Below are 144,179 nucleotides of genomic sequence, written 5' to 3'. Positions count from 1 at the left end.
GTCCAATGATTGGACCTCTAGTATGGAACAAACATGACATTCCGATAATATGCTACATACAAACATACATTTTACATTTACAAATATAGACCGGGCAGTATCGTCGCCCCCGCTAGCGCAATTATTCCGATTCGATTTTTTTGCACAAACTTACTCAAAAAGAGGTCCTTATAACATATCCACAGGGTGCCGGGCGGTGCCGTGGTCGAAAAATTAAAAAAAAAAAATTTTTAAACAAATTCACAAAAATAATTTTTTTATTTCCAACAATTTTTTTTAGATAATTTGGGTCATTCTGAGCAAAAAAGGTCTCTTGTCATTTTTCTCTAAAATTGACTGTTGTCGATTTATACGCGATTAAAAATTTGAAAAATGCGAAAATGGCCATTTTCAAGGCTTCATAACTCGAACAAAAATGATTATTATGAAATTCAAAAAGTGACAAAATCAAGATTCAAATACCTTCTTCAGCGTTCTGAAGATATTTTTGTCATTAATTTATTACAAAGCTGTTATTTTTAGTTATTAAAAATTAGCGTTATGGTCTAACTGTATCGTCGCCCCCGTTAGCGGAACAATTTCGATCAGATTTTTTTGCACAAACTTGCTCAAAAAGGGGTCCTCATAACATATCCACAGGGTGCCTTGCGGTGCCGAGGTCGAAAAATTTTTTAAACAATTTTTTTAAACAAATTCACAAAAATAATTTTTTCATTTCCAACAATTTTTTTTAGATAACTTGGGTCATTCTGAGCAAAAAAGTCTCTTGTAATTTTTCTCTAAAATTGATTGTTGTTGAGTTATATGCGATTAAAAATTTGAAAAATGCGAAAATGGCCATTTCAAGGCTTCATAACTCGATTAAAAATGATTATTATGAAATTCAAAAAGTGACAAAATCAAGATTGAAATACCTTCTTCAGCGTCCTGAAGAGATTTTTGTCTTTTTTTTATTACAAAGCTGTTATTTTTAGTTATTAACAATTAGCGGTATAGTCCAACTGTATCGCCGCCCCCGTTAGCGGAACTATTAGCGGAACATATATACAAAAATAGGTCCTTATAACATATCCACAGAGGGCCGGCCGGTGGTCGAAAAATTGTTTAAACAATTTTTAGACCACGGCACCGGCCGGCACCCTGTGGATATGTTATAAGGACCTCTTTTTGAGTAAGTTTGTGCAAAAAAATCTAATCGAAATAGTTCCGCTAACGGGGGTGACGATACAGTTGGACTATAGCACTAATTGTTAATAACTAAAAGTAACAGCTTTGTAATAAAATAATGCCAAAAATCTCTTCAAGACTTTGAAGAAGATATTTGAATCTTGATTTTGTCACTTTTTGAATTTCATAATAATAATTTTTAATCGAGTTATGAAGCCTTGAAAATGGCCATTTTCGCATTTTTCAAATTTTTAATCGCGTATAACTCGACAAAAGTCAATTTAAGAGAAAAATTACAGGAGACCTTTTTTGCTCAGCATGACCCAAATTATCTAAAAAAAATTGTTGGAAATAAAAAAATTATTTTTGTGAATTTGTTTAAAAAAAATTGTTTAAAAAATTTTTCGACCACGGCACCGCCCGGACCCTGTAGATATGTTATAAGGACCTCTTTTTGAGTAAGTTTGTGCAAAAAAATCGAATCGGAATAATTGCGCTAGCGGGGGCGACGATACTGCCCGGTCTAATAATACCATATATCTAAAACATATAGCCAATTACGGTGAGTTATAAAACTTAATTATAAATAAAGTCCAGTTGATTTTTACGTTTTAGTCTGTGAGTTTGTTGACAATTATCAAGCAAGTTTATTGCCAGAGCATTTGGATTGATTTCTAGGCGTTTTATGTACCGAACACTGCACTGAACTATCACTTCACTGATCGTAGGTACTTCTAGATCACAATAAATGTCTTTGTTTGACACGAACCATGGGACGTCTGTTATAGAGCGTAACACTTTGGATTGTAATCTTTCCATTATGGATATGTTGGAGTTTGCTGCTGTACCCCATAGCTGGATCCCATGGGTCCAGACCGGTTTGAGTATTGTATTGTATACCAACAGTTTGTTCCGTATAGACAACTTCGATGTTCTGCCCAGTATCCAATAATGTTTACGAAATTTTAAATTTAACTGTTGGCGCTTTTTCCATATATGTGTTCTCCATGTCAAAGTTTTATCCAGGTGCATACCAAGGTATTTAACGCTTTCGGCTTGTGTTATTTATTTCTATATTGGGCGATATTTTACGACATTTTGTAAATATGATATGTTGTGATTTTGATTCATTGATCTTTATTCGCCATTTCTTTGTCCACTTTTCAATGTTCCTAATATGCCTTTGAAGAGATTCAGTAGCTGTTGCGGAGTTTTCATCTGTGACTAACATAGCTGTGTCGTCTGCGAATGTTGTAGTCGTTACATTTTCGTTTGTTGGTATGTCGTGTGTAAATATTAGATATAATGTAGGACCCAGAACACTACCTTGAGGGACTCCAGATCGTATAGGGTAGATTTTTGATATATCTGCTTCATGTTTAACACGTTAGTACCTTTCTTCTAAAAACGATTTTAGTATCGTAAACATTGAATCAGGAACGTTCATTTTTATTTTGAAGAGCAACCCTTCGTGCCAGACTTTATCAAAAGCCTGACTGAAGTCAAGCAAAAGTGCAGAACAGTACTTTTTTTCTTCAAAAGTTTTATTTACTATATCAACGACTCTATGAACTTGTTCTATTGCTGAATGCTTCTCTCTGAAACCAAACTGGTGATCCGGAAAAAGATTGTTATCAGTTATTATCTTCATTAGCCTGGTCGCTAATAGCTTCTCAAATAGTTTAGCTAGTACCGGTAAGAGACTAATAGGACGATAAGAGGTATGTTCGTGAGGTGGTTTACCATATTTATGGATTATTATTATATCAGCAATTTTCCATTGCGTTGGTACAATTTTGAGACTTATTGCGGCGTTGAATAGTTGTGATCATAACTACACCTTTATCTGGTAACTCTTTTAAGATAGTTCCTGTTATAGGGTCATAGCCAGGAGCTTTTTTGGTTTTTAATCTATATTGAATAGTGTTTTTACATCTCTTTTTGTTACTTGTTTAATTTGTTCACTTAACTGTTGGATTGTTGCTAGACTTTCATAGATAGCCTCATCTTCTTCAGCACTGACAGAGGGTAGAGGTTGAAAAACTTCTTCAAGATATTTTATAAATGCCTCTGCTTTTTCTTGATCTGTTTTCGACCATGAGCCATCTGGATTTCTTAATGCTGGTATGTGTTTACTGGGTTGTTTTAATTTCCTGGTGGCCTTTCAAAGTAAATAATCGGTATCTGATGTTGGTGTTAAATTTTGAAGATAATTTTCGATAGGAGTTTTTGTGCTGTAGTATTGTATTTTTCAGCTGTCTTGCGGCTCTATTGTAGTTCATTTTGTCTTGATGCTGCCTTGTGTTTTGCCATATTATCTTTCTTAGTCTCCTCTTCTCTTTAATTTGGTTTTTTATATTAATAGGATTGTTTCTTTTATTCTGTGTATATTTACATTCTGGAGTGGCATTTAAAGCAGCTTCTTGGAGAAGTGTAGTAAATTCGTATACTGCCAATTTAAGTTCATCTTTTGATTTAAGATAAATATTAAGGTTTATTTTTTTATGTATTTCTTCCCTGAACTCATTCCAGTCGGTGTTATGATTGTGCAGTTTTGCTGGACGTTCCTTCTCAGCAAATCTTAAATTTAGCGTCGGTATTACGGGGGTATGGTCTGAAGCAATTTCATAATTTGGTACAATATTTAGATAGCCTTCTCTAAAACCTTTGCTTACAAAGAAGTCAAGAGAGTCCGGAAGTCTACTAGGGTCAGTGGGCCAGTAAGTAGGTGTGTAACTAGATAAGTGTTTGAGATGTAGTTCCTGCATCACTTGAAACAGGATTCTACCTCTACCTGGTGGAGAAAGTCGAGAGCCCCAACTCACATGTTTTACATTATAGTCAGCACCGGCAAGAAATCTATTACCTAGTGAATTAAAATAATTAATAAATGATTCTTTATTCGGTGGATAGTTTGGTGGAAGATATGCTGCAGATATTGCTACTTGTCCAAGCCAATCTTCTATGATAATACTTGCTGCCTGCAAGTGTGGCTCTTTTATGTTACCAAGGTGATAATGTTTAATCCCTTTTCGAATAATAACGGCTCCACCTGCTCTAGCATGCTTTTCAGCATCAGGGTAGGACAACATATATATATAATATTATATTTTGTCGTTTACCCATTTTGGTCATCAATATTAATGCAACATGCCCGATTTCACCAACGATACCTAAACAGTTGCCTTATTAAGTATTTAATTCTTATCGATAGGAACTTCGTAAGTCAATACTTAAAAACAATAGCGTTTCGTAACTAAAAGAACTGCTTATCTAGGAAATTCTTTCCTAGGTATTAATTCAGGTACGTTTGAAGTATTTTTGATAAATAAAAAGAAGAATAAGATTACATTTTCTTACTTCTTCGATTATTTGTCATTATGTATTGTTTGTTTGCCAATTTGGTTTTATGTTCAGTTTTGTACTGTTATAGTTATTTTATTTAGTAGTTAGTTATTTGTGAATTAAGTTTTTATACAGGGTGTCCCGAAAAGAATGGTCATAAATTATACCACACATTCTGGGGTCAAAAATAGTTCGGTTGAACCTAACTTACCTTAGTACAAATGTGCTCATAAAAAAAGTTACAGCCCTTTGAAGTTACAAAATGAAAATCGATTTTTTTCAATATATCGAAAACTATCAAAGATTTTTTATTGAAAACGGGCATGTATCATTCTTATGACAGGCTCACCTTAAAACCAAATTATAGTGAAATTTGTCCACCCCATAAAAAATTTATGGGGATTTTGTTCCCTTGAACCCCCCCAAACTTTTGTGTACGTTCCAATTAATTCATTATTGTGGTACCATTAGTTGAACACAACGTTTTTAAAACTTTTTTGCCTCTTAATATTTTTTCGATAAGCTAGTTTTTATCGACGTGCGGCTCCTTTTTTACTATATTTACATAAAAAATTTATGGGGGTTTTGTTCCTTTAAACCCCCCAAATGTTTGTGTACGTTCCAATTAAACTATTATTGTGGTACCATTAGTTAAACACAGTGTTTTTAAAACTTTTTGTTTCTTAGTCTTTTTTTGATAAGTCAACTTTTATCGAGATGTGATTTCTTTTTCAAAATATACCAAAAAATTGAGGTTATAAATAAATTTTCAGATTATTAACAGGTGTCTATAATCATACTTAACCATACACAAATAGGTGGTGGATTCGACAAATATTCAAAATATCTCGATAAACACTGGCTTATCAAAAAAGTACTAAGAGGCAAAAAAGTTTTAAAAATATTGTGTTTAACTAATGGTGCCACAATAATAATTTAATTGGAACGTACATAAAAGTTAAGGGGGGTTTAAGGGAACAAAACCCCCATAACATTTTTATGGGGTACACAAATTTTACTATAATTTTTTTTTAAGATGTTGCTACGATAAAGATTCCTCATGTCCATTTTCAATAAAAAAGCTCTAGGAGTTTTCGATATATTAAAAAAAATCGATTTTCATTTTGTAACTTCAAAGGGCTGTAACTTTTTTTGTGTGCACTATTGTATATAGGTAAGTGAGGTTTAATCAACCTATTTTTGACCCCAGAATCTGTGGTATAATTTATGACCAATCTTTTCGGGACACCCTGTATAATAAATATAGTCTTGTATGTTATTTGCATACAGTGTGTCAATTTTAAAACTTACAATGGGCTATATCTCACGAACAAAAGCTGATATAGAAAAATGCTTGAAACCGTTTCTAGGATAGTAAGGGGGAACTAAAATGACATGAAAGAGAACTCACCCTCATCAACCCCCTAGTCCCCACCCATCACAACCAAAAAAGTTTAAATTGCAAACTCCTATTTGTGATACATCATTGAAAAGGCTATAAAAAATGCTATTCAATGGTATAAATAATAATTATACAGGGTGAAGCAATAATTGTGAAACTTTGGCTTAAATGAAAAATTTAATAAGGTTTTGTTGAATTACAAATTTATTAAAAATGTCAATTAACTAAATATTAATGTGAATTCCGTTGTTTGGTAAACAATAATATAGCCTATTTTCAAATTCTGCACGAAATTTAGCAAATGTTCTAGTAATAGAGCGACAGGATTGAGTAATTTTTCTCGCAATTCCCCAAGTGAAGCAAGTTGAGTTTTATAAACAACTGATTTAGGGTAACCCCATAGAAAAAAGTAATATACTATCCTACTATAAAAAGTAAAATCCAATGGTATAAATAATAATTATACAGGGTGTTAATATCAGCTGGCTTACTATGACATTTGTATTTGTAATGCTATCTCCCGGACTATTGTTTTAAATGGTAAGTGTCCGCTCGTACTTTTTTTTGTTAATTAAAACTTAATTTGCCATTTTTGCCTTAAATCAGTTGTTTATAAAACTTAACTTGCGTCACTTGGGAAATTGCGAGAAATAATTACTCAAGCATGTCGCCCTATTACTAGAAAAACATTTGTCAAATTTCGTGCAGAATTTGAAAATAGACTGTATTATTGTTTACAAAACAACGGAACCCACTTTGAACATTTACTTAATTGACATTTTTATCAAATTTGTAGTTCAACAAAACCTCATTAAATTTTTCATTTAAGCCAAAGTTTCACAATTATTGCTTCACCCTGTATAATTATTATTTATACCATTGGATAGCATTTTTTTATAGCCTTTTCAATGATGTATCACAAGTAGGGGTTTGCAATTTAAACTATTTTGGTTGTGGTGGGTGGGGCCTAGGGGGTTGATAGGGGCGAGTTCTCTTTCATGTCATTTTAGTTCCCCCTTACTATCCTAAAAACGGTTTCAAGCATTTTTCGTTTTCAGCTTTTGTTCGTGAGATATAGCCATTGTAAATTTTAAAATTGACACACTGTATGTACAGTGAAATGGAGGAAAAGAAAAGAGTTGTAAATTTCACATATCACGAAAAATTAAAGTTAGTTGAATTGTCATTAATGAAATAATTTTAAAATAAATAATATGTTGAAAATTGCTTTTTATTATTAATTTTTAATGACACACTTTTAGTGATATCATGAATGGGTTTTTGAAACACAACACAAGTTTGTTAGGTAGAAGATAGACTACATAATTTTGTCAATATACCTGACTAGAAAAACTCCAAATTATTTTCTATATTTTCCAACAGATATTATATTATTAATATAAAAAATGATACAAAATTACAACTAATATACCTAATATTACAGAATAACAGAAAAATTAAGGTATGAAGCAAATTATTGACAAACGTCACAAGTACATTAGTCAAAATTGTAAAAATATAACCTGACTGTCAACGATAAGTAATACCTAAAGTTTAGAGAGATCGAAAACAGTATCCTAACGTAAGGTAATGCTTAAGCAGCTTAGGCAATTCCTATCGTATGGTGAAATCCGTTTTAGAGTTAGGAAGTACCTAGACCTAAACCCACTTAGGTAATTCTTAAATATTTAGGTATCGTTGGTGAAATTGGGCATAAGTTATCTTACGCACATATCGTACTGTTGGCATGTAGTTATTGTTATTGCTGAGTTGCGATTATGTCTTTGTTTATATTATCCAGCTTGCGGTCACAATTTTATCTTCAGTAATCTTAAACAAGAGTTCTATTACATTGATGTTAAAAGGTGTATGTTAAGAGTAAAAATAAATAATTCAGCCAATTTAAATTGTAAAAATTATGGGTATCTAGAAGAAGTCAGTATTTAGTGTATTAAGCGAACAAAAATAATACTGATTCTGAGTTGTTATCTGGAATTTATCAAGCACAGGAAAAATGTAAGTTAAATTCATGATAAATTCCCCTTTAGAAATTTCGGGCTGATTTAAGAAAATGCAATAAGTTTTTACTTTCACAACTTTCAGCATCCGCTATTACCAAAACTGATTCTGATGATTTTTTCATTTTATTTTGTTTATTATCTTTTCAAATTTTTAAATTTTTGGAAAACAAGTAGTATGTTTATGTTATAATTTATATAGTAGCATGTTTGAACAACAAAATTGTTTTGTTTTTTGTATTGAACTGTGTAAAATTTAAAAAAAAAACTTTAATGCAATATAAGTTTATATAACAGAAATTTACGGATATCGTTAAAAAACAGATTATCTTTGAGGGCAACAGTAGGACAACAAACTTTTTTTTCAATTCTTTTTCACTTTCTTATGAATTAATTGTTATGTGACGCATGTAAAGTTAGGTACTCAAACCAAATTCCACGTAAATCCATACAAATATAAAAAAGTTATTAATTACTGAAGTTTCGTAAAATTTTCAATTGCGTTTTTCTCGAAACTACATTATTTTACATATCCTACTGTTGTTTTGAGGCGACAATATATCACGACGTCTGTGAGCAAGTAAGTGCATCCCAAACAATGTCTCCCTCATTCCAAACCCGTTACGGAAAACAACAAGTGTGTCAAAGTTACATATTCCTCGCATTTAATGTATGTAGATACGGCCATGTAAGTATTACCTTCAGAAAAATTTTCAATTGATGGCTTAACAAACTGATGGTTCCACAATCAGCACAGATTTTTGCTGTTGTCTTCTTAGGAAGAGCTATGACAATGAATTGGACCAACCACCAGGTATGTGTCCGCTGGTATAAATGGTATTGAAAAACAAAGTTATAGCCTCTGAAACATTGCTATGATTTTTAAGCTTGTATATTTCAGTTGAAATTTCATCAGGGCCCGTCGCTTTGTCATTTTTTGATGATTTTATGGTTTTTATAACTTCAGATCGTTTTATTAGGGGTCCGTCGCAGTTAGTAATATACGGAGGTGAACTACTCCTATCGTCTTCGAATAGGTTCGTAACGTAATTTTCCTATTCTTTAAGTATGTCCTCCACTTCAAATATTACTTTAAAACTCAATTTCGTCTGCAACTGCGAACGTATAACGTTCTAACTATAACAAACTATATAGTAGGGTGGTTCGAAAAAAACTTTTTTCTTATTTTAGATCGCTATAGTGCGCAAAAGTTGCCGTTGGTATAGACTTGAAAAAAGCACTAATTATTATTTTTTTATTAATTTGTCTTCCGGTCGCGCAATGCCATCGAAGTTAGCAAAAATTGTGAAAAACCTTAATTTTTCATATATTTTTTTAAACAGGCCAGATGGTCTTAATTGCGTTCCTATACCATGAATTAACTACTAAAAGTATGTAAAATCAATATAAATGCACTTATTATACATTTGTTTCATATCTTCCGGTCGCGCAACATAATGCAAAATGAGTAAAATTAGTAGTTTTTGCAAAATTTCAAAGTTTGACTGTTTAGTACAATTTAATCATACGACTTTTAGAGATGCTATAGTTTAATTCAATTACAATAATATATTTAAAATCCAAGCATATCAGATACATTTTGATATTCAAGTGGAATTCGGTCGCGCAGCTTCGTCAAAAACAGCAGACTGCCGAGAGGCGAGGCGAAAGTGACGAATGCCAGCGAAGCTCGCGCAGCCACAAATGGATATACATGTGGGAAGACCTCTACAATGGAGTATTTGTCTTCTCCATTACAACGAACTGCCAATCATCCACCTTATCCAACATATAGATGAAAATACAACAGGCACTACATATAGGGTATCCGGACCGATTGGAAAGGCCCTATCTGATTGTGAAAGACTACCAGTTGTTGTTGATTTTAATCTTATCAATTGTGAGATTCAAAAAGTTGAAAAGCGTATTCTTAGCAAGTACCGATTGTACTTGCTTGATATATCAGAAGTCGTCAAGTTAGGACATTGTTGAGAAGACTTTGTAGGACGTGATCCTGGTCCAATGTCAAAGTTGGCATCGCTGAGCCGTGCAATAATGTGGTTCTAAGCCGTCTTTGGAACTCTGTCCACACACGTTACTTGAAGCTTCGGTTACTAGCTTAACGCATCTTTCAACTGCCTGTGTATGGCATGGCAAAATATCTATACTCATAACAGGCTTGAAGTCATTGATCACATATTGTTTTTTCTCTTCATTAGTCAATGTTCTTAGCAGTAGGGGAGAGTCTGTGTACTGATGTTCTATTTGATAATTTCGTAATACTATTTAGCTTCAAAGTTTAAGTTTGGTGGTTTAAAGATTCTGATAGAGTCACTTTCAGATATTGCTTGTTTTCCCTCATGATACGCCTAAAGCCCAGCTCTCGGACGGATATGGTTTCTTTCATCAGTTACCATAGCCAAAGGTAAATTTTCGGGATGGGCAAAGTAAGAATTCCGTTGTAAAACGGGATCAACAACTTGAAGAAGTTCTTCTGGTAAGTACCTTGAAGATTCAATCATTTTGTAATCATGTCTAGGCCCATCTGTGAATTTGTGGTTTATTTTGTGGCAAACCACATAGACAAATTATAACATTTGAGAATGAATGTGACAATCTCTCTCAGATTTTCAGAAGGGTTCGACACACTGATGTAGAAACGCAAAACTCGGTTTGCAGTAGTAAGCCGTCTTGAATGTGACGTTGGGCTAGGATCAAATACCCACTACAAAGTCTTCTGAACAATGTTCTGGCTTGATGACTTCTAATATCTCAAGCTAGTACAATTATTGGTGCTTGCTAAGAATACGCTTATCAACTTTTGGAATCTCACAATCAATAGGATTAAAATCAATAAATGGTAGTCTTTCACAATCAGGTAGGGCCTTTCCAATTGGTCCGGAATATCCTATTGGGCCTGTTGTATTTTCATCTAAGTGTTGGAAAAGGTGATGGAATGGCAGTTCGTTGTAATGGAGAAGACAAATACTCCATTGTAGAGGTATTCCCACATGTATCTTTATTTGTGGCTGCGCGCGCTTCGCTGGCATTCGTCACTTTCGCCTCTAGTCTGCTGTTTTTGACGACGCTGCGCGACCGAATTCCACTTGAATATCAAAATTTATCTTATATGCCTGGATTTTAAATATATTATTGTAATTGAATTAAACTATAGCATCTCTAAAAGTCGTATGATTAAATTGTACTAAACAGTCAAACTTTGAAATTTTGCAAAAACTACTAATTTTTCTCATTTTGTATTAGGTTGCGCGACCAGAAGATATGAAAAAAAATGTATAATAAGTGCATTTATATTGATTTTATATACTTTTAGTTTAATTCATGATATAGGAATGCAATTAAAACCATCTGGCCTGTTGAAAAAAATATATGAAAAATTAAGATTCTTCACAATTTTTGCTAACTTCGATGGCATTGCACGACCGGAAGACAAATTAATAAAAAAATAATAATTAGTGCTTTTTTCAAGTCTATACCAATGGCAACTTTTGCGCACTATAGCGATCTGAAATAATAAAAAAAGTTTTTTTCGAACCACTCTACTACATAGACCGCAGACACACGAGAATAAAAAAAATTTGGGCCACAGTCGATAAAAGAAAAAGCGTCGCAACATTAGCATTATTATTTTTCTAATAGTTACATAGTATTTTTATGTGCCATAAGAAACTTAGATAACCATGTCCAAACCACCATTTATCAACTGCGACAAAACAAATTATATACCATAACCATAATTATATTTACCAACAAAATGGGAAATCTGTTTTTCGTGGGGAATCACTTCAGCTTTTCAGTTTTTTTTTGTTCTGTGCCCTTTTCCTTTGCATGCTGTTGCGTGATTTCAACCGATTTATGTTAAGCTTTATTCCTTTTTATTTTATATTTTTGTTCTCCAGTGAGGTATTTTTGTTGACATCCCCTGTGACCTGATCTTCCCATCTCCCCCGTCTCTCTCTAGGTCATGTATTTGTAGGTTTCCACTTTAATATTTTCTTTATGAATTTACCTTTTCTCGTCCTAGAAAACAGTTATTCATTTTTGATTTACATTTACTCTGATTAGAGTACGAAGGGAACCATTCTCGTTGGAACTTTACCGCGCTGAGCAGATGGGACGTGAATTGTAAATTGTAGAATTCCCTCATCTTCCTTAGTCTCAGCATCCGTATGGCTTGCATATTGTAGAAGCCTCGGAGGTGTAACCAGAGAAGGTTCCCATTGTTTTCATTCTGGTGGGGTGTAGAATAGCATTATGTTGTTTTATATGCCATTATATAACTTAGTCCAAAAATTTCTATATCTTTTTCATTGAGTTAGCAGTTACGGTGGCAAACACTGCTTTGTCGTTAGCTGTACGCATAAGTTCTTCAAAGCCTAGTCTTGTCCAGTTTCTAACATTACGCAGTCTGGCCAGTTTTTTTTGTTTCAATGCCTCGTTTTCTCTCTCTTGTATTCTTAATAATCAATTTAGCCCAGTAAATGAACGGGAAATACGGCGATACCGTGTAATTTTCAGGGGCAACTCCGAATTGCATGAAAATTTGGATTTAGGTTCTACTTACCCTCCACTTCAAAGTTGAAATTGTGCCGTTAGTTGCTTTTATTTGGTGGGTGACAGTCACCCCTTCTCGGGGATGAAAAAACATATATTCAAGATAAGACCGGAAATGGAGGAATTGACTGGTCTTAAGCAACTTTTGCTCTATAGAGTTTTTTATGTAAGTCAATAATTTTCCAGTTATTTTCGATTGAAAATTATTATTTTTCGACAAAAAACTACGTTTTCGGACGGCTTTTCGCAAATAACTCAAAAAGTAAATTCTTGATCGAAAAAAATATCCTTATCAAAAGTGTAGCTTATAAAAAACTAAAAAAAATGTGTATCAGTAAAATCTATCAATCGAGTAAAAACAAAGTTGTAGCTCATGAAAAATACTTTAAATGGGAAATAAGCCACAATTTTACCAAAAAAATGAATTTATTAATTATTAACGCAACTCATCAATATTGGCAATATCATTTTAAAGTCTTCTACTTTAAAATGTATAATACATGCCTGAATTGCCGATATAAATGAGTCAGATTAAATAAAATATTTGAAGAATTTTTTACTAAGCAACAGCATTTTTGTTTATTTAGTATTATTTTGTATTTTGACAACGACACCCGATTTTGGCTTCGAAACGTTAATAAATTCATTTTTTTGGTAAAATTGTGGCTTATTTCCCATTTAAAATAGTTCATCATGAAAAATACGTTCTTGTGCGTCTAATTCCATATCGAATATTTCAAGGTGAAATCACTGACAAATTAAGCACTTTTCGGGAAAAACCTATTTAAACTTTTTTTTGTGTTTATAAAAAGCTTTATTAGAATTTTTATAAAAGTTTCTAGCATTAAAAATAAGCGAGTTAGGCTCAAAATAAAGTTGGCCCTCTTTTTTTTTGTAAAAAAATCATGCAAATCTCCCCGTGTTTAGCTCCTCAAATGAAATTAATCGCTACCGCTTTACAAACAATTTACTTACTTATCTATTTTTTATATGATCTGTCAGTCTCACCGGTTTAAAGTGCTTATTTTTGAAAGGGTTATGGTTAAAAAAGCTTGAACGGGTCACTAATCACGAGTGTATGCAAATTTTGAACAGCCATATCTTAACCAATTTTTGTCTTGCGGAAAAACAAAATGAAACTAGCATATTTATTATAACAAAACTTATATTTTTTTACTCTTTAAGATTTTTCTGATCACTAATACATTTTAGGTTATTTTGAAAAAAGGAAAGTTTTCAAAAATTTTTAGAAAATTTTGTTTTATTATAAAACCAATTTTTTTCAAAAATAAGCACTTCAAGCCAATCAAACTTACACATCATATAAACAATATACATACAGTTAAAATAAATGGTAAAGCGGTAACGATTAATTTTATTTAGGGTGCTAATAGAAGGAGGTTTTCACACTGTTTTTACCAAAAAAAGGGGCCAACTTTTATTTTCAGTGTAACTCGTTTATTTTTGGTGCTAGAAACTTTTGTAAAAAACAAATATAAATCTTTTTTTAGGTACTTTAAAAATGTTAATAAACTTTTCCCGAAAAGTGCTTAATTTTTCGGTGATTTCGTGTTGACTTATTCGATTTGGAATTAGACGAATAAGAACGTATATTTCATGAGCTACAACTTTGCTTTTTCTCAATTTATATACTTTACTGATACACCATTTTTTTTTGTTTTTTTATAAGCTACACTTTTGCTTAGAATATTGTTTTCGATAAAATATTTACTTTTTGAGTTATTTGCAAAAAAAGGTCTGAAAACGTAGTTTTTTTGTCGAAAAATCAACATTTTCAATTGCGAATAACGCGAACAGTATTGACTTACGTAAAAAACTTTATAGAACTAAGTGCTTATAATCGGTCAATTTATCCATTTCCGGGCATATTTTAAACACGCGTTCTCACCCCTCTGAGAAGGGGTGACTGTCACCCCCCAAGTAAAAACAACCAATGGGACAAATTCAACTTTGAAGTGGAGGGTAAGTAGAACCTAAATCCAAATTTTCATGCAATTCGGAGTTGCCCCTGAAAATTACACTCCAAAACGGTCATTTATTGGGCTAATTGGGGAATAATGAACTTTTTGTTACGTAGTAAGTTACTTAAATCACTGGTTTTTATTATGATAATAGTTGTCAATAGGTATTTTCTCTATTCAATCTCTCTGCTCCATTTGTTTTTCTTGGAGTCTAAAAGTAATGTTTAAAAATCTCCGGTGCCCCTGGTAAGTTTGTGTCTTTACCACTTAGTAGGACAGTATGATCTGCATAGGTACATTATATCGAAACTTTATTCTCCGTTAATTTTTATTCCTGTAGAGAGGTTTTCCAAGGCTTTCTTAAATTGGAGTAACATTTTATCAGCATAAGGGGACAATACACAACTCTGGCTTACACTTTTACTTTATTATGCTTCTGGCTTTATTAGTGTGACGTTTTTATCATCAAGTTAAAACAAGGTTTGTAAAAAACTTATATTTTATTATGATGTACGCAGTCAAATGCCAAAACAAAGCCTCTATTTTCTAAACTTCTACGCTGAATACAAATTCGTAGTCCATTTCATCCAGTCATCTTCTGGAGTTTTGAGGGTTTTCGGCATAAAATGGATGCAAATCGATTACTCGGGGGGTTTTTGAGGTCACCAAATACGAATAGGCCATTAGAACAGATTCACGTAGTACCTGGTGACCATGGTCACTGCAAGGGACGTCACTGTGCTATTCAATTGTCTTACTTATGTATATAATAAAATTTATACTAAATATAATATAATATAATATAATTTAATATAATATAATATAATATAATATAATATAATATAATATAATATAATATAATATAATATAATATAATATAATATAATATAATATAATATAATATAATATAATATAATATAATATAATATAATATAATATAATATAATATAATATAATATAATATAATATAATATAATATAATATAATATAATATATTATTATAAATTTATCTATTTCCAGATCGATTTACTATATTCTAATTGAATAATGTTATTATGCGTTGGCGTTATTATTGATCATCGTAATCACTAGGTACTTCAGAATCCTTCATCTAAGTCATACTCTTGTTCAACAATCCCAAAAACCCAAAAGTAGTTTCTTTGCATGAATTTGGTACCGAAAACTCACGCAACCTCAGAAGATAACATGCCTTAGGCACCAGGTGCTACAGTGTGTGTTTTAACGGCGTATTCGTATTCAGCAACCCCAAAAAGCTATGAGTAACCCATTGGAATCAATTTAGTACCGAAAACTTTCGAAACTCCAGAAGATGGCGGGACCTAGGCACCAGCTGGTCCGGTGTCTGTTCTGATGGCATATTCGTATTCAGCAACCCCAAAAACCTATACGTAATCGGTATGCGTCAATATAGTACCGAAAATCCTCGCCCAGAAGATGACGCCCCTTGCAGTGACCGCGGACACCAGGTGCTACGATGGTCTGTTTTGATCGCATGTTCTTGTTTAACGACTTTAAAAACCCCCCGAGTAATCCATTTTCATAACTTAATGCCGAAATCCCTCAAAACTTCAGAAGATGCCGTCTCTTGCAGTTACCTCGGGCACCAGGTGCACAGAGTGTCGGTTTTGATGGCATATTCGTGTTTAGCGACCTTAAAAATCCTCCAGTAATCTATTTGCATCAATTAAATGCAGAAAACCCTCGAAACCCCATAAGATGACGTGCCCTAGTAGCGACCCTGGGCACCAGGTACTCCGTAGTTTAGTTCTGATGGCATATTCGTGTTTACCGACCCCAAAAAACCAGTGAGTAATGAGTTTACATCAATTTAATGCCGAAAACAATCGAAACTCTAGAAGATTACGTGCCTTAGTAGCGATCTTGGGCACCAGGTAATCCGGAATTCAATTCTGATGACATATTCGTGTTTAGCGACCCCAAAACCCGTAAGTAATCCGTTTGCATCAATTTAATACCGAAAGCACTCGAAACCCCAGAAGATGACGTACTTTGCAGTGACCTTGGGCACCAGGTAATCCGGCGGTTTATTCTGATGGCATATTCGTGTTTGGCGACCTCAAAAACCCCCAAGTAATCGGTTTGCACCAATTTAATACCGAAAACCCTCGAAAGTCCAGAAGATGACGTCCATTGCAGTGACCTTGGGCACCAGGTAATCCAGAGGTATGTTCTAATGGCATATTCGTGTTTGACCACCTCAAAACCCCCCGAATAGTCCAGTTGCATCAATTTAGTGCCGAAATCCCTCAAAACTCCAGAAGATGACGTGCCTTAGTAGTAACCCTGGGCACCAGGTACTCTGGAGGTAAATTCTGATGGCATATCAGTACTAAGTGACCCCTAAAACCCGTGAGTAATCTATTTGCATCGATGTAATGCCGAAAACCATCGAAACTCCAGAAGATGACGTCTCTTGCACTGACCTTGGACACCAGGTGATCCGGGGGTCAGCTCTGATGGCGTAATCGTATTCAGTGGCCCCATAAAGCCCTAAAGTAATAAATTTTGTTCCTTAGTATACTGATTTTGACTTTATTTTTATATTTATGCAATTTTGGATGCATTTTATGCATTTTACAGTGCGCGTTATGCATTTCCACCCGTTTTTGAATAGTAGACTTTTTTCCTGACGTCATCCTGAACATAATGCAAAAAACTGCAAGTCTCTAGGTGCTGTATTTAAAAATTTATTTATTTTGTGCTAAATGCCCTCGTCTATAACTTCTGTCTAGGATCTAATAATTACCAACATGTTTGATAGCGTGACTAACAACACTGCACTTTCTCGAAATATACGAATGAAAGCGATGTATTGTACAGAAACTTAATGGAGTTCTGATGGGTGGAGGAGGTATTAAATTGTTCAAGAGTAATTTTCGAAATATGAGAACCGATATATTAAATTTATAAATTAAAAAATATACAGGGTATATGTTTACAGGGTTCTTAATTATATATTACAATAAAACCACAAATGTATTATTTTTCTTGATGTGTCTATCCGTGGCAAATGTTGGAGATCATCATGGCAATCTTTACCTTATCTGCAGCAGCATGAAAAAGCTGCACATATGTTGTGTTGAACCAGGTTCTGAGGTTCTTTAACCAGGATGTTCTTCTTCTTCCTGGACCTCGCTTTCCAAATATTTTTCCTTGCAGAATGGCTTGTAGAAGGGCATATCTGGATTCATTTCGCATGAGTCGAAAGTATTCTAACTTTCTAAATTTGATGGTGGTCAATACCTATAGAATAGAATAGAAATATTAGTCCAGAGAAATAAGGTTTTTGTCGGGACACTTGAGCAGCCAGGTTTCAAATGGATTTTTTGGGTACTATATACCTAATATATAGGTACTATATACCTATATAATACAGAGGAATTCCTCTAATTGAATTAGTAAGACGTGTTTATGAGTGCTCTTAATTTTTATCAAATTTTGTGATTATTACGGATATAACTAAAAAGCTTTTAAAGCGCCAAAGAAACCATAAAGTGACAAAGTGAAATTGTACATAAAGTGAGCCAAGAAAACAAGCAGAATAGTTTGTAAGAACAAATTTCTTATATTTACATTTATTGAACAAAACAAAAATATCGCTTGCAAATTAAAGAACTATAAAAACCAGAAACTAATTAGTTTTGATAAGGTGACTTGATTTTGAGCCATCGAGACGGGCGCGCCACTTTTTCGCGAACCGAACTGTTACAAAATAACGATTGGACTATTAAGTAACGGGAGTGAATATAAGTAAGTGAAAATAATCTGTATATGTGTACAATTTCTTAATTTATTGGGAAAGAACAAAAATGTCGCATGCAAATTAACGAACTATAAAAACAGTAACTAGTTGGGTTTGATAAGGTGACGTGCTTCTGAGCTTTTGAGGCGGGCTCGGTACTTTTTCGCAAACCGAACAGTTACAAAATAACGATTGGACTATTAAGTAACGGGAGTGAATAATACATATACGCTGCGCCACAAAAAATGGCTTCGAATTTGTTAAAACCGGTAAAAATAATGGATAGATACATAGTGGATTCGGACGACGACACATCCGAAGACCATAGAAAGAGGAACAGGGAAGAAGAGGAAGAATTGTTCCGAAAAAGTAAGAAAGTGTCTAGATCGCCTAACAAAACCCGTAACGAAGATAATAAGCTCGATCAAATTATTAAAATGATGCATGACTTAACCAAAGAAACAAAAAATTTAGCAACGGAAGTAAAAGAGATAAAGAATGAACAGAGAAAGTACTGGGAGGAATTAAACGACCTGAAAACAGAATTGGAGAAAGTTAAACAAGAAAACCAAACTAAACACAAGGAGAAGGAAGAAATGAAAAAAGAGCTAAACGATATGAAAATACGTGTACAAAGACTAGAAAAGGAAAGCAAAGTAAATAATGTTGTAATGCAAGGCTTGCCAATAGATACAATCGATAGAAACGCACTGAAACAACAAGCTGTAGGAAACTTCATGGAAAAAGAAATGAATATCAATGTTCAAATCGAAGAAGCTATCAAACTGGGAGAAAAAACATGTTTGGTCAAACTACAGAACAAGTTTTAAAAATGTTGTTCTGAAGCTATTTCCTTGTGGCATTTTTATGATTAATTATTTATATGGAAAATAAGCCACAATTAAAATGAAAAAAATTATTTTATTAACGTTTCGACGCCCAAATCGGGTGCCGTTGTCAAAATACAAAATATTACTAAATAAACAAAAATGTTGTTGCTAAGCAAAAAAATTCTTCTAATAATTTATTTAATCTGACTCATTTATATTGGCAATTTAGACATATATTATACATTTTAAAGTAGAAGATTTTAAAATGATATTGCCAATATTGCCAATACAAAAACAGGAACGCATAAATATTGGCAATATCATTTTAAAGTTTTCTACTTTAAAATGTATAATATATGTCTAAATTGCCAATATAAATGAGTCAGATTAAATAAATTATTAGAAGATTTTTTTTGCTTAGCAACAACATTTTTGTTTATTTAGTAATATTTTGTATTTTGACAACGGCACCCGATTTGGGCGTCGAAACGTTAATAAAATTATTTTTTTCAGTTTAATTGTGGCTTATTTCCCATATAAATAATTAAGTTTGAAAAAGAAAAGATCATGCAAAATAAAGCTAAACTAAAACACATAAAAGACTATAAAGTGTATATAAATATTGACATAACAAAAGAAGAACTACAAACACAGAAAAAAATAAGACAAGTCGCAAATGAAGAAATTAGTAAGGGTAAAAGTGTTACAATAAAATATAATAAATTAATAATAGATGGAAAAACACACAAATGGAATCAATATAGCAACCAACTAGAAGAAGACCAGGGAAACCCAAAAAACTAACAGAAGGTGAAAATACACAAACAAAAGCACAAATCACGACAGACAAGGCACAGAAAAAGGAATTGAGCAAGGACGAAAATAGAAATAGAGCAAAAACGAAAGATAAACATGAAATAGACATTAGAGAGAACATATTTATAGGTGCATGGAATGTAAGAACCCTACACGAAACCGGCAAATTGGAGCAGGTAAGCCAAGAGATTGATAAGTACAAATTAGACATTGCCGGACTAAGCGAAACAAGATGGAATGATAGTGGATCAACCCGAGTAGGTGACCAACAACTAATGATATATTCTGGGAACACGGATGTAAATGACAAACACGAAAAGGGAGTGGCAATACTGCTAGCATAAAAGGGTAGAAAGGCTCTAGTAGAGTGGGAACCAGTGTCAGAAAGGATTATTTGGGCGAGACTGAAGGCAAGATATTATAACATGATAGTAATAAATGTATATGATTCCACAAATAAAATCGACGAAAATGAGAAGGAAGAATTTTACGAGCAACTACAAACAACGTTTAATAGGATTAATAATAAATATAGAAGAGATAAATAGTAATCGGAGACTTTAATGTAAAAATAGGAAATGATAATAAAGGACATGAACATGTGATGGGAAAGGAGGGAATCGGAGAGAGAAACGACAATGGAAATCGATTAATTGAATTTTGTGAGCAAAACGAGCTTTTAATAGGCGGAATTATCTTTAAACATAAGCGGATAGATAAGGAAACATGGAAATCACCAGGAGGGAGATACAAGAACCAAATAGACCACATAATAATTGAATATAAATGGCGAAGCTGGCTGCAAGATGTCAGGAGCTTAAGAGGTGCTGATGTGGGATCAGACCACGTGCTAATTAAAGCGAGACTAAAAATACAATTAGCCAGAGATAAAAACCAAAAAATCAGCAGAAGGAACAAGTACAACGTTGATGCCCTAAAACAAGAATGTATAAGAAATAAATTCAGTGAGAAACTTGCAATTAACCGAACAGTATCACAACAAACTGGAGAGTCAGTCGAAGAAACATGGAAATATTTTAAAGAAGTGATGATGAATACAGCAAAAGAAACAATCGGACTAAAAAGAAGACAAAAAAAATTGATTACCAAAGATACTCTGCTACTGATAGAAGAAAGAAAAGAATCATAGGAGAAATTCTACAAAAGTAAGGATCGGAAGAAGAGAGGGTACTTGAAAGGAAATACAAGGCAAAAAACGCAGAAGTAAAAAAACAAGCCAGAAAAGATAAAAGAGACTATATAAATGACATGCTAAATATATCAGAAGAAGCAGCGAAAGAAAACGACTTACGAACACAATATACAATCATACGAAACTTAACAGGAAAAGCACAACGAAATATACGAGAAGTAAAGGATAAACAAGGAAATATAATAAAAAATGAGAAAGAAATAATACAAGGATGGAAAGAATACTTCGAAGAGATATATGCTAAGCATGAAATAACTAAAATCATAGAAGATGAAGTAGAAGCACCAGAGCTAGAAGTGAATACTGGAGAAATTACAAGGGATGAAATTGGAAACACCCTAAAACTACTAAAAAATGGCAAAGCAGCAGGAATCGACAATATACCCACTGACATAATAAAAGCAGACACCGAGCAGTCAGTAGAGATGCTGCATACACTTTTGAATAAAATATGGACGGACGAAAAATTGCCAAAGAAGTGGAAAGAGGGATTGATTATAAAAATACCCAAAAAAGGAGACCTGAGTAAATGCAACAATTGGCGTGCAATAACACTACTAAGTGCCACATCCAAAGTGCTGACCAAAATCATATTGGAAAGATTGAAGCCGGAACTAGATAAAAAACTGAGAAACAACCAAGCCAGTGGCGGTTTCTCCATAAGTGCACATGTACACGTGAACCCCCAAAATTATTTTCACACCAACATTCATATATGTAATATTTATCATTCTATAAATAACATTTTAATCTAACTATACAGTAATTGAAATTCGAACTAACAGATCCAAGGAGTTTATAAGTATCTAATAGGTAACATTTAATTATTTTTATTCTATTTCAAAGGAGAAAGTTCACGGATGCGAGGCCTTAGACAGAACCCCGCGTTCACCGCTCTCACAGTAGTTCCTATACCAATGACTTTTCATACGACAATATACAACTCACCACCCACCCCGCTACCCGCTATAGGCCACAAGTTTAGATGGCCACAGGATCACAAGTTGGATGTGATCTTATGGCATGATCTTTGGTGTTTTCAACGTGCACGGCACACGTATGTTTAAATTTTGCTTTCATGAAGTTCGAATTTCGGAACTATATTAAGAATGGAAGGATTTGTGAACGTTAATGTTAGCGGGGAATATTTAAAATCAGTTAAATTTTCTTCATTATATTTAGAAGAAAAATTAAAAATGCCGAAACCAAATTTGTTAATTAAGAATGTACCAAAGTGCAAACGTCTAGATTATAAATGATTATTTAAAATGGAGATTTGTGTAAAAACTTACAAATTGTGTTGGTGTGAAGCACATATTTGGAGAAGAGGAAGCATAATGAATAAAATAGAAGATACGATTTTAACTATCCAGTTGGAATTCCAGATTGGAATTCTCCAATTATGTACTTGTTACGATGGCAGTGACAACTGCAGAAACAGAACGATGTCTCTCTGCATTGAAACGTATCAAAACTTTCCTTCGAATAGCTATGGGCCAGGATCGATTAACTGCACTCACAATGTTTTCAATAAAAAAAAATGATTCAAGAAATTCCAAATTTTACTGAATTTGTTTGTGAATAATTTATCTAAAAAATAACAGGCGACTGACTTTCGTTACAAAACTTGCTTGTAACATTTAAACACCAAATTATAATTTTAAGTCAATAAAATACATTATTTATTGTAATTTTTGATAAGGTCCTTTGATTTTTACAATTTGAAGACACTCAAAAACCTTTACCTACGGAAATAGGGTCTCAAGGTCTTTTTATATGTTAACATTATGTGTGTACCCCCAATATTTTACACCAGGCACCGCCACTGAACCAAGCAGGCTTCCGTTCCAACAATTCCACTATTGATCACATCTGCACCCTTATAATTATCTTGGAACAAACAAATGAATGGAATAAAGATATAGATGTGAGTTTTATCGACTTCGAAAAGGCCTTTGACTGTGTAAATAGGGCACAGATGTGGAAAATCCTTAGATTATATGGGATACCACTAAAAATCATAAACTTTATTAAACTCTTCTACGAAGGATACAAAGCCAAACTAGAACATTCAGGTGAAGTAACAGAAGAAATATCCATAGAAAGTGGAGTCAAACAGGGTTGTGTACTATCCCCTACCCTATTCCTTATTATGATAAATTGGGTAATGAGAAAAGTAATCGACGATCGAACAGGCATCAGGTGGAACCTTTTCAAATAGTTAGAAGATCTAGAATTTGCAGATGACATCTGCCTGATAGCTGAACACCGAAATCATATGCAAGTAAAAATTTACAAATTGGCACAGTACTCCGACACGATCGGACTTCGAATAAACACAGAAAAAACTAGACTTCTAAAAAATAATAACCATCCAAATAATAAAATAATGATAAACGGTAAAGAAGTAGAAGAGGTAGACAAGTTCACATATCTGGGATCTGTCATGGAAAGGAGCGGGGGGTGCAAAAAGGATATACAGACGTGAATAACAAAGGCGCAACACGCATTCAACGCTTTAAATAGAATTTGGCAAGCAAACGAAATATCGGAAACAACAAAAATTAAAATCTTTAATAGTTGCATTAAAAGTATACTGCTCTAGGGAGCAGAAACATGGAAACAGGACGAAAATACAACTGAAAAACTACAAACATTTGTAAACAAATCTCTAAGAAAAATCCTGAAAATATACTGGCCAAACAAAATAACTAATACAGAACTATGGGAAAGGACAAAGCAAACTAACATATCTACTACAGTCAAGGAAAAAAATGGAAATGGATCGGCCACACTTTGAGGAAAGACCAAAGCAGCATAGCAAGACAAGCACTTGAATACCAACCAGAGGGGAAAAGAAAGAGGGGCAGACCAGACAACAGCTGGAAAAGAACAACAACGAGAGAACTCGAAAAATTTGGACTAAGATGGGGCGAAGTTAAAAAGAGAGCAAAAGATAGAAGAGAGTGGAGGGAATTAGTTCACAATTTATCCAGAGAATAAAAAAAAAGAAGATGCGCTGTCCCGGCCAGACAGCAATCTTACACTTTTGGCCAAGAAACGCATAAGCGCCCAATACTCCACAAGGAGGGATGGAACGAGAGAGAGATATACCTAATACATTATAAATACAAAAATGCCCGTCACAGTGGACGAGAAACTTAGTTATTAACAAATAAGGGTCAAAAATAGCAGTTTTTTCCCTGAAATCGCTACAGGTAAAAATAGGGTAATTAAATATCTTATTTATAATATTCTTCTTTTTGTAGATGAGCCAAGGTTTAAAATGACACTTTTTGAATTTTGGTCCGATCTTTTTTTGGTTCGGAAAGTGCAAAATAAGACTAAAATTTCAAAAATAAAAAATGTGCTATAACTTTTGCGAAAATGGCCTTAAGACTTTCATATTGCACGAAAAGTTGAGTCAAACATTTCATATAATGCACAAAAATTTTTATTTATTTAAATTTTATTTTAGTTTAAATTTTATTCAATTTGTTTATCGCAAGGAGCTTTTTTTTCGCAATGTTATTGTTCAGAAAATAATAATGACATAGCAATTCTGTTGAAATCACATGCAAGAATAATAGTTATATTTTTAAAGTATTGAAAAAATTATTAAAAAGTCGTTTTTATTACTCCGAAAAAAGTTTAGTAAAATAGTCATTTTTGGCTTCTAAACAATTTGAATAACTTTGTTAATATTTACTATAGAGCAAATCTATTTTAGGATTTCAAAAGCTGGTATTTTTATTCGAATTTTCAGAAAAAAACTTTTTGCCTTGGTTAATTAGGTTCAAAGTTAGCCACTTTTATTTTTTAATTCGCAGTTACTTCTATATACATCAAATTCTCCTGTAACAGTGTTAGTTACTAACTACTCCGAAACGGCTTGGCCGATTCTTATAAAATTTGGTTTATCCCGTTTATATACACGTTTATCCTGTAGGACGTTGAAGAGGTTTTAATCTATTTTTTATACCCATAAGTTATAAGGGGGGTTGCCTCCCTGATATTTTTTTTTATTTTTTTGGACAAAATTATCTACTTTAATTTTATATGATGTAGAATTAAAAAAATACATACAACCCTTAATTTTCCCTCTTTTATCACCAACCCCTATTTGTTAATAGCCATCTATATATTTACATCTATAAAATTCTCGTGTCACAGTGTTAGTTTCCATACTCCTCCGAGACCGCTTGACCGATTTTTATGAAATTATATATGTATATTCGGTAGCTCTTAGAATCGGTCGTAATCTATTTTTCATATCCCTGAGTGATAAGGGGAGTTCCCCCTAACATTTTATAATGTTAGGTGGGGTTGTGCGTACATAACGTACTCTATAAAACTACAAGTACATAAAAATTTAAAAAATTATGATCCGAATCCATCAACAAGTTCCATTGATATTAATCGCAGCATATCGCACACCTAGTTCAATAGTGCCACAAGTGCAAAACACAATATTCTTGAGAAATGAGCAAAACGTTCTGTAGTAAATGGTTATGCCCTGTAAATAATTTATTTTGAGAGTGACTGGCTTCAAAATTACAATTTAGGTAGTAAATTATACACTTATTGGCTGGATCTTATTACAATTTATTAAAAATAAAACGTCATTATTGTTTTGATACTTATGGCGATATTGCATTGTGAAGAAAGTCATTTATAAAACAATACTTATAGCATAAGAGCTGTGAGACATTTTTGAGTAGGTATTTTAGGCAACCTGAAATTTTTTCAGGTGACTCTTCCATGATAGCCTAATACAAAAATGCCGGTCTGGCTGGAGGGTAGCGGTTATTTTCCCCAAAAATCCCCCCAAAGTTAAAAAAAGGGTAAACATTGGTATTACAAAAAATATCATTGACGTGACTTTAAAGTAAATTTAAATATCCAAATATAAATAAAATAAACAGGCGATTTGAGGGCGATTTTAACTCTGCAAGATACTTTCATGGACGCCCCAGGATTATTTTCAGGGGGTGCATCTGAACTTCAGAAGATTTCATCTGAATCTGTACATACTATTAACGAGTAAGTATAAAATATACAACTATACATGCATAGCTATGTACATTTCTTCCGGACAGGGAGGTGAAATTGTTATTTTGACAGGGTATTTTTTAATATTAAAAATAAATATTCTAAAAAAAACAGTTTTTTTGGTGAAATTTTCCAGGAAAACTGCCAGGTGAATAAACAAATTACGCGTGCATGTAAATGAAAAGCGCTATAGGTAAGCAGCAGTGTGAGGAAGAGCGTATACCGATAGCTGTTTACGTCCTATGTTGTAGCTAAGCAAGTCCGTTCCCGTTTGCTCGAGAAAAGTCACGTGACCTGACGATACTCATGTTGTTGTGCCTCGAAACGTTAGAGTAATTATTATATTATAGTTTCTTAAGTAACTTTTTATTAATTAAAGGAAAATAATACCTACAATACAATAGATTTTGCAAATATGATAGAAAAAGACAAATTTATTATTATAAATAAGTATATAGGTGGAAGAGTATAAAACTATAAACTAAAAACTAAATTAATTCTGTGTCCGAATCTTGTACTTCTTCATCAAACTCCTCATCTGAACTTAAATATTCATTCTCTTCTTCTTCGTCAGACTCCAGTCAAGACTCAGATTCCTCTTCTACATGATCTGTAAATAGTTGTAATATGTATTTAGAATTAATTAAAAATTAATTAGTGATTAACTAATTGAGTTACTACGTATTCTCTGTCCTTTTATACGGAGTCGAAGCCTGGACAATCACGGGCGCATCTGAAAAAAGACTTTGTGCCATTGTTGAGATGTGGTGTTATCGAATAATGTAAAAAATATCATGGACACAACACGTAACAAACACGTGAAAAAGGCAAAAGAAATACTCAACATTATGAAGGAAAGAAAAATGAGCTACTTTGGTCATATACTAAGAAAAGTTCAAGAAAAAAAGAGAACGGGGAAGACGATGCATATCCTGGTTGAAGAATTTAAAGTAGTGGAGTGTAAAAACAACAATAGAACTATTCAGAATCGCTGCAGACAGAATAAAATGAGCCGTGATGATCGCCATTGTGATGAAAGGATGAGGCACTCGAAGAAGCAGAAGATTGAGTTAACTAAAAAAAATTCAGTTATTAAAAGAACATATATGTAAGCTTCCCTTCAGCAATATATCTAAAATTCTCTTTGGTTCGCTGATGAACTATAGCATCATAAACTGATTGAGGTAACCAATCTCCCTCAAATCAATTAAAATCTAATTTATCCATATTGAGTATCCATCCATTTCCGTTAGGTGTTAAAGAACTGGGGACTGGCAAATATGCGTTTCGCCAAATTCTCGTGATATACTGAGTCCTTAGCAGATGTTGTCTCAATTCGGCTTTGCACGGAAGCAAAGTAGATGGATGACACTTTTTCAATATTGTCTTAAAAGGTTCCTGTTTCTTATTAAACTTTCGGCAGAATGTTTGAAATCGTGCTGTGTTGATATTTGATAAATTTTTTGTACCATAAATTTCGCACACAAATTCTTCCAAAGTTTCGAAAATTTCATCGGGCGCACCGGTAACGTGGACAACTCCAAGATCCGTTAATGCTTTCTGATAAATTAAATTTTTTTTAAATATTTTAAACGGTCTTATCTTGCCTTTTTGGAAAAAAGATGAATTATAATCACATCCAGTTAATGCGTGGAAAGCAGACAAACTCGTACATAAAGATGGCTCTAATTCCGTATGTAGCTTCGTTATATTTATGTACGTTGTAGAATTTCCAGTACCATACTCCATAAAAATCTCCAGATCTTCACTTTGGAGATGATCCATGTTTCTAAGAATAAATATTAAAACATCTGTATCAGAAGTTTTAATAAGAACATTGGTTTTTGCTAATGTATTAAGTAATTGATGGATTCGAAAGAACCACCACAGAAAGAACCCAGTACCTTTTGCTCTCTCACATATACTGGCAAAATAACAACAAAAATAGCCAGATACATAAAAAAGAAAGGAATAACACCAGCTTTCAGAACTAACAACAACTTAAGCAAACATATTAAAAACAATAAAAGCCGAAAGAGAAAGCAACTACAGAGTGGTGTGTACAAACTAACTTGTGGTGACTGTCCGAAAACTTACATCGGTCAAACTGGCAGAACTTTTGACAAACGGATAGCAGAACACAAAAGGTCTTTCAACAATAGAAAAACAGACACTTCTACATACGCACTTCACCTTCTAGATCATAATCATTCTTTCAATGAAGAGTTTCAAATTCTACATATTCAAAATAAAGGCCTTAAGCTATCACTTTTAGAATCAATGGAAATTAATAAATTGAAAAATACAGATATAATTCTGAATGACCAACTCGAGACAAACAGATCCCCACTCCTCAACCTCTTCAGTTAAAGACTTAAAAAGGCAAACACATTGTAAAATATATCACTTGAGAAAGGCACTTTGCCGAAACAGCTGTAGTAATAACATAGTTGTAATAAATTTTGTGGAAGTATAGAAAAACAAACGTTTTTCAGTGTTTTATTGTGAGATAATGTATTAAGCTTACATACGTGATGAACTATCTTCGTGTCGGCTTCTTCGTGATTTTTGCAGGTCATGTGATCGTCGATCGACATTTTTATACCATCATTATTTACAACATACGAATAACATAAATCATAATTTAAATTTATTAATAAATTACCAATAAAAAGCACCATCTCATCTGCAGACCAATGTTCACTTAAAATTTTTACAAAACTCTGCTTAAATTTAATAAGTATTTTTAATTCCTTGGCAAAGTCTGTTAGTATCCATCCATTTCCGTTAGGTGTTGAAGAATTACCTATAGCCCTTTTCATTTACATGCACGCGTAATTTGTTTAGTTGTTGAAAAATGTCACCAAAAAAACCTGTCTTTATTTGAATATTTATTTTTACTATTAAAAAATACCCTGTCAAAATAGCAATTGCACCTCCCCGTCCGAAAGGAATGTACATAGCTATGCATGTATACTTGTATATTTTATACTCGTTAATAGTATGTGCAGATTCAGATGAAATCTTCTGAAGTTCAGATGCACCCCCTGAAAATAATCCTGGGGCGCCCATGCAAGTATCTTGCAGAGTTAAAATCGCCCTCGAATCGCCTGGCCTGTTTATTTTCTTTATGTTTGAATATTTAAATTTACTTTAAAGTCACGTCAATGATATTTTTTGTATTAAAAATGTTTACCCTATTTTTAACTTTGGGGGGATTTTTGGGGAAAATAACCGCTATCCTCCAGCCAGACCGGCATTTTTGTATTAGGCTATTATGGAAGAGTCACCTGAAGAAATTTCAGGTTGCCTAAAATACCTACTCAAAAATGTCTCACAGCTCTCGGACCATTAGGAGATACGGCGGCAATATAATGAAAAAATCAATTGATTTTTGCAGTTGTGGCCGTATTGAATTATACCGGTTGTATTGTGGCAGTGTATATTATCGCCACATCTCTCTTGATTTTTGCAGTTGTGGCCGTATTGAACGTATTGAATTACATCGGTTGTATTGTGGCAGTGTATATTATCGCCACATCTCCCAGTTATGGCCGTATTACATTTTCAAAACCTCCAAAAACCCTACAGTGAAATACCGAAGTAACTTACTATATACTTATCCAAAACAATATTTTAGTTCAGGCTGTATTGCATTGATGGGCCATTATATAGGCAATATTTTACAGCCTTAACCCAAAATTCGAATTTTTTGCAGTTGTGGCACAATTGAACTAGGTGTGCGATATGTTTGCAGAATCAGTTTCATTTTTTGAGTGCACGTATTTTAGTAATTCCTCTCCACCGATCACGAATTAATTCCGTTCGTACGCCAATTTTAGAGCTTTAATAACCACTCTATTGAGGGTCAAAGTTTACTCAACATTTTACACATAACCTATATATCTTCAACTTCAAAATGGCTCTAGTTAGGTTGCTTAATTGTTATAAACAAAGTAGCCGTCAATTAAATAAAAAAGTGGCTAACTTTGATCGTAATTAACCTAGGCGAAAAGTTTTTTTTTGAAAATTCGTATAAAAATACCAGTTTTTCAAATTCCATTGTAGTTTTAGAGTCAATATTAACAAAGTTATTCAAATTGTTTATAAGCCAAAATGACTCTATTTTAGTAAAATGTCTCCTGAGTGATAAAAATGACTTTTTAATGATTTTTTTAAATGTATTGAAAATATGACTACTCTTCTTTTGTTGTTTTCACAGAATTGCTGTATCATTATCATTATTATTTTCTGAACAATAATATTTCGAAAAAAACTCTTTGTGATAAACAAATTGAATAAAATTTAAACTAATTGACGCATCGTCTTAAAAATTTTTATGCATTGTATGGACTGTTTGACTCAACTTTTCGTGCAATAAGAAAGTCCTAAATTCATTTTCGCAAAAGTTATAGCAAGTTTTTTATTTTAGAAATTTTAGTTTTATTTTGCAATATCCGAAGCAACAAATAATCGAATCAAAATTTAAATAACGCTATTTTAAACCTTGGCTCATGTACTAAAAGAAAAATATTATAAATAAGACATTTAATTACCCTACTTTTACCTGTAGCGATTTAAACAAAAAAACTCTCATTTTTGACCCTTATTTGTTAATAACTAAATTTCTCGTCCAAACGGTGACGGGCATTTTTGTATTTATAATGTATTAGGTATATAGTACCCAAAAAACCCATTTGCAACCTGGCTTCTCAAGTGTCCCGAACATGGTAAATTTTTGCCTTATTTCCCTGGTGTATATGCTTAATTGTCACCGAAAATTGTTACAATTTTATGGACAAAGCTTACATACAGTCAAAAGAAAATAATATCAATAACAAATAACAACTCGGTTCTTCTTCATTCTTCTGAGGACCTCGATATTTGTCATTCGGTCAGTTACGGAATTTTAAGTATTCTCCGATATAGCCACATCTCAAATGCTTCCAATTTTCTGCACATATCTTTGTTCAAGGTTCACGATTCAACACGATTGACGCTTGATTGAATAAAGAAACAAGAGATGCAACAATTTCTGTCCTTAAAGACATCTTAAAATTGTCAACAATTGACACAAGCACGATAATAACAAACACTTTTGACATCAATACACAGAAATGTCACAATAAAACAATTGAATAACTTGTAACACCGAAGTACGAGTAAGATGCTATCCTCAATATTGTTGATATTTTCTAACAATAATTTCAATGCAAAAGACACATTTTCAGGAATTTCTGCTAAACTGTGTTTATTGTTTGCCAAAGTAAATGGGAAGCGAAAAAAAACATAAAATAATCAGAGAAATTTCGTCAGAAATTATAAGATAAAGAGAATGATGAATAATACGAGGCTTGTTCACTTGAAAAACAACTTTGGTTAAAAACACTTTATTGGCAAATATATCTACAAATAATTACAGCATCAATTAAAGCACATATCCCATTGTTTTACCAACCGATGTACATAATGCTTAAAAAATTCTTGTAGTTGTTGTTTGAAGAATTCTTTAATGTAATTTTGTATTTTTTCTTTCGATTGAAAACGAGTGCCTTTAATTGCCTTTTTCAGTGGACCAAAGATATGAAAATCAAAAGGACATTAATCTGAACTAAAAGGTGGATGCTCTATCTTTCATTCCTTTCCTATTAGATTTTTTTTCACTGCCTTGGCAACAGAAGGCTGAGTTGTAGAGAAGAAACCCACAAGATAGTTACACTGGGCGTTTTCGTTTTCTTGCTTTGTTGATCTTATTCAAAGTTTAGTTATACAGGTTTGCATTGATATGCACTCGGTAATAGTCTTTTATAGTAAAAAAAATGTTAATATGACCTAGCCTACAGAAAGATTAACATATTACCTTTTTGGTGGCGGATAATTTGCGTGTTTCCATTGCATCGATGACAGCTTACTGGGTGGTTCAAAATCATGACAACAATATTCTTTGCTAGCAATAATGGACGAAAGAAAGTCTTAGTTTATGTACGATAAAAGGCTCGTATATATCAGTACATAAACTAGGTTCCAACAAAATTCGTGCGCAGTGGGTTCCTAGTCTTTCGTCCGAGGATCAAAAAAAGAATGTGTGTGTACTTTGTACGCACGTAAGAAGTTATACTTTTATTATATGATTTAAACGAAACTAATATACTTTTTATTTATATTTTATTTAAATATTAAACTAATTTATACTTACTACTTCTCAAACATTTTTATTAAAAAAGTGCCAAAAATTAAAATAATAAATAAATAAAACACGCACAAACACATTAAAAATGCCACAAATGATTTCTGAACATTCATTGTCGGAAAATTTTTTAACTAAATACGTATTTTCTGAAAATAAAATTGTATAATAAATATACTTACAATCATAAAATGTATAAAAAAATAAAAAAAAAGTTTCTATTGGGTTTCGAACCAGCTTATCAGCGCGGTTGGTATTGGGGTTCATTCGCCTTAAACGCTTCGCCACGGAGACAATGTGTCATTATGTGCGAAGATCGACTAACTAAACGGATTAAACTTTTGACATTTTTGAATTAAATCAAATTATTTTGATTTTGAATTGAAATCATTTAGAATTGAAAAAATACAACAAAACATAGAGTAAGAAAACAATATATTAGATGAATATTGATAGAAATTTTGATGGTAATCAAATTATGTAAATAAAAGTATTACATACTATGTATTTTGGTAGGTTCAAATAGGTAGGTACCTATGATACATTTACAATTATTACGTACCTGTTGCTTTTAAAAACTATTTAAAAGTCACTACAATTATAAACTTTTTTGTTTCTGTCCTCACAACAATAAAACTAATATATTATACAACATTTGTTTACCTTCATATTGAACAATTATTTATTATTGACAGATCATTTCAACACCCAATCAAAGCCCGTATAACGACTAATACCATACTGTCGGTGTGCGCATGCGCGCAGATTAATATAAATTCACCATCAATCTCAATCGCTCCTAAAGGAGTATAACTTCAAAAGGTTGGCGAATGGGTTTATCTTTACAATATCTCAGGGAATACAGGCTAAACGGTAATGATTTAACACGGTATGGAAGCTTGGACGTTAACGGTCAGCTCGTTCCGACATTTAGAGAGCTTTGAGATGTGAGTAGTTCGTCGTATGCTTAAAATTCCATGGACCGACCACGTTAAAAATAAAGAAGTTTTAAGGCATATCAATAAAGAACGCAAACTCACAAATATTGTCAAGAAACGTAAAACATCTTATCTTGGACACATATTTAGACACAACAGATATAATTTCCTTTAGCTTATTATACAGGGTGTAACAAAAATACAGGTCATAAATTTAATCGCATATTCTGGGACCAAAAATAGTTCCATTGAACCTAACTTACCTTTGTATAAATATGCACATAAAAAAAGTTACAGCCCTTTGAAGTTACAAAATGAAAATCGATTTTTTTGATTTGAGACAGCCCATAAAAATTGTATGGGGGTTTTGTTCCTTTAAACCCCCCCCCCAAACTTTTGTGTACGTTCCAATTAAATTATTATTGTGGTAGCATTAGTTAAACACAATGTTTTTAAAACTTTTTTGCCTCTTAGTACTTTTTCGAAAAGTCAGTTTTTATTGAGATATTTTGAATATTAGTCAAATCCACCACATATTTTTAAATGGTTCAATACGATTATGGAGACGTGGTAATCGTATGAAAATTTATTTTTTCTACGAGCGTGCAAAAATGTCTACTTTCGCGCACGCATTTTAGTTTAGAAAGTTTTACTTTTCCGCACGCGTGTTACTTTTCCGCACGCGGTTTACTTTTCCGCACGCAGTTTTTACTTCTCCGCACGCGTATCCACCGTCATGGAAACCAAGATCGTCGTCATGCTAACTAATTATATTGAAAGTTTGGTTTTGACAACATTGTCAAAGAATTAAGTCAACTTTTTAACAATTTTATTATTATCAAATACAATTATACAAATATACAAATATCTATTTATTATTTACAACGTTTATATTGAACGTACAACTGAATCCTACGCTTTTTTCTTCAAATATGCTGTTAACTTAAAATAATCGCCTATATTGACATTTTTTTCAATTTTTAATACTGACTTGAGCATGGAATAGCGGGACCACAAAGTATTTGGTTTGCAGATTTTGGATAGACTAATAAAATAAGTCAAAAACACTTCTTCTTTTAAGCTATTTACACTTTTTTCTTTACACCAACTCATAAAAATATTGTATTCTTTCTTGTACCTGTTTGCTGATTTTTCCGGTAACAAATTAAGATAATTGACAACGTCGAGGATAGATGGAGGTAGTTCTTCGTCACTTGATGCCATCTAAATCACTGAATTATTTTTTAATTCGTAAGTAAAGATAAATTTTAAAGTGTGTGACGTGCTTCTTGACAATAATTGCTTTGTTTGACATCGTTGCTATGCCTTTAAAATATTAAAACCTGTACATAACAGGTATTTAGGCACCGCATTGAATTTAATTCGGTGTTATTAGATCATCGTCATGCTAACCAATTATATAGAAAGTTTGGTTTTGACAACCTTGTCAAAGATTTAATTTGTGTATGTATTTTTATATTAATTCAATTAATTTGATCATTTTTAAATGCTCGTAGAAAAAATATTGTTCCTAACTCTTGCAGAAAGTCTCTTTTTCGCACTCGACTGCTTGCCGAACTCCGCTTCGCTTCTTTCGGCAAACTGCAATCGCGTGCGGAAAAGTATGACTTTCTGCACTTGTTAGGAAAATAACTATATAATTTACATTTTTAGGCATATTTTGAACCATATTAAAAAAGAGGCCACATCTTGATAAAAGGTGCCTTATCGAAAAAATACTAAGAGACATAAAAGTTTTAGAAACATTGTGTTTAACTAGTGGTACTGCAGTAATAGTTTAATTGGAACGTACACAAAAGTTTGGGGGATGTAAAGGAACAAAACCCCCATAAAATTTGTATGTAAACATATTAAGAAAGAAGCCGCAACTCGATAAAAACTGCCTTACCTAAAAAATACTAAGAGGAAAAAAAGTTTTAAAAATAGTGAGTTTAACTAACGGTACCACAATAATAATTTAATTGGAACGTACACAAAAGTTTGGGGGGTTTAAGTGAACAAAACCCCCATAAAATCTTTATGGGGTGCACAAATTTCACTATAATTTTTCTTTAAGATGTTCTTGCCATAAGAATACCTTCTTCTAAAAGTGCCTATCTTGGAGATGTTGGCGACCACATTGACCCATCTTATTCTATTTACGGCAGCTCGAAATAGATCAGTTGACGTTAGACCAGTCCACTTCCTAAGATTGGCCAGCCAGGATATACGTCTACGTCCAGGGCCTCTCCTGCCCTCAATCTTGCCTTGTAGAATCAACTGCAGCAGTCGGTATTTTTCATTACGCATAATGTGGCCGAAGTAAGCCAATTTTCTGTTCTTTACGGTGTTAATTATTTCTTTGTCTTTTCCTAGCCTCTGGAAAATAGTTATATTAGTTGTGTGGTGTATATATGAGACCCTCAACATACGTCGGTAGCACCACATTTCAAACGCCTCTAACCGTTTTATGGCATCTTCTGTCAGGCTCCAGCTTTCAACTCCGTATAGGAGGACACTAAAGACGTAACATCTAAGAATTCTTATGCGTATATTGATACTTAAAGACAAGTTGCAGATAATTTTCTTAAGACTGTTAAAAGAGCTTCTGGCTTTTTCAATACGAGTTTTTATTTCGTAGCTATGATCCCAAGTATCCTTAATGTTGCAGCCCAGGTAGCATATTTTCTGTACTCTCTCTAGAGGTGTATTGTTTACTGTAATTTGGGCGTTTATGTTGGTGTTTTTACTAATGATCATTATTTTTGTCTTCTTACAGTTTAGTTTTAGGCCGTATTTGTTACATGCTTCTACAACATTATCCATGATCCTTTAGAGCCCCTGCGCACTATCCGCCAGCAATACTGTATCGTCTGCATATCTAATATTATTTATAAGTTGTCCATTTACTGCAATACCATCTTCTGATTCGTCCAAGGCCTCTCTAAAGATGTTTTCAGAGTATATGTTAAATAATGTTGGTGACAGTATGCAACCCTGTCTGACTCCTTTTTCAACCGTGAAGATTTCGGACAGTTCATTTTCGAATCGAACTGTTGCTTTTTGTTGGAGATATAAGTTTGAAACGAGTCTTATATCCTTACCATCGAGTCCTGATGTTTTTAGGATATCGATTAGTTTTCCATGTGGGACTTGATAAGAATAACACAATATGTGGGATAAGAATACCACATGTCCATTTTCAATAAAAAATCTCGAATAGTTTTTGATATATTGGAAAAAATCGATTTTCATTTTATAACTTCAAAGGGCTATAACTTTTTTATGTGCACATTTATATTAAGGTAAGTTAGGTCCAATCGATCTATTTTTGGTCCCAAAATATGTGATTTAATTTATGACCTGTATTTTTGTTACACCCTGTATAGAAGGGAAAACAGAATGCAGACGCGGCCCGGGTAGACGAAAAATGACCTGGCTGCGCAACATCAAAGAATGGACAGAATTAGACTTTCAAAGTTTAATAAGAAATGCCCAAAATAGAGAAGACTTTGCAGAAGTCATCGCCAACCTTCGCTAAAGAGACGGCGCCTAAAGAAGAAGAGGTAATGATTTTCGTTCGTCAATTACCTACTGCTGGGGACGAATATTGGAGTCATTATTTTGGACCATCCAGTAAACTGTCATCGATACAATGAGAACACGCAAATTGTCCGCCACCAAGGAACTCGAATGCTGAACTTTTGAGGGCTAGATAATATTAATATTTTGTTTTCGATCGTATAGTTTACATAACCTAGAGTGAATATCAACGCAAACCTGAATAGTAAAATATTGAACAAGCTCAATGAAGTATTAAAACGAAAACGTCCAAGGTAATTATCACGTGGAGTCATTCTTCTGCACGACAATGCTGTGCTTCATGTTACCAAATCAGTGAAAGAAAATCTAATAGGAAAGAAATGAAGGATATTAGAACATCCACCTTTTAGTTCCGATTTATCTTCTTTAGATTTTCACATCTTTGGACCACCGATAAAAGCGTTAAAAGGTTTTAAAATGGAAGAAATTTTTATGATCTACATTAAAATTTATTTGAATAAGTTTTATAGGCAAAAAATATTTATTTCATTTTTGATGCTGTTTATTAAAAAAACAAAAAAAATTAGCTGAATGTCTTCACGGAATCTTAGAACGTTTAAATACCTGTGTAAGATTTTTTCAGTTTTTTTTTCTTGATCTCTCTCTCTCTCTCTCTCTCTCTCTCTCGTTCCATCCCTCCTTGTGGAGTATTGGGCGCTTATGCGTTTCTTGGCCAAAAATGTAAGATTGCTGTCTAGCCGGGACAGCGCATCTTCTTTTGTTTCTATTCTCTGGATAAATTGTAACTAATTCCCTCTACTCTCTTCTATCTTTTGCTCTCTTTTTGACTTCGCCCCATCTTAGTCCAATTTTTGCGTGTTCTCTCGTTGTTGTTCTTTTCCAGCTGTTGTCTGGTCTGCCCCTCTTTCTTTTTCCCTCTGGTTGGTATTCAAGTGCTTGTCTTGCTATGCTGCTTTGGTCTTTCCTCAAAGTGTGGCCGATCCATTTCCATTTGTTTTCCTCGACTGTAGTAGATATGTTAGTCTGCTTTGTCCTTTCCCATAATTCTGTATTAGTTATTTTGTTTGGCCAGTATATTTTCAGGATTTTTCTTAGAGATTTGTTTACAAATGTTTGTAGTTTTTTAGTTGTATTTTCGTCCTGTTTCGATGTTTCTGCTCCATAGAGCAGTATACTTTTAATGCAACTATTAAAGATTTTAATTTTTGTTGTTTCCGATATTTCCTTTGTTTGCCAAATTCTATTTAAAGCGTTGAATGCGTGTTGCGCCTTTGTTATTCTCGTCTGTATATCCTTTTTACACCCCCCGCTCCTTTCCATGACAGATCCGAGATATGTGAACTTGTCTACCTCTTCTACTTCTTTACCGTTTATCATTATTTTATTATTTGGATGGTTATTATTTTTTAGAAGTTTAGTTTTTTCTGTGTTTATTCGAAGTCCGATCGTGTCGGAGTACTATGCCAGTTTGTCAATTTTTGCTTGCATATGATTTCGGTGTTCAGTTATCAGGCAGATGTCATCTGCAAATTCGAGATCTTCTAACTGTTTGAAAAGGTTCCACCTGATGCCTGTTCGATCGTCGATTACTTTCCTCATTACCCAATCTATCATAATAAGGAATAGGGTAGGGGATAGTACACAACCCAGTTTGACTCCACTTTCTATGGATATTTCTTCTGTTACTTCACCTGAATGTTCTAGTTTGGCTTTGTATCCTTCGTAGAAGAAATTAATAAAGTTTATGATTTTTTGTGGTATCCCATATAATCTAAGGATTTTCCACATCTGTGCCCTATTTACACGGTCAAAGGCCTTTTCGAAGTCGATAAAACTCACATCTATATCTTTATTCCATTCATTTGTTTGTTCCAAGATAATTCTAAGGGTGCAAATGTGATCAATAGTGGAATGGTTGGAACGGAAGCCTGCTTGGTTGTTTCTCAGTTTTTTATCTAGTTCCGGTTTCAATCTTTCCAATATGATTTTGGTCAGCACTTTGGATGTGGCACTTAGTAGTGTTATTGCACACCAATTGTTGCATTTGCTCAGGTCTCCTTTTTTGGGTATTTTTATAATCAATCCCTTTTCCACTCCTTTGGCAATTCTTCATCCGTCCATATTTTATTCAAAAGTGTATGTAGCATCTCTACTGACTGCTCGGTGTCTGCTTTTATTATGTCAATGGGTATATTGTCGATTCCTGCGGCTTTGCCATTTTTTAGTAGTTTTAGGGTGATTCCAATTTCATCCATTGTAATTTCTCAAATATTCACTTCTAGCTCTGGTGATTCTACTTCATCTTCTATGATTTGAATTATTTCATGCTTAGCATATATCTCTTCGAAGTATTCCTTCCATCTTTGTATTATTTCTTTCTCATTTTTTATTCTATTTCCTTGTTTATCCTTTACTTCTCGTATATTTCGTTATGCTTTTCCTGTTAAGTTTCGTATGATTGTATATTGTGTTCGTAAGTCGTTTTCTTTCGCAGCTTCTTCTGATATATTTAGCATCTCATTTATATAGTTTCTTTTATCTTTTCTGGCTTGTTTTTTTACTTCTGCATTTTTTGCCTTGTATTTCCTTTCAAGTGCACTCTCTTCTTCCGATCCTTCCTTTTGTAGAATTTCTTCTTTGATTTTTTTTCTTTCTTCTATCAGTAGTAGAGTAACTTTGGTAATCCATTTTTATTTTGTCTTCTTTTTAATTCGATTGTTTCTTGTGCTGTATTCATCATCACTTCTTTAAATTATTTCCATTTTTCTTCGACTGACTCTCCAGTTTGTTGTGATACTGTTCGGTTAATTGCCAGTTTCTCACTGAATTTATTTCTTATACATTCTTGTTTTAGGGCATCAACGTTGTACTTGTTCCTTCTGCTGATTTTTTGGTTTTTATCTCTGGCTAATTTCATTTTTAGTCTAGCTTTTATTAGCATGTGGTCTGATTTCACATCAGCACCTCTTAAGCTCCTGACATCTTGCAGCCAACTTCTCCATTTATATTCAATTATTATGTGGTCTATTTGGTTCTTGTATCTCCCTCCTGGTGATTTCCATGTTTCCTTATGTATCCGCTTATGTTTAAAGATACTTCCGCCTATTAAAAGTTCATTTTGCTCATAAAATTCGATTAATCGATTTACATTGTCGTTTCTCTCTCCGATTCCCTCCTTTCCCATCACATGTTCATTTCCTTTATTATCATTTCCTATTTTTGCATTAAAGTCTCCAATTACTATTTTTATATCTCTTCTATATTTATTATTAATCCTATTAAACGTTGTTTGTAGTTGCTCGTAAAATTCTTCCTTCTCATTTTCGTCGTTTTTATTTGTGGGAGCATATACATTTATTACTATTATGTTATAATATCTTGCCTTCAGTCTCGCCCAAATAATCCTTTCTGACACTGGTTCCCACTCTACTAGAGCCTTTCTCCCCTTTTGGGCTAGCAGTATTGCCACTCCCTTTTCGTGTTTGTCATTTACATCCGTGTTCCCAGAATATATCACTAGCTGTTGGTCACCTACTCGGGTTGATCAATTACCATTCCATCTTGTTTCGCTTAGTCCGACAATGCCTAATTTGTACTTATCAATCTCTTGGCTTACCTGCTCCAATTTGCTAGTTTCGTGTAGGGTTCTTACATTCCATGCGCCTATAAATATGTTCTCTCTTATGTCTATTTCATGTTTATCTTTCTTTTTTGCTCTATTTCTATTTTCGTCCTTGCTCAATTCCTTTTTGTGTGTCTTGTCTGTCGTGATTTGTGCTTTTTTTTGTATATTTTCATCTTCTATTAGTTTTTTGGATTTCCCTGGTCTTCTTCTAGCTGGTTGCTGTATTGATTCCAATTGTGTGTTTTTCCATCTATTATTAATTTATTATATTTTATTGTAACACTTTTACCCTTATTAATTTCTTCATTTGCGACTTGTCTTATTTTTTTCTGTGTTTGTAGTTCTTCTTTTGTTATGTCATTATTTATATACACTTTATAGTCTTTTATGTGTTTAAGTCTAGCTTCATTTTGCATGATCTTTTCTTTTTCAAACTTGTTCTGAAGTTTGACCAAACATTTTTTTTCTCCCAGTTTGATAGCTTCTTCGATTTGAACATTGATATTCATTTTTTTTTTCATGAAGTTTCCTACAGCTTGTTTCAGTGCATTTCTATCCATTGTATCTATTGGCAAGCCTTGTATTACAATATTATTTACTTTCCTTTCCTTTTCTAGTCTTTGTACACGTATTTTCATATCGTTTAGCTCTTTTTCATTTCATCCTTCTCCTTGTGTTTAGTTTGGTTTTCTTGTTTAACTTTCTCCAGTTCTGTTTTCAGGTAGTTTTTTCTTGACTAGGGTAGGTAAATTGTAATAAAACTCACTCTTTAATGAGATATTTGAATCGTACATGAATTTAAATAAGTCCTGAAAACTGCGTTAATAACCCTGTAGACCTAATTACCTGTAGAAATCTGTTACACGTAATGTAAACTCCAACCCAACCGTCGCAACGCTACTCGTAGAGCGTCTGAAAGGGTCAGTGCGCCGGTCATTTACTAATCAATGCCCCACACTCCACACATTTTTACCATTTCCATCCTGCTTCGCCGACCGCGATGTCGTCGTGAAAATGTGCACCAACAACGTGATGGCCAATCCGTGGGGACTCCGCGAGAGTCCCCCCTTAGGCAAAGTTATCGTCAAGTGTTGTCCCTGCTTCTTCAGGAAAGTTGCAGATTTTCCGATAACTGGTATTAAGGAGGCATCGACGCCTGTGTTGACGATAACGTTACCTCCTGAGTCGCTGAGTGAAAAGTAAGTTTGTTTAATATTTTAATGAATTAGAAGTTAACGGTACATGAGTTGAGGTAAATACAAACAAAGTTGTATTTGTGTTGTTTTGCTTACCGGGCCGAGGACATGTCACGGGGGTATTGTTGTACTTTTGTACCTGTTTGAGCTCATGTTTTTTTAATTTCGACTTTTATAAGAAGTTTTATGAAAAACATCATACATCAAAATGCATACAAAACACTGGAAAAATAGTTCAAACTTAGGTAAAAACAAAATAGAAATACAATATTATTTGCAAAATAAAAACAATTTAAAAGATATTGAAAATACCTAGGTACTCAATTATACCTACTAATTTTATTTGGAAGTTATTTTCTTGTAGCATTTTTGCAATTAACTAGTTTTGATGGGAAGTAAGCCACAATTTTACTAAAAAAATGATTGTATTAACGTTTCGACGCCCAAATCGGGTGTCGTTGTCAAAATACAAAAAATAAAAAATATTAATGAATTAAACAATAATGTTGTTACTTAGTAAAAAAATTCTTCCAATAATTTATTTAATCTGACTCATTTATATCGGCCATTCAGACATACATTATACATTTTAAAGTAGAAGACTTTAAAATGATATAGCCAATATTCATGAGTTGCGTTCCTGGGACGACTTTATTGAAAGATAGTTCATTCGATTACATGAAATCAACCCCAACTCGAGAATATCCGTCACAAAAAAATCATAACATGTGATCTGTCTTTAAAAAGACAACCACATGCAATGGTGACAGTAAAATTCTCGCGCTGGAGATTCCGTAGTAAATAAACGTTAGAATAAGTGAACATCAGTCTTATATTAAAAATAGAGAATTTGATAGATCTCAAATATGTCAACAGGCAGGGGATAATGAACATAGAGTTCAGTGAAAAGATTCAAATATAGTCCTGAAAGAAACAAATAGTAAAAAGACAAAAATCAAAGAAGCGGCTTTAATTATGAAACCAATTGTGTCGCAAATTCCTCGGTAGAATGCAGTAGGATGTGTTTACCCATACTAAAAGAGGAAGTCAATAGAAAGAAAATACCAGGATTAGCAAGTCAATAACGTATCGAGTTAGTACATATTTTATATTTTAGTATTGTTTATATATACATATAATGTACTATTAATATTATTTATAATTTAAAATAACATATGTACATATTAAGGTCAGGATTTGGTATTAGTTTTGAGAGTATACTAAAGTAAGACCTAATACTTACGATGTCGGGATAGTATCACGAGGTTTTTTCCTGGTTTTCCCTCGTGATTTACTATGGAATCTCTAGCGCGAGCATTTTACTGTCACCATTGCATGTGGTTGTCTTTTTAAAGACAGATCACATGTTATGATTTTTTTGTGACGGATATTCTTGAGTTCGGGTTGATTTCATGTAATCGAATGAACTATCTTTCAATAAAGTCGTCCTAGGAACGTAACTCATAAATATTGGTAATATCATTTTAAAGTCTTCTGCTTTAAAATGTATAATATATGTCTGAATTGTCGATATAAATGAGTCAAATTAAATAAATTATTAGAAGAATTTTTCTACTAAGCAACAACATTTTTTTTAATTCATTAATATTTTTTGTATTTTGACAACGACATCCGATATGAGCGTCGAAACGTTAATAAAATCATTTTTTTAGTAAAATTGTGGCTTATTTCCCATCAAAACTAGTTAATTTTTTTTGGGTTGGAGCTGATGTTAATGAATTATTTAAATAAGTACTAAAATTGTGTTTTCGAATTTAATAATTAATAAAGGTTTTAAGAAAAAATTCTTGTATTAAGTGTTAAAAATATACACCATCTTCTTCCTGACAGTAATGCTGCCTCTATTGCTAAACTCTTGTCATACTCGTTCAGATGTGTCGAGTAAATTGTCCTACATTATTCAACAATTCGTCGTTTCAAAATGTCAATATTGTCGGGTGCTGTAGCGTAAACCTTAGATTTACAGTACCCCCAGAGAAAAAAAATCTAATAGTCTGAGGTACCGGTCGCCAAGCTGGCCATTCTATCGAACCTCTTCCTCGAATCCACCAACTACTATATTCCTTATCTGGGTAACGTTCTACTGCACCATAATAGTCTGCAGGAGCACTTTATTTCCAAGTTGCCGAATTTATTCTGATTTTCTTCCAGAATTTCAATAATTATTAACATTTTAACTATTGCGTTTTGTTTTTCTCTAGGTACCCTTCACCAGTTAAGCTATTGAGTAAAACAGTTCCCAGTATGTGTTTTCCCAAAATACGTGCACAAACATTTACTTTTTCGGAAATTAAGTATGTTTTTCACGAAAGACGTGAGTATTTGTGTCACTCCAATACCTCACATTATATGTGTTAACATTCCCATTGAACTTTCGTCGCTAGAACAAATTGTTTTTATATAATCTGGTTGTTGGTTAATTTGATTGCACATATTTTCTCAGAACTCTGGTCTTCGCCCGGGGTGATCATCTGAAAGCTCGTGCGCAATTTTTAAGTTGTATGAATGATATTTTTTTTCCAACACTTGGTGTACTGTCCTTTGACTGATTTCATAGATACACGCATGTTGGACTGTAGGGGAAGTAGGGTTCACTACAATTTCTGAAAATACATCAAATGTTTTATCATCGCTAATTGGTTATCCAGATCACTTGGCACCTTGAACACTACCTGTTTCTTAGAATATCCAATGAAGCTTCCTCAAATGAGTCCTAGACAGACATATGGCGATCGGAGTACCTTCCCATAAAAAGGCGTTGAAACAGTCAAGTACGTTTCGTTTTCAGTTTGTATGTTATATTTCCTGTATTCCAATCTTCTAGTAAAGCGCCTTCTTGTCATATCTGTATTAATATTTGACCGCCATATTTAAATATCTCTTCGGGTAGGTTGTCTGCTCTGGGTGACTTGTTTCTGGCTAGAGATTGAATTAATTTATTCATTTCTTCAAAAGTTTGTAGCTTAGTTTCCTGCTCTTTTAGTTCTATACCATCTCTACCTTCAGCTCTACTTTCTTCAATAAGTAGCCACATAAGTGTTCCTGAAACCATTTAAGTACTTCTACTCTTTCTTTCAAAAGAATTCCATTATTAGCCTTGACTTGCTTCGTCGTGAAAATGTGCACCAAAAACGTGATGGCCAATCCGTGGGGGCTCCGCGAGAGTCCTCCCTTAGGCAAAGTTATCGTCAAGTGCTGTCCCTACTTCTTCAGGAAAGTAGTAGATTTTCCAATAATTGGTATTAAGGAGGCATCAACGCCTGTTTTGACGATTACGTTGCCTCCTGAGTCGCTGAGTGAAAAGTAAGTTTGTTTAATATTTTAATGAATCAGAAGTTAACAGTACATGAGTTAAGGTAAATACAAACAAAGTTGTAGTTGTGTTGTTTTGCTTACCGGGCCGAGGATATGTCACGGGGTATTGTTGTACTTTTGTACCTGTTTGAGCTCATGTTTTTTTTTTAATTTATTCTTTTATAAAAAGTTTTATGAAAAATGAATATAAAACACTGGAAGAATAGTTCAAACTTAGGTAAAAACAAAATAGAAATACGATATTACATATTTGCAAAATAAAACAATTTAAAAATATTGAAAATACCTATTTAATTAGACCTACTAATTTTATTTGGGTTGGACTGATGTTGATGAATGATTTAAATAAATACTAAAATTGTGGTTTGGAATGTAATAATGAATAAAGATTTAAGAAACACTTCTTGTATTAAGTGTTAAAAATATACACCATCTACTTCCTGACAGTAATGCTGACTCTATTGCTAAACTCTTGTCGTACTCGTTCAAAAGTGTCGGGTAAATTGCCCTACATTCTTCAACAATTCGTCGCTTCAAAATGTCAATATTGTTGGGTGCTGCAGTGTAAACCTTAGATTTACAGTACCCCCAGAGAAAAAAAATTTATGGTCTGAGGTACCGGTGGCCAAGTTGGCCATTCTATCGAACCTCTTCCTCGAATCCACCAACTATTATATTTCTCATCTAGGTAACGTTTTACTGCACCATAATAGTCCGCAGTACCGTTTAATAGTCTGCAGGAGCACGTTATTTACAAGTTGCCGAATTCATTCGGATTTTCTTCCAGAATTTCAATAATTAACGTCTTAATTATTTCGTTTTATTTTTCTCTAGGTACCCTTCACCGGTTAAGCTAGTATTGAGTACAACAGTCCCCAGTATGTGTTTTTCCAAAATACCTACACAAACATTTAGTTTTTCTGAAAATTAAGTAAGTTTTTTACGAAAGACGTCAGTATTTGTGTCACTCCTATACTTCACATTATAATATGTCTTGTGTTAACATTCCCATTGAACTTTTGTCGCTAGGACAAATTGTTTTTATATAATCTGGTTGTTGGTTAATTTGATTTGACATATTTTCTCAGAACTCTGGTCTTCGGCCGGGGTCATCATCTGAAAGCTGGTGCGCAATTTTTAAGTTGTATGAATGACATTTGTTTTTTGTTAACACTTGGTGTACTGCCCTTTGACAGATTCCAAAGATAGACGCAAGTTGGACTGTAGGGGAAGTAGGGTTCACTACAATTTCTGAAAATATATCAAATGTTTTATCATCGCTAATTGGTTATCCAGATCAGTTGGCACCTTGAACACTACCTGTTTCTTAGAACATTCAATAAAGCTTCCTCAAATGAGTCCTAGACAGACATAGGGCGATCGGAGTACCTTCCCATAAAAAGACGTTGAAACAGTCAAATACGTTTCCTTTTCAGTTTGTATGTTATATAATTCCTGTATTCCAATCTTCTAGTTAAAGCGCCTTCTTGTCATATCTGTATTAATGTTTGACCGCCACATTTAAATATTTCTTATGTAGGTTGTCTGCTCTGGGTGACTTGTTTCTGCCTAGATATTGAATTGATTTATTCATTTCTTCAAAAGTTTGTAGCTTAATTTCCTGCTGTTCTAGTTTTATACCATCTCTAACTTCAGCTCGACTTTCTCCATTAAGTAGCCTACTTAAGTGTTCCTGTCACCATTTCAGTACTTCTACTCTTTCTTTCAAAAGAATTCCATTATGAGCCTTGACTTGTTTCGTTGCAAAAATGTGCACCAACAATGTGATGTCCAATCCGTGGGGGTTCCGTGAGAGTTAAAAATTTGAAGAATATCTAATGTATAGCGAATTGCAAAGGCTTTCAAATGTCGTATTTTCCCATATCCATTTTGCTTCGCCGACCGCGATGTCGCCGTGAAAATGTACACCAACAACGTGATTGCCAATCCGTGGGGGCTCCGTGAAGTCCCCCCGAAGGAGACATCGACGCAGGTTTTAAGTATTACGTTGCCTCCTGAGTCGCTGAGTGAAAAGTAAGTTTGTTTAGTATTTTAATGAATTATAAGTTAACGGTAAATGACTTGAGGTAAATACAAAGTTGTAGTTGTTTGGCTTACCGGGCCGAGGACATGTCACGGGGTATTATTGGTGTTCTTTTGTACCTGTTTGAGCTTTTCTTTTTTAATTTCGTCGTAATTTTTTGTAAGAAGTTTTATGGAAAAATAAAATAAAATGTATATTAAATGCTGGAAGGATATCTAAAATTTCGGTAAAAATAAAATAGAAATACGATATTCGCAAAATAAGAGCAATTTGAAAGGTATTGAGAATACCTACCTGATTTTCATGAATAAATTACTAAAATTATGGTATTTAATTAGTAAATACTTAAGAAGCCATTCTTATATTAAATATTCAAAATGGGCTCCATCTACTCCCTGACATTAATCCATCCTATTATCAAACTCTTGTCGGACTCGTTCAAATAGGTCGGGGAAATTGCCCTACATTCTTCAACATTTCGTTGTTTCAAAATGTCAATAGTGTCGGATGCTGTGGCATAAACCTTAGATTTCATGTACCCCCTACAGAAAAAAGTTTAATGGTGTGAAGTCCGGTGATCGAGCTGGCCATTCTATCAAACCTCGTCGTCCAATCTATCTACGACGATATTCGTCATCTATGTTAGGTACCGTCTTACTGCACCATAATAGTGTGCAGAAACACCATTCTGTTGTAACTTTATTTCCAAGTTACCGAATTCATCCATACTATCTTCCAAAATTTCAAGAATTAAAGGCTCAATTGCATTTTCTAACATCTCTAGATTCACTTCTCCGGTTAATATTGAGAAAAACAGGCCCAACTATGTGGTTTCCCAAAATACCTGCCAAAATATTTACTTTTTCTCGAAATTGACTATGCCTTTTATGAAAGACGTGAGGATTTGTAACACTCCAATACCTCACATTTTATGTGTTGACATTTCTATTGAGAGGCAACGTACTTTCGTCACTAAAATAATTGTTTTTATGTAATCTGGCTGTTAGTTAGTTTAATAGGACATATTTTCAAAGAATTCTAGTCTTTGGTCAGAGTCATTATCGGCCTGAAGCTCTTGATAGACACAGAAATTATTTAATTTAACTGAGCCGCCACTGTTCTTCGGATGGCACGTAAGGACGTCTGTCCCGGCTTCGTATGTAGTCGTTCACTTTAAAACCTGAACCAAAAGGTTATACGAATGGACGATGTACAATAAGACAATTGGCTGAAGTACAACCAGTTATAACAGCAAATGGCTCCCAAAAAAGTGATCTCTAACTACCATCATCATGTACAGGTAACACCAAATCATGGTGATATTGAAGAAAATATAGTGGAGAATCGCCGGGCGAAGGTTAAAGTATCACCACTTTGAAGTGCCTTTAAATCTGTTAAATATAATGAAGTTGTGTTATACAAAAATGATATCTGTATAGAAACTAATTGGAGCCCCCCACTGGATATGGCAATTTTCCAATGAGCTAACCTAAAGGAGATCCTACGGGTTCCCTGATTTAAACGTAATAGAAGGAAGAATATATTTTCTTGGAAGTTAGTACTACCTACATTTAGGATACCCACTTGGAGATTGATGCTCTGATGAACTGATGCTCTTGGTGGATTCTACCAAGAGTAGTAAGAATCAAAGTTACGTAGTCACAGAGTTATACAAAAAAGTTGTTAAAAAGTCTAAGAACAGAAGCTGCAGCGTGTTTGGCATTATTTTGCGTTTATCGGTTATTACAATATTTAAATATACGTTTTAGCTATGAATGACTTTATGATCAATATTTTTTGTCGAGGGATCTTCTCAAATTAGTCAGTCATTGACAGTGTGTACGGTATCTTCAATTAAAATGTGAGATGTATGTGAATAATAGTGCCCTTTTGTTTTAGCTTATTATTTTTGTGCTTAAATAGGCAGAGTACCCAATTCTTCTTTCGTGCCCAACGTAAAACTACGAAATTTTAAAATTGTAGTGGAATAGTTATTCCTGTTACTCATTGATAAAAAATAGAAAGTACTATTGTATACTGTAGCAACATCAACTATAATAGGCCAGGGTAATAAGACAAAAATATACCCTGTTCGTGACACTTCAGCAGCCAGGGTACTGAAGCGTTTTTTCGACAGATAATACCTAGGTATAGGTACAAATTATAACTATTTCCTGCGTAGGATCTGGCGGCCATTTTTATTTATAAACAATTAACTGTCAAAAAATGGCATTTTCCCCTTTTTTTCACATCAACGGAAAACAGTAAAACTTATGATTTTTTTAGTACAAATATCTTCGAGATTATGGAAAAAGCTTTAAAATGACGTATTACAAAGTTTGATATACTCATTTATTGTTAATATAATTGCGAATAAAGGCCGGAATTGCAAAAAAAAAATTTCTCAATAACTGTTGTAAAAATTAGTGTACAGCTTTGAAATTTTTGTCAAATGAGGGCTCTCTGGTGCTTAATATGTGATAAAAATTTCAAAGCGATTCATTCAATTGTTTAAATTTTATTCAAATTGTTTATCCCAGAGAGCATTTTTTTGCAATAGCATAAGTCAGAAAAAAATGACCTTAGAACCATTGCACAGATGTCAAATGAAAGAGCATGAGCTACATTTTCAACATGGTTTAAAAAAGTGAATAAAAAATGCATTTAGTAGTAATTAATAGTTATGCAAATGTATCGTAAATTTTTCTTTATAAACTTTTTGAATAAATTATTCCAAAAAAATTAACTTTTACCCTGTTTTAAGTGCAAAACTACCAAGTAATGTTATCTATATCATTATTGATAAAAATTTGTAATAATTATGTATAATTTCTTATATAACAAAATAAAAAGTTTATAAGGAAAGATTTTTGATACTTTTGCATAATTATTTATTACTAATAAATGCATTTTTTATTCACTTTTTTTAAACCAAGTTGAAAATATAGCTCCTGCTCTTTCATTTGACACTTGTGAAATGGTTCTAACGTCATTTTCTTCTGACTTATGTTATTGCAAAAAAATGCTCTCTGGGATAAACAATTTGAATAAAATTTGAACAATTGAATGAATCGCTTTGAAATTTTTATCAATATTAAGCACCAAAGAACCCTTATTTGACAAAAATTTCAAAGCTGTACACTAATCATTACAACAGTTATTGCGAAAATATTTTTTTTTGCAATTCCGACTTTTTTCGCAATTATATTAACAATAAATGAGTATATCAAACTTTGTAATACGTCATTTTAAAGCTTTTTCCATAATCTCGAAGATATTTGTACTAAAAAAACCATAAGTTTCGCTGTTTTCCATTGACTTGAAAAAAAAGTGAAAAATGCCATTTTTTGACACTTAATTGTTTATAAATAAAAATGGCCGCCAGATCCTACGCAGGAAATAGTTACAATTTGCTCTTATAGGTATTAACTGTCGAAAAACGCTTCAGTACCCTGGCTGTCCAAGTGTCATGGAAAAAACCTTATTACCCTGGACTATAAACGTAGTTGTATTATATATAAGTATATTAAGTTTCTTACATTCTACATATTCTAAATACATATTCAATATTCAGACATATTGAATATTAAATACAGAACGAAATGTTTCCTTAGGTAGAAGGATACTTAGAAAGTCACGCAATTAGTTCAATGCCCTTAGCGGTGGTCAATTCATTTAACTGAACGATTAAAAGTTAAAGGGTCTTTCATTACCTAAGTGTAGCAAAAAAACCTACAGTTCAATAACTTCTGTATAATAGAGGTTAAAAAGCATTGAACTTGAATCTTTGTTTCTAGAAATTTAATATTCTCATCAACTACAAATTAGTGGCTGATACGAATTCACAAATCTGTCCAACTCCTTTATAATTGCATAGTTTTGGAAAGCTATGAAGGGAAAAGGCGCAAAATGTCGTCTGTCGAAATTTTAAATGTGTTGTAAATGTTATCATTTTTTTTTCGAATGGTGAGAAAACTAATAAGTATTTTTGAAAAATTTAGACGCAGAATGAAAGATTACGTTATTACCGAGGGCCGAATGTCACTTAGAATAAATAAAATGTTTCTTTTGAATGAAATATTTGCAATTAGAAATCACACTAAATTTTTTCTTTTATTTTCACCCCTGTTACTTGTTAAAATAAACATTATAGAAGTTTTCTGGGACTTTCGGCCTCGGTAATAACGTAATATTTCATTAGGCGTTTAAATTTTTCAAAAGTACTTATTACTTTTCTCAGGATCCGAAAAAATTAATAAATTTAAACCACATTGAAAATTTTGACAGGTGACATTTTGCGCCTTTTCCTTAAATTAAATAAGCTATATAAAGATTAAAAAATCAAAAAGATATATTTTAATACAACTTAATTATAAACATCATCAGCGAAAATATTTTACGTACATTATGAATAATTTTACCTTATTCTATTATGCTTGTACATGGTTGTATCATCCACATCGAAAATCCAATGATTTAGAAACCATTAAATTTGCGTAAAAAATCTAAATTCATAACGGATGTTATTGTTTTTATCCTTAAAAATGTTTATGTTTGTTGTCCTATACGCTGTGAGCTCGTACGTACAGGGGATATTTACAAATTCGTGAGCGCCAGTAGTGACAAGTCTGTAAACCTTTACCGGAAATTTGACAGAAATGTCAAAGTGATTAATTTAAAATTAAAATTAAAAACATTAATCCAAAAGAAATTGCGAACGAAAAAAACGTCAGAGTTGACAGTTTTTAATTTTTGCTAAAAAAACCTCATCAAACCTAATTTAATTTGAAAACAGTTGTTAGTTCTTGTTAATTATTTATTTATCGTTGATAAGAAGTCGAGGTCCGCTGGGATGAACAGCCTCGGCTTCTTTTCGCAGTGAATATCTGTTGTGTTTGACATTTGATTTTTTGGAAGAAAACTTAAAATAGACAAATCTGTGATTATCGTTCGAGGTGAACGGACGACTTTTGAAACTCATCCAAAGGGTAAGGGCCAAAACTATCTATATTTTCCTGTTAATTTCTAATTTGCATCGACTGGCACAGATTTTAAATTCGTCAATCTGCCGCATAAGATGGAGGAAGAAGTTCCTCCCGATCCTCCTCCACCACCTGACCCTCCTAATAAAATCAACCAACCTGAATGTAAATCTCAACCTCCAATTATTCAGAAAAGTCTTAAAGGAAAAAAAACAAATACTATATTCGGAGACCGACATAGGTCCTTATGAAGTATTTGTCCAGGGTCAGGATAAAAATATTGGAGATTACCACGTGTTAAGTATAGCTAAATCTATTTCCGTTTTAAAAATTAATGACATCACGAAAATCAGTAGAAAATGTAAAAACAGGATAGGGGTATTATTTTCCACTAGAAAAGCAGCCAACGATTTCGTTGTGAGGAAAGATTAAGAAGCCCTAGGGTATGACGTGTTTATTCCATTTCATCAGATTTCTTGTAGGGGTATAGTAAGGGGAGTTAATAAAAGATTCACAGAGGAAGAAATAAAGGAGGCATCAGAAACCAACTTGGCTTTATGTAAGATATTAAGTGTTAAGCGAATGAACCGAAGAGTACAAGTGGATTCAAAGGTTGAATTTGTCTCCACGGGAACTATTAGCATAACTTTTTCAGGAAAAACTATTCCTAAAGAAATTTCCATATATCAACTACCAATGAGGGTCACACCATTCATCAGCCCTGTTCTTCAAACTGGGAATTGCTTACTTTATGACCATTCTACGAACCAATGTAGAGCAAAAAAGAAATGTGCTAGATGCGGAACTTCTCATGAGGATTCTTCATCTAATACGTGTACAAAATATTGCATTTTCTGCAAATCTTCTGACCATGAATCAAGTAGTCGTAATTGTAGAGAGAGAGTCAGACAAAAAGATATTAAGGATCTAATGTCCTTTTCTAATCTATCTTTCTATGAGGCAAGTCAGCAGGTTCCTAGGATCCATAATATTTCATCTTTAAACATAAACGATTTCCCCCCCTTACATAGCGATCAGAATAATTCTAATGGCATCTTACCACAGGAGAGGAGGTCTGCAGCCTCAGCTCAATATTCAAAACCTTTTAGTCAAGTCACTCAATCTCCACCAAAAAGAAGAAGACCTTCAATACAAGAAAATACAGGTTATGATAAAATCTCCCACCAAAGACTACTTATCAATCCATCAGGTAGAAGAATAAATGAGCCCTCGACTTCAAAATTCAATCCTGCTCACTCTGATTCTCAAATCACTAACTCACAATCTTTATCCCAGCTTCATTTGGATTTCAATCAGGCCATGTCTATGCTGAACCAATCTCACAGGGAGCTCGTCATGACCTTCATTGGGGACTTAATAAACTCAAAATCATATTCAATTCCTTACAATATGGCAGATCTAAAGACTAGCATAAACAAAAGTGTATCACCTTTCAATACAAATGTAAACCAGGGTCGGAGGGGAATAGAGGATCTCGAGCCTGAGGATTCGAGATCTTTTGACTCCTTGGTCTAGCAAACATACTCTATATCAGGGGTGGCCAAACTGCGGCTCGCGAGCCACATGCGGCTCTTTGAAGGATTACTTGTGGCTCTCGATTGTACCCGAGTTATTTTTCAATTTTGTATTAGATATGATTTAAAAAATATATTATCGTTCCATAATATGTGTTTCAAAATGTCTTTTAATTTACTGACAACAAACATGAAAGACTTTGTAACAAATTCCATTTCCATCCAAGATAAGAATGATATGACACATCGAAAACTGCGCTAACGAACATTACATAAGAGTGGCGCAATGTAAAAGTCAGTAATCAACCTAATCCAGACCGATTTTTGTATAACTCTTTCTACAGATGTAATTTGTAATTTGTATTAGGTACACATTTTGAATTTAAGTCATTTTACTCGACTTAGAAAAAAATTTTTACCATATTATACTAGAAAAACTTAACGAGTAGGTACATAAGAAAGCCGGAAGGAATATTGACCGAACTCCAAAATAGATTTGAAGACTTAAAATATGTTAAATCATCCCTTCATTTTTTTCCGAATTCATTTGAAATAAACATAGTTCATAAGGTGAATTTTTTATTATTACCAATATATGACCAAAACAACATCTGGAGAATTAAAATCAATAGAGACGCAAGAAGATCAAGCTCGAAAATAAAACTATAAGTCGACGCCGAATACCGAATTTTGGAAATTTGTACCAGAATCCAAGAAGGTACCCTAAAAAAGAATGCTTGTCGAATTATTTCCATATTAGGAACAACGTACTTGTGTGGACCATTTTATTCCATTTTATAATTCGTGAAATCCTAACACCGATCAATATTACCTAACCAGCATCTAAAAGAATTACTGAGAAGTCACATATTAATCACCAAATTCAAAAGAATTATCAAAAGAAGGAAAACAAAAATGTAATTAAGTTTAAATATTTCGTAATTGTATTTCGGTTTTCAGTAAGTAAAAGTTCTGTTAAAAAAATTGTAAATACCTTCTATACATAGATACTTTTTGAATAAGTATTTTATTGCGACTCGCGAAAAACTTCAACTTGTGAAAAGTGGCTCGGACTATTAAGAAGCTTGGCCACCCCTGCTCTATATAATGAATCCTAACACTCCAATAACTATTATTCAGTGGAATATACGTTCATGTAACACTAATTCTGACAATCTAAAAATCCTTATAAAAAACCTTAACCCAGATATAATCCTTATTAGCGAATCTTGGCTCTCAAACCAACATGTTATAAGATGTAGAGGGTATCAAATAATCAGAAAAGATCGAGAGGATGGCTATGGCGGATTAATTACTCTTATCAAAAACAGTATTGATTATAGGGAAATTCAAATTGCCAATCCAGGCTTCAATCATGATGTCCAATTCCAAGTCACATTTCTCCCTAACTTTAATTTGAATATTCTTAATATATACTGTCCACAAGACAACTCTATCTCCAAATCCAACTGGTTTTCCCTTGTTAAAATGCCTGGTTGCACCAACAGATCTTAAGCTTCAGCTTAGCTAAGCTCTACTTATAGATAGGGCCTCCTTGAGTATTGCTTACGTTGCACCATTATTTTAGATTCTTACCTTATTATCAATTATATATTGTTATATTTCTATTTGATCTGAAAATTAAATTTTGATAATTATAAGCAGAATTCAATTTAATATAAAATATTTTCAATTTTCTCAACCACGGGCATATAAATTTAGAACAACCTGTATACAACAAATTGTTATATTTAATTTTAAGAAGTGATTAGAAGAAGCATACGAAACTCGGGACAATGCGCTTAGAATAAACAAAGTGAATGGCGCGTACCATTATCGTTGTTCGCGGAAGGTTCGATCATTAGCCTATGCTAAATAAGACTCAAGTGAAATCGATAATAGGTCATTATCGTTGTTCGCGGAAGGTTCGATCATTAGCCTATGCTAAATAAGACTCAGTTGAAGTAGATAATAGGTCATTAAATTTTGTAAATAGTAGAAAGTAATTTTAGAATGGGAATTAACTATTTTTTTTTGGAAATCCATTAAGCATATTTAGAAAGATTAAAAAATTGGTTTTGAGGAAGACTGCGAATGAGAGTTGGTGGTGGAAGGTTGATTTGTGAATCTGGAAGGGATATTTAGAAAGTAGGTGAATGACTGAAAAGAGAGATCAGAATGTTTTGAGCTGTCGAGAAGTGAAGTCCAGTAGTAGACGGTAGTGTACGGAGAGTGAGAAAGCCGGTGTAGTTCCGTGAGTGTGGAGTATATATCGTGGAACGAGAGGTAGGCCAGGTTGAGAGTAAAAGAACCTCCTTGAGCCAAGAGTGTCCCGGTAGCTGATTGCAGTTTCGAAAAAGGTAGAACACAGCATCACGACAGAAGCAGGAACGAGAGCTATACGAGCTAATCTTCAAAGGAGAACATTACTGAAAGCCAGGACGAGGTTTTGATCGCAGCCAAGGATAGCAGGAAACGGGTCTTGTGTGAAGACATTCTCAGTTCACCAGAAAAAGGTCAGTCTCATTTGTTTGGACATGAATGTATGGGTTTTTCGTATTAAATACCACATTATAAATTGAAGAACATAATCAATAATATCAGAAAAGCTTCATCAAACTTAAATAGAATTGTTGCTAATAAATCCTAATAGTTAAATGTTAATAAAAACTTTCAATTGGAAACCAAAAGGAAATAAGATTCCCATTTGTAAATGTTATGTTTAAGAATAATAAGATCTAGCACATATTAAGCAGTGATTGCCTTTTAAATAAAATAAACAATATTTTGATTATAATTGTAACCCATATGTGTGTATTATTTTACTCTTTTCTTTCCTATCCCGATTAGGAACCATTGAGAAATACTTAGAAGCCACGAGAGTAAGTAATTAATTATATAATTCGCCCTAAGATTGAAAACATATTGATATGTGATCTGGTAAATTAATTAGATTATTATTAATGCATTGATTAAATTAAATGACATATAAGAATATTATCTCATATCAATAATAAAGATCACATCAACTGTCGTCCAACGTGAAGGGCATTGAAAAGTATTTCTAGTGGCAAATTTGAAGGATAGAAAGAGTAAAGCCGGTATTTGAAGATTTATATGCCTGTGGTAAAAAGTGAGATACTTACATTTGATAACATAAAATTTTAGATCTCTTTAGGTACAAATTTTACATAACTGATTTAATATTTTATTTTTACGATATTTACATTTGATATATTTATTGACAATTTATAATATTTGGGTGAGAAAAAATCGTCTTGGTAACATACTAGTAAAATTTCATATTTGGCGGGGACAGTATTTCTTGAAAACAAATGTCTGTGACAAGAAGCCAAAGCAAAGACAACAAAAAACAAAAAGAACATTCAAATCAAGAGAATAATTCAGACCAAGAAGATATTTTAGACACGACAATCATGGCATCAGAACAGCAAGAATTATCAGGAATAGATAAATTATTACAAATGATGCAACTCCAGTCACAAAGAATGGAACAGAAAATGGATGAAACACAACAAAAACTGGATGACAATCAAAGAGAAACAAAACAAGCAATGGATAAAAATCAGGAAGAAACATCAAAGAAAATGGATAAAGTGGATCAAAAAATGGATGAAACACAACAAAAAATGGATGAAACACAACAAAAAATGGATGAAACACAACAAAAAATGGATGAAACACAACAAAAATTGGATCAAAAAATGGATGAAACAAAAAGAATAATGCAAGAAAATCAGAAGGAAACAAAACAAGCCATAGAAGAGAACAACAAGAAAATGGAGGAACGCATAGAAAAGTATGAAATGAAAATTCAAGATAAAATAAAGGAGTTAACGAATGGCCAGAAAAAGGAACTAGAAAATTTGGAAAATAAGTTGGAAAATGCTATTCAAGTAGATAGAGAAGAAGTGGAAAAGAGAATCACGTTTAAGAGAAAGAAAATCAAGAAGGTCGCGAGAAGATTACAGGCCCCGAGAAACACAGGATTACAGAGATAGAAATCAAAATAGGAGGGACTATACAAGACGAGATTTTAATCCCAGAAGGGAAAACGAAAATAGAGACAACGGAAGAGGAAATTATGAACAAAGAAATAGGCAATGGAATGAGGACAGAAATCGAGAATACCAGAATAGAAACACCACACTCGCAAATCAAGAAAACAGAAATAATGGTAGACAAAATGAACAGGGAGATCGAGAAAACCGAAACAGATCCGACAGACCAAGAGAAAATAGAAGAGAAGTAAATAATACCCAGACAGATGAATATGACGGAGAGAGACATTATGACGAAAATATAAACAACGATGAGCAACCGGCGTCTTTTCACGACGGCGCTCACTAAAAACCAAAAATCAAACAGGAATCTTTTGTAACCCCAAGGAGTTTATTAAATTGGCAAGAAACAACGAAAAGAAAAATGGAGTTAATTTAAAATTTGTGGATGGATTTATCAACGAGAAACCAATTAAAATTATGATAGACACTGGATCTGAAATAACATTGGTCAACAGAAAACTAATAGAAGAAGTAAACTTAACAAATTTAATTTACAAAATACCTAGGGTAAATTTTGTGGGCGCAAACAAACGGACATTGGCAACTATAAATGAAGGCATACGAGTAATGGTACGACTGGGTAAGAAGATGTATGCACTACAATGTGTAATAATGCCAAACATGTCACATGACATGATAGTAGGAGTTGACGAATTGGCAGAAAAACATGTAGTGATAGATTTTAAAAATAATACGATGAATCTAACAGAAGAAAAAGAAGAAGAACAGGACAAGGAACAGGAGAAACAAAATACGGACGAATCGGGTAAAGAACAAACAGTGGAAATGAATTTGGCAACGAAGCAAGGACAAAGAAGAAAAGGGAGAAAAAGTCAGAAAAAGACAAAAGAAAATGAAACCTGTGGCTCCTCAAAAGAAGAGTTGAGCCCAGAAGAAGAAAAATTGAGAGTATCAAAAGCAAAAGAAAACTGGGATTCCTCAAAAGAAGAGATGAGCTCAGGAGAAGAAGAAATAAAGCTAACAAATGAAAGCGAAAAAGATATGATCGAAACAGTGGCATTTGAAGAGGAGGCATATGAAAACGAGGATGCAGAATACACGGTAAAAGTATGTGAAAAATCTGAGGAAAAAGACAGAAGATTGATATGGGAAAAAGGGAAAGACAACATAATAGCCGACACTCTAACACAGGATGAGGACACTGAAAATAAGGAAACAATTACTCTACAGGTGGGACTAATTAGAGTAATACAAGAAGAAGGGGTATAAGACGTAGATTAAAGTAAGGAAATATACAGGGAGTTGGTTTTGCCTCGAGAAAATTTATTTAAAAATGCAGATAAATTTTATCGAATACAAGGCGGGGATTTGTTATATTTCTATTTGATCTGAAAATTAAATTTTGATAATTATAAACAGAATTCAATTTAATATAAAATATTTTCAATTTTCTCAACCACGGGCATATAAATTTAGAACAACCTGTATACAACAAATTGTTATATTTAATTTTAAGAAGTGATTAGAAGAAGCATACGAAACTCGGGACAATGCGCTTAGAATAAACAAAGTGAATGGCGCGTACCATTATCGTTGTTCGCGGAAGGTTCGATCATTAGCCTATGCTAAATAAGACTCAAGTGAAATCGATAATAGGTCATTATCGTTGTTCGCGGAAGGTTCGATCATTCGCCTATGCTAAATAAGACTCAGTTGAAGTAGATAATAGGTCATTAAATTTTGTAAATAGTAGAAAGTAATTTTAGAATGGGAATTAACTATTTTTTTTTGGAAATCCATTAAGCATATTTAGAAAGATTAAAAAATTGGTTTTGAGGAAGACTGCGAATGAGAGTTGGTGGTGGAAGGTTGATTTGTGAATCTGGAAGGGATATTTAGAAAGTAGGTGAATGACTGAAAAGAGAGATCAGAATGTTTTGAGCTGTCGAGAAGTGAAGTCCAGTAGTAGACGGTAGTGTACGGAGAGTGAGAAAGCCGGTGTAGTTCCGTGAGTGTGGAGTATATATCGTGGAACGAGAGGTAGGCCAGGTTGAGAGTAAAAGAACCTCCTTGAGCCAAGAGTGTCCCGGTAGCTGATTGCAGTTTCGAAAAAGGTAGAACACAGCATCACGACAGAATCAGGAACGAGAGCTATACGAGCTAATCTTCAAAGGAGAACATTACTGAAAGCCATGACGAGGTTTTGATCGCAGCCAAGGATAGCAGGAAACGGGTCTTGTGTGAAGACATTCTCAGTTCACCAGAAAAAGGTCAGTCTCATTTGTTTGGACATGAATATATGGGTTTTTCGTATTAAATACCACATTATAAATTGAAGAACATAATCAATAATATCAGAAAAGCTTCATCAAACTTAAATAGAATTGTTGCTAATAAATCCTAATAGTTAAATGTTAATAAAAACTTTCAATTGGAAACCAAAAGGAAATAAGATTCCCATTTGTAAATGTTATGTTTAAGAATAATAAGATCTAGCACATATTAAGCAGTGATTGCCTTTTAAATAAAATAAACAATATTTTGATTATAATTGTAACCCATATGTGTGTATTATTTTACTCTTTTCTTTCCTATCCCGATTAGGAACCATTGAGAAATACTTAGAAGCCACGAGAGTAAGTAATTAATTTTATAATTCGCCCTGAGATTGAAAACATATTGATATGTGATCTGGTAAATTAATTAGATTATTATTAATGCATTGATTAAATTAAATGATATATAAGAATATTATCTCATATCAATAATAAAGATCACATCAATATATATTATTATATTATGGTATTCTTATTGTAATATATTATAATTATATTATATTAATTCTTATGATATTCTAGACTTAAGTTCATTTTTAATCATGGGTGATCTAAATTGTAATCATAAGGCATGGGGTAATTCTAGAGACAGTCACAATGGTAGGATTATTTTTGATTCTTTGGAGGAACTTGAGCTAGTATTTCTCAATGATGGGTCCCCAACTAGACTGATGGCCCCAGGAGGCAGTAAGTCGGTAGTAGATCTAACAATGGCATCAGTCGATGTGGCAGCCAGTGTGGGCAAGTGGTCCACTATTTCAGATACTGGAACTAGTGACCACTTCCCCATAATATGTCAGATAGGTGTGTGTCCTCAATCTCTCCCGCATTCATGTAAAAGAAGAAATCTAAGGAAAGCTGATTGGTCTACTTATCATAACAATTTAAACAGAATTTTCTCAGCTTCTCCCAGGGAAGATTACGAATTTTTTACTAAATACATATCATCGGTAGCTGATGAAACAATACCTTGGCTTCACCTTCCTAATAATTCCAAATACCACATTCCATGGTGGGATGACTCATGTGCTGAAGTCGTCTCTGCGAGAGTGTCTTCCTTAAAAAAATTTAAAAATATCCCCTCAATGGAAAACTATATCGAGGCTAAAAAGGATATAGCCAAATCAAGAAAATTCCTAAAATCAAAACGTAAAAATAGTTTCAGGCAATTTTGCAGTAAATTAAATAGAAACACTCCTCTAAAAGTTGTGTGGGAGAAAATTAATAAGGTATCGGCTTCGAAACCTTCAATATATACACAATTTCCCTCTACTCCTATATCCCACGAAATTCTATGTTGCTTAACCCCCCTTTCCGCTGTCAATAAAGTATTGGTTAGATATCCTCAAGCCCTAGAACCGCCATTTGCTCTCGACGAGTATCAGAACTCCTTCTCAATTAAATCTGACTCGGCTCCTGGTTTGGATCAGATTTCCTACTCAATGTTAAAAAATCTTCCCGTTGTTGGATCTTTGTTATTAATTCAACTTTTCAATGAAAGTCTTAGAACGGGTATAGTTCCTGTTCAGTGGAAACAATCAGTAATTTTACCTATAATCAAAAAAGATAAAGATTTTAATAATCCGTTAAACTTTAGAACAATAGTTCTTTCTTCATATGTAGGCAAAATGCTCGAAACTCTTATAAAGAATAGAATAGAGGGGACTGTGGAACATAATAAGATTTTTAATCCACTACAACTAGGATTTAGAAGGGGTAGAGGTTGTACGGAATGCCTTACATACCTCACCTCAACAATTCAAATAGGCTTCGATCAAAACCAATACACTATTGGCATCTTTCTAGATATCTCTTCTGCTTATGATAATGTCAATATCACTCCTGTATTCCAAATTATTAAAGTATAACATTCCAACCCAACTGGTTAATTTGATTTTCTGCCTTCTATATGATAGAGATGATGTCAAAGACAAACTGGGACAAACCCATGGCCCAAGAAAATCAAGTCTGGGACTACCCCAAGGTTCCCCATTAAGCCCTATCCTCTTCAACCTATATTGTCTTTCCCTGTATAATTTAATCCCCTCTTCATGCAAACTAATTCAGTATGCAGACGATTTGGTTCTTCTGATTAGAGGGAGTGATATTAATGAATTGGTAATTAATGTAAATAAATTCTTGATTCAGATGGAATCATGGTTGCTAGACCACAATTTAAATCTATCTAAGAACAAATCTTCTGCAATATTATTTACAAAAGGAAACACGAAAATCTCTCCCCTAACGTAATATTTTGTAACCAGAATATTGGTTGGGTGGATTCAGTCAAATACCTGGGGGTAAATATTCAAAAAAACTTAAAGTGGAATTCATATGTAAACTCAATAGAACTAAAAGTAAATCGTGGCCTGAATGTGATGAGAGCTCTTTGTGGGACTTATTGGGGAAGTGATCCAAAAACCTTACAAATTGTACACAATGGTCTGATTCAGAGCCGTCTGGACTATGGCTGCCAGGTAATTTTCGATTGTCCAACTTCCTTAATAAAAAGATTGGAGAAACTAAAATACAAAAGTATCCGAATTATAACTGGATGCATGAAATCTACCCCAATTCATGCTCTCTTAAGTGAAAGTGGTCAGATCTCGCTTAAATCTAGATGGGAATGGCTTAGCTCTAAATTTATATTAAAAAATTTAATGTTAATTGGCAACCCAATTATTTCCGCTCTCGACTTGTTAAACTTGGCAATTCAAAAGAACCAAAATAATTGGAAAACAGAAATATTCCATTTCTAGTGCTTTTAAAAAACAAATTTAAAAGTACTTATCCCAACTTATATTTAAGTGACTTATACCCATGCCATAACTTTGAACTAGACCATCAATTATCAACAATTCCAATCATAAATATCCAATCTAATCGTTCAGATGAACTTGCCTCAGTTCAACTCCAAAAAGTAATTCTAAATAAACCTAGTCACATCAAATTCTTCACGGACGGCTCGGTTGATGATGAAGGATCAGCAGGCTTTGGTGTCTTTAGCCGAGAGATCAACTATTCTTATACCAGTAAACTACCTAAGTATACCAAAATATGTACGGCTGAGATTGTCGCAATTAATCATGCCCTCCAAATTATTTTGAAAAATGGGATTAAACAAGCAATCATCTGCTCGGACTCTAAAAGTGCCTTACAGAAAATAGGCAGATCAACCTATTCTATGGAAACAGAACATTCATCGTTCATGACCAAGAGAGGCATCATTGAAGCGAAAGAAAATAACGTTAATATTAGTCTGGCATGGATTCCAGGACACTCGAATATTAAAGGGAACATGGTGGCTGATAAACTAGCTAATATAGGTAGAACCTTAAATGTAGCTGCTGGTATCACTCTTCACTATTCCAACTTTCTACCAGACATCAAGCATTCCATCTGGAATCGGTGGAAGCAAGAATGGCAGGGGAAAAATCGAAATAATTCATTTTACTCTAAAATTGTAGGTCAGATAGATAAACTCCCCTGGTACCACAATTTTGCACACCAAGACAGAAGACATATAACCACCATTATTAGAATGAGGACAGTTCATTGTGCTACTCCAGTTCACCTATTCAGGATAGGAGTAAAAGACGACCCATATTGTGACTGTGGCCGAGTTGGGTCCTTAAATCATCTGATTTTTGAGTGCCCTATAAATATGTCACCCAATTTTGACCTATATAAAGAATTAGCCAAAATAAATATCCCTACTCCCATTGAAATTTGCCTACTTATGTCCAACCTTAATCCACGTAGGATTAACCTGATCCAATTCCCAAATTTGAATTAAAAAAATTAAGAAGATAAAGATATAAAAAGATTTTAGACCTCCAAATGATAAAAGTTTTAACCCTTATGATATAATATTGCCTTTCCTGTAGGGACTGTCTGGCCCTATAAGAAGATGTTCCTGCTAATGTATATTTAAAAAAATTGAGGCTTTAACATATATATTTGGAAATATTCGATTACCCAGAGCAAGACAAGAGTATTTCCCTGGTGTAAGCTGGGCGAATTATCCCGAGGGATATAACCCAATAAAGGAAGAAGTAGAAGAAGAAGAAACATTAATTATAAAAAATATTGGTTGGTCAAAGCTGTGGTATATATTTTTACCTTAAAAATATACTTACGTTTTAAATACTAAATTTAAGTTTTTTTAATGTTCCATAATATGTAATTATAAATTAATCTATTAATCTTAGCGCCATCTACACGATAATTGTGAAAGTATCCGAAGTAAGAAATTCATATTTTATCAATAAAACGTCAAAATGATTAGCAAAATCTTAAAAAAATCGATTACAATTTAATTACTTTTTTGCGTTGTAAATATTAAGCGATAACAATTAAATAATAAATTTAAAAATTACCGGTGAAAGTTGAATTAGTAGTGCGCTAGGAGTGACACCAGCTAAGCTTAGAGCGTATACTGCTGTGCAGGGAAAGATAAATCCTGTTTAAAGTACATATTAAAATTTAATTTAAACGACGAATCTATCCTAATATTGCTAAATAGTATAGATATAGATTGCTGATTTCCTCTTAATAAAATTTTTTGTGTTACCTACATACTAGGTTATTTGATTAGTGCTTTTTTTGTTCTTCCTTGATTGTAATGTTAAGCTTCTTCTTCTTCTTAGCTTTCTATCGTCCATTTTCGGATATATCCCTCTCCCAACTCCTTCCATCGATTTCTGTCCTTAGCAAAACACTTCAAATTCGTTCTGGCTATTTTTTTGATGTCATCTATCCATCTCATCTGCGGGGTTCCTCTTAATCGTCTACCTTTGTAAGGCTTCAAATGGTGTACTGTGGCGTTGCAACGTTGGTATATTTTGTCTAGAAATCTTGGCTGCGAATCTCACTTTGAGTTTGACTTATAGACCAGGGCGCACCTGTAAAAATATTAGTACATTTGGACGTTGAGAGGTGACTCAAATTTTTTTGCAGAAATTGCTTAAAAATAACTTAAATAATAATATTTGAGTTATCCTCCCTCTAAAAAAGGTCCGGAACATTGTTTAAATAATCAAAATGTCAAAAAATGAAGGAAAAATTTGATTTTTTTATTCGTTTTTTGATTATAACTTTAAAAGTATTCATTTCCGAGAAAATTTGAACTGACATTAAAGTTGTGTAATTAAATTTCCTACAACATAGAGTTGGTTAAAAATTTAAAAAATAGTCACCCTTGTTGCAAAATAGCAATAATTGCGAAAAAAACCTACAAAAACAAGTATTCGCATTTTACGTTTTTCAACCATTTATGCTACATATAGGACCTTCATATTTCACCCAGAAAAACTTTATGATACAGTAAAATAGCAAAATAGCACTGTAAATTTCATTAAGATCGGTGTAATAGATTTTGCAAAATAAATTTTGCAATCCAACTTTCGCAAAAAAAATTCATTTTTTCAAAATGTTACAGGACTGAAAATAAAGCAGATACCAAGTTAATTTTTTTTGCTTATAGAAGTGTACTATACCTTTCATTTGCAATTTTTAAAATTAAAATAGATTAACTACCACGGCGTCAGGAATTTTTTTAAATAAACATTAATTATTGGTGCTACGCGCAGGACAGCGGATAGTTTGCTCTGATTGGGCATTCCAATGACCTTTGATAATGATTGATACATTTTAATTTTTATTACATTTCGATATAAATAAATAAATTTGTTTATTGCAAAATAAAAACACATACTCTATCTTTTGAAATAGCACTTTTTTTAGCAAAAACTTTCTTTGTTCATATATTTTAACTTAGAGAATAAAAGTTTATTATTTTTAAACATATGCAATTGTTTAAACAATATTTCACAAACATTTTTGTGGAATTTAAATATTAAAATACAACAAAATATAGAGTAAGAAAATAATATATTAGATAAAGAATGGAAGAAATTTCGGTGGAAATCAACTTGTGTGAATCGAACACCGCTGTCCTGCGCGTAGCACCAAAAATTAATGTTTATTTAAAAAATTTCCTGACGCCGTGGTAATTAATCGATTTTAATTTTGCAAATTGCAAATTAAAGGTACAGTACACTCCTATAAGCAAAAAAAAATTCAACTTCTATCTGCTTTATTTCCAGTCATGCAACATTTAAAAAAAAATGAATTTTTTTTGCGAAAGCTGGATTGCAAAATTTATTTTGCAAAATCTCTTAAACCGATCTTAATAAAATTTACAGTGTTGTTTTACTATATCATAAAGTTAATCTGAGTAAAATATGAAGGTCCTAAGTGTAGCATAAATGGTTGAAAAACTTAAAATGCAAATACTTGTTTCTGTATGGATTTCTTCGCAATTATTGCTATTTTGCAACAAGGGTGACTATTTTTTAAATTGTTAACCAGTTCTGTATTGTAGGAAATTTAATCACGCAATTTTTATGTCAGTACAAGTTTTCTCAGAAATGAATGGTTTTAAAGTTATAATCAAAATACCAATAAAAAAAACCGAATTTTTCCTTCATATTTTGACATTTTGATTATTTAAACAATGTTCCGGACCATTTTGAGTGAGAGGATAACTCAAATATTATTATTTGAGTTATTTTCAAGCAATTTCTGCAAAAAAATTTGAGTCACCTCTCAACGTCCATCTCAAAACAGATGCGCCCTGGACTATTAGGCAATTTCTGTTGTGATATACTCGACTTTTGGTTTTCAGACTTCGGCAATTCAGACATATATTATACATTTTATAGTAGAAGACTTTAAAATGATATTGCCCATATTTATGAGTTGCGTTCCTGGGACGACTTTATTGAAAGATAGTTAGTTCATTTGATCACATGAAATCAACCCCAACTCAAGAATATTCGTCACAAAAAAATCATAACATGTGATCTGTCTTTAAAAAGACAACCACATGCAATAAAATCATTTTTTTAGTAAAATTGTGGCTTATTTACCATCAAAACTAGTTAACTGCAAAAATGCCACAAGAAAATAGCTTCAGAACAACAGATAGTGTGATGCCTAGATATTTAAACTCCATGACTTGTTCTATTATTTGACCCTCCAGCTCTAATTTACACCTTATTAGATCTGCTGTTTTAACCATGCATTTAGTCTTTCTTTTTTTTTTTGGAAATTAACATGTTAAATTTTCTAGCGGTTATATTAAACTCGTGCAGCAAACGTTGTAAATCATCTTCATTTTGAGAGATTAGAATTGCGTCGTCTGCATAGCAGATTACTTTAAGTTGTCTTTTTCCCATTTGCTATCCTTTTTTAGTTCTTACTTTTTTATTATTTCGTCTATGATCAGGTTGAATAGCAGAGGACTCGGGGAATCTCCCTGTCTTATCCCATTGCTAGCTTCAATTGGGTCAGATAGTTCTTCATCTATTTTTATTTTTATTGTGTTGTTCTGGTAGATATCTTCGATCATTTTAATTATTCCTAGAGGTACCTCTCTTGCGTACAATAAATGGATAACGTATTTTAATTTGACCATGTCAAATGCCTTCTTAATGTCCGCGAAACATAAGTATGCCGGTTTGTTGTATTCTAATGATTTTTCTTGAACCTGCCTCATTATAAATACTTATAGCGTCGATGCATGATCTTCCCGACCTAAAACCTTGTTGTTCTTCTGATGTTATAATTTTATTCAATTTGTTTGTTATCACTTTTTGAAGGCGGTATTTTGAGGTATTAGGAAGCTTGATCTCCATTCTTGTGGTATTCTGTTTTGTTATATTATTTTTTGGATTAATTTTAATAATTGTTTTATCAGATCTTGTCCTCCGTACTTTAGGAGTTCATTCGATATTCTGTCCTCTCCTGGTGATTTTTTATTTTTAATTTCCTTAATGCTTCCGTTACCTCTGCTTCTTCAATATTTATTTCTTCGCTTGTTTTCATCTCGTTTGCAAAATTAAATTATTAGAAGAATTCTTACCGCAAAAAAGATTAAATTATTAAGTATCTTAAAATACACCATATTTTAAGTCTTTTTTTTTGGTTTTCTGTTAATTTTTATTTATTAAACTTACACAAACATTTATTTATTTCTAAGGCCGTACGAAGTCCGCCGAGTCAGCTAGTTTTCATAATAAAAACAGGGAAAATATAACTATTTCGGCATTTTGAAAGAAATAATGATTGGCATGGTGTGATAGTAGGAGAGGTATAACTACCTAAATTTGTTTAAAAACGATTTCCGGACTGGAAATCTAAATGTCAAAAACTACGATAAAATGTAATTTTCATTACAATCATATATCGCTTAAACCCATATAAACACAATATTTAACTGAGACATGCCACAAGAAAACAGTTTTAGCACCTTTTGAAATAAACAATGTTTCACAAACAAATTACAACGCTCGAATAAGCGAAAGCTATAATTTGTCCTGGGTCTATTTAGAACAGGATAATTTATTTTTAGTATTATTTGGTTTGTATTTTCAAGGTGTCTCTATGACTGATATTATGTCTTCATGATTATTATACCGATGTTGCTAAATAGTCCAGGGCGCATCTGTTTTGAGATGGACGTTGAGAGGTGACTCAAATTTTTTTGCAGAAATTGCTTGAAAATGACTCAAATAATAATATTTGAATTATCCTCCCACTCAAAATGGTCCGGAACATTGTTTAAATAATCAAAATGTCAAAATATGAAGGAAAAATTCGATTTTTTTATTGATTGTTTGATTATAACTTGAAAACTGTTCATTTATGAGAAAGGTTGTATTGACATAAAAGTTGCGTAATTAAATTTTCTACAATATAGAATCAGTTAAAAATTTAAAAAATAGTCACCCTTGTTGCAAAATAGCAATAATTGCGAAATAACCATACAAAAACAAGTATTGGCATTTTACGTTTTTCAGCCATTTATGCTTCACTTAGGACCTTCACATTTCACCCAGAAAAACTTTATGATACAGTAAAACAACACTGTAAATTTCATTAAGATTGATTTAATGAGTTTTGCAAAATAAATTTTGCAATCCAGCTTTCGCAAAAAAAATTCATTTTTTTAAATGTTGCAGGACTGAAAATAAAGCAGATACCAAGTTGAATTTTTTTTTGCTTATAGAAGTGTACTGTACCTTTCATTTGCAATTTGCAAAATTAAAATCGATTAATTATCACGGCGTCTGGAAATTTTTTAAATTAACATTAATTTTTGGTGCTACGCGCAGGACAGCGGTGTTCGATTCACAAAAGTTGATTTCCATCAAAATTTCTTCCAATCTTTATATAATATGTTATTTTCTTACTCTATATTTTGTTGTATTTTAATATTTTAATTCCACAAAAATCAAACTAATTTTATTACTGTTTGTGAAATATTGTTTAAGCAATTGCATATGTTTAAAAATAATAAACTTTTATTCTTTAAGTTAAAATATATGAACAAAGAAAGTTTTTGCTAAAAAAAGTGTGTTTTCAAAGGATCGAGCATGTGTTTTTATTTTGCAATAAACAAATTTATTTATTTATATCGAAATGTAATAAAAATTAAAATGTATCAATCATTATCAAAGGTAATTGGAATCCCCAATCAGAGCAAACTATCCGCTGTCCTGCGCGTAGCACCAAGAATTAATGTTTATTTAAAAAAATTCCTGACGCCGCCGTTGTAGTTAATCGAAATTGCAAATGAAAGGTACAGTACACTTCTATAAGCAAAAAAAAATTAAACTTGCTATCTGCTTTATTTTTAGTCCTGTAACATTTTAAAAAAATGAATTTTTTTTCTGAAAGCTGGATTGCAAAATTTTTTTTGCAAAATCTCTTGAACCGATCTTAATGAAATTCACAGTATTGTTTTACTGTATCATAAAGTTTTTCTGGGTGAAACATGAAGGTTCTAAGTGTAGCATAAATGGTTGGAAAACGTAAAATGCGAATACTTGTTTTTGTATAGTTTTTTCGCAATTATTGCTATTTTGAAACAAGGGTGACTATTTTTAAAATTTTTAACCAATTTTATATTGTAGGAAATTTAATCACTCAACTTTTATGTTAGTACAACTTTTCTCGGAAATGAACACTTTTACAGTTATAATCAAAAAACGAAGAAAAAAATCGAATTTTTCCTTAATTTTTTGAAATTTTGAATATTTAAACAATGTTCCGGACCTTTTTGAGAGGGAGGATAACTCAAATATTATTTGAGTTATTTTCAAGCAATTTCTGCCAAAAAATTTGAGTCACTTCTCAACGTCCAAATGTACTAATATTTTTACAGATGCGCCCTGGTCTAAAAAGATAATATTGGCGTTTATAAAGTGCAGTATTCATTGACGGCTCGTTGAGGAATTTCCATTGCTAGAGCCTAATCTTCTAAACCCATAATATGCAATTTCGATGTTAAGTTTTGGCAAAAAATCTCATTTAAAATATGCCTAAAAATGCTGCATTTAAACTTTCCTATTACAAACGATCTTAATATATAAAAAAGGAATAACCATTTTCAATTCCGTTGCAACATGAAACTACAGCCGCATCATTATTCCAGTTCAATCAGAGAGTGCAGCAAGCACCTCTACCGGTTTCGAAACTTATTAGTCTCTCATCAGGAGGCACATATGCTGCTCTCTCTGACCCAACCAGGACAAACCCTGGCGTGCGCTTACGAATTGCAACGAACGAAATGGCAGGGATGCCCTAGCGGCAACTGATAGCAAAAGACTAAGTTTTCAATCTAATAGCACACAAAACAATATAAAAAATATTACCCTACATCCCACCAGATTGAAAACAATGGGAACCTTCTTACACCTCCGATGCTTCTAAAATTTGCAAGCCATAAGGAATGCTGAGACTAAAGAAGATGAGAGAATTTTACAATTTATAATTCACGTCCCATCTCAGAGAAGGTACCCATTGTTTTTATGGTGGGATGTAGCGCAATATTTTTGATATTGTTTTATGTGCGATTAGATTGAAAACTTAATCTATTGATCTTAAGATATTTTATTTCGCAAGTAATGAAAAGCGATTGACATCAATAATTAGAATAAAAATAATTATACAATGAGGACGTTTGAGTTGGAATAAATTCATTATCTCGAGAAGAGGCGAATTTAAAGAGAAATCCTGAGACAGGTCGATTTTGGTTCTTAAATTATGACTTTTTGGCGTATATATCATATTAGTGACGTCAATCATCTGGGCGTGATTACGTAATTGATGATTTTTTAAATGGGAGTAGGGGTCATGTGGTAGCTCATTTAAAAGTTTTATTAATTCTCTATTCAGTAATATAAACGTTGACATAATTGTTTATACAGGGTGTCCAAAATTTTTTTTTAATTAATTGAGAAAAAGAAGAATGTATGTAAAGAAATGTTTATTTAACAAATAAACATTGTTTTTCGCTTAAATTCAATGTTAAAACTGCCACCCACCTGTCTCTTAGCAGTTTGAACATTGAATGTAAGTGAAAAGCAATGTTTATTTGTGAAATAAACATTATTACCTGTTTTCCTGACAGAAGTAAAACGTATTTTGAATTAAATAAACTACTTACATTCTTCTTTTTGTGTAAATTAATTTAATTCAAAAAATGTGTTTTGTACACCTTGTATAAATAATTGTGTTAATGTTTATAATACTGGATAGAGAATTAAATAAACTTTCAAACGAGCTATCACACAACCCCTACTCTCAGTTAAAAAAAATAATCGATTACGTCATCACGCCGAGATGGATGACGTCACTAGTATTATAGATATGCCAAAAAGTCATAATTTAAAAACAAAAATCGACCTGTTTTAGGATTTTCCTCTAAAGTCGCTCATTCTCGAGATAATGAATTTATTCCAACTCAAACGTCCTCACTGTATATCCCAGCGAACGGCAGTTCTCGCCAGTGGAGCACAACCTCCCTACATACGACACTGTATATACACGAAATTTGCGATTTTCTAAATTTGACTGAATTGAAAAATGGGCTCAATCCTATCTTAAAGTTTAGAAAAAGACTCGCCCATCCATATATCAACCATCCATTTTGGTGGATGGTCCAAGGGTGTGGATTTTACGGCCCTCCCCATTTAGGGTCTGTTTTTCGTTCTGGTCACCAAAACTCCCAAAAAGTACAAAAATTTAAGTCAGACCTCAGCTTATGATAGTACTGATCATTACCTTTCCAACGTATGCCTAATTTTGAAAATCGGTTATACCATTCAAAGTTACCGAGCTCAGAAATCTGACTATTTAAAAAGGGGAAAATGTTTGTATGTATATACAGTGAGGACGTTTGAGTTGGAATAAATTCGCTTTCTCGAGAATGGGTGACTCTGGACATAAACCCCGAAACAAGTCCATTTTTAATTTTAAATTATAATTTTTGGCATATATCATACTAATAACGTCATCCGTTTGGGCGTGATGACGTAATCGATGATTTTCTTAAATGGGAATGGGGGTCGTGTGATAGCTTATTCGAAAGGTTATTGAATTCTTTATTCAGCAATATAAAAATTAACGTAATTATTTATACAGGGTACCCAAAAATTTTTTGAATTAAATTAATTGAGACAAAAAGTAGAATGTATGTAATTTATTTAATGAAAAATACATTTTACTGCCGTCAGAAAACAGAAAAAAATGTTAATTTGAAAAATAAACATTGCTTTTCGCTTAAATTAAATGTTCAAACTGCTAAGAGGAAGGTGGGAGGCAGCTTTGTATTTAATTTAAGCGAAAACAATATTTATTTTTCAAATAAGCATTTTTCCTGTTTTCGGACAACAGTCAAATATATTTCGAATTAAATAAATTATATACATTCTTCTTTTTGTTTCAATTAATTTGATTAAAAAAATTTTTGGGCACTCTATATAAATAATTATGCTAATGTTTATATTAGTGAATAGTGCATTGAATAACCTTTCGAATGAGCTATCACACGAACCCTATTCTCATTTAGAAAAATCATCGATTACGTCATCACGCCCAGATGAATGAGGTCACTAGTATGCCAAAAAAATTATAATTTAAAAATAAAAATCGACCTGTTTCGGGATTTATCACCAGAGTCGCCCATTTTCGAGAAAATTAATGTATTCCAACTCAAACGTCCTCACTGTATGTGTGTGGAAAAGTTACACCGATCTGATTTTTTTCTGTGTTTCAAGAGGGGGTCGGGGTCGATTCAGAACCGGTGCGACTTTTGACCACCCATAAGCCAGCTATAGGACTGGGCAGGTACCGGCATATTTTTTGGGGGTATGTATCTTAGGTTCAAAGAGAGACAGGAAAACCTGAACTACACCAAATCAATAGCGCTTGGGTTAAGCTTTCAAATGGTGCTTAAATGATCAGGATCGGACATACACAAGCAGTACAGCCGAAAAACTGAAAAATTGAACTTTGAAAATTTTGGTTTTTGAACCATTTCTCAAAATTTCAATCTACGAATTGTGCCCATAACTGAACGTTTGTAGGAGGACTTTAGACGTATCTAACGGTGTATACCTCATGTCTGGGAAAATGTGGTTTCTCAAGCTCACTAAATCCTATAATACCTTCAGTTATCATATTTGACCTTAGATGCATAAAACACTACTTGTTAATACCTTTCGAACTCATGTTTAGTGATCAATATCGGTTAAGACATGTAGAAGTTATCGAGCTCCAAAGTATAATCAATTTAACCATTGTCGCCGATATGTTCTAGTTGTAGTGGTTACGACGCTAAATTTGATCGGGCAATCCGAATTTCTTTGTCAGCCATCACAATTTTTTTAATCTATTCCAAACAGCAAAAAATCTAGTGTATATTCGATGCACACAAAGAATTATATTGAAAAATAGTATTGGGATGGCTGGATATGAACTCGGATTACCCTATCACAAGTTTCGTAACCACTAGAATATTTGGACGATAACGCAACAAACGCGACCATTTATAACGCTTAACATGTAATCGAGAAACATTGCATTCAAGTTAATACATTTAATTTATAAAAAAACATTGAAAAACAAAAATTTTGAAAAACTCCTGATTCAAAAATAAAAAACCGCCGAACGCTGTAAAAATGAGTGGCGCACACAATATTTAAGCTACAAAAGAGCTGATATGAATATTACGTGGCGCAAAAATGTATTTTTTTTATGGAAAATAAAATTATAGTTTTATTTTGAAAGATTTTTCCATAATATTTGCTAAATTTAGAGTGAAGCACGCCACAAAAGAGCTTCAAAATGCAAACTGTATCAAAGTTACTCTTTTGTGGCGCTATTTACATCAAACTTATAGAAAATATTATGGAAAAATTTTCAAAATAAAACTATAATTTTATTTTGTATCAAAATACAATTTTTTTGAAATTACATTTTTGCCACCTCGAAAATGATAAAATTCATGGGGACAGAGGGAATGGATAGCATAAAAGAACTAATGAATGATATCATAAATAGAGCAGAATTACCAAAGGACTGGAAGAAAGACATTATATTACCAATACACAAAAAGGAGACAAGAAAAACTGTAATAATTACCGAGGTAACACCATATCAAGTATCCCTGGGAAGGTATTCGCAAGAATAATAGAGACAAGAATAAAAACCCAAATAGAAACAACTATGGAAGACACACAGTGTGGATTCAGGAAGGACAGAAGCACGCAAGACCTAATATTCACATTAAGACAAGTAAGTGAGAAGGCAATCAAGAAGAATAGAGAGATACATATGTGCTTCATTGACCTGGAAAAGGCGTTTGACAGAATCCGAAGAAAGAACATATGGAAGACACTAAAAGAAAGGGGAGTCGACAGACACATAATAGAAGTAATAAAGGATATGTACAAAAATAATACAAATACAGTAAGAATCAATAACGAGGAATCCAGAGAATTTACTACAAGTCAAGGCGTCACACAGGGATGCGTGCTAAGTCCACTGCTATTCTGAGTGGTACTAGATGAAGCGATAAAGAAAGCCAAGAGAAGAATAGGAAAACTAACATTAGGATACTGGCAAATGAAACGGACTCAACTATCGAAGCTACTATTTGCAGACGACATGGTATTGAAAGCAGAAAACAGAGAAGACTTACAGAACAATCTTGAAATCCTAGAAGAAGAACTATCAAACATAAATATAATAATTAATAGAGAGAAAACAAAAACAGTGATATTTTCAAATACCAGAAAGACACACGCAATAGAATTAGACGGGAAACAACTAGAACAAGTGGAATATTTTAAATACCTAGAAGTAATAATCGAATCAAATGGTAAACAAGACATGGAAATAAACGAGAGAATGGGACGAACAGGAAGCTTACTTAACACTATGAAAACAACATTTTTGGGGAAAAAAGAGATACCGGAGTAAGTAAAATCGGCAGTCGTTAAATCAGTAGTTAGACCAACAATCATGTATAGCAGCGAGACATGGACATGGACAAACTAAAACAAAGAAAAATATCTCTGACAAGTAATGATGCCCAGTTTTTCACTGTACAAGAAATATGGTCACGATGAAAAGTCAGCGTATTCTAATGTTTTGTTAATGTTCTGACGTCAGAAATATTGAGTGACGTAAGCGTGTTTTTGTATTAAAAGTAGTATAGGCAGATATTGCAGAAGATATAAATATCATAATATTATTCTAATTTTAACAAGTTCGAGTTTCCATGGCTTCTTGGTTTTCATTATAATTTAAAAGAATGTATCTCTTATTTTGTTCTATTTTGTTTCCAAAGTGGAAATCCAAACCTCAAAGAAACTTTTTTAAAGTAAAATTGTGGCGTATTCCTAACAAACATACTAATTTCATATATCTATAGTTTTAGAAAAATATTCTAAGAAATACCATTAGTGGGCATATTAAAAAACGCATATTATTAAACCGGGAGATATTAACAGAAGTTCAACCACGATTTTCTAAGTCCTGCCCTTTGCAATACTGGAAGGTTAGAGAAGGTACTTACAATTTGTGGAAAAATCCACGGGTTTCCTGTGACATTTTCCTGTGAAATTAGATTTTCCATGAAAAATAAAATTGGGAGTTGCGATGAATTTTTAAATCCTGCCATATCCATAGAATAACAGGACACTATCTATTTTATGAAGGAAATTTTTTGGGCAGGACGGTTACAAAAGAACTGAGGGAGTATACAGATATACAAACATGTAATGAAAATAATGAAATTTTCATAATTTTCTAAGTCCTGCCAACTTAATAAATTAATCATATTTATTTCAAAATGACCAAGAAAATGATGGCATGACGTCACCTAATGTTTAACTGCACTTGTTTCTTGGAAAATTCTGTATAAAATTTTCACTCTGGTTCCGTGATTTTCTAAGTCATAAAATAAATTTTGTTATAAAATAAATTATTTCAGTAGACATTATTCAAAATGGCAGGATGTTTAGTTACACCTTTTTTGCTATATATAGTTAAAAAATTTGTAAGAAAATTCGTGGAAAATTACACGATTTTTTATGTCATGCCATTTCGCACATATCTCAAGAAGGTTAATATAAACTTTTTCAAAGAGGCAGGATGGTTGTATATTTATTTCGTATAAAAAAATTAAATTGTGTGTCTGTAAAATAATTTAAGGGTGTTATACAAACATATTCATATCACCACAATTTTCTGAGTCATACCATGTCGAGTATGCTTAAAAAACACTAATCTAAAACCGTTTACAACTTGGCAGGATAACCGCAAAGATGAATAATACAAAAAATTAATTTGTATATCATTAAAACAATCGTATCCTATTAAATATTATTTTCCTGAATAATGTCTCGGAATTTTTACACAATTTTCAAATCTAATAGCAAACTGTAACATCTTTATTTTAAGTGATTAGATCATATTTTTATCTAAGTAAACGTAATAAAAGTAAATAAACAATTTTTACAATTTATTGGTTATAGTAGGGAATTTACCTGCCCATTATATTATACAGGGTGTCCAGAAGCTCTCATAACAAACGAAAACCGGAGATTCCTCAGATAATTTTATGAAAATTTAACTCAATTCACCTAGTTCAAAAATGCTTCCGTGGAAAGCTAAAGTTCTTTAAAGATGGCGTCTTGTAATTCATCATCGTCATAATTCAACCCGGATCTATCCAATGCTGGATATAGGTCTTCCTCAGTCTTCTCCATGTATTTCTGTCCTGTGCTGTCTGCATCAAGTTTCTGTCGATCTGTTTGATGTCATCAGACCATCTGGTTGGCGGACGACCTCTACTCCGATATGCTTCGTCTAGAAGAAGCATATCGAAGTCTTGTAATCAGTTTCTTTCAAATAGCTTCAGAACGCTTTTATTTGAAAAAACGAAAACTGGTACACTTATTTATCTTCCTCCAGAGGTCAATTGTCAAATGTCAATTATCAATTGTCAATTTTTAGTACCGGTCATGGGGGTCCGTTTTGGGTACGGAAACGGTTATTTTATCGAATAACTTTTCTGTCTAACTTTTAAGCATTTCTGACACTGGATTATTAAATTCTGGGATAGTTTTGTACTAAAAGGTACTTTTGCTTTAACTAAGAAGAATACGCAGTGTTCTAGAAAAATCGATTTGAAAAATTTTTTGTTTTTTGGTTTTTTGAGTTTAAAAGAATTTAAAAAAAATTTATTTAGGAAAAAGGAAAACTGCTACGTTTATTTCTCTTCCAGAGATGAATCGATTTTATCAATTGTGAATTACTAGTACTGGTCATAGGCATCCGTCTTGGGTAGATCAACGGATATTTTATCTCATAACTTATTGGTCTTTAAATTTTTAGACATTTTTGAGAGTAGAGTATTAAATTATGAGGTATTCTAGTACTAAAAGTTATTCTTGCTTTAAGTCGGCAAATACACCGTTTTTTTTAATTTTTTTTTTAATTTCTTTCAAATTCAAATAAAAGGTGTACAATATAAAAATGGACGGAAATTGCATTTTAGTGCATAACATGCATCCAAAAGTGCATAAACCTGTCAAAATCAGTGTATTAAGGGCAAAATTTTGTTATTTGGGAGGTTTTTGGAGTTACGAATACGCAAGCAGAATCGACCTCCGAATCACCTAGTGCCCAGAGTTGCTGCTAAGGCACGTCTTCTGGAGTTTCGTGGGATATCGGCAATAAATGAAAGAAAACAGATTATTCGAGGGTTTTTGGGATGGCCGAACACGAATATGACATTACAACCGGCCCTCGGAGCACCTGGTGCCCAGGGTGACTGATCTCGAATTTAGAGAGTTTTTGGAGGTCGATTCTGATGGCGTATTCATGTTCAGCAACCACAAAACTCCTCGAGTAATCTACTTGCATCACTTTAGTGTCTGAAAGCCTCGAAATTTAAGAATATGGCGTGTATATTAGTCACCCCGAGCACTAGGTAAAGATCTGTTCTAATGTGACATTCTTGTTCAGAAACCCCAAAAACCACCTGAGTAATCTGTCTGTATCAATTTACTGCCGAAATTAATATATAAATATGGTACAGAAAATGCTTAACAAATAAAAAGGTACCATAAAATACCATTTTATTATAATACTAAAATACAGGGTGTCCCATTTAAGAAAACTTAGAAAATACTCATTCCGAGTTTCAACCAACCCCGTATACTAAAGTTAAACATTTTGGTATACTATTAATAACTGACAATAGTAGACTATATTAAAAATCGTTTAAACATGAATTAATAGAAGTTTGGATATCAAATCACTAACAATATGTATAGGGTGTGAATGTTCCTACAAAATTAACAAAAAAACGTAATTATATTTTAAACCACCTCGTATAATATTTCAAAACACTATATTTTATTAAAGAGAACATCGAGTAGAATCCAAAAATGTAAAAATATACAGGGTATTCCATTTAAAAAATCATAAATTTGTGTCACCCTGTGAAAACGGGTAGCCCTGTATATTAGAAAATACTGTTAAATCATAGTCCTATCTGTGGCCCATGTTTTACCTAAATAACTTTTTTCGTATATCTTACGACAAACGAGTAATTGGACTTTGTCACACTAATGCCCACCCTCTATACAAAATAACCATAGAACCATCCTGCCTCTTTGTAAATAGACTTATATTAAGATTCTTGAAACATTTGCAAAATGGCATGACTCAGAAAATCGTTGACTTTTTCACGAATTTTCTTACAAATCTAGGACTCCTGCCGTCTTACAAGAACCGTTTAACCGTCCTGCCGAGTACCGAAAAGGTATTGATTGTATTTGAGTATTATAACTTTTTAAAGGCATGACTAAGAAAATCACGGAATCAGGGTGAAAATTTTCCGCAGAATTTTCCAAGGTACAAGTATACTTAAACATTAGGAGACGTCATGCCAATATTTTTTTTTTGATCATTTTGAAATAAACATGTTTAGTTTATTTAGTTGGCAGGACCTAGAAAATCATGAACATTTCATTATTTTCCTTACATGTTTGTATACATATATACTCCGTTACCCCGTTTGCAACCCTCCTGCCCAAAAAATTGTCTTCATAAAATCGATAGTATCCTGTCTATCTACGGATATGGCAGGACTTAGAAATTCATCGCAAAACCCTATTTTTATCTTTTGGGAAGATCTAATTTTTACAGGAAAATGTCACAGGAAATTTGTGGATGTTTCCACAGATTGTAAGTACATCGTCTACCCGTCCAGTATTGCAAAAGGCAGGACTTAGTAAATCGTGGCTGAACTTCTGTATAATATCTCCCAGTCTATATAGGTATACATGTTTATACTGTATGGGGCTCAGAAAATCTATTCAAAAATTAACATTCTTAGTGGCTATTCAACTTGAATTGATTACTTTAACCACACGTTACTGTAGTTCAGTGAACCAAATACTTATCTTCAGTTTTTATCCCTTATATACCAATGAAACCCATCAATCTCTCTGACCTCTAATTGTACCTTTTTAATGTCAGCAATAAATAGACCAACCCTTGATTTGCATTTATTGGTATAGACGATTAAACTTGATAAAACAGAAATTTCCAGCAAATATACACACCATATAATTTCATATTTTTTCCGAATTTTTTATTTGTTATCAACTCCAGGAATCTTAACGTTTTTTTAAGGTTGTGTCTTCCCCACGCAGTACAGATCCATTAATTACTTAAAGTTCATGGCTATTCTATTGATTACTTAATTATTTTTTGTTAAGTAAACGAAAATGTTTTAAGACGGATGATTGGTAATTCTCTAGTGTAAACAATTGTTGGACATAAATCAATATCCTTGAGATAGTCAAATTCAAATTTGCTTTGTTTTCTTATGTTTACCTTTCACTATTAAAGACACGCTAGGTTCCATGTACCCAAGAAAAGTGTTCGGGAAAAGTGTCAAATGCAGAGATTAATAATTATTTTCCTATTAAAATTTAAGAGCAATAAGTTTGGGACATATTCTTTTATCCAAAATTTTCAAAAATATGATGTACCGGAATTCTTTTACGTTTTATATATTTAAATCTAATTATGGATATAAAACAAAATTTATCGTGACTAATCGAAATGTGCATAGTGGATGAAAAGTTTAAAAACACCTAATTATCTCTTCAGTGGATGGTCCGAATTATACAAAAATGAAGATCTAAAATTTGATGTTTGTAATATTTCCAGGTTTACCATGTTTCCGATATTCTGATATCTAGTCACTTTTGATTTTTAAATACAACACCCTGTATAATCTACCAATATTAAAATCTCCACTTCAATACCAGTATAACGCTATACCTACAATACATACTTTGTCTTCACCCAATTTTGAAAAAATGTGAAAACGTTGAATTACCTACGTCCGTCTGTTCGTCCGCCCGTCCGTCCGTCCATCCGTCTGTCCGTAAATTCAACTCCTCCGTCATTCTACCAGGTAGAATGACAAATAAATAGGTGTCGAATGAAAGCTTATAACCCAAGGATGGTACTAAAGTTGAGAAGTTTGAACTAGGACTTCCGGTTTTAGAAATGCAACCTGAAGTACTGTTTTTAAGTTGTGGGAACAGTACAAGCGATACATTATTCGACGCGCTTTATCAAGACGAGAACAAATATATACTTCCGGTTTCATGACTGTCTGTTCGTCTATCCCCGAATATTACTCCTCAGTTATTAATACAGATAGCATATGTGGATATGCAGAATACAAATGAGGTGTGGAATGAAAGTTCATAATCCAAGATGGTACTAAAGATGAGAAATGTGACCTCGGACTTCCGGTTTTAGAGATGCAACCGGAAGTACCATTTTTAAGTCACCGAAATAGTATAAGCGATATATTGTTCGACGTGCCTTAATAAGGTAACAACAAACGTATACTTTTAATTTTTATATCATTTCCAGTTAAAAAGTTCTAAACGGAAGTGCCATATAGTCGCAGAAATAGTACATGTGACATATCAGTCGAAGCGTACTAAAAGTTGAGCTTGAATCTTTAGTTCAGGTTTTGAAGTCATTTCCGTTTTAACAGTTATGACCGAAAGTATAGTAAAAATGACTCAAAATTACTGAAATCATATATCAATCGACGCAAAGTTACACGACTTTCAATAGAGTTCAAATATCGACTTCCGTTTCTACTTTCGGATACTTTGGGTGAATACCTAGAACTTACGAAGTCCAATTACTTTTTGGTTCTATGTAGTCACTCGTCAGGAATATCTTAAAAAGATAAAACAATAGCCTTAAAATGTCTAACCGTCTCAATAATTTTTTTGACTCAAACTGTGTACAACTAAATTTGAACAAGTAATTAATTGATTGGTTGACTTACCTGTTAAGGAGGGACAATCATAATTGTCCTATCTTACATTTCGAACATTTGTACTTATGGTAGTGGTCTTTTCGGGCCGCTGATCACAGTTTAAAGAAGCAGAAGAAGAAAAAGAAGATTATTAAGCTTCTTGACAAGTGACGTCCGCGCATCACTGTTTTTTTTTTATTTTATTTTTATCGCACAAGACATGGGTGGGTTCAAAAGAATCAATGGGGGGGAGCGTACAAATGTTCGAAATGTAAGATAGGACAATTATGATTGTCCCTCCTTAACAGGTAAGTTAACCAATCAATTAATTGTCCTTCACATAACATTTCGAACATTTGTACTTATGGTAGGCTGTTGAAAGATTAAACAATATTGTGCGATAAATAAACAGAAGTACATTGCAATCCAAAAATGAATAGTACTTAGCAATTTTTTTTTTAGAAACTTTACACAAAATATAAACATTTGTATACCTAACTAACATATTAATTATTAATTAAGATTCATGTTTATATTTTAATTATATGAGATGTGTACCTTCAACCAGGTACAAATAAACATAATAAGAAAATTAATGTTCTTACTAATATTAGTAACCTACACATGTAATATAATTACAATTACATACAATTACATGGACTCACCAGACAATACGGTTTTGCAAAGAGTCCGTAATCTTTTGCTAGAAGTTTATTATAAAAAATATTGAATACTTGAGAATTTTCTGTCCATCTCGCCGTCTCTCTAATATCTTCTATAATCCAGTTCTAACTCCCGCTGAGGTAGATGCATGTCTGACACTATACACTTTAAAAATATTAGTGTCTATATTTTTAATTTAAAAAAATGTTATATCCATCTACTCAACGCCTTGGTAGATGTTGCCTTATACGTCTCTTTTTTTTTTGTTTTTAGTTATAAACAAATTGTCTTCCGATTGAGGACGAATGTTGTAGAAATCTCTAAACACTATCAACTGTGTTTTTTGTTTTAAATAGGTTGACATTTGTTTATTTATTATTATTATTATTTTTTGGGGAAGTCTTTATCCTATGTTATATCAAAATGTCAATTTTATCTTGATCCATGAAAATATTCTGAATTTCTATTAGGTACAGGGTTTGCAAACTCTGAATTGAAGTGAGTGCAATCAACATTAGAAGTTTGTAAGTAAGATCTTTCAGGGAAAGGCTTGTGAGACGAAATAATGTTTCTAAATAAAGTAATACTGGTAGAGGGTCCCAAGTTAATTAATATTTGGGCAATTAAGGTTTGCGGTTATATATACATTTGTAAAAAAATTTAAAAATGTTTTTTTAATATTTTAGGATATCTTCTATCAACGCCAATGCAGCACTGTGAATGTTTATACGAGCTATAATTATAATCCTGTTCTACGATAGATTTAATAAAATTAAAATTTGATAATTCATAAGCAAAATGGTTATTATTTTATACTAAACCGTCACCATCTCTTGAAAACTGTATCATACAGATTTAGTGATTTGTTGTAATAGATGGGATGGAATCCTCAGGAATGCCTTTTCTTAAAAAGCTTGCCTGACAAGAATATGGAAACCCAAAGGATGTCCTGGATATAAAAGCCCAAAAAAAAAATTCTAGATTAAATTTTTATCAGGTCCATAATTATCTTTTTGGTTGTGTAAGGTGTGGTGGTCAAAGTTTGTGTACCAAGGCTGAAAAACATAAAATTTAAAGCCATGCCAATCTAGAGTTAAGGCATTGGCTTTCTCTGATCCGGGGTCAGGGTTCAAAATTACATACCTTGCACATTTTTTTTTTTTTAGGATATGTGGCAAACATATCGATTTCTGGAATAAGAAGCTGCTCAAAAATTATAGCAACACAATTATCACTTAAAGAATACCTACTCTGTTTCTATTTTTAAAGATCTTGATTCCGAGTCAGGCAAAAGCATTTTTTTACTGTTATAGATTCAAAAATAATTTTTAAATTCCTATTTTCACAGAATTATTAAACTTATCTGCAAATGTTGAGTACTGTACACTACCCATCTTGTTAATGCAAGACACAGCTGTTGCGTTATTTATTCCTAGCAAAATGTTACAATTCCTATATTCGTTGAAAAAGGATTTCAAGCCACTATATGCTGCTAGTAACTGAAGTACATTTATATGTAGTTGTTGTTCATGACTCCAAAAACCATGAGTTTTGTTATCAATGCAGCATACCCGCCATGCTAAAAGATATATGCATCGCAAAATATTTCAAGTACATAATTGGATTATTTTATATTTTGCTTACTAATTGGTATGTTATTTAACCACCAATTGTAATCGTTTTTAAGTATTTAGGTATGGTCATTTTAGTGTTATACCTATTAGTTTAAGAAAGAGGCTACTTTTCTTTTTTATTTATTTATATACAGGGTGTCCCGAAAAGAATGGTCATAAATTATATCACACATTCTGGGGTCAAAAATAGTTCGATTGAACCTAACTTACCTTAGTACAAATGTGCTCACAAAAAAGTTACAGCCCTTTGAATTTACAAAATGAAAATTGGTTTTTTTTCAATATATCGAAAACTATTAGAGATTTTTTATTGAAAATGGACATGTATAATTCTTATGTCAGGAACATCTTAAAACAAAATTATAGTGAAATTTGTCCACCCCATAAAAACACATTAGTTAAACACAACGTTTTTAAAACTTTTTTGCCTCTTAGTATTTTTTCGATAAGCCAGTTTTTATTGAGATGCGGCTTCTTTTTCAATATATTTACGTAAAAATTTTATGGGGGTTTTGTTCCTTTAAACCCCCCTAATGTTTGTGTACATTCCAATTAAACTATTATTGTGGTACCATTAGTTAAACACAGTGTTTTTAAAACTTTTGTCTCTTAGTCTTTTGTTTATAAGTCACCTTTTATCGAGATGTAGCTTCTTTTTCAAAATATACCTAAAAATGTAAATTATAAATAAATTTTCAGATTATTAACAGGTCTCTATAACCGTACTTAACCATATACTAATATGTGGTGGATTCGACAAATATTCAAAATATCTCGATAAACACTGGCTTATCAAAAAAGTACTAAGAGGTAAAAAAGTTTTAAAAATAATGTGTTTAACTAATAGTGCCACAATAATAATTTAATTGGAACGTACACAAAAGTTTGGGGGGGTTTATGGGGACAAAACCCCCATAAAATTTGTATGGGGTGCACAAATTTTACTTAATTTTTTTTTTAAGATATTGCTGTCGTAAAAATGCCACATGTCAATTTTCAATAAAAAATCTCTGAGAGTTTTCGATATATGAAAAAAAATCAATTTTCATTTTGTAACTTCAAAGGGCTGTAACTTTTTTTGTGTGCACTATTGTATATAGGTAAGTGAGGTTCAGTCAACCTATTTTTGACCCCAGAATCTGTGGTATAATTTATGACCAATCTTTTCGGGACACCCTGACAAAAGTAAAGACTCCTGTTATTAGATTATTTAGGGCTGGTTTTAAAGTTTTTGTAAATATAAAAGCCGAGATATTATTCAAACCAAACGGTAAACAGTTTAGTTAATATAAAAAAAGTTCTGTACTTAAATTTTAAATATTTTTTAGAATTTTAATGAACAGGAATAGCAAAATAGACAACTTTTAAATCTATTTTTGCCATAACCCTTGAAAATGAGCTTGAGGACTGACCTATTATAGTCTTCCAGCTTAAAATATGTGGCTTCTATAAAGCAATTCAATTGTTTTAAATTCAAAACAAAATCTCTGATTTCCGTCCTTTTTGGGCACAAAAAACTACGAAAAATAAATTGTCCTTTTGTATGTGAAGAAGGAGAAATAATAATTTTTTAATTACTTTTCAAGTAATTTTTTTTTTATCATACGACCAGTTTGGGTCTATGAGAACTTTTGGTGCTCTCTCTTCAGAGGGCGTTGTTTTAAATAAAATATTAAAACCTTAGATCCAACTTAAAACTTTCTTGTCTGAAGTAATCCCTTTCCATATTTTAATACAGTTAGCCATATTACCCTATTAATTTTTATTGACCTTTAGTATGACATCCTGGTTGTTCTCATTTGCTTTTGGTACTGCTGTCTGTTCGATTGTTTGTATCTCGATGCTAGTAGAGGGTGATTTGAGTACTGACTTTGTCCAAATCTTGGTCTGCTCAAGGTTGGATTGAAGTTTAAACGCTGCTGATTAAAGTTGCTAGATTCTGAAAGAACTCTTGATGGATGCTGAGTGGAAACAGCAGCTTGGCTTTGTGGTACAGTCTTTGAATAAACAGTGGTCTTTTGTGGCTTCGTAATGACTTCGAGATGACTTAATAAAGCTGATTTTGTATCTTTGTTTATTATTTTTGACAAAACCAAACAAAAATTTATTGTAAGTACACTTACTAACTTTGTAATATCAAGGTAGACGATAAAAATCAATGCAGAATGTGCAAAAAGTAGTTAAATATATTTTATTCTATTCTAAACTTCTGGGCTACTATAAGTAACTTTGCGAAATAGGAGTAGCTCAAAATAAAGATTTTCTGGGCTACTAAAAAAGTACCCTCTTATAGTTTTATTGTTTGAGGACAAACCAAACAAACATTTAATGTAAGCAGTAAACTTACTACCCTCGTAATATGAAATCTAGGCAAGATGTGCACAAAGTAGTTGAATAAATACATTTTATTGTATTCTAAGCTTCTGGGCTACATTAAAGTACCTCGGAGAAATAGAAGCAGATAAAATAATCATAAAGATTGTCTGGGCTGCTAAAAAGTACCCTCTGCTGTAATTTTATTGTTTGAAGACAAACCAAACAAAAAACTTGGTGTAATTAAACTTGCTTGTAATCTTAAATCGAAGTAGAATTTACAAAAGTAGTGAAATAAATATAATTCTATTGTATTCCAAACTGCTGGGCCACTGTAAAAATACCTCTGAGAAATAGAAGCAGATAAAATGATCATAAAGATTGTCTAGGCTACTAAAAAATACCTCTGCTCTAGTTTTATTGTTTGAACACAAAACCAAACAAATAATTTAGTGCAAGTAAACTGGCTTGTAACGTGAAATCGAAGGAAAATTTACAAAAGCAGTTCTTCTTCTTCTTGACTGGCTTTACAACTCGGGGTGAGTCTTCGCCGCATCCACTATGGCCCTCCATCGTCTGCGATCTTGCGCTTCGATTTGCCATTGTTGTACCCCAATCCTAGATAGATCGGTTTCAACATCATCCTTCCATCTTTTTCTGGGACGGCCCACTGATCTTCTACCGTCTGGTCTCTCGAAGAACACTGTCTTTAGCACTCTGTCTTCCTCTGATCTTACTACATGACCTGCCCATCTTACAAAAGCAGTTAACTAATATATTTTGTTCTATTCTAAACTTCTGGACTGCTGTAGAGTACCTCTGAAAAATAGAGGCAGGTCAAATAATCATAAAAGTTTTTTGGGCTGCTTAAAAGCACCCCTGCTCTAATTTTATTGGTAAACCCTTTATTTTGTTCTATTTTAAACCTTTGGGATATAATTTTATTGTTAAACCCCTAATAATTTAGTCTGTATTACTTTGGGCTACCTTAAGGTATCCTTATTGACACAAACAATATAAATTTTTGCATAATATCATGTCTGTCGGACATTTTGCTACAAAATAAACATTAATAGGAAAACCAGTGCAGTGTGGCAACATAGCGCCTGTTACATCTCTGTGTGTTTTGACAAATACTATTGACGTTTTGAGTATTTCGAATAGGGAAGAAGGCGAGATATAGTAACTATGACAACAGAGAAAATATATTGATAACAACAAAAAAGGACCCCAAGTTTGAATTTGATTAAAATTGTCATTTCGTAAATATTAAATATTTATAGTTCGATCTATTCACACATAATTTAATTTATCTAACATAAAATAATTCAAAAATATCTTATAAATAACTTGGTCTTTTGGAATAAAACCCAAAAATATCATATAAATACCTTAACTCTACCAGTTTCTGTTGCAAATTTTCATATTTCCGCTTCTTTCGGGATACATAATTATTCTCTGATGACTGTTGTGGTATTTTAAACACTTTCTAATAATTTTTATAAAACTATTTGGAAAACACTTGTGATCAGTACACTCACAGAAAAAAAAAACAGCGATGCGCGGACGTCACTTGTCAAGAAGCTTAATAATCTTCTTTTTCTTCTTCTGCTTCTTTAAACTGTGATCAGCGGCCCGAAAAGACCACTACCATAAGTACAAATGTTCGAAATGTTATGTGAAGGACAATTAAAAATTTACTAAATTGCTAAATCAACTACCTAATCAACAGTGTAGTGGGATATTATGCATAGATAATAATTTGTAAATATGCAGCTCCATGCATCTGTAGAAGAAGAGCTAAGGCAGAAAGTGTTAAGAAACAAGTAGGGGATTTTTTACGATATTTTCTTGAACGTGCTAATAATAAAATGAGAGTATCTAGAGAGTTTTTTTTTATAAAAACAACTTGTATATGCAAAGAAGTAGTTGAACATGCCACATGCCTTCAGTTTTAAACGAAAAAATGGTATATTTGTTGGCAATGACAGAAGGGTTAAAATGTACCCTACAACAAGACAACGGATTTTGATTTCAAGTTGATAAAAACATATTGAAAACTTTCCTAGTAAGGAAATAGATTATACAAAAAAATGTACGAAGAGGTAGTACCTTTCCTCCAAATTGATTACTGCAAAAATATACAGCTTATATAAATAAATGTGCGAAAATGAGAATCTAAAGTTGGTTTTCGAAATTGTAACTTTAGAGAGAAAGAGAGTAACTTTATGTGCTCCACTTTTGATCTTCAACGCATATTGAAGATATAAGATATTTATTGCAGTAATGATGAATTATAACTAAAAGATTTTTACTTGCAACTTGACGCTGTTCTAGTTGGTAGTACTCAACAAATAAAACTACTTTTCATGTAATGTGTTCAATGGAAAAAAAGAAGCCGAAACTCTCCACAGCTGCAACTGAACTCTCTCTTATCTCTGACGCCAGCAGCAGGAAAAATCTTATTCGGAATATGTATTACTACCTTACTGCCTTGTATTTAGTACACACAAATATGCCAATCTACTTGCAATAGAACAGAAATTTCTCGAGAGTGAACATAGCTACATATTGGTAGATTTATAGTTCTATGGAAAAAGCACAAAAGTATGCTCCAGTTTATACCATACACGACAGGCTTAGTGTTTTCCGTAACGCAAGGACGTATAGATCGGGTACTTTTAGTCCATTCACTCACAGTAAAATATTGCAGAACCTCCAAATTTAAAAAACTGCTTGGAATAACATAGAACAAAAGTTGCTTAAAATTAGTCAGTTTATCCACTACCGGACTTATTTTGAACGTATATTGTTTCACACCCGAGAAGGGGCGAAACTTACTCCCAGGACAAAAGCACACATCGGCACAATATCACTTTTTTTTCTTTGACATGTTTACTATGTGTATGCCAAATTTCATGTCAATCGAAACGGTTCTTTAAAATTTGGAGCAAAAACCGTGAGTAAATGGACTCACTCATATTGTAGAAGCTCGAGTATAAAGACTTTCTTTACTTAGAGGCGCTGCTAAAAGTAATATTGAAAATTTAAAAAAAATACAAATAATGGAGAAAAAATTAACTGACTACAAATAAAATGCTTGAAATATTTAAAATCCAAACTACGAATTATTGTGAAGTATAGGTACGATCACAGTTCTAATTACAGGGAAATAAATATTTTTAGTAAAGGTCGCCCTGTTAATCTGAACGAAATATATTTAAAAAATGCATATTTAAAACATCGGCCCATCAGTTTAATAAAAAAAAGACCTATGTGAGTTTCATCAGCAGTGTAATGTGTAATGTGATGTTACCGAAGAACATCGACAGTAGTATACTTGAGTCTGATATTGAGGACAGTGATGTTGAAAGTGACTTGAAAGGATTGTGACTACCTTTAAACAGCCAAAACCAGATGAGTGCTGCAGAAAAAAATAGTTTTCATACTTTGTTTTTTCACTTTATTTTATCAATTTTTTTACAAAGTTTGTCGTCGGCAATGTTATTTAATTCAATATGTTTCAGTCATTTAATAATTTTTAAATTGAGAGGATTTTTCAGTTCAAGTTAAAGTTTTAAACGTAGGTTTATTTAAAGTTAATTAGTTAGTTAATTAATCAAAAGTTGCGGCAGTAAGACGACTATATAATTAATAGTAGTAACAATTATCTCCTAACAAGTCAAGCAATTAACACCTACAGTAGACTCCCGTAAGGTCGGCCTCGGTTAGTTCGGTCTCCGCTTAGTCCGGCCGGCTCTCTGGTTGAGCGGCCACCAATATTTTTCTGCAAGATTTAAAAAAATCATCGGTGACCTAAACTTAAGCCCAGAGCAAATAGACAACGTCGACGAACGTGGGTTAAATTTTAAACTTCTGCCCAGAAAAACCTTTGCACCCCGAAAGAAACATCTACTGAGGGTTTAAAGTCAGCAAAGAGATTATATCGGTCGCCTTGTGTTCAAACGCTTCAAGCATCCACAATGACCCCTATTTGTCATTGGCACAGCAGCAAAACCGAGAGCGTTTAACAACATAAACGTGGAAAATCTCCCAGTGTATTATCGGTCGCAGAAATTAGCGTGGATGGACACATATTTGTTCAGAGAATAGTTGATTTATGAATTTGTTCCCAAAGTGGAAAAATATTTGACAAAATTAAAACTGCCCATCAAAGCACTTCTACTTCCTGACTACGCGCTTACTCACCAGGAAGATATTCAGTGTGCCGATGAAAAAGAAGTTAGATTGCTGTTCCCAATCTTCAACAGCCGATAGATCAAGGGACCATTGAGTGTTTCCAGAGGAAGTATCGCCGAAAACTGCTTTCTGAAGTTCTTTCTAAACTAGAGGCTGATGACAACTTAGACCTAGAAGTGTTAGTTAATAAGCAGGATGTTGTGTATATGTCGGCCAAGGCATACGACGAAATATCACCGTCGACATTTGTAAAGTCTTAAAAAAGTTTGGCCAAATATAGAAGATAATATTGATGATATAGAAGATAACCTGATGACAATGTAGCTTTATTGCACGACCTACAGCAACTACCGAACTGTTCTCCCATTGTTGAAGAAGATGTTTTGCAGTGGATCAACTTTAAAAAGAAGCTACACAACGAGGTTTTGAACGACGCGACGTTTTGAAATGTACAATAATATTTTTCAATTTTATTAGGCCTACTTATACAGTTCTGTAAGTGTATTACACTTCTGTAAGTATTGTTTTGTAGTGTTTTGCAACCTTCTGTCTTTTCATGTGCGTTAATAATATCGATACATTTTTGGCAATGTAACAAAAATGACATTTTTGAAAATCATGTTTTTCCATTAAACTAACGCTATTATTGTTCAGAAGGTACTGCCAAAGTGTAGTAAGCCTATACATATTATACATATTATGTTTAAAGTAATTCTAGGCTTACTACACTTTGGCAGTACCTTCTAAACAATAATGGTGTCAATTTAATGGAAAAACATGATTTTCGCCAAAAATGTCACTTACGTTACTTTGCCAAAAATTTATCGATATGTCAGAGTATCCCTCTGTGTTGTATTCTACAGAATGTGCAAGTGTTTTGTGTTTGCTAGATCCGTACAAACAAACAATAAATGGGCATTTTTTTAGGTAGACATCGGTTAGTTCGGCCTAGGGCCCAGTCCCAAGGTGGCCGAACTTACGGGAGTCTACTGTAATTCTTTCTTAATTCAAATGATTGCAAACTCAGTGATTGCTACAATTGCACAAATGATGTAACCTTGCAAAACAAATTTTGCTTGGTTTTTATTTAGGTGTGAATAATCAGTTTTTACGAATCCCCGGAAAACTGGAAAAATCGATAGAACTGAAGCTTTCATATAAATGATGAATATATGCTGATTAAGTGACCTAAATAAGAACAAGTCTCGTAAAAATTTGCATTGAGTAACAATAAAATTAACACCGCGATCGATAACTAATCTAGTTTTCACCATCTTAGACTCTTTACATTTATTATGGCTACTAAAGACATATCAGCAAATATAATCTTTGATGTGGGCGTAAGTGTATAACGTTTTGCTGAAATTAAGTTTTTCTAGCCAATGTAATTTATACCAGAAACTATTTCAGCTTAGTCCGAAAGTAAGCAATAATAGGAACAACAAGGTATACAGAAAAAAACTTTTATGTCCAATAAATACCAACAGATTTACATTGACCTAGAATTTTCGGACTTGTGCCAGTCTACAACAAAAGTAATCTAAACTTCGATATATCGCCGGTCCGGAATAAGAATGAACTAACTGCAAATTTTATCAATTCCTGTTTATTGCGTAATTAACTTCTAAAATACTGTATATAGTCTGGGCTGATTATCGGAGAATAGGCCATTTTTGGGAAAAGTTATTTACCAGCAATTTTATTGCTGGAATCGAATCTTATTATTGTATGTATTAATAATATAGGTATGCAAAGTCCGCAGATAGTGTGCTACTTTTTTTATAAACAAAATGGCGCCCGAAAATCGTGTTTTTTTCAATTTTTGCTCTATAACTCCAAAGATTTTAACTTTACACCAAAAACACTCAAATAAAAATTCACCGCAATTAAATTCTGCATAGAGACGTGCTTTTCCCGATTCACTTCGACGAAAAGTTTCCCCGTAAAAAGCGGGGTTTTCCAACAAAATCTTTAATTTTCAACTAAAATTTTAGATAAGTAATTGTTAATCGATAATTAAATAATTTGGTAATGTAAAAGCCCTTTGTGTATAGATTATAATTCCAAAATCCGATGGAAACTAAATGAACAGTTTAGCAACAATTAAATTGTTAATTAAAAATTTACGGTCGCTATAATAATGACAATAATTATGATGCATAAGAATAACTATGATTTTTTCATAAAAAGATTCTATCCCTATCTAATGTACTTTACAGAATTAAAATTGGACTATTTAAGCGGCCTCAGGGATATTTTAAAATTATAAACAATTTTTTGGCCTATAAACAAATAGAATACCTCGGGAAATATTAAACTAAATTAAATTGTAAAAACGGCATTCGAGAAACAGCGACAGTGAGCTTCTTCCAAAAGAAAAATTTAATTATGATGAGTAGCTCCTGAGATGCAACCGGTCATATTTGACCGGAATTTACGGCAAATATATAAACAATAGGATCATAATTTTCAAACCATCACCTTTTTATTTTCTTCCTCTTTCTCCACACCAATTTTCATATCCTTAAATCACTCATAACATATATTATTATAATAAAAACTATCGATAATATGTGTGAAAATTGACAAAAATAGCAAAATTCCAATCAAAAATTAGGTTGGAGAAAATGTAACCCTCAAAGTTTAAAATCGGTATACGTTAAAAAAATGCATTTTCTCGGCTTCCCATGGAGAAATTTCCTTCATTCTTTTTTTGTTCCCAAGTAACTCGAGTAGAACCATCGAACTAACGCATTATTAAATGTCAGACTTGCTTCTGTTTTGTTATAATTAATTAATTTATTTATTATAACACAAAATTTTAATTTGTTTAAATAAAGATTGTTTAAATAATTATACAGCATTTAAATGAGAATATTTATGTTTTTAACTTTAAAAGGTACATTTGTAGTAAGTTTATATAAAAAAAAGCCTACAACTGGGAAAAATATGTAGTTTTCTGTTCTTATAAATAAATTAATCTATTATAACAAAACAAAAGCAAGTCTGACATTTAATAATGCGTCAGTTCGATGGCCCTACTCGAGTTACTTGGGAACAAAAAAAGAATGAAGGAAATTGCTCCATGGGAAGCCGATAAAATGCATTTTTTTAACGTATACCGATTTTGAACTTTGAGGGTTACAGTTTCTCCAACCTAATTTTTGATTGGAATTTTGCTATTTTGACAATTTTCACACGTACTATCGATAGTTTTTATTATAATAATATATGTTATGAGGATTTTAAGGATATGAAAATTGGTGTGGAGAAAGAGGACAAAAATAAAAAGGTGATGGTTTGAAAATTATGATCCTATTGTTTATATCTTTGCCGTAAATTCTGGTAAATTTTGACCGGTTGTATCTCAGGAACTACTCATCACAATTAAACATCTTTTCTTTTAAAAGAAGCTCCCTGTCGCTGTTTTTCGAATGCCGTTTTTACAATTTAATTTAGTTTAATATTTCCCGAGATATTCTATTTGTTTATAAGCCCAAAAATTGTTTATAATTTTAAAATATTCCTGAGGCCGCTTAAATAGTCCAATTTCAATTTTGTAAAGTACACTAGATAGGTATAGTGATTTTTTATGAAAAACTCATAGTTATTCTTATGCATCATAATTATTGTCGTTATTATAGCGACCGTAATTTTTAATTAACAATTCAATTGTTGCTAAACTCTTCATTCAATTTCCATCGGCTTCTGGAATTATAATCTATGCAAAAAGGGCTTTTAGATTACCAAGTTATTTAATTATTGATTAACAATTACTTATCTAAAATTTTAGTTAAAAATTAAAGACTTTGTTGGACAAACCCGCTTTTTACGGGGAAAGTTTTCGTCGAAGTGAATCGCGAGAAACACGTCTCTATGCAGAACTTAAGTGGGGTGAATTTTTATTTGGGTGTTTTTGGTGTAAAGTTAAAATCTTTGGAGTTATAGAGCAAAAATTGAAAAAAACACGATTTTCGGGCGCCATTTTGTTTATAAAAAAAGTAGCACACTATCTGCGGACTTTGCATACCTATATTATTAATACATACAATAATAAGATTCGATTCCAGCAATAAAATTGCTGGTAAATAACTTTTCCTTGTATTTTGCTAATTAGCCCAGAGTAATATAGATGTTACAAAAGCGACAGAACTGTAACTATGTGCTGAGCCACCACAGGGTAGTTACGTCGTTATTGAGATACGCACCATTTTAGACCTTGTTTCAGATGAAGAATGACGCAACTGTAAATAGGGTTGAAAATGGTGGGACTAAATTAAGATAATGAAATTCGGACCAATAGGGATGAAAATAAGAGCCATCGCTGTAACAACAAACGGCATAATAAATATTTAAAAATAGTCCTTTTGTACAAAAAATTTTTCAGATCAAGAATGACGCAACTGAAGATAGGTCTGAAAATGGGGAGACTAAATTGAGATAATAAAATTAGAACCAATGGGGATGAAACTAAAAGCCATCATTGTAAGAATAAACGCCATATTGATGCTCCGAACGCTTACTCTTTATTTAATCACTATTTTAAATATTTGAAAATTTTTAGATGAAGAATGACGCAACTGTAAAAAGGGTTGAAATGCGGGGATTAAATTAGGATAATAAAATTCGAACCATTAGGGATAAAAATAAAAGTCATAATTGTAAGAATAAACGCCATACCGATGCTCCTGGACAATTACTCCTCATTTAATCCATGTTTTATTAATATTTAAAAATCGTTTCTTTGCTCTCCTGAGAAATTTGGCTTTTTGCAGTTACGTCGTTCTTATTCCGGACCGGCGATATAGACTTCCTTTTTGGGCTTCTGGAACAGCTGCCCAATCCGATGTTATTTTTAAATTATAAAAAAGAGCAATATGATATCTGTTTGGCCTCAGAAGAACAACACTTTGAAGCACCTATTTCAAAGTTACCGTTACCGTTACCGCTACTTTCGCTACTTCACGGAATTTTAATATTTCCTTCTTTATATATTTTAGAAACTGTTTGCTTAAATCGTAAACACCTACACATCCAGCAAGACCTAATCATGAACACTGCACCAGAAATTCAACCTTTGATGTCTGTTTACCGATCCTGTACAATGAGTTAGTAAAGAAATATATATTGTATTCCGCAAAAAAACTATACAACCCTTTACAACTTAAATGCGCAACATCTTTCCATAAGTTCCGTAAACAAACATAAGCCTATCTATCTGAAAGACTATATTATCTCTGATATTATTCTGTAGAAGAGTTTCTAATGAATAACTAAGAAATTACAGTACCTTTATGTATAGTCCCCAACAAACTATTGATATCATTAATTAGAAAGAATTATAAATATTATTTTTACATTAGGCAATAACAAAGAAAAGCATCTCTGACAAGTAGTGATGCCTAACTTTTCAATACTGGGCATTCACGGTCAATCCATTTGGAGCCACGCCAAATGACTTCAGTAAAATGGATTGACGCCAAACTCATAGCTTATTCACGATCAATCCAAATTGGTTATCATTTCTTATTTGACGTGGTTCAGTGAAGACGCACAATGTCGGATTCCGAAGAAGAAATCAGCGTAGGATGAACGAAAAATGGACGTGGGTTTGAACATTGACGGGAGGGTGGCGTGAAGGCATGACGCGGTGTATCGCCCATAGACATAATAAGGGTTGACAAGGCATCATCATCATCATCATCATGGCATCCACAGTCCTAGGGGAGTGATTGCCGCCCTTTTTGGGCCCTTCGGATTCGTTTGTCGCGGTGAATTAATCCGCATTAACATTTTGGTTTTACAATTGGTGGTGTGACTTGGCATCTTCTACAATTTTTCTCCATTCGTTCCTGATTTTGCTTATGGTTACCCATTCTCTGACTTCCATCGTCTTAAGGTCCTCGACTATCTGGTTCTCCCATCTAGTTTTGGGTCTTCCTCGTGGTCTGCCTGATACAGGTCTCCATTTGGAAATTTTCTTGAGGACGGCTTCTGGATTTCTCCTTTCTATATGTCCCATATATCTGAGTCTCTGCGCCTTGATAAATCTGACGATGTCTGCTCCTTTCAGAAGTCCTCTTACTTTGTGGTTCATGAGTTTTCTAAATTCATTATTACCTAAGTTTAGTGGGCCTGCTATCCTCCGAATTACTTTTCTCTCTAGGATCCTCAATCTTTCTTCCTCTTTCTGGGTCAGACACATTACTTCAGCAGTATATGTGATTACTGGTCTAATTGCTGCTTTGTAAATTTTCAGTTTAGTATTCTGAGTAAGCTTGTTATCTTTGAGGAAGTTATTGTATGTCCAGTAGGCTCTGTTTCCTGCCTGGATTCTTTCACTAATTACGAGGCTTCTATCATTAGTTCCATTAACTGAGACTCCAAGATATTTAAAGTGTTCTACCTTTTCAAACTCATATTCACCAATATTTAAACTTGTCACATTAACTGGATTTTTTCTTGGGCATATTAGGTATTTTGTTTTGTTTTGATTTATTTCTAAACCCCTTTTGGATGCTTCCTTGCATAATTTCGTAAATTCTTTCTTTAAACTGTTCAGGTTTCTGCTAATTAATGCTATGTCGTCAGCAAACGCCACAAGTTGCGACGATGATGTTATAATTATTGTAACCTTTATTTCTATAGGTCTTATTGTTCCTTCTATTGCGACATTAAATAATGACGTTGATAGAAAGTCACCTTATCGTACTCCACTTGCTATTTCTATATTTTTGGTGATACCGTTATCTGTAATTATTACTGAAGTCAATCCTTCCATTGCCATTTTCGTAAGTTTTATAAGTTGCATTGGTATATCTAGGTTTTTCATGTCTTCTATTAGGTCGGCTCCTGTTAAGCTGTCAAACGCTTGCCTGAAATCTATGAAAAGGATGTGTAAATCGATATCATGTTCGTAAAATTTTTCAATTGGACTGTGTGATTATGTGAACTCCGTCTATTGTTGACCTTTCCTCTCTAAATCCGTGCTGATAGTGTCCTATTTCAATGTATTTTGAGAGTTTTTGTCTGATTAGTGCTGTCAATATTTTGTAGCAGCTGTTTAACAGTGTTACTCCTCTATAGTTGTTGCATTCTGTAGTGTCCCCTTTCTTTAGAATTAGAAATATCCATCCAGTTTTCCATTCTTCGGGCATTCTTTCTTCTTCCCATATCCTTGTTACTAGCTGGTATATTTTCCGTTGTAGTTCTTCTCCGCCTCGTTTTATTAGCTCGTTTTAGATTTCATCTGGGCCTGCTGCTTTCTTTTGTTTTAGATTTCTTATCACACGTAAAAAGTCCCCATATGACGGCTTTGCGATTTCATCAAGGTCTGTATCCTCTGTATATTCGAGAGAACTTTCTCTCGCCTTGAATAACTCTTCGTAGTATTTCTCCCATACTTGACTTGATTTGAAGGCATGACGCGGTGTATCACTTCTTCTTCTTCAAATGCAAATCCACTAATGGATGTTGGCGATCACATTTTCCATTAACTCTCTGTTTCTTGCAATGTGGATCAGTGATTGTATGTCGGTAATCCCTGTCCATTGCCTTATGTTTCGGAGCCAGGACATTTTCTTGCGTCCTATTCCTCTCTTGCCTTCAATTTTACCCTGGATTATAAGTTGAAGGAACTGGTATTTTTCGTTTCGCATGATGTGACCCAAATACGCCGTTTTTCTTTTCTTGATGTTTTCGAAAAGCTGACGTTCTTGGTTGATTCTTTTAAGGACATCCACATTTGTGACTTTCGCCGTCCATGGTATCTTTAGGATACGGCGATAAAGCCACATTTCGAAGGCTTCTAATCTGTTTATATCCCTCGTTTTGAGTGTCCAGCCCTCTATACCATATAGCAGCACCGACCACACGTAGCATTTAGTAAACCTTAGTCTCAGTGTAAGGTCGAACTCTGAGCAGCTCAGTACCTTCCTGAATTTTACGAAAGCTTGTCGAGCTTGCTCAATGCGACATTTTACTTCCCTGTCCGATGCCCAGTCTTCAAAAAGCCACGTTCCTAGGTATTTGAATTTGCTCACTCTCTCAATGGACTTAGTATTCAGTGTTATGGTGGAGTTTTCAAATGCATCCAAGTTTCTGGAGATGATCATGAATTTGGTCTTTTTGGTATTAATCTCTAATCCCATTTGCTTACTGTATTCTCCGATTATAGTGACAAGTTGTTGAAGATCTGCTATGTTGTCGCAAATTAAGACAGCATCATCAGCATATCGAATGTTGTTGATTAATACTCCATTCACTTTGATTCCCATCTCTGCATCTTCCAAAGACCCTTATGTCTATGGGTGTATCACCCATAGACATAATAAGACTAGACAAAGCATACTGAGCACAAAATCGTAACGCGGAAGCAGTCGATCGGTGGTCTATCTATCTCTTTTAACCAAGCGATCCCGAGCATGCGACAGACAAAGATGGCTAGACCATTCAATCCTTAATATTGGCGTTACACCTCGATGCATAGAGCGACCCATACCTTGCCTAATCTACTAGTTATTATATCTATGGTATCGCCACTCACGAGAGGACGGCATGATGGCTTGGCGTCAAGCAACGGCATGACGTGATGGATAACGAATCGAATGGAAATCCGGATTTTGGTATCATGCCAAAAAAGCAATCATTCAACACTCACGATCAAAATTTGGCTGTATATCACACCATTTGATTTGACGCGATGGCATGACCGTGAATGTCTACCTTAAGAGGGACATGGCCATAATGAAAAGTTATATTCTAATATTTTGGACATCAGACATCTGAACTGACGTAAGCGTGTTTTTGTAGTAAAAGGGGTAGAAATCAAAATTTAGAGTTTGTTCAAAATCGGGAAACCGAATCTGGAATTGTGTGGCATTATGCTTTTATTTCTTGAAAACGTGGACTATGAAAAGGTATTTCATAGTATCGAGATGTGGGCCATAGAACAAGTTATTAATAATTTTAGCCTCGATAGGTGAAAGGAAAGACATGAATATAAGAGAGATGAAGAACCTGGCGCATGAAGAAGCGCATGAAAGAAATGGATAAGAGGCGGAACCCTACATCCACTAAGGATTATGAGAAAGAAGAGAAGACTAAATTCGAGATATATGCAACTATGCGAATAAGATTGTAGTTCAATAAAGCTACGTAATATTGCCAAAAATGTTTAATTTAGCCCTATAAAGCGTCATTGAAATACAAATTGGTCAGCATATGGCATCAACGTTAATGGCAATAACCACCACAGATTATCTGACGACATCATGATTATAGCGAGCATATCGAGGAACTACAAATTAAGGTAAAGGAGCTCGTAGAAAGCTACCAATACGTTGGTCTAAAAAAAATTAATATGATAAAATCAAAAACAAAGACAAACACAGAAGACTCCAGACGTATGTAGATGGCAATGAGATAAATAAGGCCAAAAATATATCTCATCATCACGTAGCGCTACAACCCTGGGTGGGTCCTGGCTGACTGTACAACTTTCTGCCAATTTGTTCGGTCTTCCATTAACCTAGGGTCAAATGGGACGTTCATTTTTCGGAGATCTGCTTGGATGTTATCTCTTCATCGCATTCTGGGACGTCCGAGTGGTCTTTTGCCTGTAGGAATCTCCTCCCATACCAGTCTTACAAGTCTCTCAAGTCTCTCAAGTCCCTAAAAATATATCCACCTACGCCAAACTCTGAAACTTGACAAAGAGAACCAAAGTGCGGCAATTACTATAAGAGTACGACTTGTATGGGCAGGATTTAGAAAACTCAATTGGATACTTAAGAACCGCAAAATACCCCAACACTTGAGCAGGAAAGCGCTCAACCAGTGCACCGTTCCTATCATAATAATATATGGATGTCAAAGCTGGACCCTAATCAAGGAAAATATGATAAAACTAGCCACAACCACAAGAGCAATGGAAAGGGCAATGTTAGGTATACGATTTTTAAGAAAAAGAAACGACTGGGTAAGATCAAAAAAAATTCGAGGATATCACAACACAAATTACCAAATTCAAATGAAGCTTTGCAGGCCACTGAGACCTTACAATAGACGACCAAGAGAAGGACCACAAATGAGATGTGTAGGTGACATCAAAAAAATATCTACAACAAATTGAAAGTATGCTGCTGAGGATAGATATCGATGGAAGGAGTTCGGAGAGACATATTTACAAAAGGGGAAAATAGAAGGCTAAGAAGAAAAGAAGAAGATATGAGGAAAGGATCATTAGTTAACCCGGCATCCGACAGGTGGGGTGTAATACACCCCAACAATGCTGAAGCGCCTAAAATACAAGGAAATTTTGCATGTAGTGGAACTAGCGGCTAGATAGCTTTCTATTGTATATTCATCTATGCCAGGGGTCACCAATTAGCGGACCGCGGTCCGCATCCGGACCCTAGGCTAGTTTTGTGCGGACCGCGATTAAATTCAGAATATAGTGTTTTGAAATTTTGAAAATGTTTGACCTTGAAATTGTGTACCATGTTTGGCTCAACTTATGTGTGTGAAGCAGCGTTTTCAATAATGAACTTTATTAAAAATCGGTACACATCTCAGCTAACAGATGAATATCTCAACTTCCTAATGAGAATCAGTTGCACAAAACTCATTCCAAACTTCAGACAGGTTGTACATTTTTTTTACACAGGTAACAATTTTTTAAACCTTTTTGCTCCAAAAAATGTATTTTTAGGTTTTTTGGACAATTGTAAACTAAAAAGATCTCCTGTTATTTTTCTCAAATGTTGATAGTTTTCGAGTTAGAAGCGATTTAAAATCTAAAAAAGGCGAAAATACGCATATGCATTTTAGAGGCTTGAAAACTCATGTATAAATTATTAGTGTTCAGGTTGGCAAGTGCCTAAATTGTAGCTTATACATTCAACTTCAAGATTCTAACGAGTAATCTGAGTTTATTTCAATATATACCGTTGTTTTTTATTGTTAATCATCATGCGTCGCACTTTAAGTGTATACATGCGACAGAGACGCACAAATATATTATACATACTCACGAGAAATTATATTATATACGTAGGTACTTATGCGAGCATTTATTAAAAGTTTTTAATCTATTATTAACATAGTTTTTTTTATTTATTTATTTATTCAGTTAAATATTGCCAATGTGCTAATTAAATACGCCAATCAAATAGTGCGACGCGCCACCGCGGCGGCTTAAGGGTCGAGTGGACGTCTTCAAGCTTCGAAAATGCTTATTTTTGCATTTTTTAGATTTTAAATCGCTTAGGGAGCGTTCAAGTAGTACGTAACGCGATTTTTGAAGATTTTTGATATATTTTTTGAGATTATTAAACTGTCTGTTAGTGGCAAAAAAATAACCTGTCGGATGCCTGGTTAATTAAAAACTATTGTCTTTTGAATTTTTAACTTTTTTACATAAAACTTTAAATCTTTGTAGGCTTTTTAACTTTTGATATTCTAGCCTTACATTTTATAGAACATGATGTTAAATGTAAAAAAATATGCCAATAAAATACCGAATAAAACCTACATATTATGTATCTATAGTAGGCCGGTCTTATTTCTTTTTCAATTCTAGGGGAGATACAAGCATTCGAACTGTGTTATAGACGGTTATAGTAATGAATAAACATTATCGTTAGTTAAATTTCCATGAAAAGGCACAAAATACTAACTTCTTTACCTACTTATACAAAATGTTTCAAGGGTATCGAAGCATAATCAATAGAAAAATAAACCAAACAAATTGATATTTGGGAGCCGTACCCTAACAATTTCAAGGACGAAAGATAAAGGATTAAAATTAATAAAAAGGGAATGCTGAGTGGAAACCATTATCTAGTAATTTTTGGAAATGTGCCAATGGGTTAGTGTGAAGTGTATAGTAAACTAACGCTAAAGTTAACGCCTAGTTTTTGATAGGGCTTTTAATTATGAGATCGGCTTTTCAGCGCTTATTAAACAATATTGAAATAATGAATATGCTTTGTATAATGTGTATTAAAATGTAGTCTAATTTAAGAAGATCGATAATAAATTAAGAGAGGAAAAAATATCAACTCAATCGTAAATTTTCAGTAGTAATTGCACAAGAGCTCTAAAATTATTGAATTTTTCCCGAGTGGCACTTTGACAGTTTTAATTTTACGAGCTAAAGGCGAGTGAAATTATGTCAAAGTGTCACGAGGGCAAAAATTATATATTAATTTTAGAGTTCGAGTGCAATTTGTTGCGATTATTTCATGAATAAAACTGTTCAAAACCAAAATTTTATTGTAATTTATTTATGTAAGTACAAATTAGACAAAGGGGACTTACGAATAATAACAAACCTTTACTGGAACCAAAGAGCACAAATTGTAATAGATAACGAACCCAGTCCAGAAATAGAAATCAGGAGAGGAGTGCGGCAGGGATGTATTATGTCTCCGTTACTCTTTAATGCATATAGTGAAGCCATTTTTGAAGAAGCATTGCTATCTCAAAGTGCAGGAATAATAATTAACGGAAGATCTATTAACAACATAAGATATGCAGATGACACCGTGATTATAGCAAGCTCTGCTGAACAACTCCAACTACTACTGAACAAAACAAACAATTTCTGTAAAGAATATGGACTAAAAATGAATATAAAAAAGACCAAATACATGATAATAACTAAGAAAACAAACATACAAACAAGCATACATTTGGGAAATGTGCCGATAGAAAGGGTTGATAAATACAAATACCTAGGAACCTGGATTTCAGAGAAAAATGATCAAACAACAGAAATAAGGACCAGGATAGAAATAGCAAGAAATGCGTTTGTAAAAATGAAAACAGTTCTCTGCAAGAAAGACCTTAGCTTAGAACTGAGAGCAAGAGCTTTGAGATGCTACGTGTTCTCGATACTACAATATGGACTTGAAAGCTGGACATTAAAGCAAGAACACATAAATAAGCTACAGTCATTTGAAATGTGGTGTTACAGAAGAATGCTTAGAATAGCATGGACACAGAGGAAAACGAACACGGAAGTACTGCGAGAAATGGGTAAAGAATGCGAAATAATAAACACAATAAAAATAAGAAAGTTACAATATCTGGGACACGTAATGAGGGGACCGCGATATGAAATGCTAAGACTGATAATACAGGGAAAGATAAGAGGCGGAAGGAGTATAGGAAGAAGGAGAGTGTCATGGTTAAAGAATTTAAGGGACTGGTTTAGATGCAGTTCTATAGAACTCTTTAGAGCAGCGGTGGATAGAGTAAAGATAGTGATGATGATATCCAACCTCCGATTAGGAGACGGCACTTGAAGAAGAAGAAGAAGTACAAATTAGTACAATTAAACACAAAGTTTTTATAAATATTTGACGATTGAAAGTCATCACTTTTATAATTTTTAAAATATTAATTGTCATTAATGTCACTGAATGTATTTTTTCGTAGCAACGAAGGGCATCTGACGTAATATACTTAACGACTGACAATTATCAAAAATTATCGATTTAATTCAGATTTCTGTAGCTTTATATTGGTCAGAATCTCTTATAAATGAAATAATCAATATAATTAAAAAAGTACCTATGCTTTAATTATTATTGGATATGATCACCAAATAAAATGCAATATCATTATTATATTTATATCATTATATAGTAACTATTCATATTAAGAATAAAAATATAGATACATACACTAATAAAACGGAATGTCAATGTAATAGTAAAAACCACCAAACCATGATTCCTGTATTCTTCACATCTTGTTCCCGTTCCTTCTTCGGAATTGCTATAAAAACAGACTTAAGCTATTCCTCAGGTATTTCACCAGCATCCAGTAATATACAGTAGGCAGTAGAGCACTGATATGGCCTTCTTGTATCATTTTTAAGAAATTAGCTGGAATATTATATTATATGGGATTAGGCACAGTTTTTGCAAAACAACTAAAAAGTAGTAGTGAAACGACAAATCTCGAACAGTAAAAAATGTAGGTTTTGCTTTTCTGAAAATTTTGATTTTTTTGTTTTTCTGTTCGACAAATATTGGTTGAGATATGGCATATTGCTGTTCAAAGTTTGCATATACTCGTAATTAGTGACCCGTTCAAACCCTTTCAACTACAACGCTTTCAAAAATAAGCACTTTGAACCGATAAAACTTACAGATCATATAAAAACTACATAAGTAAAGTCAATTATAAATTGATAACGATTAATTTCATTTGGAATACAACTTAGGGGGTGATTTTCACGATTCTTTTTTTAACAAAAAAAAGGGATCAACTTTATTTTGAACATAACTTGTTTAGTTTTAACGCTAGAAACTTTTAGAAAAAAAGCAAAATAAAGATTCCACCTACCTCTACCGAAAGTATACTTTTCCGGACCTGATTGTAGGGAGCAAAGTTGTACTTTTCCTCCCTATGGAGGAAAAGTATTTTTCTTCCCTAGGGAGGAAAAGTAAAAGTGACTTCATGGTATTGCATTCATGAAATATAACTATTGACGCCCTGTACAATTACTATTTTCTATTACGTAAGTATCTATACATTTTAACGTTTATTTATAAAACGCCCTGTATTTTGCAGAATGGTAAAAAACAGTAAATTGTTATTTTGATTTAACAATGTTTACAAATACTTTGACTTATATTTGACAGTTGACAGTTATATTGTACTTACTTGTTAGTTTTAGTTCTAATTAATTTTGTTGGATAGTTACATAAATAAATTAAGTAAAAATGAAAAAATGACTTATTTGAGAAAGGTGGAAAAACCATATTATGTATAACATGGGAGTAAAATGCCTTTTCCTTCCTTGAATAATTACTTCCCTCCGCTATGCGTCGGGCAGTAAACTTCATTATCGGGAGGAAAAGAAGCACTTTCCACCCTTGTTATACAAATAGCTATTTTATACGGCCGTGCTAAAACAGCCACATTCCCAAATTTCGTTTCCTTAAGTTGAACTTTCCCGCACGGCGTGCGGGATAGTAGAATAACTTGTAATATGACATAAAATAGTTATTTATTAAACAGTTCGTGAAGTAACTATGCTTTTTGCGCACTCACGCGATTTTTAGAGCACGAGCGTCGCGAGTGCTATACATCGCGTAAGTGCGCAAAAAGTACTTCACGCACAGTTTCATACAATATTTTATCTACGATAAACAAATAAAAAAACTCTTCGTCACTGGAATACATTTTTCTATTCTACAATTTTTAGAACTTTGACATTTAAAGATCCAAACTTCTTTCAAGTCACAAGACTGTCAAAACTTTTGTTGTAATTTATTGCTCACATGTCATCACCATGACAACGCTAAAGTTAAGGATATTTATTTGATTATACAGTGCGCTGGAATAAGTGTTACCCCCCCTTAATAACTTATTTATTTCTAGCACATAAACAGAATGCTCGGACAGGTCGATTTTTAAAATAATCAAAGTATATTATAACATCAATATTTCGAACTTTACACGATCCCTCTTCAGGTGACAGGCAAAATATTGATTTTTTTAAATGTGATCATGTACATCATGTGATAGCTCAATTAAAAGTGTTTGAAATACTGATTACAAAAATGTAATATAATCCTTTAATCCTTTTTAAGAGCGTAGGCGCAAAACTTCGATCGAATTGTTTTTAAACGCATTCATTTTTTCCGAATCCTGAGAAAACTGATAAGTATTTTTGAAAAATTTAAACGCAGAATAAAAGATTACGTTATTACCGAGGGCTGAAAGTCCCTTAGAATAAACAAACATTTCTTTTGAATGATATATTATAATTAAAAATACGACTAAATTTTCTTTTTTTTTTTCACCCTTGTGACTTATTAAATTAATCATTATAGAAGTTCTCAGGGACTTTTGACCCTCGATAATACTGTATTATTTCTTTCTGCGTTTAAATTTTTCAAAAATACCTATTAGTTTTCTCAGTATTCGAAAAAAATGAATAGCTTTCAAAATAATTTGTAATGTACTTTTCCATTTAAAAAAAATCAAAGTTATCACTGTCACCTGAAGAGGGAGCGCGTCAAGTTCGGAACATTGATGTTATAATATACTATGATTATTTTAAAAATCGACGAGCGTTTTGCTTATGTGCTAAAAATAAATAAGTTAGTAAGGGGGTAACATTTATTCCAGCGCACTGTATGAAAATGTGTCAAAACACAGGGGGGAAAAGTAAATCCCATTTAAAATATCTTGTTACTTCACGCACACTTAAAACCCTTTCCGTACTGCTATCTATAATGAGTTTTCCCAGAAAAATGCTTCATTTTTTGGTTATTTCAAGTTGAAACATTCGATTTGAAATTTGACAAATATGAACCTACTGTTCATGAGCTACAACTCTGCTTCTTTTGAGTCTAGAGACCTCATACGTACATTTTTTTTCTTTTTTTATAAGCTACATTTTTGTTAAGAGCATGTTCTTTGATCAAATACTTACTTTTTGAGTTATTTGCGCGAAAAACCGTCTAATTTTTTGTTGAAAAATAAACATTTTCACTCGAAATAACTCTAAAACTATTGACTTAATGAAAAAAATCTATACAACAAGAGTTGCTTAGAATTAGTCAGTTTATTCATTTTTGGACTTATTTTGAACGTATATTTTTCACCTACGTGGAGGAGTAGCTTCTACCCCCTAAGTAATAGCAACCAACGGCACAAGTCTATATGTGAAATGACGGGTAAGAGGAACATGCATTCAAATTTTCAAGCAATTCAGTGGAGACACGTAAAATTACCCGGTATCGCCGTATATTACGTTCATTTATTGACCTATTACTCGTAAACCATTATACAAAATCCTTCCTCCTACAAATTATTTTCCAAAACGTTCGAGTTTGATCTAAAATTGATCTGTTAAGGGTTCTATCTCTATCCTAGGCTGAGTATTCATCAGTTATTCCCACGGATTTTCGGTATTGACCAAAGATCGTTCTCTTCCTCACTTATTCGACTGCCGCTAATATTCATTTTTCACCAGCATCACCATCGAACCAGCATCATTAGAAGGATTCGTCTATTTATTTTTATTGTATAGAACTAAATTGTTAAGACCTATGGCATTGAATCAAGAAAAGACACCAATAAAACTAAAAGCATGTTACGGACAGCCGAAATGAAGACACTAATAGCAACTGCAGGAAAAACAAGAAGGGGTAGAATACGAAACAACATAATCAGGGAAGAGTGTGGCGTGCAAGATGTAGTAAGATGGGGTAGATAAAGACGAAGAGAAAGGTTAAGTCATGTAAAACCCAAGGAGGAGCACAGACTACTAAGACTTGTGCTAGAAGGAAAACCAGCTGTCAAGCGTCCACAGGAGAGACCACCAAAAAGTTGGAGAGATATCTGGCAGTCTACCTCACAAATAATACTTCAACGTTGGAATTAACAAATCGACAGATCTACAACAAGTATAAGAAGAAGAAGAACATGGGTTTTACTCAGTCTGTTGTCTTATAGAGCTACCCGTCACAAATGAAAAAATTACATGTGCCTCCCAAATAAACTTGTAAGTTTCAAGCTTTCCAAAAGTTAAAAACAATCTACATGCGCACGGTCAGGCGCGGATCTAGAAATTCATAATAGGGGGGGGGCAGACTTACCGTAAATTATATTATCCAGATTTAGCCATACGACTCACGATTGAGCTCTGGTGAGACCATTTTCATGTTGTCAAGCCGTAAGTGACTTACTACGTCGGAGTATCTTCCAAAAAATGTCTTAAATATCTGAATATTAAGAGTAGTACAGCTTTATTATTCCAGATTTAGCGATACGGCCCACACTCCCTCAAAGGGGAAAGTTCATTCATCCCAAATATGCAATGCTGATTCACAGTGCATATACAATTCTACAGGCTGTTGTTTTAAATTTCGAGTTTGCACACCACGTAACTTTCTTAGAATATTGTCTCTGCCATCGTAACATTGCCCACAAAGATTTGAAATATCTAGCCCTAAGTCTACGAGTTTACATGTTATAACGCTTGACAATGTCTCTCCAGTTAAATCCTGCACCACTACTAATCTCAAAAAATCTTAAATGAAGTAAAGAAACACAGACTTACTCACAATCATTTAATTTACTTCGACGACCGGTTTCGATCTCTACAATATACAGATCATCTTCAGGTTGGCGTTATAAGTGATTAAAGGCTACAATTAAAGAAATCCAGAGTTAGAACATTGTCTGGTTGTATCAAAATGCAAATAGAAAGCCAACATTTTGAAAGATATGTAGATGTTGACATTTACATACCTTTCAAAATTTTGGCCAGTGAACCATACGCGGCCCAAGCAAGTGTTATTCGTCGTTGAAATTCGCAGGTCTGATTGTCCTTGCCTATTCTGATTTCATGACCGAGATATATGTACTTTTCTGTCAATTCTTCCACTTGATTTTGGATGGTTAGGTGTTCGCTGGGAACTAAATTTGTCATAAATTTGGTCTTACTGATGTTCATTTTTAGACCTATGGTTGAAGATACGTTTTCTAATTCTTGTAGCATTTGTTGTGCTTCACCCAGATCTTCGGTAATAAGTACTATATCGTCGGCAAAACGCAGATGATTTAGCATTTCTCCATCTATTTTTATTCCTCTATTTTCCCACTTTAGCATTTTAAAGGCGTATTCGAGGACCGTTATAAATAATTTAAGTGAGAGAGTATCGCACTGTCTCACACCTCGCTTGATATGAATTTCTCTGGTGGTATCATGTAAGTAGTTTTACATGCATTTTGGCGTGTTGGTATAATGTTTGTACTAGCTTTGTAAACCGGTAATCTATTCTACTATTGTTCAGCGCAGTTATAATGCTGACTAATTCTACCGTGTCGAAGGCTTTGTGAAGATCTACGAAGATAAGTACCAGTGATCTGTTATATTCTATAGATCTTTCTATTTAGCTTTTTACTGTTTGTAGGCGATCGTTTGTTCAGAATTTTGAGCGGAAGTCAGCTTGTTCTCGAGGCTGGTAGAAATCCATCTTCTTTTCTAGTCTTGTCGTAATTATTCGGGTAAACATTTTATAGATGTGGTTCAATAAGCTAATTTCTCTATAGATTTCTAGGTGCGCCTTGTCTCCTTTCTTGTGTAGTAAAATTGTTAATGCATTGTTCCATGTTTCCGGTATGCAACAATCTGTTAGACAAAGGTTAAACAAAATTTTTATTTGGTTGAGAAGGGCACGTTCGCCCATCTTTATGGCTTCTATTATGACTACATCTTCTCCTGGCGCTTTGTTGTTTTTTACCTTTTTCATTGCGTCCTGGATTTCGCTTAGTGTGATCTCTGGCACGAGATCTAAACCCTGGTTGATAATTTTGCGTGATGCGGCGGCTTCCAAGTTCATTTGGTCTTCTCTTTGACTTGTGTATAGTTCTTGATAGAATTCTTCAACTATGTGTAGTAGCTCTTCTCTATTTGATGTGGGGACTCCTCCTTTGTTCTTTAGTTTGTGTATTTCACATTTTCCATTGTTAAGCCGTCTTCTCAGGACTTTCAAACTTTTATTCTCTTCTATAGTTCGGTGGACTTTTTCATTCTTAAATTTCCTTAAAGCTTCCCTTATAGCTTTTGATACTTCTTTATTTATTTTTCGCAGTTTTTCTTCATCAATGCTTTCGTTTGCTTTGATTTTTCTTTTAGTCTTCATTATTTGTTTTGTTTCAATGGTTCTTTTTTCCTCTTAGTGTCTTTTAGGGCAGCATTTTACTTGAGCCTCTCGAATAGCTTCTACGATATTTTCGTTTAGGACATTTACATTATTCATGCATTCGCTTTGTTGTAGGATTTTTTAAATCCTAACAAATCCTAAAAAAATTATATGTATCAAATATAAAATTTGAATCTGTTATTCATTTCTATTAATAATATTAATATATTAATAGAATATAAAATGTATTAATAGAATAAGTATTAAATAATTCCATTTTATGATTTTAGATCAGCCTTAGGAAGCGTTCCCGCCACGCCGATTATTTCTCGACTATCTCCAAGAGACACTCCAGAGAAGCATAGCGCTACAACAGCACTGCCGCCTCCACCGCTATCATCAGGATCTGAGTCTTCGGGCTACTTTACGCCTCCTCCAGAAACGAAAAGGGCTTTTGTAAAGTTGGATAGTGTAGATAGAACTTCCGAGTCAGAGGACAGAGAAGAAGACTTAGATAATAATAATGATGATAATAACAATAACGTTCAACAGGACGAGGTTGATATACCGCAAGAAATACAGAAGGTAAGCAAGCATTTTAAATAAATATAAACTGACTCGTGCTAATTTGATTATTATAATTCAATGATAATAATTATTTTGTATTAAAATCTATGATCTTTTTTAATTTATATTTTAATCTAGTTCTTTGTCTCCATTTCAAGTGCCTTTTTGGGTCTGGAACGGCACGGTTCAAAATTACATGCAGACAATCAAATTCAATTCAATTCTGAAAACAATGGGAACCTTCTCCGGTTACACCTCCGAGGCTTCTACAATTTGCAAGCCATAACGGATGCTGAGACTAACGAAGATGAGGGAATTTTACAATTTATAATTCACGTCCCATCTGCTCAGCGCGGTAAAGTTCCAACGAGAATGGTTCCCTTCGTACTCCAATCAGAGTACACATGTAAATCAAAAATGAATAACCATTTTCAATTTCGTTGCAAAACGAAAATACAGCCGCACCATATTCTAGTCCAATCAGAGAGCGCAGCAAGCACCTCTACAGGTTTCGAAACTTATTAGTCTCTCATCAGGAGGCACATAGGCTGCTCTCTCTGATCCAACCAAAACAAACCCCGGCGTGCAGTCACGGATTGCAACGAACGAAATGCCATATATGCCCTAGCGGCAACTGCTATTAAAAGACTAAGTTTTCAATCTAATGGCATATAAAACAACATAATGTTACTCTACATCCCACCAGACTGAAAACAATGGGAACCTTCTCTGGTTACACTTCCGAGGCTTCTACAATTTGCAAGCCATAACGGATGCTGAGACTAAGGAAGATGGGGGAATTTTACAATTTATAATTCACGTCCCATCTGCTCAGCGCGGTAAAGTTCCAACGAGAATGGTTCCCTTCGTACTCCAATCAGAGTAAACATGTAAATCAAAAATGAATAACCATTATCAATTTCGTTGCAAAACGAAAATACAGCCACACCATATTCTAGTCCAATCAGAGAGTGCAGCAAGCACTTCTACCGGTTTCGAAACTTATTAGTCTCTCATCAGGAGGCACATATGCTGCTCTCTCTGATCCAAGCAAAACAAACCCCGGCGTGCAGTCACGGATTGCAACGAACGAAATGACATAGATACCCTAGCGGCAACTGCTATTAAAAGACTAAGTTTTCAATCTAATGGCATATAAAACAACATAATGTTACTCTACATCCCACCAGACTGAAAACAATGGGAACCTTCTCTGGTTACACCTCCCAGGCTTCTACAATTTGCAAGCCATAACAGATGCTGAGACTAAGGAAGATCAGAAATTACGGATTGAGGAAACTACGATTGAAATTGGTTATTCATTTTTGATTTACATGTTTACTCTGATTGGAACACGAAGGGAACCATTCTCGTTGGAACTTTACCGCGCTGAGCAGATGGGACGTGAATTATAAATTTTAAAATTCCCCCATCTTCCTTAGTCTCAGCATCCGTTATGGCTTGCAAATTGTAGAAGCCTCGGAGGTGTAACCACAGAAGGTTCCCATTGTTTTCAGTCTGGTGGGATGTATAGTAACATTATGTTGTTTTAATGTTTTATATGCCATTAGATTGAAAACTTAGTCTTTTAATAGCAGTTGCCGCTAGGGCATCTATGGCATTTTGTTCGTTGCAAGCCGTGACTGCACGCCGGGGTATGTTTCGGTTGGATCAGAGAGAGTAGCATAATGTGCCTCCTGATGAGAGACTAATAAGTTTCGAAACCGGTAGAGGCGCTTGCTGCACTCTCTGATTGGACTAGAATATGGTGCTGCTGTAGTTTCGTTTTGCAACCAAATTGAAAATGGTTATTCATTTTTGATCAATTCAATTCATTCAAATTCGTGGTCATACGAGTACTTTTTTTTAGATTTTTTGATTCCCTCTATGGTCATTTAAAAAAATTATTACCTCCCTCATAGAACTTTTTTAATTCAGTTATTTATGTCGAGTCGGACAACTTTTCTATTTTGGAAAATTTTCGGGAGGGGGCGTTTCGTAAATATAGAGGTTTCTAAACTTTGGAGCGTCCGACAACTGAAGTACCCTTAAACATTTGTCGGACCATATTACCAGTAATGTGTCTGACACAGAAAGATTGGGGATCCTAGAGAGAAAAATAATTCGGAAGATAGCAGGCCCATTAAACTTAGGTAATAATGAATTTAGAAAACTGATGAACCACGAAGTAAGAAAACTTTTGAAAGGAGAAGACATCCTCATTAGAGATTGCAATTGCTGGATCCAGCATCCGGCAATCCAGCTGGATCCAGCGCTTTTTTTACATGATGGATCCAGCAAACCATGCTGGATCCAGCAGCGCGGATCCGCAAACGTGTCAAATTCGAAATAGGTTACTTAATGTCTTCATTAGGCAGATGCCACATTATGCGTTTTGACCGGATGCGTTTCCACCGCATCCGGTGAAAACGCATAGTGTGACAGATGGGTCCGGTTGCGTTGGAAACGGATGCGTTTTGAGTCATCGGTACGCGCTTACAAACTGCACAAGACTAAACGCATAGTGTGACAGGTCGGTCCGGTTGCGTTGGAAACGGATGCGTTTTCACCGCATCCGTTGAAAACGCATAATGTGGCATCGGCCTTAGCCTCTTTATTCAAAGCCGTGAGTCGGCAACTTGCCATTCTATCGCGCTAGCAGTAGCTGAGTATGCTGGAAAATTTATACAGCCTAAAATTTTGCATCGATAAAGCATTGATTCTGCGATAATATTCTCTGCTGACGAGTGGTCAATAATCAATGAGTTGATCGCCACTCTTCAACTGGTGAAACTGGCTGTAGAAGCTATTTGCAGAAGAGAGTCCTCTTTGATAACGGCCGACACGACCATGAAATAATTTGTCTTAGACAAACTAAATAGCCAGGAATCTAGCTTTAGTGCCAATCCATCGGAAGTATTACTCAACAGAATCGCGGAACGGCGCCTCTCTGAAATTACAGTTACATTAGTGTACTTACAAAATCCAAAAAAGTATGACGAAGGACTAAACAATCCTGGTTTTTTTCCCATGTCGAAAAGAATGCAATGCGACAAGAGATGAAAAATTTGTTGAGTCGTATAAATAAAGTGATTGTGGAAACAGTGCAAGAGGACATAATGGAAGAAGATGGGTCAACTAATCCGGAGCTTGAACTTGAAATTAAATTGAATCGAGAAAGAGAAAACTTTTATAACCACGGAAAAACTGGTTTTCTAAAAGATTACGAATAGATTTTGGAAAAGGAAATGACCGTTTATGAGACAGAAGGAGTGAAAAGCGATCATTTGTCCATGGTCTATTTGATGACCTTAAAACCGACCAGCATAGAGGCAGAAAGGGCTTTCTCGGCAACCGGTTATATGTACAATTCTGTGCGAATTAGGTTAGACCAGTGGTCGGCAAAGTGCGGCTCTGGAACCGCATGTGGCTCTTTGGCTCCTTAGCTGCGGCCCTGGAACAAATATCCACGGAAAGTGTAATAATATTTTCATTAAAAAACTTGGTAGGAAAAGCATTACCTACATCTTATTCTGATAAATTAGCTTTTATCAAACTTACAAACTTTAGCATTTGTCCAAATCCTCTGAATGCTACGATAACCGAGTTGAAATTTTCTCCTTTTGAAATTAGCATTAATAGTTTTGAAATACAATTTCTGGATTTAAGAACAAAGAGTCACTTTGTGTTGAATTGGAAATATTGGAGAAGAAAAAAATGTTCACAAAACACAACTGCTTTGAATAACCTGGAGAAGCTTATGGGACATATAGAAAGGAGAAATCCAAAAAATGTTATCAAGAATCTTACCAACTGGATACCTGTATCACGCAGACCACGAGGAAGACCCAAAACCAGATGGGAGAACCAGGTAGTCGAGGACCTTAAGAAGATGGGAATTAGAGAGTGGGTAACCATAAGCAAAAACAGAAACGAATGGAGAAAAATTGTAGAAGATGAGAAGTTACACAACCAATTGTAAAACCAAAAGGTTAATGCAGACTGATTCCCCAAGACAAATAAATCGGAATAGCCCAAAGAGGGCGGCAATCACTCCTCAAGGAGTGTAGATGCCCTGATCATGATGATATTACCCGTAAATTGTAAATATTTTTATCAAAAAACACTGAAAAAAAAATCATAATTGATGACTCCATAGTGCGCGCCCATATGATTGTTTGATAAAAAAAGAATGTGTGTGTGTACTTTGTACGCACGTAAGAAGTTATACTTCTATTAGAATGATTTCAACGAAATCAATATACTTTAAACAGCTTATTTATATTTTATTTAAATAATAAACTAATTTTAATACTTACTACTTTCCAAAAATTTCCAATAAGGTAACTTAAGTACATGCAAAAGTGTTTATATTTTAAAAATCTGACGATTTGAGCGGGGCGCAAGAAAATGGGTGAGTCAAAAAGTTTCACAAAAAAAGCGAATATTTCGCGAAACGAACCTCAGATCAAAAAACTAAAAAATACGTATTGAATATTTTTTTAAAATCTATCGGAGAGTACTAAACATTATCCCTCACTGTGAGGGGTGGGGGTAAATTTAAAATACAAACCCCGCGATATTTCGCAAAATGAACATCAGATCGAAAAACTGCAAAGTACAATTTCAAAATGTTTTTGAAAAATCTATCGAATGGTATCAAACACGACCCCCCATGGAGGTTAGGTGCGGGGTTACTTTAAAATCTTAAATGGGACCCCAAATTTTTATTGCAGATTTAGATTCTTTACGTAAAAATAAGCAATTTTTATTAGAGACATTTTTTCGAACTATGAATAGATGGCGCTATAATCGGAAAAAACGATTGTTGGAAATGAAAAATAAATTAAAAAATGGAAAGTCTCCACTAAAATGGAAAATTTTACCCAACTTTTTTTGGTTTTAGGACCTAATAATCACAACCCAATAAGTCCCCATAACCCTCGAGTGTCTGCAAATTTAGCATACTCTGCTCCCCTGCCATTAGTTTACTCCCAATATTAGGCATCAAATAATTCATTTCCAGTTGCAAAAATATTTTAAACTGTTAACATCTCCGAAAGTTATATTTTTCATTGAGAGGGTTTCCTACATTGATATTTTAGCGGATTTTTCTATAAAAAATCTACTACTTTGAGTTATAGTCAGTATGATTAAGTTCCAATCAAAAATGCTCTGTATATGAGAGTATTATCAATCCAAGCTTATTTTTTTAGAGATAAATGCTAGAATGTTGTCCAAATCAATTCTTATTTTTGATTTTTTCTTCTCAATAAAACGATTTTTTATTTAATGAACCATGATTAGTACTGCTAGTGTATTATCATAATTTTCCATATCATACTTTCCAATTAAATTATTTATTCAGTAATGATGGAATTAACCAGAATTAAAAAGTTAGAAATATTTTATCTAACTTCTCAACTTTAATACTATAGAGCTATTAAATTAATTGATATTACTTATACTGTTATATATTTTTGCTTCCTTTTTTGTTCAGTAGCCTTTTCGATTATCAAACGTTGGCGACGATAATGGCAATAATATTTTTTTATTTTATTTTTTTCCTAATCTAATCTTTCCTTTTTAATTTAATATTAGATATCAGTACTCTGCTTCTTTTTTTTTTCTTGTCTTTTAACAAAAACATTTATGCCTATGTAGGCTTAGAATTTGAACTTAGAGTTTCAACCTTATCCAATACCCTGCCTCCATTTTTTTCTGCCTTCTCAGTCTAATTCTTGCAAGTTTCAAGCACTCATGTCTTTAGTTATGCCCAATTCGATCTTCATATTTTATTTGATTCAAATCTTCCAAAGCTTCTAATATTCTAGTTTCTAATTATCTCTTATTGTATGATCTAATATATTTATTTTACCGATAGTACCCAACTATTGTCAATTTAATCAATTCAGTAAGCAACCCTTTTTGTTAGCTGATTCCTCGGCAGAATGCAGTAGGGTGTGATTACTTATATTAAAAGAAGAAATCAATAGAAAGAAAATACCACGACTAGTAAGTCAATAACATATCGAGCATGAGGACCGTGTCAACCCGGGGGTGCAAGGGGTGCGAGGCACCCGGGCGCTAAGTCCAAGGGGCGCAAGCCGAACATTTGCTAGGCTCAAGCTTACGCTTTTTTTCCTTTCAAAATTTTCAAAATTCTTTTAAAAAAAACTACAAATAACAAAAATATACAAGTTCGCTTTCGGTATTTTTTACAAAGGCTATTAATGTTTACTACACCTACGACCTACGATATTCAAATGAAATATGAAACCCATTTAGATTATTCAAAACATAATTTCAAAAAGGTGACTCGTAATTTTGACCAACATTTAATGTCGAATTTCACACAAGGAACAACTTACTATTGTTGTTAGGTTCGTTTATCTCAATTCGTCAACAAAGCTTGCCGAAGTTAGAGAGAATTTTCTAGGTTTTTTATCGCTTACTGACACTACCGGACAAGGATTATCTAATTATTTATTAGAATTTTTGAAGTTAATGAATATTGATTTTGATGATTTACGAGGCCAAGGGGATGATAATCGGGCAAGTAAAAGAGGAAAAAATATTGGCCTTCAAAAAAAATTTTAGACATGAATCCTCGGGCGTTTTATGTTCCTTGTGCGGCTCACAGCCTTAATTTAGTGCTAAATGATGCTGCTAAATGCTCATTGGAAATAACAAATTTTTTTCAATTGTTCAAGAAATTTATGTTTTTTTTCGCATCAACATTACGGTGGAATGTCATAATGAATGAGATACCCACCTTTACATTAAAACCGCTTTCAAATACCCGATGGGAGAGTAGAATTGACTCATTAAAAATATACTTCGTTTTAATATTGGGAAAATTTACGATGCATTATACTGAATTTTTGACGACATGTACGACAATGACACAAGAAACATCGCAGGCTCATTGATGACAAAATTAAAGAACTAAGTTTATCTGCTCTGTCGTAAAATACTCTGACTGGTAAAATATTTTAGCAAAGGTCAATATTGTCAGTAAAACTTTGCAAACGCGGGATATTATTATTTTGGCAGCTGTTAAGATGCTTGATCAAGTTAGTAAAGATTTAGCCAACAACCGCACCGACACTGCGTTTAAGCAGATATGAATTGACTCAGTACCAATTGCTAAAGAACTCGATTGCGAAACTAAATTTCCTGAAGCTGTTCGTCCCCTTAACCGAAAAAGACATTTTAATTACGAGGCTGCAACAAGCCTCTGTTAGATTCAAAACAACATTTTAAAGTTAAGTTCTATTATTATTTATTGGACATTGCCATTGCAAAATTAAGTGAAAAATTTGAAATGTTGAGCGAACATAATCATAATTATTATGTACTACCGATTTCCTCAATTAGTGTTCATTGTATTCTTTTGCTCAACCGTTCTCTCCAGTTCTTTCGGTTCTGTCAGTCCCCTTCCTGTAGATTTCTTCCTGCCTCTCATCCATTACATAATATTCTACAAGGCAATAGCTTCAGAAATATCTATAAGAATCGTGTGTTACACGTCATTACCTATGATTTTTAAAAAAAATTACTTCTACATTGGTCCATTAATGTATAGTTATTTTTTGTAGCCAATTAAATTTTCAAATTTTATTCCCTTGGAAACGACAACAAAAGGAAATTATTTAATGTCATTATGGTTGTGCGTTCCATATTATCCTTTTATTTCTTTGACTATTGAATTATATAATGGATCTGTGAAGAAAATTCCAAATATACTTTTTTGCACGATTGATCATTTTTGACTGTTTACCGTGACAGATTTTACGTCAGTAGGTGACATTTACTAGCAACTCGACGGTAAGTAATCCAACTCGACGGTAAGTACTCCAACTCGACGGTAAGTAATTCACTTACCGTTGAGTTAAAAAATCTCTTAATTTTAATTTATTTTTGAAAGAATAAAGAAAACTAACGAATTATTTATTAATATTGAAACTTATGGTACAATTTGTTAAATTATTTAATGAAATCTTCATCCGGTGCTTCCATCAGAAATTTTTCAGATTTGCCCCCGTGTAAAAATGCTCACTTTCTTAGGCCTATAGCCAACATTGTTTCTCTTCAAATACGCGATCAAAGTTGAAAACTTGGAAATATCAATGCCATCATCAAGAAAAACGGTGGATTTAATCATTGAATATTCTGCCCAGAGGCTTCCAGGAGCTTTCAACTGCATATGTCTTTGAACGAAATATGCCAATAGAGTCTTTTCTTCGATTCTTAAATTCTTGCCTTCGCACCATTTTTTAAAACTTTGGTAGGTATTTTGATAACGGATTTTGGATTTTTCGGGAATAATTGCGTAACACCCTTCTTCCCAAGCCCGTTCAATTTCTTCAAATTCACTTTCGCTCATATTTTAATTTATAATAATCAAAATTGTACTTAAAATTATTGACAACTAAATAAAAACTCAATTCTCCATTGTTGTTATGCACCCTAGTTACTACCTAACAACCAAAGTATCTATCTTGATAAAATGAATGAAACTAGTCAATATGACGAAAATGTTTAATTTTATAATTTATAATGGTATCAATCGTGCAAAAAACGTTATAAGCATGTCGAACGTTAAGGGTAACCGATCTCAGACAAACAATTGTCTTCGATCGGTATAAAACCCTTACCGTTCTCCATACTTAATATACTATAATATTCAATAAAATTTCTTAGAAGAAACATTGTGTCTAATTCAAGTGGTGTAAGTGAAAATTATTGACTTTTCCGTCGAGTTTAATATATTTCTACCAAAATGGATCAATTTATCGAGTTTTTTCTATAAATAATATATTTGGATGTATATTTATATTTAACGAAAATTTTTTTTATATATATTATGCAACAAAATAAATACATGTATTATTTCTAAATAAAAAATAGACACTAAATTTTATTTAACTACATGGCATTGTTAAGTATAACGGATATAACAATCGAACTTTAGTAGAAACTAAAAAGGAAATAATAATGTGTTCACTGAAAGGAAACAAAATGTTTTCTAAGCCACGTGATCACAAAAGAAATCAGAAAAGTAGAAACCAGTAGAAACTTATAAGGGCCAAACCAGACGGGCCACTCTGCAGCGCTATTCTGTGGATCCACAAAGCAGCTTCCGATGATTGGCCATGGGTTCTTATGTGAAGTGGACGTTGCACCCCAGACGAGCGACTGTGGCCAGCCACAGTTGCAGAGCCTCACTGCTAGTGGCGTCCACTAGTGGCAAACGCTATTCAGACGGACCACTTTAGTAGCTGCCGCAGATGTTTAGGAGAATTTAGGGTGAGCACCTAAAATGAATTTCGATTAGGAACGGTTTTTGTTTGAAGTGCAAAACAGACCGGATATATGTGACACAAGAACCTGAGGGCAGGCGCGGATCTAAAAATTCAGAATAGACTTACCTCAAATAAGTAAAATATTATATTTTCCAGATTTCGCCATACGACCCACACGTACTCTAAGGATAAAATACACTATAATATAATCCCAGATACCTACGGTATCAAAAGGATTTATAGACAATTGTTCACGACTATTAATCTCACTGGTCGTTCTTTACCATAAAGATTAACCTTTTTACCATTAATGGGTATGTACGCATGGATTATCTAGTAAAATACACATTTTTATATCTTTATTGTATCGCAAATTTGAAACGTGACTTTTCATGAGATAAGGTTTATACCCAGTGTAATGTATTTGCATTTTAAAATATGATTTTTGTTATTCTTTGAATTGAGAAAAATATTTCCGTTGTTTATGGTTCCACCGGTACCCAAACAAATGCGCCTGCAGATTATTTTTCAGAGAAGGGTGTTTTATTAGATTTTATGACTTCTTTCAATTCTTTGGAAGCGGTTGTCGTGTAATTTAGTGTTGTACTGATGGCTTAAAGTTTAGAGTTAACAGAAAAAAATATTAAATAATAAAAAAATACTTATAGACTAAATTTCAATAGGGGGGTCCATGGACCCATTGACCCCCCCCCTGTATCCGCGCCTGCCTGAGGGCATATTTATAGGGCATTAAAAGGAAAAGCGTGGGACGTCATCTTTGAATTATTTGTTTCTGATATTAAAGAAGGTAGCCCTATCGAAAAGATTAAATCCCGTAAGCAATGTTTCTCTATTTATATTTACATTTTATTATACATTGAATGCATTTGAACTGAACAAAACAAATATTTACAATCTTGTTTGTTTATTTATGTTAAATAGTGGGGTCCCATGCTAAATCAAAAAAGGGTTTATTGTTTGTTGTTGGAAACAAAACGATAAGATATCAGTTAAAAGGGGGTTGCAAGCTAACATGTTTTTCACTTTCATTCAGTTGTCAGGTTGTATCAAACTATTTTACACCTGTAGGATACCGGATGTACTGGTTAATTTTTTATGTGCTTCTTTCTGTGATATAACTGTTTTTATCTGGTTCTTCTTAATTCCATTTATGGAGTTTATTGGTATTTTTTCAATAACGTTGAAATTTTATAAAATATTTAAAACTGTGGAAATTACAAACAATGATTTTAACGAACACACTTTTTAAAAAAAATATTAACCGGCAAGTTTTTAATCATTTGATTAAACTTAATGTTTTTTCTCACCCATTAAATTAAACGCCGCACCATTCCAAATAGTCCAGAGAAATAAGATTTTTCTCGTGACACATCCCCCTCCAGGCCGAAACCAAATTTTTTGAGTAGTTTGGACATCTATATTATTAACGTATATGTTTCCTGCAGCCGATTTTGATGATATACATAGTTATAAACAAATGAAGATCAAAAAACGCTAAATTTTCGCTTTTTTCGTCTATTACCAAAAAGTTAAGCACTCTAAACAAATTTGAGTGTAAGAAACTCATAAATCGTATAAAAAAATTCAATATGGCGTTCGCTGAATATGTCCATCCTTATTGGTTGCTTAAAAAATTGCAAAATAAATCATAAATTTTGAGTTTTTAAAAATATTCATAACTTATGTAAAAATTAACTTAGAACCTTCTTATTACACGGAATGCTGATACTTCTTGTACTTAAATTATATTTTAAATTTCAAAGCAATTGGTCAAATAGTTTAAAAGTTATTTAATTTGTTTATCCCAAATTCATTTTTTTTGCAACACTACAAGTCAGAAAATTATGAGGCTACAATTATACTTCGGACAGTTTATGAAAGAAGAACATTTATACTATTACCATTATTAAAAATAAATGACAAAAGATAATTTTAAACAGTGCAAAATTATTTTGAAAAAACATGTCGATTTTTTGCTTACTTATAAACAATTAGAATAACTTTTTAACCGTTACCCGTAGAAAAATTATTTTTTCATATTTAGAAAGACTGAATTTTTATACACATTTAGAGAGAAAAACAACTGTCCTAGGACAATTAGGGACAAAGTTGGCCCCCCCATTTATTTAATTCACATGTTTTTGCAAAATAATTTTGCAATATTTATAATTATTTTTTGTAATTTTTTTTAATTAAATTAATACTGTAAATTTCCTTCTTCCATAAACTATCCAAAGTATTACTGTAGCTTCATCATTTTCTGACTTACAGTGTTGCAAAAAAAATAAATTTGAGATAAACAAATTAAATAACTTTTAAACTATTTAACCAATTTCTTCGAAATTTAGGGTATGAATTAAGCACCATAAGTCTCAGCATTTCGTGTAATAAGAAGGTTCTAAGTTCATTTTTACATAAGTTATAAATATTTATAAAAACTCAAAATTTATGATTTATTTTGCAATTTTCTAAGCAACCAATAAGGATAGACATATTAAGAAAACGCCATATTGAAGTTTTTTATGCCGTTTATGAGTTTTTTACTCTCAAATTTGTTTAAAATGACTCTTTTCTTAGTAATAGACGAAAAAAGCGAAAATTTACCGTTTTTTGATCTTTATTTGTTTATAACTATGTATATCACCAAAATCGGCTGCAGGAAATATATAGGTTATTATTATAGATGTCCATATTACTCAAAAAATTTGGTTTCGGCCTGGAGGGGGTTGTGTCACCAACAGGCTATTTTTTTTCCTTATTTCTCTGAACTAAAACGATCCACTTCGCAGCGTAGTCGCTGGCGCTAGAAAATCGACTGTTTCAGCCACTCTGTGGATCCACAGTGTAGCGTTGCAGAGTGGCCCGTCTAGTTTGGCCCTTACTCGTGTTAAAAAAAAAGCATATTGTACCGATGTGTGCTTTTGCCCTGAGGCTGACTTTCAGGCCTTCTCGGAACTGAAAGAATGTACGTTCAAAATAAGCCCGGAATTAGATAAAATGACTAATTCTAAGCAACTTTGGTTCTGTAGAGTTTTTCATCAAGTCAATACTTTTCGAGTTATTTGCGAGTGAATATGTTCATTTTTCTATAACAAAACCACGTTTTTCGACCGTTTTCTCAAATAACTCAAAAAGTAAGTATTTTATCGAACAATATATTCTTAGCAAAAATTCGAGATGCATCAAGTTAAACTAGTTTAATTTTACTCAACAAACTCGACTTGAAAACTTGAAAACCAAACTCATTTTGTAAAAAAGTTTGACTTGACTTGATTTCAATATCTGTAGGTTTGACTTGAAATCAAACTTCTTCAAACAGTTTGAAGTTTGAATATCATATTGCGTTCAGTTACGTTCGTTGTGAAGTGTGGGCTTTGTGTGATAATGTCTCAGTGGCGGATCTACGGGGGGAAATAGGGGAAATTCCCCCCCCCCCTCCCCAACAGGGCCAAAAAATTTTTTGATTTTCAATAAACATAGAAATGTATTAACTGATTGCTGATATGATACTTAATCCACAGACAGAAAAATAAAACCCTATAAACGCGCTAGTTTGGATAATTAAGAAAACTTAATGCATATAGGTTAATATATTTATAATTTAAAGCCAAACATAACATTTGTAGACTGTATCTGAAAAAAAACTAAATTATAGACATAAAACCAATAATCCTATTTCCTATTATTATTACTCAATTATTTTTAGATCTTTTGTTTTTTATATAAATCATAATCAGTACATGAAATGTATGATGTAAAAAGGAAAACAACCTTTAAGAGGTAGATTTTTGTAAGCATAACATAATCTTGATTTTTTAAAAAATACTTCTGTATCAATTGTTGCGTTTTTGAGCGAACTGACAGCTTGACACCATATGTCGTTTTCGGTCTGGCCCTCGGATAAAAGAAATAGCACAAAAACTCTCATCTATCTCAATTATTGAACTATCCATTGACAAATCCAAGTTTATATTTTTTTTATTGCATCCCTTATAACGAGAATTCTGACTAACAAGTGCTTTATTGCTGTTGCAAAGTCAAACGAATATCCGTTTCTGCTACAGCTTGCGGTCTACGACACATAATTATAATGCCGGCAAAAAAAACCTTGAAATTCTACAAATTGAATAAAACTCATAAATTATGTAAATTATTATTTTAATTGTTAATTAAATGTAATGTAATTAATACTCTGTCACATCAGTTTCCTATTTTAGTTTGGAATAAGCCACAAAATTGGCTTATTCTGCACACTATAAAAATAGCACTGTAATAGATATGCGCAGGTAGACCGCATACTATAGTAGCACTAGAATTTTTTAGTTACATTTAATTTTATAGCATACTTTCAATATTTAACATTTCAATAGTAATTTTACCATCTAAGAGTAGGCAATGACGCGTAAATGACTCATTTTCTTGATTTTACGGCTCTATTTTCACTAAAAATCGCTTCCCCTATCAAGCTATTTTCATAAGGTGACTCATTGTATTTTTAATTTTGTTATCGGTAACTAACATCTAACTCGACACAAAAGTATATCTACTAAATAAATTATTTTCAAACTTTCAAACTAGTTTGACAAACAGTTTGAATTTTCAAACCTGTAACCATGGAACAGTTTGACTTGACTTGAATTATTTGTCAGAAGGATTGACTTGAGTTTGACTTGAAATTATGTCAAACTCAATCAAGTCAAACTTGTACAACTCTAGCAAAAATATAGCTAATAACAGAGAAAAAGACGGTGTAGGTATAAATATATGAAGTCTAGAGACCAAGGAGACGTAGAGTTGTAGAAAAAAGAAAGTAGGTTCTCATTGGTCAAATTCCAAATCGAATATTTCAACGTGATATAACGCTCAGAAATTACGCTCAAAATAATCTTGGTTCCTTTTAGTTTTTCTTAAAAAGAAATCGTGAAAATTACTCCTTATTTAGCTTCCCAAATGCAATTTATCGTTACCGCTTCACAAATTACTTTACTTATAGGTATATATTGTTTATCTACTCTATGTCATATTATGTATAAGTTTTTAGTTTGTGAAAACTGTCATTATAGATAGCAGTGCCTGAAGTATTTAAAGTGTGCGTGAATTAACAAGGTATTTTAAATGGGATTGACTTTTTCGCACTGTTTTTTGGTACATTTTCATATAATCAAATATCCTTAACTTTCGCGTTGTCATGGTGATGATATAATGAGCAATAAATTACAACAAATATTTTGACAGTTTTGTGGTTTGAAAGAAGTTAGAATTTTTAAATGTCAAAATTATGAAAATTGTAGAACAGAAATGAATTCCAGTGACGAAGAGTTACAGTTTTTTTTCATTTGTTTATCGTAGATAAAATATTGTTTAAAAGTGTGCGTGAAGTACTTTTTGCAAACTTACGCGATGTATAGGACTCGCTCCGCTGTCGCTTGTGCTCTAAACTTCGCCTGCGTTCGCAAAAAACATACTTCACGAACTGTTTAATAAATAACCATTATATGATCTGTAAGTTTCAATAGTTCACAGCGCTCATTTTTAAAAAAATTTGGATTCAAATTAAAAAAATGTCTTTTTAATTTTGAAAAAAATTCCTTTTTTTTTCGAAAATATCTTAAAAGTTATTAATGATACCAAAAATCTCAAAGAGTTTAAAAATGTAGGTTTTGCGTTTTTGAATATTTTGGTTTTTTTTGTTATTCTATAAGACAAAAATTAGTTTCGATATAGCTGTTAAAAATTTGCATACACTCGTGCTTAGTGACTTGTTCATGTCGTTTTAACTGCAGCCTTTTCAAAAATAAGCACTTTGAACCAATGAAAATTACAGACCATATAAACAATATATTTAAGTAATTTTTTTAGGCAATATCATTTTAAAGTCTTCTACTTTAAAATGTATAATATATGTCTGAATTGCCGATATAAATGAGTCAGATTAAATTAAATTATTAGAAGAATTTTCTACTAATCAACAACATTTTTGTTTAATTTATTAATATTTTTTATTTTGACAACAACGTCTGATCTAGACGTCGCGGTCGCAACGTTAATAAAATCATTATTTTTTTCCCATTTAGAATAGTTAATTACAAAAATGCCACAAGGAAATAGCTTCAGAACAACATTTAAGTAACTTGTGAAGCGATAACGATGAATTTCATTTGAAATGCTAATTAGGAGGTGATTTTCTCAATTTTTTTACCAAAAAATAAAAGCGACCAATTATTTTGAGCGTAACTTACTTACTTTTTATGTTAGAAATTTTTTTTAAAAACAAAAAAATTTTTAAACGCTTTAAAAAAAGTTGTAATGCGAAAAGTGCTTAATTTTTTGGTTATTTCACGTTGAAATATTCAATTTGGAATTTGACCAATTTGGAATTTTTCATCAGCTACAACTCTGATTCTACTGGGTCTACAAACTTCATATATACACCGTTTTTTTTTCTTTTTCGTAAGCTATATTTTTGCTAAATATTTTTTTACCAGTTTTTTACCTTTTTGAGTTATTTGCGAAAAACCGTTTAAAAACGTGTTTTTTTTTTGTTGAAAAATGAACATATTAAATCTCAAATAACTCGAAAACTATTGACCTTGTGAAAAAACTCTATAGAAAAAAGTTGCTTAAAATTATTTTGACCGTATATGTTATACACCCCCGAGAAGGGGTGAAACTCATCTCAAGGGCAAAAGTGCACATCGCCACAAAATCACTTGGTTTCTTTGACATGTTAGCTATGTCAAATTGCATGTCAATTTAAGCGGTTTTTTTAAATTTGGACGTTTTGATTTTGAAATATTTTACCGTTAGTGAATGGACTGTGATTAATATCCTATATTAGGTACTATGTATATTAAACAAGAATAAAAAACCGCTAAACGCCGTAAAAATGAGTGGCGCATACAATATTTCAGCTACAAAAGATCTGATATGAAAATTACGTGGCGCGAAAATGTATTTTCATTTTGATGCAAAACAAAATTCTAGTTTTATTTTAAAAGAGTTTTCCATAATATTTGCTAAATTTGAAGTAAACGCGCCACAAAAGAGTAAATTTGATACAGTTTGAATTTTGAAACTCTTTTGTGGCGCGTTTACTTCAAATTTAGCAAATATTATGAAAAAATCTTTTAAAATAAAACTAGAATTTTGTTTTGCATCAAAATGAAAATACATTTTCGCGCCACGTAATTTTCATATCAGATCTTTTGTAGCTGGAATATTGTATGCGCCACTCATTTTTACGGCGGCGTTTAGCAGTTTTTTATTCTTGTATACATAATGTGGCACTTAAGACAAGTATTAATGCCTATTTGTGTCTCTTTTATATAATATATTATACTATTCTGAAAATATTTCTTTAAAAGATAATCAGTCCCAAACTGAATTTCCTCTATCCACGTGGCCTTGAAAAACATTTGGCTATACCAAAAGAACAGATTGTCTATTGTAAACAATGGCTACAGTATTGTTCGTGAGTCTTGTTCATATTATCTGTTTCTTTTAGTGCTAAAGGTTCGGTTCAAGTGAATATAAGTACGTATTACAAGCGTCTACATTACGGGCTTACAGTGACAGTGGTATTTGACGGCTATAGTGACTCGACAAAGAATATTAAAGCTGCAGAACAACGTCGTCGAACTACAAAAACATCATCGGGTTCCGAGATTATCTTTGATGAAAATATAACAGTTCCAGCGAATCAACAACAATTTTTCGCTAACATTAATAATAAATCTCGTTTCATTTCCATGTTAACTGACAAATTAACAGCTGCGAATATTGAAGTGAAACAAGCTAAAAATGACGCAGATGTCCTTATAATTGAGACAGCAATTGAAAAATGTAAGGCAACAAACACAACGATTGTAGTTGGTGAAGATGTTGATTTGTTAGTACTGCTTACTGCAAGGACTCCAGTAGATAAAGTTATTTATTTTCTAAAACCTGGAAGGGCTCAACAGCGAACAGAGATATATTCATCGAAAAGTTTATCGGCTTGTCCCAAATGCCAAAAGTACATTGTATTTTTACGTGCGATAACCGGCTGCGACACTACGTCAGCAATGTACAGAAGGGGCAAAACGTCAGTACTTAAATTATTCGAAAAAAAGATTTGACTGACTGTTGTATAGTTTTTACAGAACTTGATTCCACACCGCAAACAATAATTACGGAAGGAATTCGCTTTCTTCTTGCGGTTTATGGAGCTCCAAAAAATTAGTTGTCTTGATAAATACCGATACTTAACTTTTGTAAAAAATACGAGAAACAAGAAACAAGTACAACTGTCATGTCTTCCTCCAACATCAGCATCTGCTTTTCAACATTTGTATCGAGTATATTATCAAGTTCAAACATGGCTAGGCAATGAACTGAATCCAGAAGACTGGGATTGGAAATTAATAGATAATACTCTGGAACCGATTAAAACCTTACTCCCACCTGCTCCGGAAAACTCCTTAACACTATTTTTTGCAATTGCAAAAAGGGTTGTAGTGCCAAATGTGGATGTAAAAAAGTCGGGTTGTTGTGTTCTCTAGCGTGTACCAACTGTCAAGGTCAGTCTTGCTCAAATGTCCAGTTTAGTACAACATAGGAAGACTCCTGTGATTTTAATGAAGAGACCAATGACTCGGACACATTTGAACAATTTTTGAACATCCAGCAAGAGGAAGAGGAAGAAGATGAAATCGAAGAAGACTTGACTGTTGAAGTAGACTTTCAAGAATATAAATCTGATTAAAATATCTAAAGAAATCAAAATAATAGTTAACCTAATAATCCATAGCAATATCAATAATCAATATCAATAATAAGGTAATATCTAGAACTTGACCGGTATTGTTTCCTTAAATTATCCTAAAATTTTCAAAACAGTTAATGGAGTAGGCCTACAGGGGAAACCACGGTAAAAAACGCGCCGAGTACACTACCTCACAGGTGGTGTGGAAACGTGTGCATATCATGTATAATGTGACTCTTAGAATCGCGATATCTTAGGAATGGCAAATCTTAGGAAAAAATAGTAAAGACTAGTTTTGTAGGGAATTTTAAGATCTACAACTTTGGTTTAAGGTTCTTTTTTGATAAAACTTACCGTTTTCGAAAAAAATCCAAAAAATCTCAAATTTTGACCGTTGACCCCGAATAACTTTTGTTGCACACATGGGATCGATGGGACTTTTAAAACTTTATTTGTTATGGTATACCCTAGCTCTCCACCAAAATTTGGCTCTCCGGCAATTTATGTTATTTCAAATGTCTATATAGACCGGGTTAAATGTAGATAAACAAGCAACGTTTAATCAAGTAAACTGGAAAATTTTAAAAATTGTTTAAGGACTATATCGCCATTTGTTGCTTAACCTTTACCTAAATCATATAATATTCTTATTGCTAACGTTTACTAACATTTGATACTTTTTTGCAGAGACATTTATCAGTAAGCTCAGCAGAATCAGCCGAAGTTATCGAAGAGCCAGTAGCAGTTATAGAAGAAAAGAGTAATCCATCCCCTACAAAATCGGAGAAGTTTGAAAAACTCGAACCTAGTTTACGTCGTTATAGTTTATCAAGATCAAAGGAATCTTCCTTTATAGAGAAACCCATATCAGAAATTAGAAGTAAAAGTAAATCTGAAGTTGACTTACAAAACTTTCTTCCAGAAATATCGCCCAGTCGAAAAAGTCTTAGCTCAGCACCTGTATTTAAAGACGAATTGATACCCAATGGAAATTTTGTAATAACCACTTATGAAAAGATTGAAACTATTATACCTGTTACCAGCAATAACGATGTTAATGAGAACCCAGAGTCACCAACAAAAGAAATCACCATTACAAGAAAACTGAGTCGAAGGCTATCACGGACACAAAGTAGAAGATCCATAAAATCTACACCAAGAAACGGCACACCTAGTTCTACGAGAGCTGGTAGCAATAAATCCAAGGACACTCTTCAACTGGCTTTGACTCAATTAAATAATCCTGAATGGGAAGTCATGATTCAAGGACTTCAGACTTTGACTCGAGTTGCAAAATACTATCCTGAGGTAATTGAAACTCAGATGCATACAGTGTGCATTAATTTGGCAAAACACATCAAGAATTTAAGGTCGCAAGTGGCAAGAGCTGCTTGTCATACTGCTTCTGAGTTGTTTGGAACTTGCAGGAAAAGTTTAGAAGTGGTAAGCTATTTAATTTTCATTTGTACTTCATTTGGTGTACAGTTGTAAGCATAACCGGTTCCCAAGTTACGAAATCAGAGTTTGCACTTGTACTCTGGGCTAATTAGCAAAATTCATGGAACAGTTATTTACCAGCAATTTTATTGCTGGAATCGAATTATAAGATCCTATATATTAATAATATAGGTATGCAAAGTCCGCAGATAGTGTGCTACTTTTTTTATAAACAAAATGGCGCCCGAAAATCGTGTTTTTTCCAATTCTTGCTCTATAACTCCGACGATTTTAATTTTACAACAAAAATACTCAAATAAAAATTCACCGCAATTAAATTCTGCATACAGATAGGTTTTTCCCGATTTGCTCCGACAAAAATTTTCCTCGGAAAATGAGGGTTTTTCAACAAAATCTCTAATTTTTAAATAAAGTTTTAGGTAAATAACTATTAATCAATAATTAAATATCTTAGTGACATTAAAGCTTTCTTGGTATAGATTGTAATTCCAGAAGCTGGTGAAAATTAAACGAATATTTTAGCAACAATTTAATTGTTAATTAACAATTTACGATCGCAATAATAACCAAAATAATCATGATACATTGATCAAACTTATAAAGATTATAAAGATGAGATGCTTATTTAATATTTTATCGACAAAATAAAATTTTTTCGTTTTTTTGTATCTCTAAAATTTTGAAGGAAAAAATTGTTATAATCCGCTGGTCTAATTAGTAAAGTACAAAGAAAGGTTATTTACCAGCAATTTTATTGCTGGAATCGAATATTATGATCATATATATTAATAATATAGCTATGCAAAGTCCGCAGATAGTGTGCTACTTTTTTTATTAACAAATTTCAATTATTGGCCTATAACTCCGAAGATTTTAACTTTACACCAAAAACACTCAAATAAAAATTCACCCCAATTTAATTCTACATAGAGGCATGTTTTTCCCGATTTGCTCCGACGAAAATTTTCCTCGGAAAATGTGGGTTTTCCAACAAAATCTCGAATTTTCAAATAAATTTTTTGGGCAAGTAATTATTTATCAATAAATAAATAACTTGGTAAAATAAAAGCTTTCTTGGTATAGATTATAACTGCAGAAGCCGGTGAAAATTAAACGAATATGTTAGCAACAATTTAATTGTTAATTAACAATTTACAGTCACAATAACAACCAAAATAATCATGAGACATTGATAAAACTTGGAAAGATTATAAAGATGTGATGCCTATTTAATATTTTGTCGACAAAATATAAATTTTCTCATTTTTTGCATAATCTTGAAATGTTTAACAAAAATAGTTATAAACAAATTAACATTTCTTATAAATTGTTTATTATATTATAATTTTAAAAAATAATTAAAATGCGTATTTCAAAGGTCTTGAAAACGAATGCTTTAAAACTTTTTTCCAACCATTTGCAAAAAAGTTATGAAACAGCAAAATAAACATACGATTAGTCCGTTGTTTATAATTTGTTTTAATTGTTTCAAAGCTTAAAAGTGAGTTTATGGTACAAACTAATTACTCTCAAAAAATAACAAACATTAGTTCAATGGTTATATATTAATCAAAGATTAAAAATGTTTTTTTTTTTGTAACTTTTAGCGCGAAAGTAGGCTTGATACAGAGCCGCAGCTTAATTTTATTTATTAACTACTGTACGTCGCGGGCGGTCGTCGCTTCGAGTGAAAACGTTATTAGCTACGGTACTGTATTAGTCTACTTTCGCGCGTGTAAATTACAAAAAAAATATTTATAATCTTTAATTAAAATATAACCATTAAACTAATAATCGATATTTTTTGTAAGTACATAATTAGCTTGTACTTTAAACTCACTTTTACGCTATGAAAGAATTAAAAAAATATATAAACAACGTAGTAATCGTATGTTTAGTTTGCTGTTTCATCACTTTTTTGCAAATGATTGCAAATAAGTTTTAAAGCATGCATTGATTTTCAAGATCTTTGAAATACGCGTTTTACCTATTTTTTAAAATTAGAGTATAATAAAAACTTTCTGAGAAACGTTAATTTGTTTATAACTGTTTTTTTAACATGTAAAGATTATTCAAAAAAATAAAAATTTATATTTTGTCGACAAAATATTAAATAAGCATCTCATCTTTATAAGATTTCAAAGTTTGATCAGTGTATCATAATTATTTTGGTTATTATTGCGACCGTAAATTATTAATTATCAACTGAATTGTTGCTAAAATATTCGTTTAATTTTCACCGGCTTCTGAAACTATAATAATTATAAACCAAGAAAACTTTTATGTCACCGAGTTATTTAATTATTGGTAGATAAGTTCTTATCTAAAACTTTATTTGAAATTTAAAGATTTTCTTAGGAAAACCCGCATTTTCCGAGAAAAAATTTTCATCAGAGCAGATCGGGAAAAACATGCCTTTATGCAGAATTTAATTTCGGTGAATTTTTATTAGGGTGTTTTTGGTGTAAAGTTAAAATGTTCGGAGTTATGGAGCAAAAATTGAAAATAACACAATTTGCGGGCGCCATTTTGTTAATAAAAAAAGTAGCACACTATCTGCGGACTTTGCATACCTATATTATTAATTATATAATCATAAGCTTCGATTCCAGTAACTAAATTGCTGGTAAATAACTTTTCCCAAAAATGGCCTATTCTCCGATAATCAGCCCAGACTATTGTTTTTTAGATTTGGATCTTTGAAACCCTTCATTTCAGTTGCATAACTTTTTTTTTAATTTTTAAACTACGTTTTGTAATTGAGTTTATATTTCAATACGTTTTATACGTATCAATTCTCAAATTTATTGAATACTTATTCTTTTTGTGTAGATATGTCATATGACTGTAGTTTTTTAATGTGCCTCAAATAAGTTGTCGTGTCATTGATTTCACACTGTGGTCATCCCACTGATCGTCTTCCTATAAAGAAACCGTCTCTCGCCGCCTTTACGATTCAATTTGTTGCTATTCGTCTTATGTCATCTGTCTTTTTATTTTTCTGCTTCTTACCCAGTCCTTGATGTTCTCCACCTTACATATTCGTCGTATATCTGTACTTCTAACTCTGTCTCATAATGTCTTTGCATCGATTTTCTTAGGGTTTTCATCTCTGCTGCTTCTAGAATAATTTTTGTTTTCTAAATTTTTAAATTCTGCCTTTAATTTCTTTCCCAATATTTTTATTTCCTCATATTGTTTCATTCAGATCACTTGAGACACTGTTTACGCCATTCACTTGATCTTCCCCTTCTATTTGGATTTGCTAGCTAGAGTGTGTGATGCCTAGATATTTAAACTCCATCACTTGGACTATTATCTGACCCTTCAGTTCTAATTTACATCGCAGTAGATTTGCTGTTATTACCTTTTATTTTGTCTTTTCTATGGAAATTAACATGTTAAATTAGCAGTTATGTAAGTGTATTAAATTCATGCAGCTTACGTTGTAAAACATCTTCACTTTTAGAGATAATTTTTGCTTCGCTCGTCGTCTATATAGCAGATTATTTTTTCCCATTAGGCATCCCTTTTTAGTTATTACTGATGAAAATAGATTTCTCGGAGGGTTTTTGGGGTTGATAAATACCTCGGCGTACGTCTGGATAGAACTCTGTCTTACCGATACCACTGTCAAGATGTCAAGAAGAAAGTAAGTGCCAGGAATAATATCATCCGCAAGCTAGCTAATACAAAAAAGGGTAGCACAACCACAGACTCTCCGCACTTCTGCCTTAGCATTATGTTTTTCGGCCGCGGCGTTTGGAGCACCAGTATGGACAAACTCTGCTCACGCAAAAAACGTCGACGTGGCTTTAAATGAAACGGTTCGTATAATATTGGGTTGCCTGAAACTCGACGCCTATCGAAGAGGTATACCCCATAGCTGGGATTGTTCCACCACCTATCAGGAGGAAGGTCACGTCAGAGGTAGAAGGAAAAAAGCAGGATACGGACCGAGGACACCCCTTATATGACCTCCAAACTCAGCCAAGTAGACTAATATCTCGGAAAAGCTTTCTGAAAACATCAAAATCCATCCCCGAAGCGCCAGAGACGCGCCGAATACACCTATGGCAAGCGTCAGCTACCGCAACACTTTTTCCTCCCTCAGAGGAAATGACTGCTAGACACAATTTACCGTATCCGACTTGGAAAGTGCTAAACAGACTAAGAACCGGCGTTTCACGTAGTGCTAGTAACCTGAAAACATGGGGATACCAGGAGGACGATACGTGCGACTGTGGCGCGGTTCAGACCAGCCGGCATCTACTATCATGCAGAGAGATGAGAGAGACCTGCACAGAAGAAGACTTAATTTTAGCGAATGACAGGGCCATTTATGTGACCAACCATTGAAAATACAGAATTTAAAGTTGTTGGTGTTCCGGACACGGAAAGTAAGTAAGTGAAACAAATACGTCATCAGAAAATCCGAAATTGGCATAAAGATAAGGCAGATTCAAGATTTAACCAGAGTCGTTTGGCCTCGTAGATCTTTCCACACTTGCGTTTTTTGTATATGCCGAATATCTACAGTCAGAAAAATGAAAGAGTACCCATGAACGATCACATCAATCACTTATTTTGTATTTGCTGTATTTTTCTATAAATAACAAACGTTTGTTATAGAAAAAGATAACAAATACGAAATAAGTGATTGATGTGATCGTTCATGGGTATTCTTTCATTTTTCCGACTGTATGTTAAGTCCATGAGACTGTAAGGTACTAACCACGTGGTTAGTACCACCAAAAGTATACCATTTTAAAATCCATGATTCACTTACGATCGTGAAATCAACCTTAGCTAAAGTCCACTTCTTCACCACCACAAAGACGAAAGTATAGAGTTCCCTACGTTGGCTAGCTCTTCTTAGAGGTAGTTAAGCTAATTCCCAAGACAAACAATGGTAGTAAGACCGTATACAAGAGAGACCACAAAAATTTAAACAAATATAGGTATTTTATTAAATAAGTTGGCAGACTTGACTCTACGTTACAGCAAGTCCTGTAAACGATGGCAGAAGGTTTAAAAACGACTGAAGGTTAGGCTAAAGACCCAAAGGTTTGAAGATTGAAGACCTTAATAGTAAAGAAAAATTACTTCATTGAACACTTCCTTTGCCAAATTCTATTTTCGGTAGGATTGCAGGATGAAAAATTTACCATGTTGTCGGCGCCACTGCAGTATCAGCTAATTATCCATTAGATGGTGGAACCTGGTGACTGTATAAAATTAGTACATTTGATGTGGAATTGAATGTGTGAATATGATGTGAAATCGATATTGAAATATCGATATATCAGGGCTAACGAAAAGTTAACAGACAAAACAGAACAGAAATTACAAAATTGAAGTTGAGCGCCAATTATTTCGGTATTATTCTCATGGTAGGTTACATAAGGATCTTGAAATATTAACTCTAGTACAGCATCGGTGTTTTTTGGTCAATGGCTAATAGTCTGGGAGGTAGTGTCAAATTTTTACGGTGATTTTGGCACATATTCTATGAATTTATTTTGGTGTCAATACTTGTGTGATAACGAAAATGTCTGTCAGCTGGCGCGACACCGGGACTTATAGGCAAGAAAAAATTATATGAAAGTAGATGTAAAAAACCCTACAACTTATATGTCAAATATTTATCTCCATGCCTTACATCCATATTATGGTCTAGTGGCTAGGCTACCTGGCTTTCACCCAAGAGGCTCGTGTTCGATTCCCGACATCGGGAATTCTTTTTGTTTTTAAATTTAAAATTTTGATTTGAAAAAAATTGTTTTTATAATATTTTTTATATTGTGTCGTATAAATAATAAAAACGTGGTATTATAAAAAGTTCGTTTTTATAAAAGTGTAATTATTTTTATGTCATACCGGTTTAATATTGTGTATTTATTACTTAGTTACTAACCACATTTATACCTGCCCGGGCATAATAATTATTTATGTACCAAGTCAGTAAAGTTACTCTTTATCGAACGAGTCTGATATTATGAGCAGAGCGAGCCTAGCGAGCGAGGCGAATAGCAGACGAGTTCGATAAAGAGTCTTTACTGACGTGGTGCATACAAAATTTTATCGCCAACAATTTGATATTGGTTTTAACACTTAATTACAATTTACTATTTAAGAATTTTTTAAATTTTAGACAATAAAAATTTCATGACAGTGATTACAGGTGATTTCTGCATGATGGCCGCTTTCGATTTTTAATCGATAATTATCAATATTGAATAATTAGTAAATCGGTAAAGTTTTGATTTATTTTGTATGAATATAATTACAAAATAGGTACTACAGAATTTCACTTTTTGACATAAATTTAATTAACAATGTCGTAAATTTTGTACAATATTTTTAATAATTAAAGTAAATAAATGTAGTAGTGAAACACAGACTTACTCACAATCATTTAGTTATACTTTGACGACCGGTTTCGATCTCTACATTATACAGATCATCTTCAGGTCGGCGTTACAAGTAGTTAAATGCTACAATAAAAGAAAACCAGAATTAGAACATTATCTGGTTGCACAAATATTAATAGAAAGCCATATTCGAAAAAAATTTTGAAATAAAGGTTTGCAACTGTTGACATTTCAGAATATTGATACATACAAATGCACACCTATGAGTTAAAATGCTCATAAGCATATATGAGCAAATGGGTGCATGCAGTTTTTGAATATTTGTTGAAATTCAAAATTTTTTAACTATTAAAAAACAAATTAAAACATTAAGCAACCTTAAATATGCATCCCAACTCAAAATAATAATAATAAATAGATAGTAATATTGTTCCTTTCTTCCTTCAGGATCCATTCCAAATTCAAAATAATTTTACTTTGTTTTGACCTGCGTAACATGTCTGTTTACCGTATAGCTCTCCCAGCAAACCAATTGGCATAAGTTGGACGAATTAATATGATAACAACTAAGTGGCAACGCATCCCTTGTAACGGCATGTGAGTAGGTTTGAACAATATTACTATCTATTTATTATTATTATTTTGAGTTGGGATGCATATTTAAGGTTGCTTAATGTTTTAATTTGTTTTTTAATAGTTAAAAAATTTTAAATTTCAACAAATATTCACAAACTGCATGCACCCATTTGCTCATATATGCTTATGAGCATTTTAACTCATAGGTGTGCATTTGTATGTATCAATATTCTGAAATGTCAACAGTTGCAAACCTTTATTTCAAAATTTTTTTCGAATTTGGCTTTCTATTAATATTTGTGCAACCAGATAATGTTCTAATTCTGGTTTTCTTTTATTGTAGCATTTAACTACTTGTAACGCCGACCTGAAGATGATCTGTATAATGTAGAGATCGAAACCGGTCGTCAAAGTATAATTAAATGATTGTGAGTAAGTCTGTGTTTCATTACTACATTTAATATGGACTCACATATGCAACCCATTCAATATTTAAAGTAAATAAATTGTAAGTTAACTCAAATAAATAATCGATTACTGCCATCGACCACTTACATTCAGTCTCGATTAATCGCGGCAGGTAAAGTAAAATTCTTCTTTCAGTACAATAAAGTGTTACTTTACTGCCGCAAATGAGTACAATAATGAATGACTTTAGTGTCGGTTGGCGATAAAGCATATAATGTCTCCAAAGCATGCCAGTAGTACGGTCTCATTTACGCATTCAGTATTATTTTCTGCCATCCATTGTTGAAATTGAGCGTATTCCTTATCGTACGTTTCTTTGGATTTTTTCGGTAACAGATTCTCAGTCGCTTTTTTTTGGCTTTTTTAACTATTTCTTCAGAAATAATCGAATTTCTGTTGCACTCTGACTTTTTTTGACAGTGTAACATAGAAAAAAAATTTTTTACGTTAATAACAAACTGCTAACCAACATCACTTTTCTAACAACGGTACTAAATACCTCCTGCGATACAATATTACTTCTAATTAATATAAAATAAAATTAAAACTTTAATTGATGCAATGGACCGGTATGACATAAAGTTTTGTATGCACCACGTGCATTATTAGATATTTATAACCTCGGTACAATGCCCTTGGTACATAAATAACAATTATTATTAATTTTCCTGGTCTTTTGTCATTTTATGCCCTGGTTTTGGCCCAGCTGACACATCATATATTAATAAGTTTTGGACAGTCAGTAAGTAACTTAAAAAGCAGTGGTGTTTATTAACAGTAATATACAACAGCATACTACGTCTTTGCTACTTTTCAATACAATAAAAATTAGCTCAAGTTACTATGATTCCGAAACCTGGTAAACCCGCAACACAAGCAAATTCATATCGCCCGATAAGCCTACTCCCAATAATGTCGAAAGTATTAGAACCGCTACTATTACATAAAATCGAGCAAGTTGTCCCCATAAACGAAATTATACCATAACACCAATTCGGATTTAGACGTGAACACTCAACCATACAACAATGCCATAGAATAGTAAATATAATTATAATAACTCTTTTAACTATTTAGAATGGGAAATAAGCCACAATATTATTAAAAAATGATTTTTTATTAACGTTTCGACGCCCAAATCGGGTGCCGTTGTCAAAATACAAAATACTATTAATATAAACAAAAATGTTGTTGTTTAGTAAAAAAATTCTTCTAATAATTTATTTAATTTGACTCATTTGTACCTGCAATTCAGATACATATGATACATTTTAAAGTAGAAGACTTTAAAATGATATTGCCAATATTTATGAGTTGCGTTCCTGGGACGACTTTACTGAAAGATAGTTCATTCGATTACATGAAATCAACCCCAACTCAAGAATATCCGTCACAAAAAAATCATAGCATGTGATCTGTCTTTAAAAAGACAACCACATGCAACGGTGACATTAAAATTCTCGCGCTAGAGATCTCATAGTAAATCACGAGGGAAAACCAGGAAAAATAATAACTCTTGAAGCGAAAAAGTTTTGCGCTGAAGTGTTTCTCGATATACAACAGGCATTTGATAGGGTATGACATCAAGGTCTCCTCTATAAACTGAAATTACACCTAACAGACCAACTATACTTTATTCTAAAGTCATATCTTACTGGCCGATATTTCCAAGTCAAAATTGAAGACAACTTCTCAAATTGCCACATCATCCAATCTGGCGTACCAGAGGGTAGCGTTCTCGGCCCATTTCTATATCTGATATTTACAGCCGACGTTCCAACAAGAAATGATACCTTCTTAGCTACTTTTGCCGATGATTGCTAATAATATAATATAATATAATAATAATGCAAATTACTTTTACAACCAGAAAATCTACATGTCCCCAAGTTTCTATAAATAATACTCCGATTCCCATCAAGCCAGTTGTCAAATACTTGGGATTGCATCTGGATGAAAAACTTATATGGAAAACACACATTAAAATTAAACGTAAACAATTAGATCTTAAAATAAAAAAAAATGAACTGGCTATTTAACAAGAAGTCTCAGTTATCTCTTGAAAATAAACTGCTTCTGTACAAAGCTATACTTATACCAGTTTGGTCTTACGGAATAGAACTATGGGGCTGCAGTAAACCTTCAAATACGAAGATACTCCAAACATTCCAATCCAAAATTCTACGTATGATAAGTAAAGCTCCATGGTATGTATCCAACCAGACACTTCACAATGATCTGGACATCCCACTAATCAAGGACTTAATAAAAAATCGTTCAATAAAATATAAAAATCGCACCACTGACCACACCAACGAATTGATAAATAATTTATTCACCCAACCACTTGCTGACAGAAGACTAAAGAGGATATGGCGAGACGACCTACCACAATAAACAATACTAGGTAATACTTAGAGAACCGTCACTGGATGGTACCTAACTCACCTTAATTTACTTTCAGACTATTTACTTATTACTTTGTGTTTAGAGTAGATTGTAAAAATGCAGTGTATCAAAAAAAAAATATGTTAATAAGTTTTGGACAGTCAGTAAGAAATAAGAAAACGTTCCGGTCAAATTTGACGCTACCTAGCGGACTATGCACTTGTGAACAACTGCTTTATTCTCAGTTGTTCGAAGTACTAAATCTTAATGATCAATAAAGTCGTTAATAGTATTCCATTCTTTTGTTTTTGGCCTTCGGGCTCATGTGCCCATTCAGCCAGTAGCAAATGTGTAACCTATTCTAACTAAAGTATTTCATTATGATATTAGGTATATTCCTACTTGTTGCCTTGGGTTGTATTTTAGCTAAAATAGGTAAAATTTATAAAACAGCTTGTTCGAGTATAATACTTATTTTTGTGTATATGTTTTAGGAGCTTGAAGAAATCGCAGGACCTCTTCTTCATCGGACTGCAGATACCAATAAATTTTTAAGAGCTGATGCCAACGCAGCATTAGATGTAATGTGTGAGAACCTCCCCATGAATCGAGTGATTTTCGTCATAACATCAAGAGGATGCACTCATCAAAACAGTGTAGTTCGAGCAACGGCGATAAGACTGATAACCGAACTAGTAAAAAAACACGGAGCTGACAAGATTTTCCAGATGAATAAAGATATTAGAGATAAAATTATTCTAGCAGGTGCAAATTCTCTAGCTGACGGAAGTTTAGAGGCGAGGAGTCATGGTAAAGAAATGTTTTCTTATATTTGTGGACATCCGCATTTTCATAAAAACCTGTTGGAGGCAGTGCCTCAAAATACTTTAAGGCACATAGCGAAGACGCTCAATTCTATTAAACCATTTACTGGAACGTAATAGATAATATGAATTACTTATAGTTTATAATTTAAATTTGCTGTCGGGTTCAAATTTGTATTGTGCTATTTATAATATGTGTGGTCGGCGGACAAAAGCAGACAAGTCAAAATTTGAGCTTTCTCAGGAAGCGAAAAAAACTATTTTAAAATTAAACGTATAAATAAATGTAGCTTTTATTGATTAAAATTATGTGTATAAGATAACTACCTTCATTACAATACAAAATAAAAAAATCATAAATGTTATATATTTTGGATTTTGATTGCTTTGTCCACAGGTACGTCTTTCTTTATTGACATAACTTATAAGGCGTAAATGAAGTGCAAACTTTAAATTAAAAAAAAAACATAAATATCAGTTATTATGAAATAAAAATTAAAAAATACTGATAAGAATTGGTTGATTTGTTATAATTGGAACTTCTAAAGGGAATTGGCCCCATCTTCTCTTGAAATCAACAGTCTTAAATGGGTCTTTTCTATTAAGGCTGTCTTTGAATTATTGCACGAAGCCAACTCTTTCGAAGCCATCTTTTTTCCAACCATCGGAACTGACAACCACAGTGTCTTTAGTTCTTAGTACTATGCAACCTTTAAGTAATGATAAGAAATCAAAGAAGTCCGTTTGTGACATTTCCGTAACAGTGAATTTGGAGCTGCTTGAACGTACAAGTTGCATCCAGTAGTGATGGTGAAATATTTGAATGTCAGTTTTCTTCTTTTTATTCTCAATTATACTGTGATCAGTATCTAATTCCAAATGAGTGTGGCCTGGTACCAAAAACGTATGATCTATCAGCTAGCTTATAATTAGATGAGGATCTATGTAAGGCCCACGTAAACATCGCAGATACATTAGAGTTACGGCTTTGCCCCCACATGTGTCTGAATAATAAATTCCATATTGTGTCTTAGGTGGTACAATCGTTTGCAGGTTTTGTAAGATGCTATCTTATTTGCCCCTTTACCTGCAAGAAATTCATACTACATGTAACAAATAGCATTAGGTACCTGTACTGTTATCATTAGTGCTCGGGAAATATGCACTTAAAAAACCCTAAAATGTGCATCCAAAGATGCACAAAAAACAGTTGAAATATGCACTTAAATATGCTTTTATGCGTTTAATGCATATAAATAAAAAACGCAGTAATCCTTGTTTTGAAGGTATTTAATTATTTATTTGATGCCAATGGACTATCAAATACTAAAAATTTACTAAAAAAATATTTAAAAATATTTAAAAAATATGTCATTTACTAAAAAAATATTTATTTTATGCTAAAGTCATAAAAAATATTTATTGAAATTTACATAACCTACATCATTATAATATAATTCATTTTTTATTCCTTATATTTATCATCATTCTTTATTATTTATTATTACAATTATTATTATTAAACGTTTTTCTAAATTTTCTACAGAAAAACAGCCGTAGGTATATCTGATTGTAATTGTTTAAGCATATACGGAAAAACTTCTTTCTACTTCACATGAAGTTAAAGAAGCAAACTTAAAAGATTGTTTAATTGGTGGTTCTACCTATAAAATTAAATTATCTTCACATTTCCCCATCTTAATAATATTTTTTTTAATTATTATTTTTTGATATCCCTCATTTTTCTTTAACACCGTGCAGAATTTTTGATACACTTTGTTGGTTTCACCAAGGTGTTTAATTATTTCATTTAATGAGTTGATAATTTTAATACTTTGGGCTAAAGAAATGTTTAGATTTTCTAATTTAGTAATTGGCTAAGCAATATTTACAAAATTGGTTTGGATATGTGTCAAATTACTTTTTAATAACGGTTTTTTTAAAACATCCACACATTTTCCATAGCACCTGAGTTACGTCTACATCGAAACTACAAATGGCGTCTCTAATTCCCTCAAAATTATCGGTTATGACATTTATAGAATTTAACCATATTCTCCATCTAGTTATCTAGGTTCAGGCGGTAAAGGCACATTAGGTAAACGATCTTTATACACCTATACTCGCAGAAGGGCTTTTAAAAATATGTTTTTATATTTGATACAAGGGTATTGACCATTGTAAATTCAATCCTTACAGTTTGTAGCTACTCCTGCTACTCTATTTGTAGCAGACGCGTGCTCTAGGCAAGTAGCAAATTTCAAAAAAATATTTTTAAATGTTGTCTACCTTTGGTCTTATGGCGCAACACCACTTAACAATAACAAAATGTTTTCACCAACAAAATGTGACTGCATATTGTACAGTCCCCTTCGACTCCTTTATTCGTCGCCTTATAAACTGCAAAAGGCAGATATTAGGTATATTACCAGAAAGTGGTTCCACGAGAATTTTCTGATTTATTGTTTAGATCTGAGAATTCACATTCTTTAAAATGCACCTATGCAAAAAATTGCAAAAAAGTCTAAAAATATGCAATTTTAATAAATGCATGTGCACTTACAAAATTTATCCAAAATATGCAAATATGCATTTTGCATATTTCCCGAGCTCTAGTTATCATGAACCATCAAATTAAACGTTCACAGCTGTATCTAAGGCAAAATGCAACCATTGATATTAGATCTGAGTTGGTAAGCACCATTATTGGTCGAAAGTGTATGTCCTTAAATGTGGAACAGCAGTTCTGGCAGTTTCGGTATCTCTAATGTTTTTCATCATACGCTTGATCATCTCATAGGCGTAACCAGGGGGGTTTTGGGGGTATAATACCACAATTGGATGTACTTTGAGCTCTATACGCTTAACACCATTACTATTCCATACCCCCCAGAGACCATCAAGTAGTTGTAACCCCCCTTAGGATCATCCTGGTTACACCTCTGGATCAGCTTCTATTTGGTGGGACTTGTGATCTGAAGAGTGTTTTTCATTCTGGTCATTTGTACACATGTCATTTCTAATTGCATAATAAATTTATTGTAGGTTAAACATGTATCAAGTTTTGGCTTTTTAAATCCAAGAATAAGCTTTTTAAATTCTTATGAATAAATTTGGATATGATCCGAGTCTCTTTAACTACAATAAAATTACATTAAATGTACAATAAAAAGCATATCTACATTTATTTCACCGGAGGGACCGCAGAAGTTCGGATACAATTAGCGTCGACTTTTCAAAGTAACAAGACACTTACTCAACAC

General features: G+C 33.1%; 1 protein-coding gene across 1 annotated transcript; it reads left to right on the top strand.

Moving 5' to 3' along the window:
• Positions 1-41,512: 41,512 nt before the first annotated feature.
• Positions 41,513-142,223, top strand: LOC126885552 (uncharacterized). The gene is made up of 5 exons (XM_050652136.1): positions 41,513-41,697; positions 44,797-45,018; positions 110,480-110,774; positions 129,516-130,271; positions 140,587-142,223. Exons 1-5 carry the CDS (start codon positions 41,513-41,515, stop codon positions 141,031-141,033), a joined length of 1,905 nt encoding a protein of 634 aa, XP_050508093.1. The 3' UTR covers positions 141,034-142,223.
• The last annotated feature ends 1,956 nt before the right edge of the window (positions 142,224-144,179 follow it).

Source organism: Diabrotica virgifera, chromosome 5 (assembly GCF_917563875.1).
Source record: "Diabrotica virgifera virgifera chromosome 5, PGI_DIABVI_V3a".
NCBI classification, from domain to species: domain Eukaryota; kingdom Metazoa; phylum Arthropoda; class Insecta; order Coleoptera; family Chrysomelidae; genus Diabrotica; species Diabrotica virgifera.
The sequence above is the reverse complement of the archived record's forward strand: the minus strand, read 5'-3'. Positions and strand labels throughout refer to the sequence as shown.

Coding starts and splice junctions, on each gene's coding strand:
- LOC126885552 (XM_050652136.1), top strand. CDS start 41,513: ATGTGCACCAACAACGTGATGGCCAATCCGTGGGGACTCCGCGAGAGT. Junction 45,019..110,479: donor CCTGAGTCGCTGAGTGAAAA/GTAAGTTTGTTT, acceptor TTATGATTTTAG/ATCAGCCTTAGGAAGCGTTC. Junction 130,272..140,586: donor GCAGGAAAAGTTTAGAAGTG/GTAAGCTATTTA, acceptor TATATGTTTTAG/GAGCTTGAAGAAATCGCAGG.